General features: G+C 43.7%; 1 protein-coding gene across 11 annotated transcripts; it reads left to right on the forward strand.

The window, feature by feature from the left end:
• Positions 1-7,317: 7,317 nt before the first annotated feature.
• Positions 7,318-111,949, forward strand: YAP1 (Yes1 associated transcriptional regulator). 11 transcript variants are annotated; one of them, XM_040340198.1, is made up of 10 exons: positions 7,318-7,755; positions 27,428-27,678; positions 56,698-56,739; positions 72,885-72,997; positions 84,196-84,309; positions 102,423-102,595; positions 105,073-105,203; positions 108,676-108,765; positions 109,156-109,268; positions 110,369-111,949. In XM_040340198.1, the coding sequence occupies exons 1-10, from the start codon at positions 7,528-7,530 to the stop codon at positions 110,605-110,607; spliced, it is 1,494 nt and encodes a 497-aa protein (XP_040196132.1). In that variant the 5' UTR covers positions 7,318-7,527; the 3' UTR covers positions 110,608-111,949. The 11 variants fall into 11 exon arrangements, with proteins under 11 accessions (XP_040196132.1, XP_040196136.1, XP_040196131.1 ...); XM_040340197.1 differs by having other exon boundaries at positions 7,319-7,755; positions 102,423-102,607; XM_040340202.1 differs by lacking the exon at positions 84,196-84,309 and having other exon boundaries at positions 102,423-102,607.
• Positions 111,950-144,179: the final 32,230 nt, after the last annotated feature.

The raw sequence follows: 144,179 nt of genomic DNA on the forward strand, positions 1-144,179 counted from the left end.
AGAAGTCACCTAAATAGTAAATAGAGCCAACCTGTGTGTAATTGAATCTCTGTATTAATACGGCTGCTCTGTGAAGTCCTCAGAGGTTTGTTAAAGAACCTTAGTGAACAAACAGCATCATGAAGGCCAAGGAACACACCAGACAGGTCAGGGATAAAGTTGTGGAGAAGTTTAAAGCAGGGTTAGGTTATAAAAAAATATCCCAAACTTTGAACATCTCGCAGGGGGTTCTGTTCAATCCATCATCCGAAAAAGGAAAGAGTATGGCGCAACTGCAAACCTACCAAGACATGGCCGTCCACCTAAACTGACAGGCCGGGCAAGGAGATCATTAATCAGGGAAGCAGCCAAGAGGCCCATGGTAACTCCGGATACACCATCCCCACTGTGAAACATGGTGGTGGTAGCATTATGTTGTGGGGATGCTTTTCCTAAGCAGGGACAGGGAAGCTGGTCACAGTTGATGGGAAGATGGATGGAGCCAAATACAGGGCAATCCTTGAAGAAAACCTGTTAGAGTTGGAAAAAGACTTGAGACTGGGGCGGAGGTTCACCTTCCAGCAGGATAACGACCCTAAACATACAGCCAGAGCTACAATGGAATGGTTTTGATCAAAGCATATTCATGTGTTAGAATGGCCTAAATCCAATTGAGAATCTGTGGCAAGACTTGGAAATTGCTGTTCACAGATGCTCTCCATCCAATCTGACAGACCTTGAGCTATTTTACAAAGAAGAATGGGCAAATATTTCACTCTCTAGATGTACAAAGCTGGTAGAGACAGACCTAAAAACACTTGCAGCTGTAATTGCAGCAAAGGGGGGTTCTACAAAGTATTTGCTCGGGGGGGGGGGGGGGGGGCTGAATACAAATGTACACCACACTTTCAGATATTATTTGTAAAAAAGAATTGAAAACTATTTATCATTTTCCTTCCACTTCACAATTATGTGCCACTTTGTGTTGGTCTATCACATAAAATCCCAATAAAAAATTGGGGTATGAATACTTTTTCAAGGCACTGTATATAAAAATATATATATATATATAGTACTTTGCAAAACTTTTAGACAGGTGTGAAGAAATGCTGTAAAATAAGAATGCTTTCAAAAATATTTTAATTGTTTATTTTTTTATCAATTTACAAAATGCAATATGAGCGAACAGAAGAAAAATCTAAATCAAATCAATATTTGGTGTGACTACCCCTTGGCTTCAAACCAGCATCAGTGGCCCAGATTCAAGAAGCAATTGCGCCCGTGTAACCATAAGTTACACGGCGCAATTGCTTACTTGCTCCGGTGTAACGAGTGCTCCTGATTCAGGAACCTCGTTACAGCGGCTGCAGCCTAAAATCTGCGCGGCATAAGGCTCTTGTTACAACCAAATTAGAATTTCACGGCATTTGCGTAAGTGCTTCGTGAATGGCACTGGACGCCATTCACGTTCACTTTGAAGCAAATGACGTCCTTGCGACGTCATTTGCCGCAATGCACGTCAGAAAAGTTTCCCGACGGAGCATGCGCTGTACGCTCGGCGCGGGAGCGCGCCTAATTTAAATGATTCCCGCCCCCGGCGGGATCATTTAACTTGCGCGCGCTTACGCTGGGCAAATTTGCCGGCGCGCCCTCGCAGTTCACGGAGCTACTGCTCTGTGAATCGAGGGCAGCGCAAAATATTTGCGGGGGCGCAGAGCAAAATCGTTGCCCTGCTCCCCTGCAAATATAGCGCAAGCTATGCTGAATCTGGGCCAATGCTTACACTTGCACAAAATCAGGGATTTCGTAGGATTAGAGTCAGGTGATGATTAACCAATTACACCAAGCATGTGCCGTAGACATCGGTGCCGTCTTTCTTGGAAATATCTCCTTAACCATGTAGGTTTAGGAGATATTTCTTGGACCTACAGGTAAGCCTTAATCTAGGTTTACCTGTAGGTCAAAGTGGTCTGTAAGGGTTTACAACTACTTTAAAACTGGGTTAAGAACAGCCAAACTCTGCTACCAAGGTGAGGTTGTGAAAGACGGCACAGGTCATACACCATAGCAAGACTGAGCACAGCAACAAGACACAAGGGGCCAGATCCACGTAGCGGATCGTATTTTTATGCAAGCGTAGCATATCCTAGTAACGCTATGCCGCCGCAACTTTGAGAGGCAAATGCTGTATTCACAAAGCATTTGCCTCTAAAGTTACGGCGGCATAGCGCAATTCTCCTGGCGTAAGGGCGCGCAATTCAAATCTATGTGATGGGGGCGTGTTTTATGTTAATACGTCGTGACCCGACGTAAATTACGTTTTTTTTGAACGGCGCATGCGCCGTCCGTGGGGGTATCCCAGTGCGCATGCTTGAAATTAAACCGGAACAAGCCAATGCTTACGACGGTGACGTCATTCTACGCAAATCCCTATTCGCGAACGACTTACGCAAACAACGTAACATTTTCAAAATTTGACGCGGGAACGACGCCCATACTTAACATAGGATACGCCTCATATAGCAGGGGTAACTATACACCGGAAAAAAAGCCGAACGCAAATGACGTAAAAAAATGCGCCGGCCGGACGTACGTTTGTGGATCGCCGTATCTAGCTAATTTGCATACTCGACGCAGAATTTGACGGAAACGCCACCTAGCGGCCAGCGTAAATATGCACCTATGATCCGACGGCGTACTAAGACGAACGCCTGTCGGATCGAGCCCAGATTCCGTTGTATCTTGTTTTGTGGATACAAAACAGAGATACGACGGGGGAACTTTGAAATTACGCGGCGTATCCATAGATACGCCGGCGTAATTTGTTTGAGCATCTGGCCCATGGTAGGTATAATGCATTAGCAAGGTCTCTCCCAGGCAAAGATTTTAAAGCAGATTGGGGTTTCAAGACGTGCTGTTCAAGCTCTTTTAACCACTTCAGCCCCGGACCATTTTGCTGGTCAATGACCGGGCCACTTTTTGGATTCGGCACTGCGTCGCTTTAACTGACAATTGCGCGGTCGTGCGATGTGGCTCCCTAACAAAATTGGCGTCCTTTTTTTTCCCACAAATAGAGCTTTCTTTTGGTGGTATTTAATCACCTCTGCGGTTTTTATTTTTTGCGCTCTAAACAAAAATAGAGCGAAGTTTCGAAAAAAAATGAATATTTTTTACTTTTTGCTATAATAAATATCCCCCAAAAATATCGAAAAAAAATATTTTTTTCCTCAGTTTATTCCGATACGTACTCTTCTACATATTTTTCGTAAAAAAAATCGCAAATAAGCGTTTATTGATTGGTTTGCGCAAATGTTATAGCGTCTACAAAATAGGGCATAGTTTTATGGCATTTTTATTATTATTTTTTTTACTAGTAATGGAGGCGACCTGCAATTTTTTCGGTACTGCGACCTTATGGCGGACACGCCGGACACTTTTGACACATTTTTGGAACCATTTGCATTTTTATAGCGATCAATGCTATAAAAATGCATTGATTACTGTAAAAATGTCATTGGCAGGGAAGGGGTTAACACTAGGGGGCGAGGAAGGGGTTAATTATGTTCCCTATAGTGTGTTCTAACTGAAGGGGGGGTGGGACTGACTTGGGGAAATGACAGATCGCTGTTCATACAGGACCGGGAGCTGTGTGTTCTCGCTCTGTAACGAGCGATCGCGGGTGCCTGGCGGTGATCGCGCCCGCCGGGCACGCGCGTCGGCACCAGGGGTGAGCAGTAATATTACGTGATTTTGCGCAGCCGACCTGCCGCCGTAAAACTGCGCCGGCTGGTCGGCAACTGGTTAAAGAAGCACAAAGAAATGGGCAACGTTGAGGTCTGTAGACGCAGTGGTCAACTAAGAAAACTCAATGCAGCAGATGAAAGACACATCATGCTTCCCTTCAACATTGGAAGATGTCCAGCAGTATTAAGGGTGCCCCCAGATCCCTGCCCCCCCCATGTGAATGAGTATGGGGTACATTGTACCCCTATCCATTCACCGAAAAAAAAAAAGTAGTATAGTGTTAAAAACAACAGCAGACAGTTTTTGACAAGTCTTTTATTAATATCTTCTTTTTCTTCTCCGGTCTTCCTCCATCTTCTCCCGCATCTTCTTCCTCCGTTCTTCTCCTTCTGCCCCTGCTTCTTCTTCCGCTCTTCTTCTTTCTTCGGTGTCCTTCTACTTCTGCCGCCGCTCCTCATCCGATGCTGCATCCCGCTGATCTGTCGGCGCCGATGTCCTGCATTTCTTAAATAACGATGGGGGCGTGGCAATCAGATTACGTCACACGGAGGCCATGCCCCCTTGTGACGTCACATGGCATGATGGGTCTGTGATGTCATAAGGGGGCGTGGCCGCCGTGCAACATAATCTGTTTGTCACTCCCCCATCGTTATTTAACCACTTCCATACAGGGCACTTACGTACCTTCCTGCCCAAGCCAATTTTCAGCTTTCAGCACTGTCACACTTTGAATGGCAATTGCGCGGTCATGCTACACTGTACCCAAACAAAATTGGCGTCCTTTTTCCCCCACAAATAGAGCTTTCTTTTGGTGGTATTTGATCACCTCTGCGATTTTTTTTTTTTGCGCAACAACTAAAAAAAGACCGAAAATTTGGAAAAAAAATACGTTTTTATTTTTTTCTGCAATTTTTTGTAAATAAGTAAGTTTTCTCTTTCAATTACGGGCACTGATATGGTGGCACTGATGGGCACAGATGAGATGGCACTGATGGACATCGACGAGGTAGTACTGACGGGCACAGATGAGGTGGCACTGATTGGCGGCGCTGGTATGCGGCACTGATGGGCACACATAGGCGGCACTCATAGGCGGGCAAACAATCAGCGCAAACCCCCCCTGTCAGGAGAGCCGCCGATCGGCTCTCCTCTACTCGCGTCTGTCAGACGCGAGTGAGGAAGAGCCATCGACGGCTCTTCCTGTTTACAAAGTGATCAGCCGTGGTTGGACACGGCTGATCACGTGTTAAAGAGTCTCCGTGAGAGACACTTTACCTAGATCGGTGTTGCGGGGTGTCAGACTGACACCCCGCAACAACGATCGCCGCGATGCGCGCCCCCGGGGGCGCGCAGCGGCTCAGAATCCTGAGGACGTCATATGACGTCCAGTCAGGATTCTACAACCACTTTGCCGCCGTCAATCTGTCATTGGCGGGCGGCAAGTGGTTAAAGCGGTTCACCCTAAAAAACAACTTTCTACCATGCCATCCAGCATACTAGCGTCAGCTACAGTATGCCTTTATTTATTTATTTTTGCGCTGTACTCACTGTTTAATCCTTTAGTTTCGTTTCAGACTCCCGCGGGGAGTAGGCGTTCCTATGCAGAGGGGAACATGATTGACGTCCGGCTATGGCGCGTCACGCATTCCGAAAATAGCCGGAGTAGGACTCGGCTCTTCACGGCGCTATACGGCGCCTGCGCACAGACTAGGAGCTGACTGCACAGGCGCCTTATAGTTCCGAGTCCTATTTCGGCTATTTTCGGAATGCGTAACGCGCCATAGCCGGACGTCAATCATGTTCCCCTCTTCATAGGAACGCCTACTCCACGCGGGAGTCTGAAACTAAACTAAAGGATTAAACTGTGAGTACAGCGCAAAAAATAAAAATAAAGGCATACTGTAGCTGACGCTAGTATGCTGGATGGCATGGTAGACCAAGAAAAAACATTTTTTTAGGGTGAACCCCCGCTTTAAGAAATGCAGGACATCTGCGCCAACAGATCAGCAGGATGCAGCGGGGAAAAAAAGTCCCTGACCCTTTCCAAAAACGCATTGATGTGAACATGTTCCATAGGAACCCATGTTAAAAAATTCCCTGCATTTTTACAAAATGCATAAAAAAAAAACGCATTGGGGTAGATTCAGTAAGATATGCGCATTTTTTACGTAGGCGCAGGGCACCGTTTTTGCCCTGCGCCCCCGCAAATTTTCTGCGCTACCCTCGATTCACGGAGCAGTAGCTCCGTAAATTGCGAGGGCGCTCTGGCAAAATGCCTGGCGTAAGCGCGCGCAATTTAAATGATCCTGTAGGGGGGCGGGAATCATTTAAATTAGGCGCGTTCCCGCGCCGAGCGTAGTGCGCATGCTCCGTCGGGAAACTTTCCCGACGTGCATTGCGGTAAATGACGTCGCAAGGACGTCATTTGCTTCAAAGTGAACGTGAATGGCGTCCAGCGCCATTCACGATTCACTTACGCAAACGACGTAAATTTCAAATTTCGATGACGCGGGAACGACGGGTATACTTTAGCATTGGCTGCCCCTGCTATAGAAGGGGCAGCCTTACGCAAAAAAACACCGTACGCAAACGACGTAAACTGCGTACGCAGGGCTCGCGTAACGTTGTGAATCGGCGTTAGTATGCAATTTGCATACTATACGCTGACCACTACGGGAAGGCCACCTAGCGGCCATCGCAAGAATGCAGCCTAAGATATGCGGGCATAAGAGCCTTATGCCACGCATATCTTAGGCTGCAGTCGGCGTAACGAGCTTTCTGAATACAGAACACTCGTTACGCCCGGGCAAGTAAGCAATTGCGCTGCGTAACTATGGTTGCGCAGGCGCAATTGCTCTCTGAATCCGGGCCATTATTGTGAATCGAGCCTAAAGATTGATTTTACTGTTTTGAATTTAGTAAAACTTTAATTGCTAAAGTTATTGCACACCATTGCATTGCACACCATTGCGCTAATTCAAAATACTACCAAGTAGAGATGTGCACAACGGAAGAAGTAGTAAATAATTTCATTTCGTCATAACAGATGATTTATCAGCTTCCCCCGCTCACAGCTGATTGTAAAAAAAAAAAAAACAGACAAATAAAAAGTATGAAAAAAAAACTGCGTCGGGTCTCCCCCACCCCGCCAATTTTCTTTTAAAAAGGGTGTGTAGTCCCCCCCAAAATCCATAAAAGTTTATTTTTTCCACAAAAATTGCGTTTGAACGACCGCCGTGCAAATAGAGTGTGACATAAAATATTGCAACGATCACCATTTTATTCTCTGGGGTCTCTGCTACAATATATATATATGAATATCATGTGGGGGTTCTAAGTCATTTTCTAGTAAAAACTGATTAAAACAAAAAGTTCCAGGAAAGTCCTGATCAGCGAGTGTCCCTATACATTTAGTATCCCTCCTCCTTGGAGTCCCTATCGGGGACGGTGTGATCCCATTCCCCATACACGGAGCGCTGAGCTCACAGTCCCGGGTGTTCTCCACAGCCCCGCCCCTCCTCCCGGCTCTGCACAGCGATGGGGGCGTGGTTTTCCCAGCAGGCCCCGCCTGCTGTGGGCGGCTCCGTCCGCTGGGCGTGTCCTGTGGCGGAGGGTCACGTGGTGCGGGAAAAGTTTGTTGGCTCCCGCTGGGATGTGAGGAAAGTTTAGTCGCAGTGAGTGGTGGAGTTTGGATCGGTGGTCGGGGCCCCGGGATTGGAGTGCGGGCCCCTCCGGGTGGTGACATGCTCAGCGGACAGTGAGCGCTTCTTCTTCTCCCCGGATTAGTTCCTATCTCGCTGTACAATGATGGAGAGCGGAGCCCAGCAGAACTCCTCGTCGGCCCCTCAGCCGCCCCCGGCCGGGCACCAGATCGTCCATGTGCGGGGGGACTCGGAGACGGACCTGGAGGCGCTCTTCAACGCCGTCATGAACCCCAAAACCGCCAACGTCCCCCAAACCTTACCTATGAGGATGAGGAAACTTCCCGATTCCTTCTTCAAACAGCCCGAGCCCAAGTCCCACTCCCGCCAGGTACACCGCTAGGGGGCGAACCACTGAGGAGGGGGGGACACTGGTCACATGACTATGGGGGGGGGGGCAAATCACTGAGGGGGGACACTGGTCACATGACTATGGGGGGGGCAAACCACTGAGGGGGGACACTGGTCACATGACTATGGGGGGTATCACTGAGGGGGGACACTGGTCACATGACTATGGGGGGCAAACCACTGAGGAGGGGGGGACACTGGTCACATGACTATGGGGGGCGAACCACTGAGGGGGGACACTGGTCACATGACTATGGTGGGGGCAAACCACTGAGGAGGGGGGACACTGGTCACATGACTATGGGGGGCAAACCACTGAGGAGGGGGGACACTGGTCACATGACTATGGGGGGGGCAAACCACTGAGGAGGGGGGACACATGACTATGGGGGGGGGGCAAACCACTGAGGAGAGGGGGGACACACTGGTCACATGACGGAGGGGGGAGCCACTGAGGAGGGGGGACACTGGTCACATGACTATGGGGGGGGGAATCACTGAGGGGAGGGGGGGCACTCTGGTCACATAACTATGGGAGGCTCAGTGGTCACCTAAGGGGACACACAAGACAGCTGACTTGGGGGTGCAGAGTGGCCATCTGACCTGGTGGTTGGGGTTCTGAATGGTCACCTGACACTGGATGGGGGGCACCCTGGTCATCTGACTGTTGGGGGTGCTTAGTGGTCACCTGACTTGTGGTTGTGGGGTAACAGTCACCTGACACTGGATGGGTGTACACAAGTCACCTTATTGGGGGGATGTTGGGGTGCTTAGTGATCACCATCTGAGGGGGCACACACTGATCACCTGACTGGGGGGGGTGGTGTTTGGGGTGCTTAGTGATCACCTGATTGGGGGGTCCGAGTGATAATCTGACTATGGTGGGTTGCCTATTGGTCACCTTCTGGGGGGGTACATTGTTTACCTAACTGGGGCGGGGGGTGCTGAGTGGTCACCTTGTGGTTTTGGGGGGGGGGGTTGGGGTTCCGATTGGTCATCTGACACTGGATGGGGCACACTGGTCACCTGACTATGGGGTGCACACCAGTCACCTAATTAGGGTTCACAGTGGTTCCCCTGGTCTCCTCACTGATAGGGTGGTCACCTATTGGGGAGGGGGTGTGTATGCTGGTCTCACTGTTGATGGAATGAGGGGGGGGGGGGACAGTGGTTACTTCCTGTGAGGATGGGGTGCACACTGTTCTCACTGATGGAATGGGGTGCTCACCTATTGGGGAGGGGGTGTGTATGCTGGTCTCACTGTTGATGGAATGAGGGGGGGGGGGACAGTGGTTACTTCCTGTGAGGATGGGGTGCACACTGGTCTCACAGATGGAATGGGGTGCTCGCCTATTGGAGGGGGGCACTGCTGTGCTGCCATTGCTTTCCCATGTCTGTGTTGATTGAACTTGGCCTCCATAGATGGAGGGGGTGCTGGTGACATCACATCCTGTAGGAGGCGCTGATATTTGGGGGGTGTACATTGAGAAGAACGCTTGAATTACTCTGGTGTCCAGGTGAGGACCTGTAGGGGGGGGGGGGCACTGGACATAATGTAATCCTTCCTGTGAACTCCCCATAGGATGTTCAGGGGGAGGGGCTAATAGTTTGGGGGAGTTCCTCCTATAACGTTTGCATGCCCCCTCCCTCCCTTTACATGGAGATGATTTGGTGACGGTCTTGTTGAGCTGTGGTGGGAGGTGATGAGATTTGAGGAAGGTTATGTGGGGCGGCGCTCTCCTGATAAACACAGTGTCCCCAAAATCAGATGTTCGGCCCGGTGTCCCCGTACACTACACCACCCACTGCAGACCTATTGACTGTCATTGGACATCATTTCCTCGGAGTCTCGCTGGGCCGCCACAAAAGCGGGTTTACTTTCTGCTTTTCTTACCTTATATCTCCTTGGCTGTATTGGGGCGATATTGGCTGTGTTGGGGCGATATTGGCTGTGTTGGGGCGATATTGGCTGTGTTGGGGTTCACAACTTTCACCCTCCATTCTTCTCACTGACCCCGTGTTAGGCCCGGCTCACACCTATGTGTTTTGCAGTCCATGTCTTATGGTTTCCTATGGGCCACTTTAACATGCGTGCGTTTTGTTTTTGAAGGGGTCATGGACTTTTCCTGCAGAAGGCTTCATTTTTGGTTCCATAGGCTTCAATGGAAATGTGGTGGAATTGTATTTAAAAAACGCAGTGCTTGCTTTCTTGATGTGTTTTTGCTGGTTTCTCCCGCATGATAACACGCATCCAAAAAATGCAAAACGCGTAGGTGTGATCCCAGCAGAACACTGACGGGACCATCACCTGGGCCACTAATAACTCGGTCACACTGGGGTAGGACGGGTGCTTCCTTCACCTTTTTATAAATCTCTCCAATCGTAGACTGCCTACTACTTGAGTGTGGAGCGGTCTGGTACACGCCGCGCATTTGCGTCTCTTTGCGTTCATTCTGATCTTGCTTTCAACGTTTGTCAGGCAAAGCTTCCATTCGCTCCCTGGAAGTCGCTATGTTTGGAAGGCTCCTGAAGTCGCAGAGGTGTGACGGCGACCTTCAGTACACATCGATGCATTTTTCTTTTCTTCTTCTTTTTCTCAGACTCTTATCAGGCTTGTTAGTAGGGGCTGAGAATCCATACAGAGGCATTAAGGGGGTCTTTGTGGTTACCATTGGCTTCTAGGGGCCGATAAAAAAATGGCACAAGTGATTTTTTTCAAATTGCAGCAGAGCACAGCAGTGTGAACAGGCCTCATCTAGAACATGGCCTTTCATGCCTCTTGCGTTTTTTTTAGCTCATGATGAACCCAGGTGTGTTCTGTCCCTTATCTGGAACCCCCCAGGAAGCTCTCACTGTACCAGGCCAATCATAAGGCATTCAACCCCCGCGCAGCCGCACATGTAAGGGGTGTGTATACATTTCGGGTGGGTAATGCGTTGGCTAATGATGATTGGCCCGGTGCAGTGAGAGCTTCCTGGTGGGGATTGCTCAAGTAGGTCCAGACTGGGATCTGAATATGTGAGCTCATCCCTAGTTATGGTGTGCACAGGGCCCAAGGCATTTGGTGTGTGATTGCAGAGCGCCATGGTGGGGCTTTTTTCCCTCATCCCCACTCCGAGTGCTTCATAAATGGCTGTAAGTTAGGGGTAGGCAACCTGGGGCCCTCCAGCTGTTGTGGAACTACATTTCCCATGAGGCATTGCAAGGCTGCCAGTTACAATTGCTCCCTGAGGCATGATGGGACTTTTAGTTCTGCAACAGCTTTGTCAGGTTGCCTACCCCTCCCTGCTGTAAGTATTTCAGTCATCACCCAGGTGAGTTCGGCCTATGGGCTCACTCGCAGGAGCTTTAAGTCTAATTCACACCTAGGCGTTTTGTCGCCTGTAGTGTGACGCCGCTGCCGCCCCAAGACGCCAGAGGGATGATTTAACATTGCCCTCTATGGAGATGGTTAACATCTCCACGCCGAACGCCTGCCGCCTGAAAAAAAGTCCCGGACCCTTTTTTCAGGCGGCGTTCGGCATAGGAGATGGGAACCATCTCCATAGGGGGACAATCTAGGGGCACATCTAGGCGGACAATCGCGGCGTTTTGTCGCTGCAAATCGCGGTACAAAACGCCGCTATTTGTCGCCGCAATTTTGTCTGCCTAGATGTGAATGCAGCCTTAGTCTCTAAAGAGTGATCAGTGTTTGGGTCGCTCTTTAGAGAGCGTTTGACAGTTGGTGAGTTGTTTAATCTCTTCCTCATTGACTGCTTTTAACCCCCTTGATGCTGTAACCGCAAGCATGGGGCGTATCATTTCTACAGTGACCACGAAACAAAGCATCATGGACGCAGCATATGTCAAACCCTGGCTATGAGGGGGCGGGGGTGTTAAAATGCTAGACTCAACTGCAAAGCTTTACCACCCCCAATTTGTTTCGGTGAACAAGCCCAAAAAAAATGACCCTCTGTACTTCTGGAAACATTCAGTATTGCCCTAATTCAGACTGTGCCCCCTGTTCACATTGACTGCGGCTTTGAAATCGCATGATTTTAATGTTGCATGTTGGTGCGACTTGGCAGACCTATATCTATGCAGCGTTATGCACTGGTATCCAAGTTGCACCCGAAATCACCTAAAGTAGCGCAGGAATTACTTTTTCAAATCGGTGCGGAACCACAAAGTCGCCATCGCCCCGAATTGAACAGCGATTGCCGGCGAATTTGACTTGTCAAGTCGCTTCAGTGTGACGGCGGTCTACGTAATCGGACCCCACCAGCTGGGGGAAGTCTGTCTGTACCTGATAAAGGAACCCCATCAAAGTTTTCTGCTAAATGTAAAAGTTTTTTAGCGGGTTTATTTTGAACAATGCAACTTTACGCTACAGTTTTTCCAGAAGGCAAATTGGTAACAGAATCACACGTTTGCAGCTTTAAATTGGATCGAAATGAAAAGTAAACAAACCGGGGGTTCAACTTTAATTGTCAGGCCCTTGAAGTTTTTGGAGGTGTTAGGAAGAGGGGTGGTTCCCGGTTTGGTGACTAGATTGTGTGATTTCAGAAAAGTAACAGCAACCTGCAAGCCGTCTCCATTTCTCTCCAGGGCCAAAGCAGCTTCTTCCACTCCTAGCTGAAGGCAGTGTGGTGGGGGGGCAGGGGGGGGGGAGGTTGCATGTACAGTCCTGTAACTCCCACATCTGAGAGAGGGAGAAGGTGGGGGAGGAGAAGGGAGCTCGGGTCCTGTGTAGTAATGGTGCTCTGGAAGTCATTTATTAATAGCTTTATATGGTTGTTCCCTTGCTGCCTCTGATCTTTCAGCTCAGCCTTGAAGACTTAACTCCTTGTGTGCCTCCCACATCTGCAATACAATTCCTCCTTTTTTTTTTTTTAATTTAATTTTTTTCCGTTCATCATTTTTTTTTTCCCAGTTTTAATCCCTTAGGATGACGTTGAGCGTGTATATGAGTGGTTTGTTTTGATTCCTCTTCGGGACTTTGCTGAGTCTGGTCTGCACACTCTGAATGCACCAGACTATTAGTTGCAGTTTTGAAACAGGAGATCGGGCACTGCTGGAGGCATTTGTGGTGGGGGGGGGGGGGGGGGAGAGAGGACGGTACCGCCAGCTATTTAAAACCTGTCTAGCAGAAAACTTGGAATTCCGCTTGGATCCAGATCTCACCTCTGGCTACGGAATCTAACGTTTTCCAAAAGGCTTTGTTTAATATGGACACAAGCGTGCTCTTGTAGCTCTGGGAATGAGAGGAGAAACGCTTGGCTAAGTCTTGGCTTTTATAATGGATTGAAATGTTTCAGATTAGTAAAAATTCCTCAAGAACTGGATTTTTATTTTTTTTTCCAAACTGGATTGGTATCCAAGCTTGATTTCAGGGTTGTAGGAGTGGCAAAGATGTGATTTATTAATTTCTTAAAACTTTTTTTTGCAAAAATAAAAAGCTGTTAGAAAAGTAAAATGCTGCTAATCTTCTTTTTTTTTTTTTTTTTTTTTTTTAAACTGAAATGGTAAACGTGTTTGTATATAAAACAAATATAATATCTATCTCCTATATATCACACATTTTGTAATATATATACTTATCTCTCTCTATAGAAATAAAATGTATATATCTAAATATAGATATATATCTGTCTCTCGGTGTAGAGAGCGAGAGAGATCAATTTTTTTTTTCCAGGGTTTTAGAGCCCATTCACACCTAGGCGTTTTGTCGCCTGTAGCGCGACGCTCACAAACGCCAGAGGGACCAAAATACATGAGTCTATGGGGATGGTTCACATCTGAACGCTTATGCGCCTGACGCCCATCGCCAAAAAAAGTTCCGGACCCTTTTTTGTCGCGCGTATCGGGCGTATTTGAGCGTTTCCATTTCCCATAGAAAGTAATGGAAACGCTCGATTCAAGCGACTTGCGCGACAACGGGCGTTTGCTACGGGCGTTTCGTCGCTTTAATCAATAGAACTTGTCGCCCATGCAGAAGATTAAAAAAATCTACCAACATAGCAACAAGTGATGAAAAGATGATAGTTTTTCCTATTGGCTAAAATAAAAAACGTCAAAGTACAAAAACGTCGGACAACGCTGTATGCAAACGCGCAAATAAGCATGAATATGCGCGACAAAACGCCTGAAAAAAACGCCGAACGACCGACGCTCAGGTGTGAATGCAGCCTTAGGGTTCGAACAAACATGTTATGATTATTTAGGACTTTTCAAAAAGGGGGAAAAAAGAGGAAATATTGTTTAAATTCAACTGACAAGTACTCTAAAACTGCTGTCTATTGTGTACAAAGCTATTGGTTCACAACTTAAAGTTATTTTGCACTTATTTACTTGGGGATAAAATGGCTTAAATTTGTCATAATAGTTAAAATCAGTTAAATGTCTAATTCTAGTAAAAGTGTGTGTGTGTGTGTGTGTGTGTGTGTGTCTTCCAGTATGTATATAAAAAAATCAGTTAAATGTATAAAATAATTTTGTTAAATGTCCTATTCCAGTATAAAAATATATATTAAACAATTTAAATGTCTTCTTCCAGTATAAATAAAATCAGTTAAATGTCCTATTCCAGTATAAAAATATATATTAAACAATTTAAATGTCTTCTTCCAGTATAAATAAAATCAGTTAAATGTCCTCTCCAAGTATAAAAATATATATTTAAAAATGTCAGTTAAATGTCCAATCCAACACCCCCCCCCTCCCCTCCCCCTTCCTCAAAAAACAAATTGCATACTTTGCAAAGAAAAGTTTGGTTATGGAACAGTTAGTACATTTGTCTGCGTACAAGTTTTAATACGTTTAGTGTTCTAAATTAGCTTAGCTTGTTTTTTTATTTTTCCCCTCTAAGGGGCTCAACCAATTAAATTGTAAAAAGGGGGAAAAAAAATCCTTCCATTTGTTTTGCAAAAGATCAGTCCTGGCTTCCAGCTTTCCCGTTGTTGGCCCCAGGGTGGAACGCAGGAGGGAATAGATCCAGGGGGAGGGGTCTGCCTTTAAAAAGAGCTTGGAAGTATAGGAATGTTTTCAGGACGGGGCTAAGAGCTACTAATTTGGAATCAATTTACTGATGGATTATGGTTGATTTATTAAAAACAAAGCTTTGTAAGTTCGGTGGTTGCTGCTGCTACTTCCAAATAAAAAATAGTGTTGTGGTGTGTATATAGATTTTTGAGTATATAGAGACCACCCTTTGGGTGTACATAGAAGTGTCTGTCTTTAGTTTGTGGATGGAGGAGGTAACACTTCCCTTCCCCCAATATGATGATCACAAACGAACTTCCCTCTGCCCATGGCCACCCAGTCTCTCTCCTCTCCTCGAAAAGCAACTCTGTGATTTGTCATAGTTCTCAGCGTTTGTTAAAAGCCCTTCTCATGGATAAATAAAACTTTAATCTGCAGCAGTGCCGGAAATTTCCATAAGCATTCACAACTTTTTTTTTTTTCGAAACAATCTTCAGTGTACTTTAGACTCGGCATTTCATTGTTTTGCTTGCTGAACTGCTGACTTGTGCGCAGTATGAGAGTTTGCACTCGCAAGTTAGAAATGGGGTTGTTTTTTAATGAACTGCTAAAGCACAAGTTGCGCTTTAAAAATAAAAAAAGGTTCACTAATCTGGAGATAGAAATTCCGTGTCTTCAATAGCTGGAGATAAAAGGCACAGAGCCTGAGAGATTTCGCATTGTATCAGCAGTCTATATTTAGTAGGGCAAGACCTATTTATATTGTCGGCCGTATAGACTGAGGAGAGGCTGGGTGGATGGCGGTGCCTTTCAAGGTCCATGAAACCTTAAAGTGGAGTTCCACCCATAAATATAACATTGCATCAGTAGTTTTAAAAAAATGTCATTAGTCCTTTAAGAAAAAAAACATTTTTTTTTAGATGCCTTCAAAGTGTTGTTGCTAGGCAGAATAGTTAATCTTCCCTCTTCCTGCACCTAGGTGCTTAAGCTTCCTAACCTACACCGCACAGACTCCTGGGAATGTAGTGGGTGTAACTTTCCAGGAGTCTGTGCACTCCCCAGTCTCAAAGAATCATGTGACTTGGACAGTACAGGTGCTGAAACCTGATCTGAAACCTATTACACTGCTTGTGCAGCACTGAGCATGTGCAAGATCTGCAAGGCCGAAATCCAGGTCATACAGTCTGGCTTCATGATGCCCACACTTAAGATGGCCCCAGTCAATTTCTATTTTATAAAGTGTCTAAATGCTGTAACAACCTAACAAAACGGACCTTGGTTTACAGACTAACTTTACTAGAATACATTAAGCTTGTGTATTACAGGGGTATTTATATTTAAAAAGTGAAATTGTGGCTGGAACTCCGCTTTAAAGGAAAAAGATAGTGTATTTTAAGTAAGGGCTTTGTGTGTTTGTGGCTTTTTTCTTACAAACATACTCTTAAGTATGGTCCAAACCTGGTCAAGTACTGGTGGAAGTGGAGAATGTCTGTGGTAGCTACTACTACAGTGATCCTCAGTCTATCCTGTGCCCTTATGCAAAGTATCCAGGGGGCAGCCCATACACATCCATGCTTGGGTTTTTTTTTTTGTTTGTTTTTTTCAGGTTCCTTGGAAAACACTAACCCAATTCCCCATCCATACATTCATTGCTGGTTCACACTACAGCAACTTGGGATCCGACTTGTAAGTCCTCAAGTTGCCCCAAGTTGCTGGATATAAGAAATGCCATAGAAGTAAATGAGAGCCGTCTTAATGTACTAAGTTGCTCCGACTTCAGAAAAGGTTCCTGCACTTCAAGGCAACTTGTACCCATAGATTTCAAGGGAAGTTGCCTCCAAGTCGGATCTCCATCTATATAGAAGCAACTTTACAGGAAAAGAAAATGGTTTACCTAGACAAACCCCCTCCCTCCCACAGAGCTGATTATTCTGTGATTGGCCAAAGTCGCCTGTCCTGGAGGCACTTTAACCACTTAAGACCCGGACCTTTAGGCAGGTAAAGGACCTGGCTAGTTTTTGCGATTTGGCACTGTGTCGCTTTAACCACTTAAGCCCCGGACCATTTTGTTGCTAAATGGCCAGGTTTTGCGATTCGGCACTGTGCTGCTTGAACAGACAATTGCGCGGTCGTGCAACGTGGCTCCCAAACAAAATTGGCGTCCTTTTTTCCCCACAAATAGAGCTTTCTTTTGGTGGTATTTGATCACCTCTGCGGTTCTTATTTTTTGCGCTATAAACAAAAATAGAGCGAACATTTTGAAAAAAAAATCAATATTTTTTGCTGTAATACCCCCCAAAAATATAGAACATTTTTTTCCCTCAGTTTAGGCCGATACATATTCTCCTAACTATTTTTGGTAAAAAAAATCGCAATAAGTGTTTATCGATTGGTTTGCCCAAAATGTATAGCGTTTACAAAATAGGGGATAGTTTTATTGCATTTGTATTAATTTTTTATTTTTTTTATTACTAATGGCGGTGATCAGCGATTTTTGTGTGTGCGACTGCGACATTATGGTGGACGCTTCGGACAATTTTGCTGGAACGCTTTCAGAAACGTCCCCTCTCCCGCTGGTGTTTCTCGGTCGTACCATTTCCACCGGTTTGCCTGCAAAATGGTCCACTGGCGCCTCTGGTCACACAGGCGATCAAAGGGTAGATCTGTTTTGATCTCCTCTATGGTACAGGAGCCGCACAATTCTGTCTAAAGTGAGAATAACAATTTTTTTTTGCTTGGAATAAAGAACATGAATCTCTCACGATTTTCGCGGCATAACATCTTTCACATTCTACAAAAAAAATTGGGCCAACTGTTTAGTATTTTTTTTTTTTATTATTCATTAAAGTTTGTTTTCTTCAAAAAGACCGCTGAGAAAATACAGTGTGACATAAAATATTGCAACAACCACCGTTTTATTCTTTAGGGCCTCTGCTAAAAAAAAGTTTTGGGGGTTCTAAGTAATTTTCGAGCAAAAAAATAGATTTTTAACTTGTAAGCAACAAGTGTCAGAAAAAAGTTTAGTCTTTAAGTGGTTAATCTGACCTAATTTACAGACAGGAGTTCATCTTTTTCATCCAAGAACGAAATGTTACAGGGATGTTGTGAGAAACTTGACAGGCTGTCTTTTTTGTTTTATGACGGCTATAGGCTTGAGCAGAGAACTCTGCACTGAGAAAATGCTTTAAAGGGGTTGTAAAGGTAAAACATTGTTTCCCTAAATAGCTTCCTTTACCTTAGTGCAGTCCTCCTTCACTTACCTCATCCTTTCATTTTTCTTTTAAATGTCCTTATTTCTTCTGAGAAATCCTCACTTCCTGTTCTGTCTGTAACTCCACACCGTAATGCGAGGCTTTCTCCCTGGTGTGGAGAAAGCCACTTGAGGGGGGAGGGGGCGAGCAGGAGTGTCAGGACGCCCACTAACACACAGCTCCTTTCTCTATCTGCAAAGTAGATAGCGTCCTGACCATCCTGCTCGCCCCCTCCCCCCTCAAGAGGCTTCTCCACACCAGGGAGAAAGCCTTGCATTACTGTGTGTAGTTAGACATTAGAACAGGAAGTGAGGATTTCTCAGAAGGAATAAGGACATTTAAATGGAAGGATGAGGTAAGTGAAGGAGGACTGCACTAAGGGAAAGGAAGCTATTAGGGATTTTTTTTTTTACCTTTTTACAACCCCTTTAAGTTTGGGAGGGGGTAGAATCGTGATCTCGATTCTTTAACGATCAATAGTGCAGCTCTACGGCCTTGGAGGACCAGAGTGACGTCATGACCGTCACTTTTGGTCCAGGCTGGAAGTAAACATTTTTTTTTGCTTTTAAAGGTAAGGAAGAGATTTGTGGGTTTTTTTTTATGACCCCAGATCTCAACATAAAGAGGACCATTGGTAACTTTTCCTGGTTAATTGCAACTAAATATCCTACCTAGGTTTTGCTGACTGGGTTGACATTAATAAGTTTGTCTCCTTTTAAAGTAAACATATGGCCACAGTTGGCGCTTGTTCACAAGGGGGTGGAAAAAGAAAGGTGGATGAGATGTGTTCTTATGGACCATACAGCTGTTCAGGGCTGGTACCCATGCTGGAGAAACGGTTAAATGACGTGTCCCTTTTGACAGGCTATACTGCGTTGTGGCACTGTCGTTTATCATTTTGAGGGTTAAAGCAGATGTGAAAAGTCAAATGCCCTCTGAAAGATAGGGACGGAGATTCCCCAGTCCCTGTCTCTTTGCAGCCTCAGCTGCACTGAAAATGAATAGGAAGCTGCGGCTCCTCCATTTACAAACCTGAGACATTGTAAGCTCCGTTATGAATAGACAGTCTGAGATCACTGACCCTTCATTCAGAAAAGGAAGGAGCCAGTAAATGACATATTTAGCGGCTCCTTCCTACGCTCTTCATTTTGACATTATCTGGGACCGGAACAGCACAGAGGAGGCAGGATACAAGGGGGACCAGAGGGGAGAGGCAGTTGTCGGCTGCTTTATTGAAAGCTATACAGGGAGGTCGGTGCTTGTAACTCCCCCACCGATCACCCCTGACTGCCTAGGTATCGGATTAGGCGTCTGAGCATTTGCTTAGTATCTGCACTGAACCTAGGATCGATGCAACCCTAATTGGTGGCTAGTGGAAAAGAGATCCTTGCATCCTTATGTAGGTGATGAGTGTAAAAATACCTTCTAAAGGCGCATTTACACTAGTGGTAGCCCTCTATAGAGTGATTCATGAACGATTGCTTTTCAGGGGCATTTGACAGGCAGTGAGAAGGTGTTATTTAAAAGTAAAAAATAAATCCCTGCCTGTTATAGCCCCTAGAAGTCAGCAGTGCAACTGCATGCAGTTGTGGGGCGGCCCCATTTTTTTGAATGGGTCACATTCGGCGAACAGTGCTGTCCACTAAATGCTCTGTGGAGGATCATTTTTTGCAGCATGCGTCTATACCCATGTATGGACGGTGGTTGGCAAAAATGCAGTGCAACTGTCTGCTTTTACTGCCTGCAGCCAACTGCTTCCCACTGCTTATGGTGTGAAAGGGCCCTAAAGGTGGATAGAGTAGAAAATAGTCGGACAGATTGGGGTAGGGAATTCCATAGGATGGGAGAGGCTCGGGAGAAGTCAAGCATAGAGGAGGTAAGGGATCTAGAGAGCACAGGAGGTATTGGGAGGCACGGAGAGAACGATTAGGTTGGTAGCTTGAGACGAGGTTAGTGATGTAGCTGGGGGCAGAGTTGTGGATGGTTTTGTAAGTTGTTAGTATGGTGAATTTAATTGGTTGGGTGAGTGGCAGCCAGTGGAGGGATTGTCAGCGAGGGGTAGCAGACAGTGAGTTTGTAAGGTGGAAGAGTCTGGCGGCAGCATTCATGATGGACTGAAGAGGGCAAGGGGAATATGCCTGGTACACGTGACATTATTGGACAAATGATCGTCTGTTTTGTTTGTTTTTTTGCATGCTAATCTTCTATCGTAAATGAAACTTTTGCTACAGTTACGAAAATTTCCGCATGGCTGAATTAAAATTAGAAAGTGAAGAAATGTGTTGTAGTGTATGACAATTGTACTACATTAAACAAAACTCATAGGATCTGGTATCGGACAATGAAAATGTTCATGCTTGTCCGATCGCATAATATGAGATGGTCGTGATCGGCTCTCGAAAGCTGTGCACTAATCGGATTATCGTATGATTTGCTTTGAACACAGTTTTTTTTTTTCGTACGATTTTCTGATCTTGCGTACCAGCCAATAGCCTATATAAAGGTAAACTAATGAGGAGGGAGTTGCAGTAGCAAGACTAGAAATAACCAGAGGGTGGATTAGGAGAGTTGTGGTGTCATTGGTTAGGAAGGGTCGTATATTGGAGATGTTGTGGAGGTTGAGGCGGTAAGCTTTGGAAAGTGATTGGATGTGGGGCTGAAAGAGTTCAGAGTCCTGTTTGGAACACTTGACCTGCTGCTGCTGGAAATCATTCAGCATTGTAATGGTGGGTACCAGCTCATGTGACCTCTTTCTGTTCGATGCATTTCGTCTGCAAAGCTAAGATCCTTTGGGTTCTGTTGCAGAAAGAAAATCTAGGATTCCGTAGCATATCCTCTAATATTTTGTGTGTGTGTGTATATATATATATATATATATATATATATATATATATATATATATATATATATATATATATATATATATATATATATATATATATATATATATATATATATATATATATATATATATATATATATATATATATATATATATATATATATATATATATATATATATATATATATATATATATTAAAGTGGTTCTAAAGGCAGAACGTTTTTATCTTGATGCATTCAGATTAAAAATAAAAATCTTGTGTGCAGCAGCCCCCCTAATACTTACCTGAGCCCCATCTCGATCCAGCAATGTTGCATAAAGGCCGCCGCTGTCCAGGGACTGCCCTTATTGGCTAAGACCGCAGCGGGTGCCATTTATTCACAACTGCAGGAGCCAAAGTTGGTGAGCAAATAAAGAGGAGGCAGTGTTAATTTAGTTGACTAAAATACGACTAAAATGGCGGTTTAGTCAAAAGACTAAAACTAAATTGAAATTTGACTTCAAAATGATCACTGGTCTATAGTGCGTTTTCATACCTCAATACCATAAATAACATGAGATTTTTCACTCCAGCAGTATATATGAGTTTGGAAATTGTAGAGAAATGTTAACTAATGCATTACAATTTAATTACACTAGATAGATTAGATTTTAGTCGACTAAATACAACTAAAACCATTACAGAAGACTAAAATGGGACTAAAAAAAGGCTATTTTAGTACTAAGACCAAAACTGAATTTTCTGCCAAAATTAAAGGGGTTGTAAAGATTCATGTTTTTTCACCTTAATGCATCTTATGCATTAAGGTGAAAAAACATCCGACGGTACGGCCCCCCCCCCCCCGAACCCCCGTTTTTACTTACCGCACCCCTCGAGCGTCCACGTGATCCTCTTCGGTTCCCAGCCTGGCCGTTGATTGGCTAGGCTGGACGGATTGATAGCAGCGCAGCCATTGGATGGTCCTGCTGTCGATCACATCCGATGATGAGGCGCACCGGGGGGAGGGGCCGAGTAATACAGGCTATGTCCGTCGCTGTATCACAGGAGCGTAAAGGTGGAAAGCTCTTGCGAGGAGGAGCCGAGACAGCCGCCAAGGGACCCCAGAAGACAGGGTTCGGGGACACTCTGTGCACAACGAGCTGCACAGTGGATTTTTTAAACTTTAGTGTTTCTTTAACACTGGGGTGGGGCATTGTCTGGACACGCACAGAAGCTTGGCTCAGGTTCCCCATAGCAAGCTGCTTTCTGTCAGGATATGGGGGGAAGTGCCCGCCGTCAAAGTGCCTACGCAGAACGGAAGGGCACCCCAGCTGAGTTGCCGATCAGCTGGAGTGACGCCCCCATAGCACGTGCCCACATCGTAGGAGCCTTTTTTTGACAGGAGATGCCATTTCTCAGGCACAATATAATGCAAACAGCGGAGGGACACCGTATTTGTCCTATTGTGCCGCCGGTTTACAGCGAGGCACAATCTGACATCTACGGTGTCCCTCCGCTCTTTGCCTAGCTTTCAATTGTTCCCCTGAAATGGTATCGCCCATCGGGAGCTGCCAGTGACTGCATGATCGCCTTCACTAATGGCACGCTCAGTGCACCTGCTCCATTGTCTACGTCACACATGCGATGTAGAAATTGGTGCCCGTTTTTGGGAAAATATCTCCATAGCTGTGTAGGTTAAGGAGATATTTGTTGCACCTACAGGTAAGTCTTAATCTAGGCTTACCTGTAGGTCTAAGTGGCCTGTAAGGGTTTACAGCCACTTTAAGGGCATCTTTTCTCACCATGGTTCCTTGGGATCCCAAGGTTCCTCCAGATGGTAACGGGATCCTTGGGCTACGATCAATTTTTGTATCCCAGATAAGCAACCACTGAAGCCAGTTTTATGTTTTTAGCTACTGATTCTGGTTATTTCCGATAATCTACACACAAGGTGGCATAGCCTTTACCCTTGTATTATCTTATTGCTCTTTGCTGCTGGATCTGTGTAGCCGACTTATTGCCATTGCCTTTGTTTAGATGGTAGTGTTTGTATGTTTTAACCGCTTGGGGTCCACCCTAAAGCAGGGTACAGGGTTGTACCTCTGCGCCAGATCACTTGTGTATATACACGTGACCTGACTCCTCCGGGTAGGGGGCATGCTGATGGTGGCTCATTTCTGCTGTGTTTAGACTGCAGGACCCCATTGGCGGGTACTCTGTTTGCTGGCACCCGCCAATTATCCAGCACAGTGTGCAGTTCGCTGTTCTGACAGGAGGGAAGGCATGGATCCTGTATCTCTGAAAAGCAGGACTAGGATCCATGTCTCCCCTAGTTAAAGCTTCTCCCACAGTTTAGAAAAACACAGGGTAGGAACAGTTGACTCACTCTTTGATCGCCCCTGATGGTAACCCTTTCCCACTCGGTGACGGTGCATATTTTTAGCACTGATCACTGTATTGGTGTCACTGGTCCCCAAAAAGTGTCATTGTCCGCTGCAATATCGCAGTCCCGCTATGTCGCTGATCGCCACCATTACTAGTAAAAAATAAATAAAAATATGTAGATGCTATATATACCTTTTTGTGCAAACCAATCAATATACGCTTATTGTGATATTTTTGGTTAAAAAAAAAGTAGCAGAATACATATTGGCCCATATTTTTTTTATTTTTTAAGAAATTCGTGTTTTTTTTTTTTGTTTTTTTTCGCTCCTTTCTTTAAATTTTTTATTGGATATGTTTTATAATAGAAAGTAAATATTATTTGGGGTTTTTTATTTCAAAATTGTCATCCGTCCTTTGGTGGGAAAAATATGTTATAGTTTGTTATAGTTACGCAGTGCTATATCGCTAAAAATGGCCTGGTCATGAAGGGGGTAAATCTTCTGGAGGTCAAGTTTTTAAAGTAAAACTTTAAACCCTTTTTAAAAAATATATATATATTTTGGCTACAGTGAGGGAAAAAAGTACTTGATCCCCTGCTGATTTTGTACATTTGTTTACTGACAAAGAAATGAACAGTCTATAATTTTAATGGTAGGTTTAATAGAATAACAAAAAAATCAAGAAAAACGCATTTCAAAAAAGTTATTGATTTGCATTTTAACGAGTGAAATAATGATATCTCTGCTGTTTTGTTTGTACTGCAACTCTGTCATTTATGCTTTTGCTGTATGTATGTACTATTTTATTGATATAATAAAAAATTTATAGTTGAAGAAATAATGATTTGATCCCTTCCACTCACCTGCTGCCGCCACGTCCCTGACCTTGTTGTAACGCTTCATATTCCCATTGCACACGTTCCTGGATAAAGCTCAGTTTGGGTGCTGCAGCAACAACCAGCTGGGAACTGGTTCAAGTCACAAAGTAGATATTTGCCAAATCTTAGGGCAGCTTTTCACTGTGGTCTAAGCTGTGTGTCTAAAACTCCTCGGAACCATCGGATTCATTTTAAAAACAAAACACTGCCCTGGATTTGTTTGTTTTTGTTCTGTGGGTCTCTTTACTTCACATAAACATGAAACCACTTTAAAAACGAAAGTGAAACTAAAGGCACATTATATAATTGAATTTAATACATTTTTGGTCATTTTTAAAAGGAATCGGTTAACTATTATGTCTCTATACCCTGTAAACAGTCATTTCAGCAAAACCTATTTTTTTTCCTTTAGTGATCCTTTAACCACTTAAGGACCGCCTCCTGCACATATACGTTGGCAGAATGGCACGGCTGGGCACAAGCACGTGTATATATACGTCCTGTACTTGTACCCAGCCGTGGGTCGCGGGTGCGCGCCCGCGACCCGGTCCGAAGCTCCGGGACCGCGGGTCCCGCAGACACGATCGCCGCTCGAGTGCGGCGATCGGTCTTCGGAGCTGAAGAACGGGGAGAGCCGTGTGTAAACATGGCTTCCCCGTGCTTCACTGTGGCGGCGTATCGATCGCGTCATCCCCTTTTATAGGGGAGACACGATCGATGACGTCACACCTACAGCCACACCCCCCTACAGTTGTAAACACACACACAGTGAACCCTAACTCCTACAGCGCCCCCTGTGGTTAACTCCCAAACTGCAACTGTCATTTTCACAATAAAGAATGCAATTTAAATGCATTTTTTGCTGTGAAAATGACAATGGTCCCAAAAATGTGTCAAAATTGTCCGAAGTGTCCGCCATAATGTCGCCGCCATTAGTAGTAAAAAAAAAAAAAAATGCAATAAAACTATCCCCTATTTTGTAAACGCTACAAATTTTGCGCAAACCAACCGATAAACGATTATTGCGATTTTTTTTTTTTTTTACCAAAAATAGGTAGAAGAATACGTATCGGCCTAAACTGAGGAAAAAAAAAATTATATGTTTTTGGGGGATATTTATTATAGTAAAAAATATTGAATTTTTTTTCAAAATTGTCGCTCTATTTTTGTTAATAGCGCAAAAACTAAAAACCGCAGAGGTGATCAAATACCACCAAAAGAAAGCTCTATTTGTGGGGAAAAAAGGACGCCAATTTTGTTTGGGAGCCACGTCGCACGACCGCGCAATTGTCTGTTAAAGCGACGCAGTCCCGAACTGTAAAAACACCTTGGGTCTTTAGCCAGCATATTGGTCCGGGGCTTAAAGCGGATGTGCCATGGGGAAAAAATAAAAGCCAGCAGCTACAAATACTGCAGCTGCTGACTTTTAATATTAGGACACTTACCTGTCCTGGAGTCCAGCGCTGATCGCAGCAGGGCACGAGCGATCGCTCGTCTCTCTGCTGCTCCCCCCGCCATCCACGCTGCGGCTTCACTGCCCGGTTCCCTACGACGCATGCGCGAGTCGCGCTGCGCCTGCCGATTGGCTCACACGCTGTGTGCCGGGAGCCGAGTGTTCCCAGCACACAACGGGCGACAGACGGGAAGTCAGAAAAACCCGTCTTTTGCCCGTAGCGTGTGGCCGGAAGTGGGTGCAAATACCTGTCTTTAGACAGGTATCTGCACCCCCCTCCCCCCCTGAAAGGTGTCAAATGTGACACCGGAGGGGGGGAGGGTTCCGATCAGCGGGACTCCACTTTAGGGTGGAGAACTGCTTTAAGTGGTTAAAGTGGTAGTCAACCGTTTTTTTTAAACCTGCAAGGCAATGTCATAATGTGCTAGTATGCATCACCTTAGAACGAAGCCCTCCAGCGGTGTGCTGTCACCGCTGAAGGCGCTTCTATCTTCACCCGTTCTTCCTTCTGGGTTTGCAAACTCCAGCTGTGTGAGTGGCTAGAGCCGCGATGACATCACTCCCGCGCAAGCTTGCTGGGCGCTGCAGCGCTGACGTTCACGGCACAGGACTCCGAAGGAACACGTGTGGCCGTTCCTTAAGAGCACGTGCGCTCGTGAGGTCCCTGGCTTGCCTCTACAGTAAATATCTCCTAAACGGTGCACATTTAGGCAATATTTGTGTGAAGAATTTTCTCCCACTTCAACTGCTCTTGGTAGCCCCCCCCCTCCCAGAACACTCCAACCAAGCATGTCCGAAATACGCACTACAGGTGCACTTGGAGGTGCAGTCGATGTAGATCTGAGGGGGCAGATCTGCTGATTTTATCATCCAATCATGTGCAAGCTAAAAAATATATATTTTCCTTGCATGTCCCCCCCCCCCCCAGATCTACGACGACTGCACTTCCAAGTGACCTTGTAGTGCAAAGTGGATTTGCCTTTAGTAAATAACCCCCTCTGTGTAGTATTAAAAAGGCAATTTTAGCATTTGTTTTTTTTTTAAGCGCACCAGCAAGCTCAAACAATTGAGATAAAATCAGTATGTCGTTCCTAACCAACAAGATGGCTGCAGTCCTCATGCATGGTGACATCAGGTTACCTGAAAAGCTAAGTGAAGAGAAGAACCAGCAATTGGTGTCATGCTGGCCATACCCAGATTTTTTTCCATACGGTGCTGATTGTCAAATCTACTGCAGCTGTTGTATGGCACAAGTGGCTGTCAGAATACCTGAACTGTGGCTGCATCTGATTGGATGAAACTGCAGTTTGGCTGAAATTGTTTCTTCTGGGCGCCTTCAATTTTTTAATTGAATGATGTTGGGTTTGAGAGTGACAACAGGGCCACCCGCAGAGTAAATTTCAGCTGCTTCTTAATGAACCCGCTGAAATTCAGTGTATGGGCAACTTTTAGATTTAAAGTCTAACTCCATGTTTTGGATCATGTTACATGTTAGTGGTATTTTGGGTGCAACATGGTTGGGCTTTGCTTTCAGAGCCGCCACATTCAGAGATCTGTTCTGTCTGCACCGTAGTTCCCAATGGAACAGAGTGTGGGGATTACCGCACCCCTAATTCATTGACACTTCCTTCCGTTCTCTAACTGAAGAATCCTATACCTTGGTATGCAGAAAGCTGGAGGAAGAGTCTGCAGTAACATTTGCTATTGATTTTTGATTTTTGCTTTGAATATGGGTGCATTTTTTTTTTTTTTTTTTTTTTTTTAATATAAACGTGGACTTCGTATATGTAAGAGTCATGCATATGGCAAATCTCCTCAGTGTGTTTTGTGTGGTGGTGGGCGGGTGGTTATTTTTTTGTGTGTGGGGTTTTTAAATTTTAACACCGCACTTGCCTCTTTACAGGCCAGCACAGATGGAGGTTCAGCGGGTGCATTGACTCCCCAACATGTTCGCGCTCACTCTTCCCCAGCCTCCCTGCAGCTCGGCGGCGTGTCGCCCGGTGCACTTTCTCCGCCAGGTGTGGTACCTCCTCCAGGTCCTGCCCCACCAAGTCAGCATCTTCGACAGTCTTCCTATGAAATCCCAGATGACGTTCCCCTGCCACCAGGATGGGAGATGGCCAAAACCCCATCGGGACAAAGATATTTTCTCAAGTAAGTCCTCATCCAACAAAACAGAATGATGTGCTTTACTGGAATACATTATATGTGCTTTTTTCCTTTCTGTGAGCGCCTCTCTATCTCTCTCTCCAGCCTAAATCAGACTGGAGGAGCTGCTGTCTGAAGTTTGCAGGATATTCTATTAGAAGTAATAAGTTTGAGGCAATGAAAGGAAAACTAGGGATTTCTTACCATATACTACAGTTGGACCCCTTTCACGCTAAGGCGCTTTTCAGGCGTTTTAGCGCTAAAAATAACACTTGAAAAGCTCTGGTGCCTCCCCTAGGGTGGTGCGCTTGTGGGACAGGGAAAAAAGCCTGCAAGTAGCATCTTTGGGGCAGTTTGGGAGCAGTGTATCCAAAACGCCCTGCAAAGTGATTAGACAGCGCGACAACATGGGCGCTTTAAACCCTTTCTTGAGCTGCTAGCAGGGGTGAAAAGTGCCGCTTTACCCCCAATGCACCCCCGCCCCAATATGAAAGTACTCTTGGTGGTGCACCAAAATGAAAAATATGTAACTAAACATTCAGGATGCATGTGGCTGAATCTGAAATTGACTGTAATTTGTATTATATGTGACTTTTTAATTTTAATATGAATTTAAATGAATATGAATTTGTTGGCCAGTATCGGCACCTTTTAAAGCAGTGTTAAAAATACTGCGTGGTGCGTATTTGGTAAACTGCATTAAACGCATCAAAAATGCACCCGTGTTGTGTTTTTTGATGCCTTTTTTGAGTCACATGACCTATGAAAACTGCACAATAAGCAAGGTAAAATTGCATGTGTTTTCAGCAGCCATTATCTAAATTTTTATTTTATTTTTTTCAACACTTTTCGTTGGCTGAGATTTCGGTGCATCACTAAAGATCAAGGCCCATGGATGGTTACTTGTAAGGATGAGCTCCAGTGTGTTTGCATAGTACACGTGCAGAGCCCGCCAGGAAGTCTGCACGGCGCTGCGCTAATCACAGCCAGGGAGACATTTCCCGATCTCTGCAGCCGAGCATTGGGAAATGTCTCCCTGGCTGTGATTAGCACAGCGCGGTGCCGACTTCCTGGCGGGCTCTGCACGTGTAGCATGCGAACACGCTGGAGCTCATCCTTAGTTGCATGCCATTTTATGGTCGGCTCATTTTTATCATTTCTGGGAACTGTGCCATGCTGGTCTGGTACTTGCAGTTATATGTACCCAAGGTTTTACTTTTATGTGCTTTGCATAAACACATGCATACACTTTGCTTTCACATACACATGTAATATTGCTTGATTTTTATGCTTCTAGGGCCAGACTTCCACAAATGTATCTAAAAGCATGAGAATAAATGAAGTGTGTGCTTATACTAGCAGCGTTAACCAAGCCGGTACTTACCGTCATTTTCCTTTCCCGGTGCCTATCCATGCCAGCATACTGAACCCACCCAGTTCGTTCCTAGCGATGTACAGGGAAGTGGGCTGTTGACTCTCTTTATGGCATTTCCCCTCAGCTTTCTGCTCTCCTCACTGATCTCTGCAGAGTGTAGCTTCAGCTCCCTGCCCCCTGCATTTTGAACAGATGTAGTAGTATTATACAGGATTTATATGGCGTCAACAGTGGCGCAGCACTTAACAATATAAAGAAGATAAAGAAGCAGATAAACAGGTAAAACTTAATTTCATGTAGATCACCTGAGGCCAATCAGTTCACTAAGACCCTGTCCATACACTGTTTGAATCTCGGCCGGTTCAGTAGGGACTGTGTATGGACAGGCTAAATGTACGAAGTTGATCAACTTGGGTACAACCAGCGTGCTGGGTTTTACTTGCGATTATCGCTAGTAGATGCTATAGCTGCTAGCAACAATCATGGTCGTCTCCCAGTGGGGATGGCTTTAATGCAAATTGGATTTGATTAGAACTGAAAAGTCAGCACTGTGTATGGGAGATGGTCAGGCTTTCCTTGCATCATATCCAGGGAAAGACACAAGGCAGGGGTACATGTAAAGGGCAGATTACTATCCAGGGAAAGACACAAGGCAGGGGTACATGTAAAGGGCAGATTACTATCCAGGGAAAGACACAAGGCAGGGGTACATGTAAAGGGCAGATTACTTTTGCCTGGATTTCAACTTCCACCCAGGCTGCTTCCCTTTGCTCTCAAGGAAAAACTAAATGAATTGGGTTCCTTGAACTTTACAAAAAAAAAATCTGTGCAACACTGCAGTTATTTTCTCCAGGAAAGTGCCTGTAAAAGTGCACATATTGATCTTTTCCTCTCTTTATCTTCCTGCGCTGCCCTGGTTTCCATATTAAGGGCTCATGTTTCACAGAGAACAATGAGGACCCTGAGACTGTAAAGTACACACAAGTCTGGCAAGCTCATCTGCATGAGCATTTGTTCTGCAGCAGATATCCTAAGTAAATGATTGAAAGGGCTTCTAGCTGTGAAGGATCTGCCCTGATGGAGAAAAGGCCTGGATATAAACGAGGTTGTTAAGCAAAATAAAGACTGCTTTTTTAAATCTGTCCCTGCTGGGATCACACGCTGACCTGCTGAGCAGCTTAACTCTTCCTGGTCTGCTGATGAGACTAGTTTATGGTGCCGGTGAAAGAAAGGGTACGGTGTGCACGACGGTGGGAGGAAGTTGGTATACTGATAAGTTTAACGTAGAACTATAGGCAAAACTTTATTTTTTTTCTCTTTATTTTGGGTAGCGCAAGGGAGGGTTATAACCCCTGCCAGATTTCACTTCCTGTCCCATAGCCAAACGGGAAATCCCTACAAATTAAGAATTCCTTGGGGACCCCCACGTCACCTGAACTAATGTCCCCATTGGAAGATTCCCAATCTGATACTTTTCTATGGACAACCCAAAATTTGGGATTTTCTTTTACTTTCATTGACAATGGTAAACGGGACAAATTGAGAGGGTGGATCTCTCCAACGGGGGCACAGACCTCAATGAAAACCGATGAGGGTTCTAATCCCCCTGCCCTCCATCCAAAACTAAAAGTTTTGCCTTTAGTTATAATTTAAAGAACTGTACTCTGTACTCCATGGCTATACATTTGCAGAGGCTGCTTGCTCCTGGTAGTTTGTGATCTCCAGTGATTACATTTGTGCAGAATAGCAATACTCAGGTTTGATGGAGTTGGTTCTGGAGCTGCACAATTTTGCTTGGAATAAAGATCCCGATTCTGTCTAGATTCTCAGGGTGACATCTATCACATTATGCAAAAAAAGTGGGCTCTGCCTTTGACAAATCCATGGTTTTTACTGATAATGACATCATTGATCCTTCATCTATAGGTAATGTAGATGCCAATCGCCATAATACAGTTGGCCCCATTCTGTGCCAAGTCCACCACCCAGCTCCTATGCCCTTATCCAACAGATTTAGCCCCCTTTCATTTTAAACCTGATTTAGTGGACCCCAGTCTTAATCCCCCCCCCCTTCTCCTTCTGGTTTCAGACTTTCTGGGTAACCCATCCCTCTTAGATGGTTCTTTTTTAGAATTGTCCCCCCAAAAATCCAACAGAAGAGAAAAAAAGTTCTGTGGGGGATAGAGACGAAAGAAACTAGAACAAAAAGACAGGAAAGAGCAGCTAAAAAGCAACGGCACCATTAAAATATATAAGCTTTCCTCCCACACCCTGAGTGAAGCCAAACATTCTCTACTAAAAAAGGGCCTTAGTTTTGCACTCCATCTCACGGCCAACAAACTTTAGTATTTTTTTAAAGACCTGTTAGTTTATAAAAAAATCTTGTGGTTCAACATCACTATCAACCAGGATACATCTCGGCCCATTTCCCAGGGCGTGCCCACCTCCAGTATAACCCCCTCTGTTGATGACCAAGACCCCTCGGTTTTAGCCAACGTATGGGAATAATGGAAGAGGGGCCGTATTGACAGGCAACCATTAGAGGAATGTTTTGACCCACCAGTCTCGCACCTTTTCGCCCACATTCCACTTTTTATCCTTTCAGGTCTAGAGGCCTGTTCCTTTAAACTTACTATGAAGTGGTCTACAAAGACCTAATAAACATGTGACAATGCATCTAATCATAAGTTCAACTTACCTCCCACAGAACGGCAAGCCTTGAAGGCCTTGGAATCGAATCCCAACATTGCCATCAAACAAGCAGACAAGGGTGGCGGCACGGTCATCCAGAACCGTGCTGATTATCTCCAGGAGTCTATCAGGCTGCTTTCTGACAACAGTACTTTTAGTTTTGCCCAATGATCCTCTCCTTGAATTCCAACTGGCTCTTAAAAACATGGTATAGGGAGCAATCCAAGATGCAGTAGTGAGCAACCAGGAAGGCCAGTTTCTGTTGCCAACTATTTGTAGCACCCCATACCATTACCATCTCTCTAAGGTGCACAAATCATTGGTTAACCCACCTGGTTAGTCCTATAGTTGCTGAAACCAATGGTTTTACCAGTGGGATCTCGCAGTATATAGACTGGTTTCTTCAATCCATTGTGCAACAGCTCCCCTCCTATATACGGGACTCCGGTCACGTTATTGACATTCTTCAATATTACAAATGGAAGAGCAATCATTTGTGGCCATCTTTGGATGTCTGCTACTTTTGTTTTATACCTCCATGCCTCATGACGTAGGCCTCCAAAGCCCTCTCCCATTTTTTGTTTAATGATCTACAGCTTAACTCCTGATAGGCCCCATTTTTGTTGGATGGGACAAAGTTTTGCCTTGAACATAATTCATTTTCTTTCCTGGACAAATTTTTATCTACAATTAAGGGGCCCAGCTATGGGTGCACGTTTTACACCCTTCTATGCCAATCTAACAATGGGGTTCTGGGAGGAACATTCCATTTGGCAAAATAACCCATTTAAGTAATGCCTTGTTTTCTATGGTAGGTACAGTAAAACCTTGGATTGCGAGCATTCTTCATTCCGGAAGAATGCTTGTAATGCAAAGCACTTGTTTATCAAAGCGAGTTTCCCCATAAGGAATAATGGAAACTCAAATGATTCGTTCCATAACCATTTGTTCAAAGATTCTTCAGTTTAGAGTCCATATAAAAAAATATTTTAGTAATGTGATAAGTTGTGTAACCATAAAATGTCCATCCACAAATGGAAGCCACCACAAGGATTTATAAGCAAAATCCAGCAGGAGCCACAGAGTATAAAGCTGTCCATATAGATCACCCCCTGCACCGCCGACTCTCACTGCTGTCAGTCTGCAATCCCGACCGGGAAGACTACCCTGCAGTAGAGCAATCTGAAAGCGAGGCTTGAAGTGCTCGTGGAGAGCAACATTGAAGAGACAACATCAGTGGCGGTGAGGAGGACGGTCTATGTGGACAGCTTTACCCCGGATGCCTGCATACTTGGATGTACCTCTTTTAATCAACCATGTGAGTTTTTAAATGTTGTACCTTCATTTAATGTAACCATATTGCTACACTTGGAGGCGCCTCTCTTCTCTTTTATATTCAGTTGTGATGTGACACTACTTGTATATCAGGTATCATCGCTTGTATATCAAGTCAAAATGTATTTAAATGTTGCTTGTCTTGCAAAATGCTCTGAAACCAAGTTACTCTCAAACCAAGGTTTTACTGAATATTGATGACGTGCTCATCGTTTGGGATGGTAACAGTTTCCTGTCATTTGTTGCAACATCAACAACCTGGGCCTTCCTTTCACACGTCATTGACCCGGACCATCTGTTTGTCTTTGCATTTTAGAGCTTGCGCATAATGACCATTGTCCCCGGTAATCACTCCAAGCCTGTTGGTGGCAACTCGTATTTACATTTGGGGGAGCTGCTTCTCACCCATCTTGGAAAAGTAATATCCCTAAAGAGCAGGATCCTGTTTGATAAATTCAGAGAGAAGGGCTACCCTGAGGAACTTCTCGGGGAAGTGTCCGATTCATGTCTTTGTCCCTCTGTTAATGTCCCCAGGCAACAGGGAATGACTAAACCCAAGGCTAGGTTCATCACAGGCTTTAACAGCATATTCAGGACCATCACCCATGTGATTAAGAAACGCTGGTCCATATTATATTCTGACCCCAAGTTGGGTCCTCATTTACCATCGGTACCTCAGGTTTTCCGGAGAGCCTGTACCATTAAAAATGACTTTGCTCCTAGTAAACCCAAAAGCAATAAGCAGGAGAGGAGTATGGATATTTGAACTTTGACAATCGAGTGGGCATTGTCCAGTGTAGGAAAGGGGGTGATCTCACCTGTCTGGTCATATCTCATGGCCAGTCTTCTTGCAGGGACAGCTCTTGGAAAAACGACTCCATCAATCAATTTATCACCTGCTCCACCCAGTTTGTGATATACATTCTACGGTGTCCTTGCAATTGTTTTGTACGTTGGCTGTAGTATACGGACCCTGCACACCAGGGTTGGTGAACACCACAGGTTTATTAAAAAAAAAAAGGGGGAGGATGTGTGCCCCGTGTTGCCCAATTCAGCCCCAGTGTGCGGCCTTTTTACTCTGAAATATTTATTTTTGTAACTTTCATGCAAAGCCACCTCCTGTCTGCTGCAAACCTTGAAATTCCTAGCCTCCCATTGTTCATTGCTTTATAAAGTATATGGAATCCCAGCTAACCTCTACAGCCTGAGGTATGTGCTTTTTTTGTGTAGGACCTGACAGTTGACAGACCAAAATTAATTGGCTGCCACTAACGCAGGCGTCTCCAAACTGCGGTCCGAGGGGAAGATGTGGCCGTTTGCTTGCTTCTATCCGGCCCTTGGGGCACTATTGCTTCCACTGATATGAAGCACTATTCCTCACACTGACCCCAACAACGGGGCACTCTTTCTTCCACTGATACAAATGATGGGCTACTATTCCTCCTAGTAATAGGGTCACCACTCTGCCTATTGACCACCAATCCTGAGGCCATATTGTCAAAATTAAGTTCATATTTATTGTCTCTGATGCTGAAATTTTCTGCCCCTGCTGGCCATAAATCGGCCCTTCTAAAGTCTGAAGGACAATAAACTGGCCCTTTTCTTGAAAAGTTTGGAGACCCCTGCACTAACGCATTGCACCTCAGTACTGTAGAGTAAAATTGGTCCAATGCATGAAGGCAACCAAGGTCAGTCTTGCCATAGATGTATACTGTGGTTAAGGTTTCCTTGATCTGTTTTGATTCTGTTATGTGATTAAAAGTGGTTTTGAAATACCGGTATCTTGTATATTGGTCTTTTTGTATGTGAGGGAATCCGGCTAAATGTGTCCTTTCAGATGTGTGCAGTGTTACGAGTGTGGTGATTCAGCTGGTGTACTGGCATGTATTGTTGTCTTTAATTTTAAAGTTCTGAAAGTCAAAAAAAAAAAAAAAAGAAGAAAGCAGTATCTTATCAAGACTTGACTTAAAGCGTTTGTAAACCGCATAAACTTTTTTTTTTTTTTTTTTTTTTCAAACCTGCAAGGCAAAAGGCATAATCGGCTAGTATGCACCGCATACTGGCTGATTATGAAATACTTACCTCGGAAAGAGGTGAAGACCACTTACCTGGTCCACGCCGAGCGAGATGTCATCTTGCTCCGGCGGGTCTTCCCGGTATCGCCTCTCCAGCGCTGTGATTGGCTGGAACGGCGATGACGTCACTCCCGCGTGCGGGAGGTTTAAATTAGGCAAGGCCGGCGGCTGCCGGTCCTTTCGCCGTAGATTCCCCCCTGCGCATGCGCCGCTGCAATCAGCGGCGCATTGTGAGGGGAATATCTCCTAAACCGTACAGGTTTAGGAGATATTCTTTATACCTACAGGTAAGCCTTATTATAGGCTTACCTGTAGGTAAAAGTGGAAAAAAGTGAGTTTACAACCACTTTAAGCCCCGTACACACGATCCGAAAATCGTACGATAATCGGATCATTAGTACAGAGCTTCCGAGAGCCAATCAGGACAGTTCATCTGATTTTATCCTATCGGACATGCACGGAATTTTTTTTTTTTGTACGATTTTCGTTTATTCAGTACTGCTGTCGTTCGAAAATGCAATACAAATGCATTACAAAACATGACATCACTTATGATTTTTTATTCTGCCGTACGAGAATTTTTGTGACTTTAGTAAACTCATCAGATTCAACGTGAGATTAGCATACAAAAAAAAAAAAAAAACGGACGATCATTCGCCTGATAATCGGATCGTGTGTACCGGGCATTAACCAGGGATGATCTCTGGTGGGTTTGGACACGAGTCAGAACCCACATTAGCTATTTTACCAAGAAGCAGTTGGTGTGGACAGCCAATCGTAAGTGATGGAGACATTTCCTGCCCTGCAGCTGTGTCCCTTGTGTATGGCTGTGGGGTGGGGAATGTCTTCTCCAAATATGATTGGCTGTTTGCTGGGACAATTCATATAGGTTCGGCCTTGAGCTGGTCCCTAATCCTAACCCAACCCTTCTGTTGACAAACATTTGCAATATATGAATGGTTCTAACTGGCTAAATATTAGTAATCCATTTTGGATTTTGGTGTCTTCCAAAATCCAGGGTAATGGGTAAATTTGTGATCTTAAGGCTCCATTCACACCTGAGCGACAAAACGCCTGAAGCGCGACGCTCAGATACGCTGGAGGGGAGAAATAACATTAAGTCTCTATGGAGATGGTTCACATCTCCACGCCGAACGCGTGAAGCTCTAACAAGTCCCGGACCCTTTTCTGTCGCGCGTAATCAGGCGGCGTTCGGCGTATCCCTCAATTACATAAAAAAAGGGGTTAAAAACGTTGCGTTTTGTCGCGGCAAATCATGGTACAAAACGCCGCAATTTGACGCGGCAAATCGCGGTACAAAACGCTGCGCTAAGGTGTGAATGCAGCCTCTAGGTGTACAGTGGCAACAAATACACTGTCATTTTCCTAGTGCAACTAAAACCCTCCCCTCCCCCAGCCTTTTCAGCCAAGGAAGCTGCCATCTTGGCCTCTGTTTGATCTGCAACTGCCATGGTGATACACATGTGATCAGTTATGACACCAGCCACCGTTTGATGGTTTGTGGGCACAGCCAATGTGACAGTTGGCAATCCTGGCATGCCATGAATGTAACTTTTTTGAAACGGTTACATCGATGGGTTTAGTTTTGCTTTGAAATGACACCAGAATTCTTATTGGATGGTGTGGGGAAGAAGAAATGTTCTGTTATACCTAAAGCTTCCAGCTTATTTTTTCTCGGCCTACACAGGCCTTTCCATCATCTCTGGGCTTCTGCAGCCGAGCACTTCATGCCTTGTTGGTGACTTATTAACATGTTCAAAGCTCGGGGACGGCGTTTATTGCATGACTCCAGTCCATTAATCATGTTTTCTGACATAATACCTGAGTTGTCCGATTGTAACTGCTCATTTCTTCCGCTGGATTCCAATAAAAACACTCCTAAACATACATTTATGAGCTGCTTTGTGTACAAGAGGTTTTTTAGTACATCCATGAACAGTGACCCTAAACAGTATCGGTGTTCTCCCCAAAAATATCTATGCAACTATATTTGCTGGTCCTGGATTCTATCTTTCATAAAATCGTTCTTGCTGTTTGTTTTTTTTCCCCTGTTCCCTTGTAACCTCCTCCATGAGCTCCTGAACCCCGGCTTTTTCCTCTTGCTTCTGTTTGGAACGAGCAGTACGTGGTCATGTGCACTGCTCCATGCTACACATTTAATAGTCCACAGTCCATCTCTGGGGCGAGAGAGGGTGACCACGTTCCTACATACTGTGGAGAACAGATGTAGTCACCCTTTTACGAGGAAGTCGGATCTCGGCATCCTAAAAAAATAAAGGGATTTGGAGGGATGCTGTGTGCAATAGAATGTACCTTTTTTTCAGTTAAGTATATATTCAGTCATACTAGTTTTAAACAGTTTTTAGTGTCTATAATGTATTGCAGCTTACCAATTTTTAGATGTGGTGTCTGCATTTTTTTTTTTTTTCCTTTTGGGATAAAGGTTTTATATATTCCATCAGTATTAAATGGTTTTCCTTATCCCTGTAACGTCTTGCATCTATAAGAGTTTATTCTTTTGAAAAATTAACTTCCTGGGTGGATCACCAGATGAAAATGGGAAGAAGAAAGCCTAAAGAAAACCAATGCAGCCATCATATCTATGAATTAGTAAGCTGGAATATAAGGTTTGCTTTAATACTGCTTTTATTCCCAGCAGATATAGAAAATACAAATACAGCTCTAATAATTTAGCCATCTCCCTACCACTTATGTATATTTCCGGCTTTGCATTGAGGTGGTTACACCCGGATCATAGTTGTCACTACAACCACTATCTCAGTATCAATTTTTGCAACTGGCAATTCTCTTAAGGTAAAAGTGATCAGAGTGGCTATGTAGCCCCGTGATCACTTTTACAGTGAGGAGAGATGAGGGGGTTTCAAAGACTCTAGATCAGTGATGGTGAACCTTGGCACTCCAGATGTTTTGGAACTAAATGTCCCTTGATGCTCAACTACACTGTAGAGTGCTTGAGCATTGTGGGAAATGTAGTTCCAAAACATCTGGGGTGCCAAGGTTCACAGTGGTTCTCAAGTACCCCCAACATGCCATGTTTTGTGAATTTCTCATATAAAATGGCCGTCCAAAATGCCAAGCCATTTGTCTCTGATTTAAAGCACCTGTGCAAGAAAAAGGAAAACCTGCAAACATGGCCTGTTGGGGGGGTGGGGGGGGTGGCTGTCTGTCTTGAGGACAGAGTTGAGAACTACTGTCCTGTCAATACCGCTACCCATCAGAAAATGTAACGCAAGTAAAATTCCGACCAAAAATGCTTACTGCGCATGCGCCCTGCATTCCAACAGGTTTCTTATTATGACAGAATGTGAAAGCGGCAGCGGACATCTTGTTACATCCAGCAAAGTCTTGAATTTCACACTTCTTTTATACATAAACTCACCTTTTATATACTGAAATACAGTATTTTTAAATGTGCGACGCGGTTTTGATTTTTCAAAAGCAGCGATGCGCCTGCAGTGAGAAGGTGACGACTGCCGTCTTGGTACACCCAACAATAGTTTGGCACAGCAGCGTCGATCCTCCTTTTCTGGGGTCCCCTGCTGGCATTCCAGACCCCTTCTCTTCCGTGGGTGTCCCCATGTAAAGCTGCTTTCCATGGGTGCACACGTGTGGCCAATGGCTCCCAGTGCTATAAATCTGCCCAATGAGAAGGGAGACGGCAGCAAGAGCCACTGCTCTCGTGCACATTGCTGGATTGGAACTGGCTCATGTAAGAATAAGGGGGGGGGGGGGGGTTAATCCCGCAGCAGAGGTTTGTGTGTATGTGTGTGTGTGTGTGTGTGTGTGTGTGTGTGTGTGTATGTATGTATATATATATATATATATATATATATATATATATATATATATATAATAAATATGTATGTGTATATAATAAATATGTATGTGTATATATATATAATAAATATGTATGTGTATATATATATAATCTCAACGTGTGTGTATGTTCCAGCATCACGTCCAAACGGCTAAAGATATTAACATGAAACTTGGCACACATGTTACTTCTATGTCAGCAACAAACATAGGATAGGTGGTTTAACCCTTACCCACCCCCATTTGCCATGGTCGGGGTTTTTCTTTAAAGTCCCATTCAACTCTATGGGAAATGCATGTTACTTCATAACTTCCAAACGGCTGTACATATTTCGATAACACTTGGTCACATGTTACTTATATGTCCACTTAAACTATAGGATAGTTAATTTATCCCTTAACTACCCCCATTTGTGAGAGTCAGGGTTTTTGTTTAAAGTCCCATGCAAATCAATGGGAAATGTATGTTCCCACATAACTTCTGTACGCCTGGAGATATTTCAATAATACCTGGTACACATATTACTTATATGCCAAATAAAAATATATTACAGTTAAATTAACCCTTACCTACACCCTTATATAAAAGATGGGTATATTTATATTACTATGATTTTCCTCCCCAAAAGGTTAAGATAGGAAGACCGGGCAACGTCGGGTATTCAGCTAGTATATATGTGTGTGTGTGTGTGTGTGTGTATGTATGTATGTATATATATATGTGTATATATATATATATATATATATATATATATATATATATATATATATATATATATATATATATATATATATATATATATATATATATATATATATATATATATATATATGTGTCTCCTAATGTATAGAATGCATTAAGGTAAAAGAACTCTTGAGGCTTTAGAAGCACTTTGCATGTGTCTGTAGCTAAGGGGTTTGGGCAATGTGACCATGTTTCATGTTGCTCCCTAAAATATGATACAATCAGAAAGGTGGACTAAGGCTCCATTCACACTTGTACAACTCCAAAGTAGCGTAACTTTGGATGGGTGCGACTTGTATGTGACTTGTTGTCCCTCTGTAATGTTGGACCCACTGTTGCATGCAGCACATTCAGGTACAACTTTTGAGGGTTAACATTGAAGTCTATGGCCCTCAAGTTGCATGAGAGTACAGTAGAACCAAAGTAGCACATGACCGACTTTGCAGTGGCTGGGACTTAAGTTGCACATATATGAATGGTTACCATTGTAAAACATGGGGTACGATTTGCCATGCGACTGACGTCCAAAGGCGCGTGACAAGTTGCAGAAGTGTGAATATGGTGTTAGCCTCTGAAATGGCCACTGATCGGTAGGACCTCCAGACAGTGATGCGATGTACAGATTGTGAGTGCGGAGGACTTGTATCCTGTTGCTAATTGAGTTTGCAGAGTTCCACAATGTGTCCTTTCTTCTATTTGATGACTTGCAGGTTACTTTGGCTGCCATAAGCCAGAGCAGAAAGTTCTAAACAATGCAGTTTTCCCCGTCTATCTGACCCATGGAAAGCTTGTAGAACAGAGGAGGATAAGATAACGGCGGCCTGTGTTGATAGCGCGCACTTTGTTTATAAAAGCCGTCATTCAGAGGACAGATACAAATGTTTTCAGGACAGTTTACAGCATGTGATTGTGCCAAGACCGGCCTACAAACATGTCGCAATCAGTGTCGCTGTAAACAGGTTATTCAGACTTTCTGATTGATTGACGCCTCCAACACCAAAGGTTTGCCGAGGTTGAAGATTTTTTCAAAGTTCAATCTTTCTATAATGCAAAAAAGGCAATCTGCTGAAGTGCGGTCAAGTTTAAATAAATAGGAAATATTCAACCTAAAGGTTTCCTGATAAAATCCCTTGTCGGCGTTCTGAGGTTTATTGTAATTACTTTTTATACTGGGTTTACTTTACTTACTTTTTTTTTTTTTTTTACGAATATTGCTTTACGACTCCCCCAAATCTCCAAAAAAAAATTTAAGCTGTGATCCAACTTTTAGAGGGTGGCTACATTTTGTTCTTTATGGCCCCAGTGTATATGCAGGCCGGGCACCCTCTCCTGCTCGTTCCCGAGTTGGGACTATGGGATTTGTAGTGCGCATATAGTAGAGCACATGACCGCAATAACCATTCAACAGCCTGACAAGACTTCAGAAAGAGGTGTTGCTGCCTTGAAACCTGTAACTATGCCCCCGCCACACCACCTAGCATCTGATGTCATTGGCCAGCGCAGTGGGTTAGCACTTCTGCCTGGCAGCACACGGGTCGTTGGTTCCAATCCCAACCACAGCACTCTTTGCCTGGAGTTTGCATGTTTTCCCTGTGGCTGTGTGGGTTTCCTCTGGGTACTTTAGTTTCCTCCCACATTCCAAAGACATGCTGGTAGGTTAATTGGCCCTGATGTGTATGAATGCAAGTTGGGCACCCTAGATTGTAAGCTCATTGAGGGCAGGGGCTGAGGTGAATATACAGTATACTGTACATGTAAAGCACTGTCAATTGATGGCGCTATAGAAGTACCTGAAATAAAATATTGACCAATTATAATTTGGGGGGGGGGGGGGGGTTTCTTGCTTTTAGACTAGCGTATTGCCCAATGTGGCCTGTAGATGGTTGCGAAGGTCGTTCAGCCAGATCTGCCTTATCTGATCACATTGCTCTTTGGTGCCGTTTATCTTCAGTAACATGTGATTGCAGCACGGATAGGCAGTGAGGCATTTACTCCAAAGTGCAGATCTCCCCCACATGTGTTTATCCCGAAGTGTGATTCAGTTCCGAGTCATAGCAAAGCTCATCCTGTGCTACTCCAACCTTTGTTGGCAATTCATCTGAGGCTGTCTGTGTTTTCTTTCAGACTCCCCATTAACCACTTGCTTACTGGGCACATATACCCCCTTCCTGCCCAGGCGAAATTTCAGCTTTCAGCACTGCCTGGAGTTTGCATGTCTTTAAATTAAAATTGCGCGGTCGTGCGACGTGCCTCCCAAACAAACTTGGCCTGCTTTTTTTTTCCACAAATAGAGCTTTCCTGCGGTTTTTATTTTTTGCGCTATAAACAAAGTGGCAATTTTAGAAAAAAACACTTTTTTTTGCTATATTGAATATCCCATTTTTTTTTTAAACTTTTTTTTTTTTTTTCCCGCGGTTTAGGCTGATACGTATTCTACATATTTTTGGTAAAAAATTGGTTTGCGCAAAAGTTATAGTGGCTACAAAATATGGGATAAAATTCTGAATTTTTTAAAATAAATTTTTTTACTAGTAATACGGCGATCTGCGAATTTTGTCAGGACTGCGATATTATGGCGGACACTTTTGACACATTTTTGGGACCATTCACATTAATACAGCGAACATACTATAAAAACGCACTGATTACTGTATAAATGTGACTGGCAGGGAAGGGGATAACACTAGGGGGCGAGGAAGGGGTTAAATGTGGATCCTTGGAGTGATTCTTACTGTGGGGGAAGGAGACTGACTGGGGGAGGTGACCGATGCGGTGTCCCTATGTACAAGGCATCAGTCTCCTCTCCCTGACAGTACGTGGAGCTCTGTTTTTTTCACACAGAGCTCCACGTCCCTGCTCTAAAACTGCCGATCGCCGGTACCTGGCGGACATCGCGGCCGCCAGGCACGCGCATCGGCATCGCGGCGACGTGCCGGGCGCGCGCCCCCCAGTGGCCGGAGCACTCGAGGTGGTAAAAAGACAGCCTCCCGGATTTATAGAGCCACCTTGAGGCTGTCTTTTTACAGTGGTCCAGGTCTGAAGTAGTTAAGTACCACTTTCTGATCAGTTTTAATTACAATGATGTATTTTTTAAAGCGGAACTCTAGTCTGATAAAGATGTGTTGGAAGCAAAAGGCAAAATAATTCCGCGCTGTCTATGAAAGGTAAGCAGCTACAAAACCAAAGACAAGTGGATGAAAAACCATACGAAACAAAAAATGTAGCGCTAATTTATAAACAATGGATGAATATACTGCATGAATAGTATATATAATAAATCTGTGGATACATGTGTTGATAAAACGTGCAAACACAGTCTATATAAAATAGGTGATAGTCCAAAATATATAATCAAATGATAGTGCTCCGATAATTCAAAATGTGAAAAACCAAGATGAGAAGAGGCCGTCACCAACTGAAATGAGGCTTACCGGAGAGATTGAACCCCGAGGAACGTATGTTCGAGAGGGTCAATCTAGCATGATCTAATAACAAAACCTGGGGAATGCCCAGGGAAAAACCAAGCTGCATGGACCGATCAATGTTGCAGCTCACAAACGATCTCCAAATGGTGTACTCAAAGGTGGATGGTTTGAAGTGACCAATGGTGGTCAAAAGGCAAGGCCAAAAAAAGTATCCAGAAGAGGAAAAAGAGAAAAAAAAGCACATAGCGTAATACTGTGTTACGAACTGTATTGTAATGTAGGTAGGAACACTTGCATTATAAGCGGCAGCAGTGGGGTCCCCGATGCGTTTCGTAGCCTCGTGCATCGTCACCAGAGACGATGCACGAGGCTGCGAAACGCGTCGGGTACCCCACTGCTGCCGCTTATAATGTAAGTGTTCCTACCTACATTAAAATACAGTTCGTAATACAGTATTACGCTATGTGCTTTTTTCTTTATTATATACACTATTCATGCAGTATATTCATCCATTGTTTATAACTTGGCGCTACATTTGTTGTTTGATATAGACATAGTGTTCTTCAAAAGTCACTCTGCTCAGTAGCTCTGCTGTGGATTCTGCTCCTCCTGTTTGTGTCACTGCCTCACACTAAATGCCATATATTTGTCAAGTTTTTATTTTCAGTCTGAATGGCCCTAAACAAATGCAAGCGGAAAATGGTTACACGGTCTTTTGTTTTGAACTTCATTCATAGTTGAAGGTGGCTGAACTGCCAGGATTGTGTTAAGCTTCATGCACTCTGGGCATTTAAAAAAAAAAAATGCTGCCTTTGAGGGCGCTTGACTTCTTTGTTTAGAGGCTTAAAAAAATTGAAATGAAAAAATCTTGTCCAGGTATTCACAGGACACAGGAGGTTTTTGGAGGCCGAAAAAAAAATTGCGCGTTCCGGGGAAGAGTGTACAAAAATGCTTAATGCACCTAAATGGCGTAAACGCGAGGGTTGTTAAACATTCATTTACTCCAATGTTCATAATTATTCTGGCCCGTGGAATGAACAAATGTGTTTTGCAAAACTTGGCTTTAGGTGTGTGGTGTGTGGGTTTTCTTTAATTTTTATTTTTATTATGCGTTTTTTTTTTCTTCCTCCTGACAGAAGAAAACGCGTTTAGAGGAGCCCAGTGTGCAAGAGGCTGCAGTTCTTGCTGCACTGATATAAAATTGTGTTGCAAGTAGATTCTGACCAGCTTTTATTTTTTACTTTGTTTTCCCTAGAAAGTTTATCTGTCAAAAGGGCATATTGGAATACTAGCATTTTGATTGGAGTTGACAGCCAATGGCTGTGAGCATTGAGCAATGTATCTGAACCCAGCACCCCTGTTGGAATACAATGTTGTTTTTGGGGGGGATTGCTGCATCAACATCGCTTGTTGCAGCAATCTCTGTTTTTCTTGTACAGTACGATAGTTGAATGGAAAAAAGCTGAAAATGGGTAACCAGCTACCATATTGCCACAGCAATGCCCTCCAGTGCACCCTCAGCTGTCACAGGCACTTTAATCTTTTCAGTCTTCCTTCAGCTGCTTTCTTGGCCAGTACATGGTGACCTCACTCTTATGCATGCGCACAGGAGTCATTTTTGGGGATCGCTCTGTCATAAAAATATTGCCTGTCACTTTTTATTTATTTTTTGGTTTTCCGCTTTTAGGGGACTCTTTTACTGTGTGTGTGTGTGTGTGTGTGTGTGTGTGTGTGTGTTTTATTGCCAAAGGGCAATTTTACTTTGCAGGACTATGGGTTGCAACTGTGAATCAAGTGCTTGGCTCACAGTTGACGTCCAGCGATCTTGATCTCAAGGGGCGAGTTTGAAAGGGGGTCCAGTCTAGGATTGTCTGCTGGGGTGGAATGTAGCGCTCCTTGTGAGAAGGGGTTTTAAGACATTGCAGTCTGTGTTGGCACATGGCGGGTGGCTGTTTTCATCCCCACCACACATTTTGCTCTACCTTTTTATATGAATTTAAATATGTAAGATCCCTTTTGAAATCAAGGTGCACCGAATGGAAATTGTGGTACTGAAATTGCAGGATGCACTTGGCTGAAAATGTCAGTGTGTATGTGTGTATATATAATATATATATATATATATATATATATATATATATATATGTGTGTGTATATATATATATATATATATATATATATATATATATATATATATATATATATATATATATATATATATATATATATATATATATATATATATACATATATATATAGTGTGTATATATATATGTATATATATATATATATATATATATAGTATTTATTGGCGTATAGCACTCACTTTTTACCCTGAAAATAGAGGGTAAACTGCCTGTGTGTTATACGCAGGGGGCTGTGGAAAGTTTTTTTTTTCCTGAAACTTCCCTCTTAAAGTTGGGGTGCGTGTTATACACCGATAAATGCGGTAATTGGTTATTATATTCGACTTTTTCATTTTATAGCGTTAATTTTAAATATAAGGAAAGAGGAGGTATTCACTGACTCGTCTTACACGTTTGTGTTGGCCACATCCCCAGAACAATGATCAAAAAAATAAAAATTTCCCCCTGTATGGGACTTTAAAGGCCAAACAATGTGTAGAAATATAAAAAAGTTTATTAGACACAAGTCCACACAGTGGCACTTGACGGTGGTACATGTCACAAGCACTTAAAGTACATATGAAAAACAACAAAATAAACACCCAACAATAAAATACAATAACACAATCGCCGCACTGAGTGTGACAACTAAACAAAAAACTCCTATTGGATAATAAAATATTGTTTGGCCTTTATAGTCCCATACAGGGTGAAATGTTTCTTTTTTTTTTTTATTTTATTTTTTTTAATTTTTAATATAATGGTACCTTTTTAGTGCAAGAAAAGTTCAAGGTAAATGCATCCCTTTAAATTCTATGTACGTCTCACACTGGTCCTTTGCATTTCCTTTGTTTAAAAATCCCGCTTGCTGCATTTCCGGTCAGTTAAACTGTACCAAAAACGCACCTCCCTGTTGAAATGCATTAACACATCAAGAACGCACCCATGTTGCGTGTTTGCAGTTTGAGTCGCATTACCTTTATGGTGTGTTTTTTATTAAAAAATAAGTGTGTTTCAGGTGCCGTTATCGGCAGCTTTTTCTCTTATCTGCAAAATGTCAAGAACATTTTCCGATATGTTTCAGCCGCCAAAATTTTGGTGCACCTCCTATTTTAGCAATTTACCGTCTGTGAAAAGATACTATTGTTTTGTTTTTTTAAATATCTCTTTAAAAAGTAAACCAAATGAATTCTGACTTTAGCACATTTTCATAGCTTTGTTTTATTTCACCTGTCCTAATGTTAAAGCGGTAGTTCACCCTCCTTCACCCCATTATTCCATTACTTTCGGCATCGTAGCGCGAGCTACGGTATGCCGGTTTTAAATTTTTAATCCCCGTACTCACTGTGCTATTGTTGATTGAAGAATCCGACTCCCGCGGGGAATGGGCGTGCCTATGGAGAGGGAGGATGATTGACGGCCGGCTCTGGCACGTCACGCTCCCCGAAGACAGCCGGAGTAGGTCTCGGCTATTCACAGCGCCTGCGCACAGGCTATGCGCAGGCGCCGTGAATAGCCAAGCCTATTTCGGCTATTTCCGGAGAAGCGTGACGTGCCAGGGCCGGCCGTCAATCACCTTCTCTCACCATAGGAACGCCCATTCCCCGGAATCTTCAATCAACGATAGCACAGTGAGTACGGGGATTAAAAATTTAGGACCGGCATACCGTAGCTCGCGCTACGATGCCGAAAGTAATGGAATAATAAAAAAAAACATTTTTTTTTTTTAACAGGGTGAACCCCCGCTTTAAATCGGAGTTCCACCCGAAAATGGAACTTCCACTTTTTGGAATCCTACCCGCCCCATACCCCCCCCCCCCCCCTCCGGTGTCACATTTGGCACCTTTTCAGGGAGGAGCAGATACCTGTGTAATACAGGTATTTGCTCCCACTTCCGGGCATAGATCACTGCGGTGACCTACGCCATGTCCGGTGCCTACTCCGTCCCCTCCGCTGTCTTCTGGGAGACACACAGGTCCTAGAAGACAGCAGAGACCAGTAGGATCGTGCAGCGTGATTCGTGCATGAGCAGTAGGGAACCAGGAAGTGAAGTCTCAAAGCTTCACTTCCTGATTCCCTTACTGAAGATGGCGGCACCCGAGAGCCGAGGGACAAATCGGCTTCGGGACCTGACATTGCGGGCACCCAGGACAGGCAAGTGTCCATATATTAAGTCCGCAGCTGCCGTATTTGTAGCTGCTGACTTTTTTTTTTGTTCCAAATATTTTATTAAACATATATAGATAATCAGGAATAGTAACATGTACAGTGCAATTCACAAGGCTGAGAATATCACAATTTGTATACAAAGGTAAGCAAACAGCAACAATGCATTTATTCCAGTATTGTAAAATTAAAAAAAAAAAAAAAAATATCCATTTCATATAGAAATTGGGGATCCTCTGAAGGGAAGGGGGACTAAACACACACCTGAAACCCCGAACGAGGGGCTGCTGACTTTTTTAATAAAATAAATTCGGTGAAACTCCGCTTTAACTGTTAACAAATGTAGTCCTTTTTTTTGCAATATTGCATGGAGATCATTATGGCCCCTTTCACACTCGGGCGTTTAAGCGTTTTTTCAAGCAAAGCCTCATCTGCAATCCCAATGTGCTGGTAAAGCACCGCTAAGGCCCTAACGTTTTAGTGTGTTTTTGCAGCGCCCAAAAGCTGTATCAAAGATGCTGCTTCCAGGACTTTTCTCAACGCCCCGCCAGTGCAACGCCTCAGTGTGAAAGGGTAAGGCGTTTTTTACAGAGCTTTCAACTCCTTTCAATGGAGAGGGGCATTTTTCTTCAGAACCCAAAAGCTGCTCCAAAGATGCTGCTTGCAGGACTCGGTGTGAAAGGGTCCATTAAGATACATGGAGAGCGTTTTATGAGCGTTTTTAATAGCGATATTTTAACGCTAAAACGCTACAGTGTGAAAGGGGTCTAAGTGATGGTTTGCCCCTTTTGTCAGTTTTTATTCTGTATTAGGAACACACATTAACCTTGTGATACAACTTTAAAACCTGCTTTTTCTTCTCTCTGTTGTGCACGGCCTCTGACAACACCGTCGCTTGTCTCTATATGGAGTTGCTATACAACAAATAGAAGTAAAGTGGACGTTCTGTAAGCCGAATGGCATGAGGGGGTAGTGAGGGTCTTGAGTCACCAGAGTGGTGCTGTTGCCTAGTAATACTAAAAGCATTTGGAGGTGGTGTAGTGGCAAAGTGTTTGGAACAAGTGCCATTATCCCATGACTCACAGAAACGCAGAGTGACGGCAGAAAGAGGCCAACTAGTCCAAGCCTGCCCTACAAAATAAAAATTGTGTGTAAAAACACACACACACACACACACACACACACACACGAAAAAGGTATTTGATCCCCTGCTGATTTTTTACATTTGTCCACTGACAATGATCAGTCTATAAATTTAATGGTAGGTTTATTTTAACAGTGAGAGACAGACTAACAAAAATATCCTGAAGAACGCATTTCAAAAGTTCTAAATTGATTTTCATTTTAACCACTTAAGACCCGGACCATAATGCAGGTAAAGGACCTTGCCAGTTTTTGCGATTCAGCACTGCGTCGCTTTTTAACTGACAATTGTGCGGTCGTGCGACGTGGCTCCCAAACAAAATTGGCGTTCTTTTTTCCCCACAAATAGAGCTTTCTTTTGGTGGTATTTGATCACCTCTGCAGTTTTTAGTTTTTGCGCTATAAACAAAAATAGAGCAACATTTTTAAAAAGATGCAGTATTAACTTTTTGCTATAATATCCCCAAAAAATATATAAAACTTCTTCTTTTTTTATTTATTTTTTCTTCAGTTTAGGCCGATTTAAGTATTCTTCTACATATTTTTGGTAAAAAAATTGCAATAAGCGTTTAGTTTGCACAAAAGCTATAGCGGCGTAATGGCGGTGATCAGCAACTTTTTATTTATTTTTTTCGTGACTGTGACATTATCGCGGACACTTTTGACACATTTTTGGGACCATTATCATTTTCACAGCGAAAAGTCCTATAAAATGCACTGATTACTGTGAAAATTGCAGTGAAGGGGTTAACCACTAGGGGGGGGGGCGCTAAGGGGTTAAGTGTGCCCTAAGGGAGTGATTCTTACTGTAGGGGGGCATGGCTGTAGGCGTGACTTCACTGATCGTTGTTCCCTATATCAGGGAACAGACGATTAGTGACACTGCCACACAGAAGAATGGGGAAGGTGTGTTTACACACTCCTCTCCCTGTTCTTCAGCTCCTGTGACCCGTTTGCGGGACACCAGCGGCGTTCGGGTCCCGCGGTCACGGAGCTTCGGACCGGGTGTTTTTTTTTAGGCAGCACATTGCAGTCACTACGACACATTGCCACACGCTGTGCTGCATAAAGTTGAAGGAAATGTAGATTCATTTAAATAAACAATGGGGTGTGTTATAACACTGCATTGCATGTCCCTTCACAAAACACACTAGCAGGCGTTTAAAGGGTGCATAAAACACTCCCTTTGGTGTGAATGGACGGGTCCCTGCTGTGCTTCCATGGGTGAGGCATGTCGGTACCCATGCAGCTGGTGTACCTGTCTAGGGATTGGCGTTCCCCACTCTTCCTGTTCTGCAGGGCTTCTGAGACAGATCAGAGGTCACATGCTGGCACGGACCAACCAGTTGCTCTGATCAATCCCAGAAGCCCTATAGAAAGAGGGGGAAGAATGGGCGATTCCCTGGACCACCACATAGTCTGCATGGGCACTGACGGCTCACATCACCTGCCAGGGTAAGTACAGCAGGGACGGGGGAAATCTCCTAAAAATCCTTTAAAGGGTTTGTAAAGGAATTTTTTTTTTTTTTTTATCTTAATAGCTTCCTTTACCTTAATGCAGTGCTGTTTTCATGTCCTCATTGTTCGTTTTTGCTCTCAAGTTGCTGTAATTCTTCTCTGATCTCCACACTTCCTGGTTGTCTGTTTCCTGATAACCACAGTGCTGGGAGCTTTCTCTCTGTGGTCACTAATCAAGGAGGTGTGATTACTGTGTGTCTAGTTTCTAGTTTCGTTTTCCAAACCATCACTGCCCTGTATTGGCTCTGTGGCTCTGTACAGCAGAGGCAGGAAACATGCAAAAACGAAACTAGAAACTACAGGTACATTATATGATTGATTTTTATCTATTTTTAATCGTTTTTAAAAGGAATCGGTTAACTATTATGTCTCTATGCCCTATAAACAGTCATTTCAGCAAAAAATATTTTTTTATTTACAACTCCTTTAAGCCTGCAGGCTGAATAATAAATCTCTAGAAGTGTAGGACCAACTTTTTCACTTTTTGGTGTTTTGGGCTCCAGTTGTTTCGCTGGAGTTGCCCTCTAAAGTGTCCTTTTTATGAGCTGTGCGGATACAGTTGATGGGCTTTTCTAAGTACTGGCTGCTTCTTGGACTTGTGACCAGTTTGCTGGCAAGTGGCAGTTTTAGACCCCATTCACACCTTCGCGTTTTGTCGCATGTAGCGCGACGCGAACAAACGCCAGAGGGACAAAATACAATGTTAGTCAATGGGGATGGTTCACATCTGCACGCTGATGCGCCTAACGCGCATCGCCTGTAGTCAAAAGAAGTTCCGGACCCTTTTTTGTCGCGCAATACGCGCGATATGCGCGTATTTGAGCGTTTTTGGTTTTCCATTGAAATCAATGTAAAACGCCAGATACGCGTGTATTGCGCGACAACAAGCGTTTGCTACGGGCGTTTTGTCAATAGAACTTGTCGCCCATGCAGAAGATTAAAAAAATCTACCAACATAGCAACAAGTGATGAAAAGATGATAGTTTTTCCTATTGGCTAAAAAAAAAACGTCTAAGTACAAAAACGTCGGACAACGCTGTATGCAAACGCGCATATTAGCATGAATACGCGCGAAAAAAAACGCCTAAAAAAAAACGCCGGAAAACGACGCTATTGCCTACGCCTAGGTGTGAATGCAGCCTTAGTGTGTCGGGCCTTTTATCCGGCCAATATGTCACACCTCTGTTCTCCGGCTTGTAGCAGTGTATCTCCTGGACAATGCAGAACCCTTCAATTAGACCCTGCAGTGTAATTTAGGTGTCTTGGCAGAGATCTGTTAGACGGTGACCTCTCCTTCCACTCCCCATTTCCCTTTTGTTCCTGTCCTGAAAGAAAACAGTCTCCTCTGGGCCATTTGTGTGCAGGATAAATAGTAAACAGTAATAGCCCTTCATTTCCCATCAAAGGAAAGCTTAAGCCACGGCAGGGTCAGAAAGGTGAACTTTTAATCTGGTTTGATAATGCGGTGTTGATGGATGCCCAGTGACTTGAATTGTTGGAATAATCTCTATTGGAGGAAGAGTGCAGTATGTTTATAAACAGCTAATAAAGTAAATACTTTGTGAGATTACTATGTTCATGACAGTGTTTGTTTTCTATGAAGAGAAATAATGCTGGTAGCCCTGAAATGTGGGATTGATTGCCATTCTAGTCATAATTTACATATGGTACAACCTAAGCAGAGGGGACACGGAGCCTGCTTTGCTGTATGGGTGGCTGGGAATAAACTGACAGTTTACATGCAACTACTTTTTGATCCACTCTACCTAAACAGAAGAGTACTTCTTGTGGGTGTGTGTGTTGTCACATTTCCTCTATTCTCTGCTGCATGAGGAGCTCGCCTATCACTCCAGAGTAAATGCCCAAGGGCTTTCACACTGGAGCAGTGCGCTGGCAGGACAGTAAAAAAAATTCAGCTAGCCGCATCTTTGCAGCGCTGTAGGACAGCTCCCCTGCCCTTTGAAACTGGTGCTGCAGCGGCGGTTTTAACCCCTTTTCAGCCGCTAGCGGGACTTAAAGTGGAGGTTCACCCTTTAAAACAATTTTTGACATCACACAGAGCCGTGCCATCCTACCGACAGAATGCCGGTGTTTTTTTTTTCTCTGCACATACCTCTTAATCAGGATTTTGACCTCACGGCGATCCCGCGGGAGTGGGCGTTCCCAAGCACTGCCTGTGATTGACAGGCTTCCGAACGGCGCATACTGCGCGTCACAGGTTGCCGACAGAACCCGAACGTCGGTGCGCAGGCGCCGTATAGAGCCGCACCGACGTTTGGGTTTTTTCGGCAAAACCTACTTTTCCATCCGTCTGACGGATAGGATGAACGGACAGACGGTCCGTGTTCATCCGATCCCCACATAGGGGAGAAAGGACAAGGGCGGTCCCTGCACAGTGTGCGGGGACCGCCCTGTCATCCGCCGGCTCAGCGGGGATCAACAGAGCGATCCCCACTGAGCAAGCGGAGGTTTACGGGGCGGATCATTACTGGATCCGCCCTGTGTGAAAGGGGCCTAAGCCTAGATTAAGGCTTACCTGTAGGTGCCACAAAAATCTCCTAAACCTCCACGGTTTAGGAGAGATATTTGCAAAAAAAGACAGCACCGATATCTACGGTGCAGGTGCACTAAGCGTGCCGTTGGTGGCGCCTCCGGCGCTGTGACTGGTCGGAGCCACGATGCCTGGAAGTCACTCCGGGAGAGATAGCGGCGACGGAGGCGAACGAGGGCCGCTGCAGGGGATTGAATCTCGGGTAAGTAATTCATAGAGAGAGTATGCTATGCATTTGCCTTGCAGAGTGTATTTTTTTTATTTGTTTTTGTTACACAGCAAAACGGACGTTTTTAATGTCCTTTACCATCTGTCAAGTTAAATTTGTTGGGAAGCGGTTGTAAAAACGCCCCGTGTACATGAAGAAGCCTAAATGCTGTGCAACTTGGCTGTCATACATGGTCTTTTTAGGAGCTTATTCACACAGATGTCAAAACTGTACAGATAGTGTTTGTCTTCTAAAGGGGGGGGGGGATCCGTGCTGTGCAGCGTGATGTTTTGCTTCGGTTTAGCAGCATACAAAGACACAGCTGTGTCGGGGACTGTCGTATTTATGCCGTGTATGCAGGTAAATGTTTGTGTGAACATTCCCAAGCATACAGAGTAATTGAACTGCCTGCTCAGGACCGACATGTAAATATAAACAATGTGTCACTGATTACACACTATTTACATGTGGGCCCTGAATGAGTCCTTCCTGTGTAGGTGCATGCGCACAATGACCTTGGCCAGGCGTTTATGAATTCATGTGTGACGGAAGGATGGTCATTCCGCACGTTCTCGGCAGAATTGACTCATTCAGGGCTATTGATGTTTTCATTTGTTTTTATTCCAAATTTTTTAAGAAATACAAATATACTTTACATTACATTTCCAAGAAAACATACACAAGAAAGGTTCACATTTAAAATACAAACAACATTACATATACATAAATAACAAAAAATAACACTAATAACAACATTGACATCCTGGGTTTATCCTATACCTCCTAATCTTCCATCTCTTTTCCTTTATCTCATATGGTTACCTCACCCTTCCTTTATCCTCTAACCGAGGAAGCGAGAAGGGGGGGGGGGCTAAACCCACCTCCCCATCCCTGCTATTTTATTAAAGTGCTCCTTGTGCATTTACCCCATGCCTTATCTTTTACCTGTTCCCTTCCTAAGTGTTACTTTTTTAGGGGGGACCGAAAAATATCCCCCTTTACCTCAAAATCACTCCATAAGGAATCCCACCAAAGGGAGGGGGGAGGGGGCTAATTCCTCTCTCCCACCCCTACTATATTATTTAAGTGTTTGTGCACATTTTCCCGTATCTTCCCCTTTAATTGTTTCCATTTTAAAGGGGGTGTAAAATATCCCCTTTTTTCCTCAAAATCTCCTTGTGAAAAAAAAGGAGGGGGGGGGGGGAAACCCACCCCCAGGGCTATTGATGTTGCGCCCTATTGGCCGCTGCACCAGAGCTGACAACATCAATGCTTGTAAGCATTGCACTAGGGCTGAAACAACTAATTGATCGACAACTAATCGATTATGAAATTGATTACAATTTTCATAATCGATTAATCGGCCAGTAACATAATGGGGTTAAAACAACTAAAATTCGCCCTTTTATAGTCCAAAAAAGCAAATCGCTACTGTTGATGACTTTCACTGTCCCACAGTAAAAAAAAAAATGAACCCCTTACAGTAGTGATTATTTGCTCTTTTTGTACTTATTTTTTTTTTTGTTAACCCCATTATGTTACTATACATCTCAGGCCGGGTTCACACCTCTGTTTTTTGGTGATTTTTGCAGAAACGCACTACAGTTCATTTACATGTTTTCCTATGGGACACGTTTACATCCATGATTTTTTTCAGCTGCTGCGTATTTGGAAAGGGCAATGAGTTTTTAACGCAAAACTGCTATTTTGTTTTGGTTTTTTGGTTCAATATACTTCAATGGAGAAGCTGCAGAAAAGCATGTAATGTGTTTTTGTGGCAATTTGTGTTTTGTAATCTGCCCAACAACAAATTGGTCCTAAAAAATGTAAACATTTAAAAAAATAAAATTTTTTAAGGCTATTATCCGATTGATCAAAACAATAATCGGCCAACTAATCGATTATGAAAATAATCATTAGTTACAGCCCTACATTGCACACGAGTCTTTACCACAGGTCCTTGTCTCCAGGAATCCTGCTTTTAAATACTTTGAATTGGCTTTAAGACAATTGTTAGCATTTTTAACACACAATATTGTAAAATCTATGAAGTAGCACAGGATGATCATCCCCCCCCCCCCCCAAAAAAAAATATTTCTGTAAAAGTTAATTTATTTGGGCTTTTTTTTTTTTTGCTGTGTGTGTGTGTGTGTGTATAGTGTTTATATATCTCTAATCTATCAATATCTCTTTCTCTATCTCAATGTCACTCAAATTTCTAGTTTTAAAATGGCTGTCAATTTTATCATACGTAATACACAACAAACCTGTAATTCCCTGAATTTACAATTATATTTATTTAAGATCCCACTGATTTACACAGCGGGGATCGTATTGTACTGCTCTTAAGCACTTGGATCTTCTTAATTAAAAATCCCCATTGCCTCAGGCAGTACTGAGGTTTAGGGTTCCATATATATTCAACATCTTGATTGTCTTGCCTAATTCACTCTTCATGTGGTCTGCCGTGCTTGTCATGTTTTTAATTTTATTCCTTAAAAGTGTACTGAAAAAGTATTCGTACCCCTTGACATTTTCCACATTTTGTCATGTTGCATCCAAAAAGGTAAATGTATTTTATTGGGATTTTATGTGATAGACCAACACAAAAGTGGCACATAATTGTGAAGTGGAAGGAAATTTAACGGTTTTCAAAATATTTTACAAATATGTGAAGAGTGTAGCGTGCATTTGTATTCGGCCCCCCTTGAGTCAATACTTTTGTAGACCTTTCACTGCAATTACAGCTGCAAGTCATTTTGGGGATGTCTCTACCAGCTTTGCACATCTACAGAGGGACATTTTTGCCCATTTTTTATTTTTTTGCAAAATAACTCCAAGCTCTGTCAGATTGGATGGAGAGCGTCTGAACAGCAATTTTCAAGTCTTGCCACAGATTCTCAATTGGCTTTAAGTCTGGACTTTGCCTGGGAAATTCTAACACATAAATATGCTTTGATCTGAACCCTTCCATTGTAGCTCTGGCTGTATGTTTAGGGTTGTTGTCCCGCTGGAAGGTGAACCTTCTCCCCAGTCAAGTCTTTTGCAGATTCTAAAAGGTTTTCTTCTAAGATTTCCCTGTATTTGGCTCCATTTACCTTCCCATCAACTCTGACCAGCTTCCCTGTCCCTGCTGGAGAAAAGCATCCCCACAACATGATGCTGCCACCACCATGTTTCACGGTGAGGATGGTGTGTTCAGGATGATGTGCAGTGTTAGTTTTCCGCATTTTAAAGTGTTACAACACTTTATGTGGAAAATTTCAAGGGATGTGATTACTTTTTCAAGGCACTGTATATCAAAGCCTACAATCCTTTGGTACACAGTCAAAACTGAAAATGTTACCTTGAGAATATATGCAGGGAATGCTGCCTTTTTTTCTTTTTTTTTTTTTTTTTTAAAGCATAGGTGGACAAGAATTACTTTCACAGTCTATTTGTTATAAAGTTAGCAATCCTGGAATATGCCTGTGAAACCCAGTGTTCAGAGGTGTATGCTTATTAAAGTGAATGCACATAACTTTACAAGGTAAGCTGAACATTCTGACTGGGTCGCGAGTAGAGATGTAACATTTCTGGATTTTTTTTTTTTTTAAGCCATGGGGTGGAAAAGGGTGTTTTCCCTATGTGGAGTGTGTTTTTTATTTTTTTCCAAAAAAAAAAAAAAACTTTAGTATGGAGTAGTTTTACGAATTGAAAGTTTGTTGTTGAAAGTACTCTGTTTAAAATAAAAGTACAGCTTGTTCAGTAAATAAACTAAACTTGCTTTTTAAAATGTTTTATTTTTTTATTACAAATGGAATAACCAGGACTGTATATTTTAAGAACATTTCACCTATACATGAGAACAGGTAAGCCCCCCCCCCCTCTTAATGTAAAAGCTTCCTGCTAATATGCATTTTCAGTTATCGACAACGCTGATCCAGAAGCCTATATTGCTCTATGAATGGCTTGTTTCCCTGATTTTAAGGTGTCATTGTATCTATAAATGAAGGGATTGTGTATTTTTAGGAAGCCGTGGTTTGTAACTCTTCCTTACTTGAAGATGCCACTGGTGAAGAAACACGTTTGTAACGATCCAGTCCATGTGGATGCCCAGCTGAAAAATAAGTCTGCACTCCTTTTATGGGTGGAGCACCTCTTTAATGCAACTGTGGTGTTTTTTTTTTTTATAAATGCTCCGAGCTTGATTGTCTGCAGAGTGAAGCTTTATCTGGCCAGCGGTAAAATGCTGGGGCAGCAGAGATGGGAGTGCCGCTCATTGAGGCAGCTCGGCAGTTGGGATTTATGTGCCACTAACAAATCCCACATTATTGTGTTGGGGATATTTACAGTGTCACATGCAATGGGCTACTCAAGTTTGTAAAAACCTCCATGCTTAATTGACTCAACACATAATGTACCATTGTTTGATTAATCCCAGCAAAAGGCTGACATCCCAACAATCACAAAAGCTGGGCACTCGGAAAACAAAAGTTTTCCTCCGCTCTCCGGCGTTGTAAACACTGTTTTATGAATATACACAATCCAAGCATGCTGGAGAATCAGGATTTGTTGTTTGTGGGGGGGGGTCTTTACAACTACTTTAGGCCCATTCACACCTGAGCTCGCCGCTCATCCCCAGTCCCATAGCTTTGGGTTGTGTCTGCTAGTCGCATATCGAAAATGGAGATGTTACGACCGAACAAAAGATCAAAGACCGCTGATCGCTCGGTTCTCAGAGCTCCATAAGCAGAATAAAAAAACCCGGACGATCATTTGTCTGTTAAGCCAGTACACGCAATCAGAAAATCGTACAAAAAATACCGCTTTCAAATCGATTTTACGATAATTTGATCGTTCGTATAACACTTTCGTCTGAAACTTTCTAAATGGATAAACGCAAATGTTTTTCTCATACACAACCAGATCATATGGTTTTCGTTAATCGGTACGGTTTACATCCAAAAATACACTACAACACTTTGCATCACTTAGGAATTTTTATCTTCTGTCATATGAGAATTTTTGTACTTTAGTAACCTATTCATTTTCGATATGGAGGTTATACATCCCCAAAAAAACGACCATTTGTCCCAGCTCGTCGCGTGTACGGGGCGATGGTCCCGTCGTGTGTACGGGGCGATGGTCCCGTCGTGTGTACGGGGCGATGGTCCCGTCGCGTGTACGGGGCGATGGTCCCGTCGCGTGTACGGGCCGATGGTCCCGTCGCGTGTACGGGCCGATGGTCTCGTCGGCGTGTACGAGGCGGGCCTAAGGTTCTGATTTTTTTTCTTTTTCTCATTTAACCAGTGGTGTTAATGAGGGAATCCCTCCTGCAGAGCTATTGTATTCTGACAACTGGGAGACTTCCTCGCTGTTCGAATACAGTCATCAGTGTTGCTGTAGCTGCTTTAGCCAGCGGCACTTGTCAAGCAAAACCAAACCAGCTGGTTGTACTGAAGTCAATTGGGAGATCGACTTTTGTAAAACCAGACTGCCCATTGATGAATCAAAATTCGACTGGTATTGCAGGGACCAGCTAAATTTCAGTCCATCTATGGCTGGCTTTAGTCACCTTGTATTTATTTTTTGAGGATCTAACTGGGTTAAATGACATTTAACGCAAGGCGGCATCCAAAATGCCAGGATAGAAAGAAATGGCCCATTGCAAATTAACATGGCTTTACTTTGTTTTTCTGCTGTTGGTTGACATCAGTCTGTTGGTCTGAGTCGCCCTGCTGTAGACTTAGACAGAGACTTGGGGCCCATTCACACCTGAGAGGGGAAAAATTTCATTATTCTCAATGGAGATGGTTCTCATCTCCACTCCAAAACACCTGAGCGTTGTCACTTGAACCTTGGAAAAGTACATGGGTTTCTTTAAAGGGGAAATGGCACTCCTTTCCTTCTTGGTCTCTGTAGACTTTAGGCTTCATGTACACGCAACGTTTTTACAACCTCTCCTGAACGATGTAACTTGACAGATAGTAACCCACATTTAAAACGTCCGTTTTGCCGTGTTTGCAGTTTAGTTTTTTTTAGTGCTAAAAATAGGGCCTAAATACCGCCTGAAAAAATCCTGCCCTGCCGTCTTCAGTGTGAAAGCCCGAAGGTACGCTAGTAGGAACGCTCAAAGTTCTGCTAGCCGCATCTTTGAAGCGGTGAAGGAGCAGGGTGTTTACCGCTCCTTTGCCTTGAAAGTAATACCGCCGGCAATGCGCCTCTGCAGAGGCGCATTGCAGCCGGTATTAGCACTTTTTCGGCCGCTAGTGGGGGTTAAAACCGCACTGATGGTGGCTGAAATATCGTGGTAAAAACGTCGGTATAGCGGCACTAAATATACCGCCAGCGCACCTCCTGCGCCCTGTGTGACAAGGGCCTTAAAGGGGAGTTCCAGCTATTTGTATGTTTATTAAAAGTCAGCAGCAACAAAAAGTGTAGCTGCTGGCTTTTAATAAACAGACACTTACCTGCTCCAGCGGCGCGCCGGCCGGGGCTCCCCTCCTCTCCCCCCCCCTCCCCGGCCGGCGTCTTCATTCTCAGTGTGGGCACCCGGCCGTGACAGCTTTCGGCTTCACGGCCGGGCACCCACTGCGCGAGCGGCCCGGCGCTGCGCCGTGTAATTGGCCAGGAGATCGCCTAGGACCTGTGACGTGTCCTAGGCGATCGCCTACAGCAGCCCCTTCCTGTAGGCGATTAAGCTTAGTCGCCTACAGGAAGGAGGAAGTGGGACAGGAAGTCCCACTCTTCCTGAAGCCCCCACTCCCCCCCCCCCCCCCCCCCCCAAAAAAAATTACATGCCAAATGTGGCATGTAAGAGGGAGAGGAGTGGGTTAAGAGGAATTTTCAAATTTGGGTGGAACTCCTCTTTAAGAACATGATCTGTGTGTTTTTAGTTATTCTTGTTAATATGGAATTTTGCATATATTTCATATTCCCCACTTGCTGCAAGCAGGTGGCAAAACCTCTGCTTTAAATACACCCTGCAATCTTCATACATGCCTGCTGTCAGGCGGGAGTCATAGGCAGATTTTCTACAAGGCACACCCATTATAAGGAGAGGGTGTTAATAACCACACCATAAACCAGTAATCATGCTGAACAGTCTGCAGATTTCAAAGGATAGTAGTCTTCATCTGTATTTATCCCAATATACCGCTCCCACCTTTTGGAAACGGCCCATCTATAAATGGCAGCATGCTTTACTCTTCTGGTACCATATGTAGTCTGCTTGGTATATAGTATCTATTATTAAAGTTCTATCTGCACACGTTTTTTCACTTCCTGGCTTCTTTTCCGCCCAATCAATTTGCTAATTCAAGTAATTTTTACTCCTTTTATGTTTTCAAGATATCTTCTTTAAAGTGTATGTAAACCCACTTTCATCCTTTCTAAACTACTGCCATAGTGCTGATCTATAAGGATATAGATGCCTCCTGTATGTATCCTTACCTATCACATGTCTCCCCTGCAGATTCTGTGGGAAGATCTGTTGTCTGGATCTCAGTGGGTGGAGTCGGAATGTCAGTAAACTCCCCGCCCTCCTCTACACTCCCCTTGTCAACATGCATTTTTTCCTGTGTATTCCTTACACTAAATTCTGCAATGATCACTAAAATCCAGTCAAAATCCAGAAAAGTAACCACATGACTTCAGAAAAGGAGTGGGGGTGGGAATTAAAAAATAATGCCTGTCTCCAGGCTAGTGCATGAGATATGTAAATAACCTGTCACTCACAGCAAGGGGGCGGAACGGACTAAGGTTTTTCTCTGCAAGTCCGTTTTATTTCACTGAACAATAAGAGGATTGCTCAGAGCTGGATTCACTCTGTGTGGCAAGACTGGGCACAGATGATAGGAAATCTTATACTGTACATTGTGACATTAAAAAAAAAAATTGGGGGTTTACATCCACTTTAAGACACATTAGGTCTCTGTGGTTCCTGCAATGCAGGAGAGGGGCCTACAAGATGATGTACATAGCGTCCAAAAAACATCACAGCCCCCTGCCTCAGTGCTTCTGTCAAGATGCATACATTGGGCTATTCTACAAATATCAAAATGTCCCGTACAACTATGCAAGACTAATGAGGCTGGAGTTCATCTATAAAAGAAAAGTGAGGAAGGATTAGAATAAAGATTCTGCTCTCTTCCTCAAAATAACCACAAGAGTAAGTTAATTGAAGTCTTTCCAATGAAGGAAACTAAAGCCAAAAAAACTTAATGGGTTAACGTTGGCTTTAGATTGCCAGTTCCTACCTGAAGCGTTCTGTGACCTCAGATTGTCCTCCTTACTCTCCTGTGGCGGTGGACGCTCCTCACGGCTGGACTTTGTGGCAGTAAATGTGGTGCAGGAGAGTAGAGGCATCTCAGATAGAGATGCAGAAGAGCGCAGCATTCCAGCAACCCAACTGGAAGTATAAAATGATTGGTTTGTGTAGCATAACCCCAATGACTGCACATGGCTCATTAAGGTGGAAGTCCAGGCTAAAACTAAAATCCCTGCATCTAAAGCCACCAACATTCTAACCTTAACCTATCTAGCCATGCAAAGAAAAAATCTGTATACATGCCTTTCCTGCAGGCGGTACGACCCAATCTCAAGCGGTGGACGCTCTGATCCCACGCTAAGGACACATCTAAAAATGGAAGCCCCATAGTAACTCTATGGGTGACGTCACTTCCCATTCATTTCAGTCAGCTGTGTCCTCTGCAGAGCTTCTGCCGCTGGAGATCGGATCGCTTGCAGAATGTGTATGTATACTGATTTCTTATTTGTTTTACTTCACAGGGATAGATAGGTTAGTGTTAGACTGTTGATGGCTATAGATGCAGGGATTTTAGTTTTAGCATGGACTTCCACTTTCAGGCAACAAAAGGGGTCCTACACAGTCCCGTATGCTTTACAAGTAAATGGTTTTACTTGTAACTCATGCGCTGGTGAGCTGGAATTCTTCTGTCTTTATAAAGGCGCGTTCACAATTCCGCATTGCATTTTGGCTGCAGCGCGGTGTATCTGCAGTCTTTGTATGGGTTGCCTGTGCTTCTCCATAGACTTCTATTAGATCGAGCATTTCTGGTGCGGTTTCTGAAAGCGCACCAAAAGTCCTGCTTGGTATTGAACTCCAATTTTAAATTTTGCCCTACAGGTAAGCTTTATGGGTCTTTTTTGTATGTACCTTGGAAAAAAGCCTAAACTTGTTACTATTTTTGGAGAGCGCAAACCCAAAAAGTCCAGGTGAAGATGGAAGCGCAGGAGCAGTGACGGCTCAATGCTTGAGGGTTCCATTTGAAAGGTATGTCTTTTATAATGTGCTAGTATGAGGTGCATACCAGCACATTATGGCATAGACTTACAGGGGCCTTAATTTAAAAATGGGGGGGGGAATCTTCTTTTTATATGCAAGTCTAGGAGACTGACGGCATTGTATGATGGGTGCTGACTCGGCAAATATCCGTTCTGCTGTACAGGGATTGCAGGAAGCTGATGCATATAAATACTGGCTTAATGAAAAGTTGTCCTTCCTCCTTCCCCTCCCTTACGGTTAAGTCAGAGAAATATTATTGAGGGTTAGCGCTTCAGTCAGTAAATATCTGCATGTATCACTGTTGTCTGGTGTCATTTCAAAACCATTAAAGGGATTGCTTGGCACTCTGTTACACACAATTATTCTTGAATAACAAGCCATGACTTTTATCTACGGAACTGATCCTTACTAAAGTGAACCTTGGCTGTATATAAAACTTGTCTCTCTCGCTGGTCTAAAACTGGAAATGATTAGTAAGGGCTACTTGATAAACTGGCCACTGCCCCCACCTATAACTGGCATTCACAGCAAGGAGCACAGGGAAGGGTAACACAACCAAAGGGAATTCCCAACTCGACCTACCAGCCAATCTGCTACCAACCAAATTATCTTAAGTTTGCGTTAAAAACCGCGGTATAGTCAGCAGACATTTCCACATACATGTGTAAGCTGCAGAGCCACTCCAAGGCACCCCATTATTTCTGCAGTCCTAACTCTTAGTCTCCACATGCGCCCTCCCAAGGGGGTTACCTTGCGGGCACACTTCTGTGTCCAGCATCTGTAATCTGCCAAAAAAGCTCATGTACGGTACAGTTTTGCTTTAGGCAACCGCACGCTCAGATGTGAATTGGGGCCATTGAAATTAATGGGATTTGTCTTGTTGGGCGTTTTTTAGAGCCGAGTCTTACAGCAGAAAAAAACACCTAGGTGTGTACCGAGCCTAGAGGATAAATTTCCAAAGCTGAATATGTCCTGGGATGTCTTTTTTTTTTTTTTTTCTCCCGTCACTCTTCCACTGCTCTTCCCATCTTGTACCGCCATCTTTGTTTACTTTGTCATTGTAAGTCCGCTGTATCCTCCTGGTTCTTGCAGCCGGGCTCCGGATGACATGTGGCCCGACGCATGTTTCTGGTCTGTGTGGAAGCTGTTGCTTGCTGGAATATGTGATGTTGGTATCCTGGAAGGATGACTCATCATTCTCACCTAGGCGGTAATGGAGACAAGTCGAATGTGAGTAAAGTTTGTTTAAAAAAAAAAAAAGCAAAAACATTTTTAAAGACTTTTTTTTTTTTTTTTTCTTCTAACTTCATTGACAATTGACTTTCCACAATCAACATTGTATGACTGTCGGCTGTATGTTTACGATTGCAGTTGGTGCATACATATAACAGCTTTATCTAAACATGGCATTCATTGTGGCACTTTGTTTTACACAGAAAAATACAACGGGCTTGCTTTTACCCAGCATTCTGTGTTTTTATTTTTTTGCTTTTTTTGGATGTTAAGCCATAGGGACCTGACTATTTTTTTTTTAGTTGGTGCCCACATTGCTAAGACAGCTGTGGCGCATATGCATTTTTTCCTAGTCGTATTAAAGCTAGTGATTGGACCCTGGACACTCGAGGGGAGTGGGTTCTGAAAGTTACCCTTTTTTCTAACGTTATCTACAGTTTTCCTGCATAAAAATTGCGTAGATGACTAGTAGCTTGTAGAGCTGCACCATTCTGGCTAAAATGAAAATGACTTTTATTTTTTTTTGCTTAGAAGATGGATCGCCTAACATCTTTCACATTAAAACAAAAAAAAATTGCCTACCATATTTTCCGGAGTATAAGACGACTTTCTGCATGCAAAAAAATGCATCCAAAGTCGGGGGTCGTCTTATACGCCGGGTACGGTCTCCAGGCTGCGAGAGCGTCCATGATTTAAAAGACGATCCTTCTCCTCAGTGTGTTCTGTGATAGGCGGAACACAAATCTTCCCAGTAGCGCCTCTGTTCTGTGTTCCGCCTATCACAGATGCCTTCTCATCCTCGGACGAGATGAGAAGACGTCCGTGATAGGCGGAACCGAGACACTGCTGGGAAGTTTTGTGTTCCGCCTAACACAGGACAGTCTGAGGAGAAGGAGCGTCTTTTTTAAATCATTGACGCGCAGCACAGAGACTGTCACCGCACCGCCTGAAGTCTATCCAGAAAAAAAGTGAGTGATGGCACTGTTTGCAGTGATTGCACTGGGGGGCAAGCTCGGGCACAGAGAAGGGGCAAGTAATGTAATGGCACAGTGAGATTTGAAAAAGCCTGTTTCTGTCAGCGGTTCTGGCTACCCCTCAGCTTCCAGAAAGACTAGTAAGAAGGGGGTAGTCTTATACAGTGAGTATATCCCAAAACCAAAATTTTTCCTGGAAAATTAGGGGGTCGTCTTATACGCTCAGTCGTCTTATACGCCGGAAAATACGGTACTTTACTGTTCTTTTTAAAAAAAAAAAAAAAAATTTGGACTTTAGGTGGTTAAACTTCCTGCATTTAAAAACAACTTTGCTCCAAGAAGGAAGTTGGTTACAATGTTTCATGTTAAGAACTTGGCAGACTGCCCAGATTACACACACACACACACACACACACACACACACACACACACACACATTCTTTTATCCCTTTGATCTAAGAAGGAAGCATTAGTTACAATGTTTCCTGTTAAGAACTTGGCACACTGCCCGGATATTTTCTTTTGACAGCTGAGTCTCTCCACTTGTTATATGAAAGAATCTTCAAACTCTGCATTGGAGATCGTCAGCGGGGTTGAATCAAGATTTTTTAACGATTAATTGTGCAGCTCTAGTAGCTTGGTATGCATTTTTTGGTTATGCACTTTTGCCACTTTAGAGATCAATTCTTTCCCGGTGAAGCTGGTCTGTGTTTTGGTTAATATGGTTATTGCAGAAATGTTAGTCCTGCGGTGTGGGCATCCCCAGTAAATGTACAGCTATGCAGCACACTGAGGTCTGTAGGAGGAGGAAGCAGATCATGTCACTCCTTTATTCCCACCTTTTCACCTAAAGCTCATTTTTGTGTCTGTATCCATGACTGTGCTCAGGACTAGCAGGGCAATAAGTGCTGGAGATCTGTAACTGCAGGGAAGCCATCCATTGGCGTCACGAGGAAATCAGGCGTCAAGGCTTTCCAAGCTGGTCTCTGTGACCTTCACAGGGGGCCTCTCAAAAGGAGAGCTGTTCCTCTGGTGCGCTAATAGCAGGGAGGTCAGCGCTGGCTTTGTTCAGCAGAGTAGAAAAGAAAAGCAACAAAGAGCAAATGGTTTGCTTCATGTAAGCAGTCGCTGAGTCAGATCCTCTGGGGACCCCTGAGGAGTCTGTGCTGGAATGGCCAGCAACATGTGGCATGCTCTGCTCCCTCCAGCACTGCCGTCATAACATCAAATATAATAGTGATGTAATGGAGTGCGGAGAGCTTTTTATGTAGTACAGTTCTGCCTGCATATGTGTAACTATTATGTCATGCACATCGTCTGTCACACATTTTCACCCCTTGAAGCAGACTTTAATGTCCGGGTGTACCCTCTCAATCATGATAAATAGTCACTTTAAAGTGGGGGGAGGGAGAAACACACACAAAGAAAAAAAACTGTGGGGAAAATGTTATTTGGCATACCAGCTTATTGGATGACATTGCAATCCTTTCCACAAGATCCCAGCAAATGCGTCCTCACCAAATCTAGTGAGAAGAATCTCCAGCACCGTGCAGGGACATCTTGCAAGACTTGAGATACTCCAGAAACTCTCTGGAAGGATAGAGACGTCACCCACAGCAGGCGGGAGTCAGGATAAAGTATGTTTAATAATATATCAATCTCTGCGCAAAAGTGTCGGCAAGCTTGGACACGCTGCCTTTTTACCCACAGCTAAAATATTGCCAAATATGACTTGTATCGGTCAATCATATCACATTAATGCAGGGCTTGACAAATTTGCTTTGAATCTACGAGCCAGCTTAAAAAAATGATATGGGTGGGACATAGAATATGTTCTTGAAGTTGAACTTCTCCTGTAACACTTTCACGGCCAGAGACTTTTTTGCATTTTTTTTTTGCACACATTTAAAAAAACAAATTTTGGGCCTAAAGTATATGTGTGTGTATGTATATATGTATATATATATATATATATATATATATATATGTGTATGTATGTATGTGTGTGTGTGTGTGTGTGTGTGTGTGTGTGTGTGTGTATATGTATATATATATATATATATATATATATATTTCGCCAAGAACTGAGCCACCAAATTCCGCTCGGTTCTCTCACCTCCCGTAGCAGAGAGCCGCTGCCTGTCAATCAGCAGCTCTCCTGCTCTGCTCCTCCACGCTCACTGGAGTGCTGAGCTGTCGAGGGGTGGGGAGCTGAGACTCCCATTAGTCCAGGCACCGCGTCATCCAGAGTTGGGATGACGCGGTGCATAGACTGATCTTGGTGACGTCAGCATAGAGCGGACTTCGGACTGCTCTCTGCTGAAAACTGGTTACAGGAGTGCAAAACGACTTGCACTCTTGTGATCCATAGGAGAAGCCCAGCCAAATGAGCTCAGGCTGGACTTCTCCTTTTTTTATTTTCCATAGATGATGCTTTATAGGTAATCAATTTAGCTTTATGAAAGGTCTGGTACTAGAATTATTGCTCTCATTCCATTGTGCTCGGCGATATGCAACGTAATCAATGTTTTTAGATGTCGCTTCCGGGTCAACAGGAAGGGTAGGAGAGCGGACACGCGTCGGCTTCCCTCTACCCGGCGGCACTTGCTATGGCGGTCTTGGGCCAGCAGATGGGTAAGCGGAGCCTGGGATACATAGCGGGGGAAGCACACGGGATGTAGGGGACCATTCAGGCTGCAGCCCAGGTGCCAGGGTGAAACTTCTGGTCGCCCTGTCATCTGGGGTTTGTCGAGCCCTGCATTAATGAATACTAAATCCCATGAAATTGATAAACTAGTACAATAGAATTATAAAATAAGGTTACAAATTGTGAAAATGGTCTCTTTTAAATGAGTGCCTCAAATTATGACTCTAGAAACAGACAAACTCTTCATTCAATCAATGACTCTCTTAAATGTTAAATATGTCTCTAATAATCCATTGTGCATGAAAATCCACCACATGAGATCCTCTTCCTTTTTTTCAATTTGTGTTCAGCGCAGTTTGTTATCCAATGTGCAAAGAACCCCCTCCTCAGTGTTCTCATTGTATGCTCACCTGATGACTAGACCACTAAATCCTAGTAGGTATGACGGTGCTCAAACCTAACTCCAATAGTGGTACCATACGTGGCCAGGTATTCCTGCACATCCAACTTGAAATCATTTCCTTATGGTCTGGTTTAACGTCGCATATCACCTCCAATATTAAGATTCTAGTGTTCTGTGTATCTCCTTTAAAAAAAAAAATAATAAAAAGCCCAGCTGTTCAAAAATGGATAAAAACAAATCTGTCCAACTGCCAATCTGCTCACATTCACAGCCAAGGGGTTCTGTCACATACATATGCCGGTATTTAAACACAACCTGAGTGCTCTGACGGCTCAGGAAATGCATGATGGCACAGGGGTGTGTGGCTATGCCCGCACGTGTTGCGCTACCAAAAGCGGGGCTTAATCCGAGGATAGTGAACGCCCGTTACAGCAGGCAGGGAAGGAATCCTCTCCCCGCACCCACTGTGAGATTTCAAAAACCGTGGGGCTTCGCCCATACTGCCACCTCAATCGTTCGCAGGAAATGAGAGTAAGGCCCCTTTCACACTGGGGCAGTTTGCAGGCGCTATTGCGCTAAAAATAGCGCCTGCAAACAGACCCTAAACAGTGGATGCTCTTTCTCCAGTGCGCTAGCAGGGCCGCTCCAAAAGTCCTTTTAGCAGCATCTTAGGAGCAGTGTGTTTACCGCTCCTCCACTGCTCATTCACATTAAAATCAATGGTATACCGCTGGCAATGCGCCTCTGCAGAGGCACATTGCTGGCGGTATTGACCCTTTTTTAGCCACTAGCGGGGGTTAAAACCGCACCGCTAGCGGCCGAATACAACCGCAATTCCGACGGTATAGCGCCGCTAAAAATAGCGGTGCTTTACCCAGGGCTGTGGAGTTGGTAGATGAATGTTTCGACTCCTAAATGTTTCGACAATCTAAATTTAGTAGGAGTTGGAGTCGGTGCATTGTTTGCTGACTCCGACTCCAGGTACCCAAAATTTCCTCCGACTTCACAGCCCTGGCTTTACCGCCACTGCACCTCTCGCCCCAGTGTGAAAGGGGCCTTAATGAGAGAACTACATGCACTGTCTGTCACTGCGGCAGACGTTAAAGGTCTCGATGAACTGTAAGGATGCCTAGTTCATTGTCACTTCCCACAGCTTTTTAACAATCCGTACACAGGTACAGGCAAAATGCTGTAGCAAGTGTCTGCAGGAGAATGATATTGCGCCCATCGATCGTGGGTACAATGTTCTGCAGGCTCCTGAGAATGCTAAATGCACTTTTTATCCTTTGTGTTGTACACAGTATATTGCTGTCAGTTTCAACTGTGTGTGCATGTATGATGTGTATATTCTAATATTGCCATTTTATATAAAATATTTTTTACATTAGAGGATAAACCAATTAAAATTTTGGTTGCTTGTGCAAAATTTAGGTAAAGTGGTCCTTTTATGATGAAACCATTGGATTTCTCCGTATGAGAACACTCCAAGCAAAGAGTTGGGGAGACGTCACTTTTCGGGGGCTGAGCAGAAAATCTGAGTACTATGGGCCAGATTCTCAAAGGGCTTACGACGGCGCAACGCCATTTGCGCCGTCGTAAGTCCTAATCTGGCCCGGCGTATCTATGCGACTGATTCTTAGAATCAGTTACGCATAGATATCCATTAGATCTGACAGGCGTAAGGCTCTTACGCTGTCAGATCTTGGATGCATTTTTTTTCCCGCCGCTAGGTGTCGCCGACGTGGTTTCCCCGTCTATGCAAATTAGCTATTTACGCGAGATTCCCGAACGTACCCGCGGTCGACGCAGTGAATTTACGACGTTTAACGTAGCTTTTGCGACGTGTAAAGTTGCCCCTGCTATATGAGGGGCAACCAATGTTAAGTATGGCGGTCGTTCCCGCGTTGAAATTTAAAAAAGTACGTCGTTTGCGTAAGTCGTCCGTGAATGGCGCTGGACGCCATTTACGTTTAACGTCGAAACCAGTGACGTCCTTGCGACGTCATTTAGCGCAATGCACGTCGGGAAATTTTAAGGACGGCGCATGCACAGTACGATCGGCGCGGGAACGCGCCTAATTTAAATGATCCACGCCCCCTACCTGGATCATTTTAATTAGGCGGGCTTGCGCCGGAGAATTTACGCTACGCCGCCGCAACTTTACAGGTAAGTGCTTTGTGAATCAAAGCAAAAGTAAAACTTGCGGCCGCGTAACGTAAACGAGATACGTTACGCCCGCATAGTTTAATGCCGATCTACGAGAATCTGGCCCTTAGTTTGCAGTTCTACACACAAGGTTCACTGGTTCCCGTGTAGACATGGTTGATGGCGCTGCATGCTGGAACATGTTACGTCATGGAGACAATATGTTCTGCACAGGGGTTGTTGAGTTCCATATGAAGGGCTTGCCTGTGCTTTGTACTGCATAGAACATAAAGCTGCTGTGAAGGAGCCCTTCCATTAGTACATGGCCTTAGTCCTGAACACCCCATAGGCAGTGGTGTTGGTTTGTGAGCACAGTGACTCATTCTGGGCCGGTGTTTACTCCATATGTTTAGCTGTGTGTGTCCACAGAGTCGCTTTGTCCCAGGAGTGAGGGCAGGGATAAGGAAGCTTTTATTTACTAGGTCAATATTGGAAGTTTTTTTTTTTTTTTAATAGTATACCTTCAAAACTGGATGTGTTGCTCACCCATCGTGAACAAGGAAGCTATTTAAGGTGACCAGGCCTGTGATTCATCGCCCCATAATCCTTATATTTTCAGAAGATGATCTGCTTCACGTAATTTTGTACAAAGCCCAGTTCTTGTCATTCCTGTCTTCTCTTTTTTTTTTTTTTTGGGGCTGTATGTTCTTGTCTCCCAGTGCCCTTCCCCAGTATGAGTGTGCTCTCCAACTAAAGTAACTGGTGGGCTGGGGGGGAATCCAGGGCCGATCCGCCCTATAGGCTCACTATGCAAGGCGCTTGGGGCCCCGCAAAGCTGCGAAGGGCCCCCCAAATTACTAGAGGCCCCGCCTGGTGAGAAGTCACTTTCGCCCCCCTCACCCCGCTTCTCAACTCGCTGGCTGCATGGGAGAAGAGGTAAGAAGTCAGCACCCCCCGCTTCTCATTTTTAATGTGCCATGTCATTTTGCTTGGGGCCCCAGGAAGGTCAGGATCGGTACTGGGGGATCGGAATAACTTTAGGAGACTTAATTTAAGGCACATATAGCGTGTCTCTTGCTGAGATGGGAACACACCAAGTACATCCACTTTCTGCTATTGTCTGTTTCTTTTTTGTAAAACTGGTCAGGGGGTGAAGGACAGGGTTTGCATAGCTTGTACCCCAGCACCTCCTATTTCACTGGGGCTCACGTCTGTCCCGTCATCGGCATCTGTTTCTCATCAAGGCAATCGTCGTGATTTGGGTTCATCTTGTAACAATCTTTGTGTATGACCACCTATGTATGCCTTTCTGTTTGCTAAGAAGTTAATCAAATTTCTGAGGTTAAAGGGTTTGTAAAGGTAAAAGTTTTTTTACCTTAATGCATCCTATGCATTAAGGTAAAAAAACATCTGACAGCACCGCCCCCCCCCCCCACCGAGCCCCCGTTTTACTTACCTCACCGTTCGAAAGTCCTGGGCGCGTGCTTGTCATCCTGCTCGGTTCCCAGCCTGGCCGTTGATTGGCTAGGCTGGGCGGATTGATAGCAGCGCAGCCATAGGCTGGCGCTGCTGTCAATCACAGCGGATGACGCGGCGCGCCGGGGGGCGGGGCCGAGTGATACAGTCGGCGGCTATGGCCGCTGCTGTATCACGGGAGCGCGCTCGCAAAAGCTTTCCACCATGCGAGGGAGCTCGCATGAACGTGGAAAGCTTTTGCGAGGAGGAGCCGAGACAGCCGCCGAGGGACCCCAGAAGACACGGATCCAGGTCACTCTGTGCAAAACGATCTGCACAGTGGAGGTAAGTATAACATGTATGTTATTTAAAAAAAAAAAAAATTGTACCTTTAGTGTTCCTTTAAGGTGCATTTCTTGTGTGTGATAAATATTTGATGCTGTGATCTGTGCAGGTTATGGGAGGTAGCACTGCCTGGTACCGAGTTTCTTAAATTTGGCACAGATTCTAATTTTAAAGTGGTGCTAAACCCAGGAACCTGCATTCACTATATCCGGTCTCCCACAGTACATGGAAATGCAATTATTTTAGTAAATATAAACTGCTAAATATCTTTTCTCATCAGCAGTATAAAGCAGTCTTGTGATTTCTTTAAGTTCCTGGTGAAGCTTGTAGGAGTTTTTATACTGCAGGACCCCTGACCCTCTGTGTGGACCGTGCTGATTGGCCCTGTGCTGCACTCTCCCAAAAAAAACCTCTAGCAATACATGCCAAACTGAGCATGTGCAGTCCGACTCCAAAGGATCTGGACTTGTGCAGGGGGACAGTGCAGGGAGGGAAGAATCAGAAGACAGGATCAAACAGCCTTTTTTTTTTAACTCCTTTAGGTTCCACAGTAAGTATACTTTACTGCATATACAGACTGACTTTACTGTTGTGGGTTTAGTAACACTTAGGGCTCTTTCACACAGAGCGGATCCGTATTGATCCGCTCCGTTAGCCCGTTTGGCTCAGCGGGGATTCCTCCGTTAATCCCCGCTGAGCTGTCGGCGGACAGGGCGGTCCCCGCTCAACAGTGCAGAGACCGCGCTGTCTCTCCTCCGCTCTCCCCTATGGGGAATCGGATGACTACGGACCGTGTGTCCGCATTCATCCGATCCGTTCCGCCGGACGGAAGAAAAATAGGGTTTTCTTCCGTCCGCAAAAGCGGATCTTTGCGGACGCGGATGTTTGCGGATGTTTGCGGACGTTAGTGGATGCATCATCCGCTAACGTCTGCAATCCCATAGGGATACATTACAAGTCCGTAAACGAACTTGTAATAAACGGACCGTTTGTCCGTGTGTGTGAAAGGGCCCTTAAACTTACTGACAGCGAGTTCATTTTTTGTTTCATTTGGTGACGATCACTTTTGCAGTGTTCCACCTATTTTTAGATTTATACCTGGAAGAGAATGGGATCTTGCCTATTCAAAGATACTTTGAGAACAGAACGCATTCTGACTTTTGTGCCGCGTGTTCTCTATATGTAGCACTTTCCCTTGTGGTCGGTTATTGTTGATGCTTAAAATTGATTTGAATTTGTATTTTAAGCTTGTTCTATCTGATCTTGAACAAGATGTCAATTTTGTTTTACACCTTTTGATATCAATTATATGTCTGCACTGGTCTGTTTGATAGTGTAGTGTCCCTGTATTTTATAGGGATATTTATCTTTGTTTTGTACCTTTTTGATAATGTTGTCTCTATCTGTGTGTACCCAACAAGAAAACCAATAAAAAAAAAAAAAAACTAGAATAGTTGTATTATGTTTATACCAAACCTAATGCTATGCTTTCTTTTTTCTTTTAGTCATATTGAACAGACCACAACATGGCAAGACCCTCGAAAAGCAATGTTGTCACAGATGAATGTCACTGCCCCCACCAGCCCTCCAGTGCAGCCAAACCTCATGAACCCAACAGGTTTGTAGGCACATCATTCTCACACTTTGTGTGTTTTTATTGTTTCTATTTGTAGAAAATAGACACTCTGCCGGTCCTCAAAGGTCATGTATTGTCCATGTTAAAGGCTTTGTTCGCTTTTTACATAAACTGGCCCATGCAGACAAGGGGCCCCAGTAGTCTAATGCCTGGGACACACATTCATTTTTTTTTTTTTTTCAAGCCAGTGCACAGAATGAAGAGTGAAGTACTAACGCAAGCAATGTTGGTGCAGCAATCTCTTCCGCTGTGCCTTTGTGTTCTGAGGGGCCGGCAGATATTTGGACCATGTGTACCCAGCTTAAGGGTACCTGCACATGGTACTGCTGGGAAATTCCTGCATTAAAACGCAAAGATGGGCTGTATAAAAATGCACGTATCTACATTTCTGCATATGCGTCTACAATTCTTCTAGCTTCTCTTGGTCGGTATCATGTATACAGATGTAAAATGCATGTGTAGCAATGCAGATTTTTGTAAGCCCACTCATATTTTTCCAAACTCTACAGTGCATTTTCCACTAGTGGGGCCCATTGTCTGCATAGGCTAGGTTATGTGAATGGATTTTCTTTTTTCTTGCCAGCTCTCTGCTTACTTGCACCTCTGTATTGCCTTTTGGATTATCCATAATTCATCTGGTGGTGGCCGTTGGTATTACAAGTTAAACAGCAATTCTAATGTAATTTTTCAATATTTTCATTGCCATCTTCTTCCCTCTAATTAGAACCCCCAAACATTATATATATTTTTATCCTAACACCCTAGAGAATAAAATGGCGATCGTTGCAATACTTTCTGTCATGCCGTATTTGCGCAGCGGTCTTACAAGCGCACTTTTTTGGGAAAAAATTACACTTTTTTTAATAAAAAAATAGACAACAGTAAAGTTATCCCCATTTTTTTTAATATCATGAAAGATAATGTTACGCCGAGTAAATTGATACCCAACATGTCACGCTTCAAAATTATGTCCGCTCGTGGAATGGCGACAAACTTTTACCCTTTAAAATCTCCATAGGCGACGTTTAAAAAAATTCTACAGGTTGCATGTTTTGAGTTACAGAGGAGGTCTAGGGCTAGAATTATTGCTCTCGCTCTACCAATCGCAGCGATACCTCACATGTGTGGTTTGAACACCGTTTACATACGTGGGCGCTGCTCACGTATGTGTTTGCTTCTGCGTGCAAGCTCGTCGGGACGGGCGCGTTTTCTGGCTCCTAACTTTTTTAGCTGGCTCCTAGATGCCAAGCAAATTTGTCAACCTCTGTACTAGGGCTAGTTTAGACAGGAGACCATTAACCTACCAGCATGTCTTTGGAGTGTGGGAGGAAACCCATGCAGGCGCAGAGAACCTGCCAACTCCAGGCAGGTAGTGCTGTGATTGGGATGTACTTCTTCCCTCACAGGGAGTTCTGTATAGGAAATGCTTTCGTTGCCAAGAATTGGGGGTGTAACCTGGATGGTTCTATCCCCACCTTAATCCTCCCTGTGTCTCACTCACTCTTTCATCAGCTCCTGTTTTATGAAACGCATCCATCTATTAAATGAGAAGTGTGAAAGCAGGACATAACTGGGAAGGTTCTTGCAGTGACTGTTTCTGCCCCTTATGCAAATATTGGAAAGAAACAAGATATACCTGGTGCTCAGATCCCAATAGCGTGTCCATGCATATAATCTACCAGGTGCTAAAGGGGTGTGTGACCACATATTAACACTAAAAATACTGGATGAACCCTCTGCACACTGCTATACCCTTTCAAGCAAACGTTGCAATAAAAATAATAGGGATATTTAGTTCACACCTATTGCAATACATGTTTAAGCCGGCCAACTGTGTCAAAGTAATCCCTCTCTTGCCACCGGGTAAAGGGGAATCGCTTTGACTTGGTTGTCCGGTGTTTCGTCGGATAAGGCGACCCGTCAGAACTTGTAACGGAAGTGACGTTCCGTCGCCGCCATCTGGCTACACCCGGCACTCCTCCATAGTAAGGATACACGGAGAAGGGTGAAAGCGGACATCTTGTTGCACCCACTGTGCTTTTGCATTTGACACTTGTATTTAACAGTAAAGTGAGTTTATATACTGAAATCCAGTACTTGGAACTCTGACTGTTATGATGTTGATTTTTTAAAAGCAGCGGCAAGCCTGCTCATCTCGCAGGTTTGCTAATCTGATAGAAGTTCGCTGATTTTGAAAGTCAACATCTAACTAGTCACACGGCCTTCTAAGTACTATTATAAACTCACTCTCCTGTTAAAAATAAGTGTAAAATGCAAAAGTCTGGTGAGTGGAACAAGATGTCCCCTTTCCTCCTCCTCAGTGTATCCTTACTATGGAGGAGTGCGGGGTGTAGCAAGATGGTGGCGACAGAGCGTCACTCCCATTACAAATTCTGACGGGTTGCTGAATCTGACGAAACACTGGCTTAAATATGTATTGCAACATGTGTGAACTAAATAGCTCTGTTTTTGCAAAAAAAAAAGTGTGCTTGAAAGGGTTCAGTATTTTTATCCAAATATTAGACCCACTAAGGCATGGGTCTTCAAACTACGGCCCTTCAGTTGTTCAGGAACTACAATTCCCATAATGCCTAGTCATGTCTGTGAATGTCAGTGTGTTACAATGCCTCATGGGATGTGTAGTTCCACAACAGCTGTAGGGTCGTAGTTTGAGGATCCCTGCACTAAGGGGTAGGTGTGGAAAGCCTGGGATCTCTGGGCAGTGAAGCTAGCAATGCTGAAACCATGAGACACTGGAGAATCCCGGGACCTACATTGTGCTTTCACAGCAGCTTGGACATCTTCTGGATCAGGGATATGCAATTAGCGGACCTCCAGATGTTGCAGAACTACAAATCCCATGAGGCATAGCAAGACTCTGACAGCCACATGCATAACACTCAGAGGCAGAAGCATGATGGGACTTGTAGTTTTGCAACAGCTGGAGGTCCGCTAATTGCATATCCCTAGATAAATCATTAAACACGTACGTACACACACTCTCATGCATCCATGCCCTGTTTTAACTTGGGTTCAGTTAAAAAAAATATATATATATATATATATATATATTATATATAATCTGCTTTAACACAAGTATTCAGCAGCCCGCTTGCTTCGGACCCTGTGTCCAAATCCTATTCTGCAGCTAGGCACTAGTACAGGCTGAATGAAGACTATGCTGCTGTTGACTCTTATGATTCAGCGTTGCTGTAGGCATAAGTTTAGGTCACGTGGCCCAGGATGCCACAGGATTCTCTGCCTTGTGGGGGACAGACAAGTTGGTTTAAAGCTGACCCAAGTTTGGATCCTCTTTAATTCCCACTGGTGAAGAATTGCCATGCCCATGGTAGGCCATAGTGCCAGTCCTAAATGCATGTCGGCTCTTATTTACTCATGGTGTGCCATACAGACCTGTTTGCAGAGATGTTTTACTTTGCACATGAAATGTATGTTTGCAGTGAAATCTCTCCATGACCTCCGGCAAAGGTTGTAAAAAAAAAATCCCTGCTTAAAGTTCACTTTCTAATTTAGAGAAAACCACTTGGTTTCAGATGACAGCCACAGTTTCAGTCGGGGGTTGTGAGCATTTCTTGACTCCTCTGCTTGGTTTTATCTCCTTCCTTAGAGAGCCCCCCCCCCCCCCCCAAGACCAGGCCTTTTTCTGCAATACGGCACTGCGTTACTTTAACTGACAATTGCGTGGTCATGCAACGCTGTACCTAAACAACATTTTTGCTTTTTCTCCCCACAAATAGTTTTCTATTGGTGGTATTCAATCACCACTGTGTTTTTTTTTGCGCTATAAAAAGACAGATCAATATCTTTTACTTTTCTGCTATAAAAACCTATCCAATAAAAATGTAATTTCTTTAAGTCAATGTGTATTTTGCTACATGTTTTTGGTAAGAAAAATCCCATTAAGCGTACATTGGCTTTGCGCAAAAGTTATAGCATCTACAAACTATAGGATATGTATGTGTGTGTGTGTGTGTGTGTGTGTGTGTATGTATGTAATATATATATATATATATATATATATATATATATATATATATATATATATACACATATACACACACACACACATATATAATGTGTGTGTGTATATATATATATATATATATATATATATATATATATATATATATATATATATATATATATATATATATATATATATATATATATATATATATATATATATATATATATATATATATATATATATATATATAAAAAACATTTCTTCTAGTAATGGTGGCTATCTGTGACTTAGTGGGGCTGCGATATTGCGGAAGACTTTTGGACCGTGACACGAATACAGTGATCACTGTACTAATGACACTGGCTGGGAAGGGGGTAAACGTCTATGACAATAAAAGGGTTAAATGTGTGCCTTGCCAGTGTTTTAGTATAAACAGTGTGTGGTTTTTTCACAAAGGCAAATAATGAATTTTTATTCCCTGCTTTGCAGGGAAATTCCATTACTTCCCCCACTGTCAGGACACGGCTCTGCCTGTAAATTCCAGACGATCGTCGGGTTCTATTGGTAATCCATTGGCCGGCACCCATTGAACGACATCTGCTGTGTTTTTAATCACAGCGCGCTTCCTACCCGGGAAAGTGCCAGATCACGTACCTAGTACTATACATGATCTGGTGCAGCAGAGCCGCCTTGCCGCCGTATATCGGTTCTATGGTCAGCAAGCAGTTAATCAGTACAGTTGTAATCCGGAAATACAATACATCACTTCCCAATTATTATTCTATCGTACAAATTTTTTTTCCTTCACTTTCTATGCAATTGTCACCAGAACAAATAGTGAGTTGTGCTGGGTACACGCAGGTTGTGTTTTTTTTTTTTTGTTTTTGTTTTTTCGTCCAGCCAGCTGGTTGAATGAAAAACTGACAAATTGCTGCATCAACATAAGTGGAGTGTCGCCATTGAGACGTTGTTTTCTGTGTTTTTCTTTTTTTGCGGCCTGTGTGGACCCTTAGGTGCTGTGTGCAGGCAGCCCAATGAAGTCTTTCAGGATGCAGCAGCTGCACAAACACAGCCGCTCATCCTAATGTGATCGGCATGTAGGTGTTTGGGCCCCCAAAAGCACACGGTCTGCGTTCAGGCTGCACGCCTCTCATATTAGGATGAGCGGCTGTGTTTGTGCATCTGCTGCGTCTCATCAGACTTCAATAGGCTGCCTTATGCAGCACCTAGAGTCCAGACAAGCTGGGAAAAAAAGGTCTGTTCACAGTATGTAGCCCTCAGTACCCGTGTGAAGGAGTACCCTTATTTTCGCTGGAGAGGGGAAAATGTTGGCGATCTACAAATATCTCAATGGGGATCCCAGCATAAGAAACAAACTATTGGGCCCCAGGGAGTGTGAAAAGACACGGGGCCACACAATGAGACTGGAGGAGAAGCGGTTTAACGTTAAACTGTGTTGGGGGTTCTTCACGGTTGGGGCACTGTTGGAACTCTCCTTCGCAATTGGTGGTGGCTGTGGGGAGTATGGATATTCTTAAGACTTAAAGGGGTTGTAAAGGTTTTGTTTTTTTTATTTTCTAAAATGGGTTCCTTTAAGCTAGTGCATTGTTGGTTCACTTACCTTTTATTCCATAAATTTCTCTTCTAAATGTTTTTTTTTCTTTGTCTGAATTTCACACTTCCTGTTTCTCCTCAGTAAGCTGTTCTGGCTGACTAACCCCCAGCCAGATGGGGACAAGCTTACTGAAAACAAACAGGAAGTGAGAAATTCAGACAAAGAGAAAAATAACATTTAGAAAGGAAATCAAAGGAAAAGGTAAGTGAACCAGCAATGCACTAGCTTAAGAGCCGGTTCACACAGGCGTGACTTGACAAGTCGCTCTCCGTTCTGTACTATGGAACCGTTCCAATATGAGCGACTCAAGTCGCTCCGACTTGGAAAAAGGTTCCTGTACTACTTTGGGACGACTTGAGGGCGACTAGCATTGACTTCAATACAAAAGTCATTTTGCAAGTCACCTCTGAAGTTGCGGGCAGATCGCCTTGCCGGCTTGGCATGGTGTGAACCGGCTCTAAAGGAACCTATTTAGAAAATAAAAAACAAACCTTTACAGCCCCTTATTCCTCGTACACACGGTACGATTGTTGGCCAACCGAGCATCTGATTTTTGTCAAAAGAGCGAATGCCAGGATCTTGTCTTGCATACTAATGGTACGCAATTGTTGTAACACAAAACTAGTGATGTACTAAGAAGAATTTCAGCTCTTGAGCGCCACCCTTTGGGCCCCTTCTGCTATTTTCATGTTTGAGCATTGATTCCGAGCATGCGTGTTTGTACTTTCAACTTTTGTGTGACTGATTTGTGTACTGACCATCAGAAAATCTGACGTCAAACTGTTTTTTCCCCCTAAAAAATGTACTAGCCTGTCATCCAACATTTGTTGGTGGTAAGTTGGACAACAATTGTCAAAAGGCGCGCAAGAACGGTAAGATTGTCGGTCAACGGATAATCCCCTGCCAACAATCGAAGCGTGTGTATGAGGGTTTAGTTGTACATCTTAAAGGACTCAACATACAGGGATATGGGAAATCATTATAGACCCTGATACACCTACACAGGTTGAACTGGATGGACTGTTGTCTTTTTTCAGCCTTACCGACTATGTAACTATATTCAACTATGTAAGGGGGTACCTTACTGTCCCAGGCCCATCCGCTTCATTGATTTACAGATCTTTCAATCATGGAGGCTCAGCATCACAGGTGGGTGTTACTTGGGACAGCCTGCATGCAACTACCCACTCCTCCTCCAGACGCACATCCTCCCATCAAAGTATTTTTTTTTTTTCAGAACTACTCCCAAGAGTCGGCCCACTGCTTGCATTAGGGTTGAGGGCTCTTGAGAGGAGCACTGAAAAATGGGGTGCGGTGATGTTTTAAGGAAGCCATGTACAGCACCCTGGCAGCCCCCTCCGCTTACCATGATGTTCCTGCATTTCACTGAGAAGCACAGAGACCCAGTGATATCACAAGATCTAAAATCAAGTATGTCATAATAAATGGAAAGGTGTGTTGAGGGCAAAATGAGGAACCAGGGCAGGCAAAATATACACAGGTGAGATTTTAGCTTTAGCCTAGGTTCCCATTGGAGCGATTTGTCATGCGATTTGAGAGATCAAATCACGACAAGTCACAGCCTATTAGCGGCAACGGTACTGTTCCAATCGGTGCAACACCGATTTTATGGCGCCGCACTGATTTGCAAAAGTAGTTCCTGCACTACTTTTGATGATCTCAGGTGCGACTTCGACATCCTGTGTATGAAGCGAGACAGATGTCTATCAAGTAGCGCGATTTTAAAGTAACATCAATGTGAACCAGGGCTCAAGCATACTTTATGCACTGACTATTGGTAATCCTGAATTATGCTTTGTGCGGTTGCATGTTAATGAACCCAATGCCTCTAGGGCAGTGATGGGGAACCTTGGCACCCCAGAGGTTTTGGAACTACATTTCCCATGATGCTCATGCACTCTGCAGTGTAGTGGAGCATTATGGGAAATGGTTGCATGTTAATGATCCCCATGCCTCTAGGGCAGTGTTTCCCAACTCCAGTCCTCAAGGCACACCAACAGGTCATGTTTTCAGGATTTCCCTCAGATGAAACGGCTGTGGTAATTACTAAGGCAGTGAAACTGATCAAATCACCTGTGCAAAATAATGGAAAGCCTGAAAACATGATCTGTTGGTGTGCCTTGAGGACTGGAGTTGGGAAACACTGCTCTAGGGCAATGATGGTGAACCTTGGCACCCCAGAGGTTTTGGAACTACATTTCCCATTATGCTCATGCACTCTGCAGTGTAGTGGAGCATTATGGGAAATGTAGTTCCAAAACATCTGGGGTGCCAAGGTTCGCAATCACTGCTCTAGGGGGTCATTATATTAGAGATTTCTGGGAAATATTCTCTTTGGTGAGCAGGCCTGTGTGCAGTGCTGTAAGCCCCCAGGACCCCCTTGTAGCTCATGTAATGAGTAAAGTTACTCCCCCATAGGCTTATTCAATAAACAGGAGGAGGCAACACATAGCAACCAATCGGAATTTACCTTTCATTAGTATGGTTTACATCTCATAGATTTTCTGTGGGTTATTACACCTCTCAGCCAGTACTGTGCTTTGTGTTGCTTTCCTAAATAAGGCCAACAATAGGAGAGATAGATATATATATCTATATCTAATTTTAGCAGCTGAAGGGAACATTTCTTAATAGGTAAAGCGAGCGACCATCTTCCAAATTATTTCTATTCCAGGTTTGTAAATAAATCAAGGAAGCTGGTTGGTTGCTAGGAACAATAGGTTACTTTTACCTTTACCACACTTTTCAAACATCAGGCCTGGAGCAATTATCGAATACCTCTCCCACGCAGACCTGAATCTACCAGCTGAGCTTTGCAGTCATTTTTTTTTTTTTTTTTTATTGCATTCCTTGTTTAGTCGCACTCCAAAAATCCTACACATGTGTCCTGTCATGTAAAGCGTTTTGCAGAATTCTTTGCTACGTGCTTTTTTTTAACTTATTTCATCTTTGCTCGGTCTCTCCATTCCTCCTGGGTCAAACTTTATTTCCAACCTTAAGTCATACTAAAGTCTTATTTTTAAAGAAAAAAAGTTATACTTGTTTGCTCTGTGAAATGGTTTTGCACAGAGCATCCTGGATCCTCCTCTTCTCGGGTCCCTCTTCGACACTCCTGGCTTCTTCTTCCAGTTGAGTGCCCCCACAGCAAGCAGCTTGCTATGGGGGCACTCGAGCCGCAACTCCATGTGTTCATTCAGACACGGAGCCGTGGTTCGGCCCTGTCCCCCCTCTCTCCTGATTGGCTAACTCACTTTGACTGAGACCAATGGTGCTACTGCTGTGTCTCAGTCAATCAGGAGGGGAGACAGTTTAGGCACTTGATGGGGCTCAGGTGAGTATTAGGGGGGCTGCTACACAAGATTTTTTTATCTTAATGCATAGAATGCTATATGCAGTCCAAGTGATTGCATTTTAAATTGGTTGAAGGCTTCAACACTGTGTTTGTAGGACATCTCTAAATGCACATACGTGCATGTTATGATTTTAAATGGTATGAATTCACCTGCTTTTAGGTGCACTCAAAGTGGTTGTAAACCCTTACAGACCACTTTAACCTACAGGTAAGCCTAGATTAAGGCTTACCTGTAGGTTAAACAAATATCTACTAAGCCTACATGGTTTAGGAGATATTTTCATAAAAGACTGCACCGATGTCTACGACGCATACACGCCCTAGGCGGCGCAGGCGCACTGATCGCGCGGTCACTGACGGCTCCCGCGTGCATGCACAGGAGTGATGTCATTTCCGGGTATCGCTGTGATTGGCCGGAGCCGCGATACCCGGAAATCACTCGGGTATCATGGCGGAGGAGAGGAACGAGAGTTGCTTCGGGGGCTTCGATCTCAGGTAAGTAATTCATAATGAGCTATGCAATGCATACTAGCTCATTATGCCTTTCTCTTGCAGGGTTGTTTCTTTAAAAAAAAAAAGTTTTAGAGGGTTTACTTCCTCTTTAAGTGGTTTAGAAAAAAAAGATATATATGTAGGCCTGGTTCGCACCTATGCAGGTTGCAGTTGAGGCATATTCCAGATGCAATTTGCATTTTTTCAATACACGTTTTTGATCAATCTATGGAACCAAAAACACAACCTGCACTGGTCCCTGGCACTTTCCATAAAATACACAGATGTGAACGTGATCCATAGGAAACCATGTTCAATGGACTGCAAAACTGGGAAAAATGCATAGGTGTGTACCAGGCCTTAAGCTCAGGAGAAAATGACCTAGTAAGTATAAAGTTTGATAATCTCCCCTCCTGCCCCAATAACAATTTGATGACTGTCTTAAAAGATTCAAAACCATGATCAGGTGGCACACCAGACCTGAGCCGTCTTTTGTTTTCATTAGGAAGGGTCCTGCTTTGGGTGTCCACATCACTACCTGCGTAAAACGGACCCTTCCTGTTGGCTGTCCAATGGCTAGAGTTCTTTCAGGAGTCAGAGGATGAGTGATGTCAAGGCAAGGGGGCGCTGGAGGGGATGGGACAATGTGGGTGCCGCTGTAGCTCCGGATTAGTGATTGCAAGTGGCGCCCCAAGGGACCCGAGCAACAGACTTGGCTGAGTAGAACTGTTGTCACGAGGCAAGAAAGTAGAATGGGGGGGGGGGGGAAGGAGCTGAATTAGTTAGACTGGGGGTAATAATTTCCTGGAGATGAGGCCCCTATGAATGAGGGATAGATGTTTCTAATGCTCTTTGCTCAGAACTGGCTTTTCTTTTAACCACTTCAATACAGGACACTTTTACCCCCTTCCTACCCAGGCCAATTTTCAGCTATCAGCGCTGTCACACTTTGAATGACAATTGCGCGGTCGCGGAACACTACTCATGAAATGTTTATCATTTTGTTCACACAAATAGAGCTTTCTTTTAGTGGTATTTTATCATCTCTGGGGGTGTTTTTTATTTTTTTTTGCAAAATAAAGACTGGATTTTTTTTTTTTTTTTGTTACAAAATTTAGCAAATCTTTCTTCATGAATGTAGACCAAAATTGATTCTGCTACATTTCTTTATTGCATATTTAGGCTAGAGGAAAGTTAGAGGCCACAAACTATGGTATATGTCTGAAAATGGATCCCGATGTACTGACATCCCATCTCTATCTATTTTTTTAAAGCCCAAAAATGTCAGAACAGTTCAGATATCCCAGAGTTTACCTTTTAAATGAATTCCAGGTATGGATCAATGTAACTATGTATTTAAAAATACCTGGCCAATCTGGAAATCACTGAAATAGACACCACTACTCAAGTGATCTCCATGTGAATCTGGCTACCCTGAGCTGAACGGCTGCCCTGCTGCATTCTGAACGCAAGAGGTCGGCTACTTGGCACTCCCGGCATTCAGAAAATTGCTTTGCATCTTCTCGGTGAATACAAAGCTTTCTCTGATTGAACGAGGTGGAGAGTGTGACATCACTGCCATGCTTCGTCCAGTCAGAGAACGCTTTGCATTCATTCAGAAAGTGCTTTAGATATTCTTTAACAAATATTTTCATGCTTTGCCACAATGCAATAAGTTGGTGGTGGCTGTAAAATGTTTGTTTTTCTAATAGGTCCCTTACCAGATGGTTGGGAGCAGGCCATCACTCAAGAAGGAGAGATATACTACATAAACCACAAGAACAAGTCCACATCATGGCTTGACCCACGATTAGACCCACGATTTGGTAAGGAAGAATCTGGTTCTTTGTATGATTTCAAGTGCAAATATCAGAAATGTAATATACCTTCAGCCCTCTTTGCGGTGAATGTATGTGTGGTGATGGGTTTTTTCTTGTTTTTGTTTTTTAGATAAGAGTTGTGAGCAGTTAGGATCTCTGTCAGGTTTTCATTGCGGTGTCGCCACTAGGGAGAAATACTGGCCGAACCCTTTGCACACTGCTATATACTTTGTAGCAAACTTTTTAGTTCATGCATATTTCAGTACACGTTTAATCTGGACCGCCCTACGCACATATACTGCGGCAGGTTGGCCTTCCTGCACAGAATTTCATACCTGTAAGTGATTTTGCGCACTGGGTCTGCTGCGAGCCACTCCCGCTGTGATTGGACACAGCGGGAGCCAATCAGCGGGTCCGGCGTACACTGTCTGCTAGGACGCGCCAATCGTTCTCAGGAGAGGTAGACTGTTGTTTGACCTCTCCTATGTAAACAAGGCAGAATGCTGTTTTGTGAGAAGGGAAGATGGAGATCTTGTGTTCCTGCTAAGCAGTAACACAGATATGTCTTCCCCCAATCAAAGTACCCCCTAGGAGCACATTTAACCCTTTGAGCCACCCCCCCCCCCCCCCCCTTCCCTGCCAGTACCATTTATACTGCGACAGTGTTTTTGTTTTTTTTAATGGCACTGATCACTGTATTGGTGTCACTGGTCTCCAAAAAGTGTCACTTGGTATCAGATTTGTCCCCCGCAATGGTGCAGTCCCGCTAAAATTCGCTGCCATTACTAGTAAAAAAAATTCAATAAAAAAATATCCCATAGTTTGTTGATGTGATAACTTTTGCACAAGCCAATCAATATACGCTTATTGGGATTTTTTTTTACCAAAAATATGTAGCAGAATACACATTGGCCTAAATTGATAAAGAAATTAGATTATTCTTTTTTTACTGGAAATGTTTGAAGTAAAAAAAAAATTTTTTTTTTTTTTTTTTTTTCAAAACTGTCAAGTCTTTTTTGGTTTCTAGCGCAAAAAATGAAAAACCAGAGATGATCAAATACCACCAAAAGAAACCTCTATTTGTAGGAAAAAAAGGACATCAGTTTGTTTTTGGTACAGCTTCGCATGACCGTGCAAATGGTGCCGTATCGCAAAAAAATGGCCTGACCTTTCCGGGGCTGAGGTGGTTAAGCTGGCTAGCTGCATCAAAGCAATCTCTTATGGCCATTCCTGCTCTGCCAATGCTACGGTGGGCACAAATGCCAACATGGGGCATACAGACACAAGATAGGGGAGAGCTACTAGGTTCAGATCCAGTCCCTGACCTGCAATGCAACAAACAGCTTGCTATGGGGGCAGCCAAGCCCGAGCTCCTAGTGTCCATTCAGACAGAGCTGCTGTTCGGCCCTGCCCTCTCTCTCACCCGATTGGCTGGCTGACTTTGATTGAAAGTGGTAGGAGCCAATGGCGCCACTGCTGTGTTTCAGCCAATCGAGAGGGTGAGTTCCAGACAGCCAAGGCAATCGTGCAACATCGCTGGATAAAGATGGGTTCAGGTAAGTCTTGGGGGGCTGCTACACACAAGGATTTTATCTTCATGCATAGAATACATTAAGATAAAAAAAAACTTTTACCTTTACAACCACTTTAAGGCAGCCACATACACCTGAGCCATTTCTGAAGCACAACATTCAGATTTGTCGCATTCAGTGGTGCACATTAATGCCCGAGCATCGTGTTGCTTCAAGATTTTCACTCGAAGCTCCAAAAAGTACATGAATTTCATCAGTTGTTTTTGTTCCCTACAGATTTCAGTACGAAAAAAAAAAAAAAATGTAACTGTTTATAAGATGCCTTCTCTTAGTAACTAGCCTTCTATTGTCTATAACAAAAAAAAAAACACTCAAGACTGAAAGCGTGTGATAAAATGCTTGAATCGAGTGCGAATCGAGCCTTAGTGAGAACCTCTGACTTCATATAAGAGGAATTGATGCTTTAAGTAGCTAAAGAAATCCTATTGTAATCATATCCGCATTATTTGAATGAATCGAGACAGACCTTGAGGCCTCATTCACTCCATGCCTGCAGAAAAACTGACGCACAGATTTCATTTGCAGAGACACGAGGTTACATCAGTTTTCATGTGCGTTTTCAGTGAGTTTTATACACATTTCAGATTCCTGTCATGGGGGGGAAGAACACGGATGATACTAGTGTTTTGTGACCAGGGCCATATAGAACAATGTAATATATTTTGTGCCCCTGCAGAACACGTGCAGAAAAACCGACGTGTCTGCACATGGTGTGAGCGAGGCCTGGATGTCTATTTCATGGAAGAAGCTGTAAAAATATATAATGGGGAATTTTAGTACAGATTGTGTTACAGCCGATCTTAGTTCCCCAGAAGCGGAATTACTGTATGTAAATAGATCTAGTTTGTGCTGGTAGTGAGGATCTGTCAATGGTCAATCATTTGGTCGGCTCAGAGGCTCTCAGATCTTGACGGCCAATAGTCTGTGCAGTCCATTAAAGCAGTAGTAAACCCGCAGCAGCTTTTTTTTTGTACATACCTGAAAGGCATAATGAGCTAGTATGCGGTGCATGGTATACTAGCTCATTATGAAATACTTACCTTAGAACGAGGCGTAGGGAACTTACCTGGTCAATGCTAAGGGAGATGTCATCTTGCCTCAGCGTGTCTTCCGGGTATCGCCGCTCAAGCTATGAATAAGCACTAAAGTTTGGTGTGAAACACGTCAGATTTTTACCCAGTCTGCTGTGTGTGGCATGCTTTTTGTGTGTGTTTTTTTTTTTTTTTACACTAAAAGCAATTTATTTTTGGAGTGCGGCTGTCGAACGGTTTTCCTTCATTTTGCATCATTCCATGCATTGCCAGCACCCTTGGCTTTGGATCAGGTGAGGAGACTTTCTGATTAGTATCTTAGAGTGGTGATTCCTCTTTTCCATCACCGCTCCAGCAATGTGATTGGCTGGAGCGGCGATGTCGTAACTCCCGCGCATGCGTGCGGCAGACTTCTTTCCGGCAAGGTCCGGTGGCTGCCGGGCCTTTAGCTGAGGATCCCCGCTGCGCATGCGCCACTGCAATGAGCGGCTCATTGCAGGGGTATATCTCCTAAACTGTTTAGGTTTAGGAGATATTCTTTTTTTACCTACAGTTAAGCCTTATCATAGGCTTACCTGTAGGTAAGTGGTATTACAGAGTTTACTACCACTTTAAAGAGAAACGCCAATTTTGAGGGAAAAAAAACCTTCCCCTCTGGGTGATCTATGTACATTGCAAGGATTTTAAAGAGGAGTTCCTACTAAAATAAAAATATTAAGTCAGCAGCTACAAATACTGCAGCTGCTGATTTTTAATAATCGGACACTTGCCTGTCCCAGGGTCCAGTGATTGTGGCTTCACAGCCAAGCACACTCTGCACATGCGCGAGCTGTACTGCGCACCGTGATTGGCTGAGCAATCATCTGGGACCCCCCCCAAAAAAAATGACATGCCAAATGTGGCATGTCAGGGGGTCACCTTCCCTTAAAGCGGAAGTTCCATTATTGGGTGGCACTCCGCTTTAACAAACTTTGTTGCAGATTCCTACCTTATGTTCTGAAGAAATCCCTGTGCACTTATCTGTGCCCCTGTGGGAAAGTGAATGTAATGGGAGAGGAGTCAGCCCCTGCAGGGCTCTGAGGAAAGCTGCTGGGTCTGCATCCTTTTTAGATGCGATTTCCTATTGGGAGTATTTCGCCAATAATTACGTTTTTGTTCCAGGGGATGCATGGTATCTTAGTGCAGACTTCTGGAAAAAACAGTGAACCAATCACAAGTAGGAAATGTTTCTAGGGTGGAGTCCTGTACACATTTTGTGTACAGAATGCCTCCAGGTAGCCATATTGCATTGCTTTTTCAGAAAATCACAGCGGCTGCAGATTGGAAAGGTAATTCTCAATATTCAATTTACAATATGACTTGTCGCTTTTGTATACACTATTTTTTCTTTCTTTTCTTTATTTGCTAATTAAACCCCTCCCCCATGAAAGTAGAGTTACCCTTTAAGTGTATCACTAGGCTTTTTTCATTTTGGATAGCGTTGAGAAAGGATTAGAGTATGCCAGTTCTTTTTTTTCTTTTTTTGTGTCCCTATACTGATGTTGCTGTCTGAGCGCAAATCAAAGATTGTACAGTTGTCCCCAGAGCAAGTCGTAAGGGCAAATCTTCCATTGATGACATCCGTTCCAGTGACAACTGTCTGGGAATTCTCCACAATCTTTTTTTTTTTTTTTGCTTTTTGTTTACTCATGGGGGGAAATTTCCCTCCCCTCCACTTCACTCCATTTCATGTTGCGTCTCCAGTACAGGAAGTGAAGGGAAATTCCTCCCCATGGGTAAACAGAAAGCAAATAAATAAATAACCTGGCGGTATTTAACCACTTCCTTACTGGGCACATATACCCCTTCCTGACCAGGTGAAATTTCAGCTTTCGGCACTGCGTCACTTTAACTGACAATTGCGCGGTCGTGCGACGTGGCTCCCAAACAAAATTGACGTCCTTTTTTTCCCCACAAATAGAGCTTTCTTTTGGTGGTATTTGATCGCCTCTGCGGTTTTTATTTTTTGCGCTATAAACAAAAATAGAGCGACAATTTTGGAAAAAAAACCTATTTTTTACTTGTTGCTGTTTTTACGGCGCGCAGGCCGTAAAAACACGGCCAGTTAGAGAGTTAGAACCACCCTGCGGCCGTATAAAGTCGTACGGCCGTCGGGTAGTGGTTAAACCCTTCGGACTTCTATTCAAAACAAAAAAATGATGGCTATACGTATGATTTTTTTAAGGTGTAGGCTATACGCATTTTTAATTTGTTCATTTAAGTATAATTCTTAAACTAGAGAGACTCGGTCTAAAGTAAAATACCGGTTTCAGAATCCTCTGACAGAAGCAGTCATTCCGTAACTCACAGGACAAGTTGCCAGCTCATGCTTGTAAACCCTGAAAACTAGTTGAAGTGTATTATGTATGTCAGGGCATTTTTAGTTGTTAAACTTGCTTGTCATTATATATTTTCATGATGGTAAATAAGGATTCATAATTCTCTCTCCAGTTCCTGTCTGTCATCTCTGTTAAATGGTTACACAGGCTGCTTAGAGAGTACATTACAATCAGTGTATTATTAGAATGATGAGCCGAGTAATAGAATTGCACCAAAACAATATGGGCTGCCCTGTGAGGCATCACAATGCTTGGATTTTTTTTTTTTTAAAGTAGCATGTTGGTATATAGTGTGCTGGAACATGCTAAAAAATACATACAAAGGGATCGAGTTACTAAAACTGCACAGTGCAAAGTTGCACATGCTAGCCAATCGGCTTGCAACTTCAGCGTGTTCAGTTAAAGTGGAGCTCCTCCCAAAAGGGGGAAGCTCCACTTATCGGACTCCTCTCCCCCTCCGGTGCCACAACTGGCACTTTTTGAGGAGGGTACCTGGATTTGTCCAGTACCCGCTCCCACTTCCGGGTGTACTCGCCGCGGTCCTGGGCCATTCACAAAATGCAGCACCCGCAATAGGGAACTGGCTTTGAAGCCAGGCATTGGCAGCACCCAAATGGAAACATCGGCTGGGGTGCTGACACTGCAGGATTCCAGGACAGGTAAGTGCCCCAAAATTAAAAGTCAGCAGCTACCGTATTTGAAGCTGCTGACTTTGTATTTATTTTTTGTGGGTTGGCTAGACCTAAGTTTTATCAAAAAATAAACCTGAAAAATGTGTATATCCAGGGCTCTCCAAGCATTTGAATCCTGACAGACAGTCTGTGTTGGAGAGGGTAGCAGATCTTCACACACTTTAGGCAGCACTCAGGGAGACAAGCAATCTCTAATGGAAACAGAAAAACAAACAAGGCGCCTCTAAGTGCAGAGGTTTAAAACTTTTAATATCCCCTAAAGGGATGGTGGATGAAACAGGCATGTGGCAGGTAAGTGTGTCCAGAAGATGTTCCAGTGGCAGGGCAGTCCCAGTCCGTGATGGTATAGCTTCCAGGGAAGTCCACAAGATAACAGCCAACTTGTGCTGTGAGTGTTCAGGGGACACAATAGTGCTGGAGCCTGGGGATGATGTCAGAGGAAGCGAGACAAAAACCAGCATGGAACACAAACAGGAAGAGGACAGGAAGTGTGTCATAGAGGCGGGATGTGTTTCGGAACAGCTCATTGGTTCCTTCTTTAGCCAGTGACCTTCTTCAGTGGATGATGCATCTCCTTATCAATGTGCTCTGTACAAGCACTAAAACTACAGAGAAATGTCTGTTCAGATTATCCAGCCTTGACAATGTTCTTATAAAGGTGTGAGAACGAAATTGATTACACCATTGTAAAGATCTCTGCCTATCTAGAAAATAAATATATTCCCAGATCTCTGCCTCTTTTTCTGAGACACGACCCCAGATTCTTCTGTAATCCTATTTTGTAATGTTATCTGTGCTGAATGAAAGGGCGATTGTCTGCTAGAATGCCAGCGTTTCAATAACTTCAAATATGAAAGGCATTTGTTAAGGGAGCAAGTGAAGTGGGGTTCCCTTTTTGCAAGTGTTTTTCAATGGGGGGGGAAAAAAGTTTTGGAAGGTGAACTTAAAGGGGTTGTAAAGGTTCTTTTTTTTTTTTTTTTTTTAAGCTAGTGCTTTGTTGGTTCACTTACATTTTCCTTTCGATCTCCCTTCTAAATGTTTATTTTCTTTGTCTGAATTTCTCACTTCCTGTTTCTCCTCAGTAAGCTTGCCCCGATCATCTGAGCCTTTTTGGCTGGGGGTTAGTCAGCGTGCTTGCCCCCCCGGAGATGCTGTGAACACGCAGGGATGTAGTTCCGAGGGAGGGGGCGAGCACGCTGACTAACCCCCAGCCAACACGGCTCGGATGATGGTGGAAAGCTTACTGAGGAGAAACAGGAAGTGAGAAATTCAAAAGAAAATAAACATTTAGGCTGCATTCACACTATAACGCGGCGTATTTTGCCACGACAAATTGTGGCGTATTGTACCGCGATTTGCCGCGACAAAACGAGTCGTTTTAACCATTGTTGTCTATGCAGAACGCCGAAAGCCGCCTGAAAAAAAGAGTCCGGGACTTGTTTTGAGCTTCAGGCGTACGGCGTTTTGGCGTGGAGATGTGAACCATCTCCATAGACATCAATGTTAAATCGCCCCTCCAGCGGCACGAGCGCCGGGCGTAAATACGCCAAGGTGTGAATGGGCTCTTAGAAGGGAAATCTAAGGAAAAGGTAAGTGAACCAACAATGCACTAGCTTAAAGGAACCGATTTAATAACAAAAACAAACTTTTACAACCCCTTTAAAATAATTGTAAAGGTAGAAGTTTAGTTTAGCTTGATGCATTTTCTGTATTGGGTTAAAAAAAAAAAAAACCTTGTGTTCGAACAAAACCCTCCCACAAAAATATACTTACCTAAAACTAATCTTGATCCGGTGCTGTGCCTGTGGGCAGCAGCTTTCCCTGCACTCTCTCCTCTCTTGACATGGAAGCAGCAGTGGGAAACTTTGGCTCCTGCCAATCACAGCCTGCAGAGAGGGCTGAGCCTCCACTGTTTTCGTGCGAATTTAATGCAAGTTCAGCCATACAACTGTAAGGCTGAACCCGCACTGCACAGATATCGCATGTGATCGACACCTGCGGTGCCGGTGCGAATCGCATGCAATGTCTGAGATCGCACACATATGTGAACCTAGGCTCAAGCTACAAAACATTGAGGTGTGAATGGGGCAATCCAGCAACATTTGAATGAACTAACTTTTTTTTGGAAGAGGCTGTAAAGACACAACACACATTGTGTTACAGAAATGTTACATTGTGTTACAGAAATGTTACATTGTGTTACAGAAATGTTACATTGTGTTACAGAAATGTTACATTGTGTTACAGAAATGTTACATTGTGTTACAGAAATGTTACATTGTGTTACAGAAATGTTACATTGTGTTACCGCAATGTTACATTGTGTTACCGCAATGTTACATTGTGTTACCACAATGTTACATTGTGTTACCGCAATGTTACATTGTGTTACAGAAATGTTACATTGTGTTACAGAAATGTTACATTGTGTTACAGAAATGTTACATTGTGTTACAGAAATGTTACATTGTGTTACAGAAATGTTACATTGTGTTACAGAAATGTTACATTGTGTTACAGAAATGTTACATTGTGTTACAGAAATGTTACATTGTGTTACAGAAATGTTACATTGTGTTACAGAAATGTTACATTGTGTTACAGCCGATCTTCGTTCCTCGGAAGTCGAATTGCTATATTTAACCACTTAAGGACCGCCTCACGCCGATTTACGTCGGCAGAATGGCACGGCTGGGCACAATCGCGTACAGGTATGTTGCCCTTTAAGAGCCCAGCCGTAGGTCGCGTGTCGGCACACTCGCGTCCCGGTCCTGAGCTCTGTGAGCGTGCTAGGGACCCGATCGCCACCGGTGTTCCCGCGATTGGGTCACAGAGCTGAAGAACAGGGAGAGGTAAGTGTAAACAAACCTTTCCTCGTTCTTCCTAGTGCGAGTGTCACTGATCGTCTGTTCCCTGTCATAAGGAACGACGATCAGTGACATGCCAAGCCACACCCCCACACAGTAAGAATCGCTCTCTAGGAAACACTTAACCCCTTCAGCGCCCCCTACAGGTTAACCCCTTCACTGCCAGTGTAATTTTCACAGTAATCGGTGCATTTTTATACCACTGATCGCTGTTAAAATGACAATGGTCCCAAAATAGTGTCAAAAGTGTCCGATGTGTCCACCGTAATGTCGCAGTCGCGATAAAAATCGCTGATCGCCGCCATTACTAGTAAAAAAAAAAAAAAAAAAATGACAAAAACCTATCCCCTATTGTAGGCGCTATAACTTTTGCGCAAACCAATCAAATGCTTATTGCGATTTATTTTTTATTTATTTTTACCAAAAAAGTAGAAGAATACGTATCGGACTAAACTGAGGAAAAAAAAATTATTTTATATATTTTTTGGGGATATTTATTGTAGCAAAAAGTAAATATTGTTTTTTTTTTTTTTTTTTTTAAATTGTCGCTCTATTTTTGTTTATAGTGCAAAAACTAAAAACCGCAGAAGTGATCAATTAACACCAAAAAGAAAGCTCCCTTTATGGGGAAAAGGGACGCAAATTTTGTTTTGGGAGCCACGTCGCACGACCGCGCAATTGTCAGTTAAAGCGACGCAGTGCCGAATCGCAAAAAGTGGCCTTTAGCAACAAAATTGTCCGGGGCTTAAGTGGTTAAATGGTTGTAGTTTGTTCTGGTAGTGAGGATCTGTCAATGGTAAATCATTTGGTCGGCTCACAAGAGGATTTCCCTGGAACCTTTCACGGTCCTGTGATTGTCTCTCGTGTTAATTACTATTTGTCGTAGTGTAAGCATTCATTATCACTTGCGACAGTTTTTTTCCGCCACTCTTTTTTGTTTCAGGACAGGAATGGTTGTTTGCCAGGATCTGGGTAGTTAATTGGGGGTTTTGTTTTGGAGACTTGAGTTGTAATCTCTCCCCTGCCCCCATGTCCTGATTCTCCCTGTAACCAGAGCAGAGGGGTTTTGTCTTTGGTCTGCCTGTGAGGTCTGCCCATCATTTCACATGCGAGTTAAATACATTTTGGGTTTGTAAGGAGTGGAAAGAAGACGGCAAAAAGAACAAGGCCCAAGTTTTTAATGGCTTGTTTGTCGGACATATTTAAGGCTGAACACCAGGCAGACTGCTAAATGAAATGCATGTTTGGGGGGGGGGGGGGGGGGTGTTGGCTGCCAAAGAAATCGTAATTCTCTTTAGTTAGACATTTATGATCCAGGCCTGCTTTTGGACTTCCCTGCAGACTTATTGCAATAGCCTAGGACCCACCTGCAGCCTGTGATTGGACAGCAAGGGCATAGCAGCACAATGACGTCATCCCTGTTCGCTGTTCTCCTGTAAGCACGTTTAGAAGAGTAATTGCACCGTTCAAGCTGAGCCCTGGTTAGTTTAGTGCTACGGTTTGCAACCTTTGGGTCACTGTCCCAATTTAGGGGGTTCCAAGAAAATTGCAGAGGGTTGTGGCAGTCCTCCTAGGAAACATGAGAAGCAAGGTTTGTGGGTTGGGCAGGAAAGAGGTCTGTTTCTGTAATGCAGGCATGATCAAATTTAGAGGGACTTCAGCCATCCATAATGCTGTCCCCGGCTTTCAACCTCAGCGCCACCATCTTTGAAAATCCTGTGCCTACGCAGATGTGCCATGGGGCTGTGCCTGGCTTTTGGGACCTGCAGTACACCCTGAAATAAGGGACCTCGTGTTTGCGGCATCTACGTGCATGCGCAGGAATTCTCCAGATGGGCCCACAGGTCTCTGCTGGGTCTCAGACACGCCGCACATCTGCGCTTACGCGGATCATGGTGGCGCACATGTGTCGTCAGAGGGAGTGCAATCTTTTTTTTTTTTTTTTTTATTGATCAATTTTAATGGGAGGGGAAGGAGTCAAAACAAATTACGTTTTTATTGGGTAAAGATCTGTTTTCATTTGGAGTTCAGATGCCAATCTGTCCAATCTATTAGCCTACAGAATGGCTCCTGAAAACTGCCTTCCATGCTGCCCTGAATGTGAAAGCCTGTCACACTGGGCGGTACGCTTGTGGGACGTTGGAAAAAGTCCTGCAAGCGGCATCTTTGGGGCGGTTTGGGAGCGCTGTATACAGCTCCTCCAAAACGCCCCTGCCCATTGCAATGAATGGACAGTGCTTCTGAATTGCCTTAAAAGTACTTTAGGAACGACGCAACACTGCATTTTTAATCCCTTTGGCTACTAGAGGGGGTTAAAAGCGCCCTGCTAGCTGCCAAAAAGCGCCACTTAAGCGTTTTTAAAACAAGCAGGTGGCTTCAGTGCGAAAGGGGTCTTAGGGAGTATTTGTTACCTGGCTCCTGGGTTGTAGTGCCACAAAAATGCAGATTTATAATAGGTTTAAGATGTGAACATTTAGTGGAGGTCGGCGGCGTGTGCAACAAGATGCAAGTGTTCCTTATGGTCTTTGAAGGCCGCACTGTATTCTAAAGATTGACTTCAGTGACCGTTCGCCTAAAGACCAGTGCACACCATCAGAAAATCGTTCAAAAAATACCGATTTGTATGATAATCTGATCGTTGGTACGCAGCTTTCGAGAGCCGATTGCGACAGTTCCTTTAAAATTATCCGAAGTGACAAACGCAAACATTTCTCGTACAATACCAGAACGTACGATTATTTTTAATCGCTATAGTTTTTATCCTAAAACATTACATCTCTTCTGAAGTTGTATTCTGTCATACGAGAATCTTCATAAATTGAGTAACCTCTTTATTTTCGATAGACTAGCATGCAAAAAAAATAAAAACGGGCTATCGTTTGTCCAATCTCATTGTGTGTATGACCCTTTAGTAGGATTATCATGATGGATCTTTCAGTCTAGCAATCCTTTAAACACAGACTGTTATGTAATCCCATAGGAGAAACTATTTAAAGTGATTTTTGCACCAACTTTAGCCTCGGGCTACACAACGACTTTAGACGCAGTCTGAGCGCCCTCAGGCCTGGGCATCCTGAGACCAGTGCAGAATGTTCTATAAGCCTTTGAGGTTAGATTGCAAGCTCCTGTGAGGGGCAAGTACTGACGTGACTGGCTCAGCGTTTTTGACAAAGTGCTGTAGAGGAAAATAATGAATAATGGCGTGACTTATTCCAGGGATGTATACTTCTAGGAAACTGCTAAGTATTGCCCGTATGGAGAAGAACCCATTTCTGGTCTGTGTAAGGTTTGACAGCCTTTATTTATAGTGCATGGGAGTAAGCACGGCGTGCTCCAAAATAGATTCTTCTGTGATTTGGGTGAATGCTGAGCAGAGTGATTTGATGTCTGCATGGAGTTCAGATGGGGTGCGCAGCAATAACGGGTGTGATGCATCTTGTAATTGATCCTGACGTCGTATCCAGGTGCATGTGATGCAAGCAGGGAATATACAATGCTGCAGAGCAGTGGTGGCCAACTTGGAAATTGGGCCCCTGACCCTTCATGGGCACCATTCAGTAGCAGTGCTTTTTCTTGTGTTGGCGCTGTGCATTAAAGTTAAAGCCAATGGCAAAATGTTTTTCCTTTTTTAACCACTTCCGCCCCTGAAGGTTTTACTTCCTTCCTGGCCAGAGCATTTTTTACAATTTGGCACTGTCTTTTTTTTTTTTTTTTTAACTGGAAATTGCGCAGTCATGCAATGCTGTACCCAAATTAAATTTGCGTCCTCCCCCCCCCCCCCCCCCCCCCCACAAATGGAGCTTTCTTTTGGTGCTATTTGATTACCTCTGCGGTTTTTATTTTTTGCGCTATACACAAAAAGAGCAACATTTTTTTACTTGTTGCTTTAATAAATATCCTCAATTTTATTTATTTTTTTCAATAACAGATTTCTTCATCAGTTTAGGCCAGAATATATTCATATTTTTGGGGAAAAATATCACAATAGGCGTATATTGATTTGCACAAAAGTTATAGCGCATGCAAACTATGGGAAAGATTTATGGGTTTTTTTTTTCCGGTATTGAGACTGACAGATCAGACACTTTTTTTTTTTTTTTTTTTTTTTTTTTTTTTACCCATTTTTGGGACCATTGACATTTATACAGCGATCAGTGCTATAAAAATGCACTGATTACCGTGTAAATGACACTGGTAGGGACGGGGTTAACACTAAAGGGGCGATCAAGAGGGTTGTGTGTTCCCTCAGTGTGTTCTAACTGTATGGAGATTGGACGAAGTAGGTGAGGAGTAAGGATGAGCTCCAGCGTCTTCGCATGCTAAATGTGCAGAGTCCGCCAGGAAGTCTGCTCGGCGCTGCGCTAATCACAGCCAAGGAGACATTGTCCTGATGCTCGGTTGTAGAGATCGGGAAATGTCTCCCTGGCTGTGATTAGCGCAGCGCCGTGCAGACTTCCTGTCGGACTCTGCTCGTGTACCATGCGAACACGCTGGAGCTCATCCTTGGTGAGGAGACATATCGCTGTTCCTACTTACCAAGAACAAACGACATGTCTCCTCTCCTCTGACAGGACAGGGATGTGTGGTGTGTGTTTACAAACGCTGGCCACGCGCATGGGATCCCCCACCATGCTGCGCGCGCCCTCTGGCAGCTCTTAAAGGAACCTTGTACAGGGTTTCGCGCAGCAGTGCCATCGTGCCGCTGTATATGTACTCGAGACGGTCGGGAATCTGTTAATTTTAAATGGAGTTTTTTATTGCGGTTTGTGCTCTCATTAGGGAGATTTACCCTCTTTGTCCCGATTTTCATTATCATTGAAAGTAAAAAAAATCCCAAATTTTGGGTTGTCCCCATAAAAGTAATGGAGAGGAAATCTTCCAATTGGGACACTAGTTCTGGTGACCTGGGGGTCTCCAAGGAATTCATTTTTAATCTTAAAGGATTTCCTCTTATTTCCTGTTTTGGCTTCGGGACAGGAAGTTTATGGAAATCTCTGTAATGGGACACAGGCAGCAAAAAAAAATAAAAAATCTGACAGTGATTATAACCATCCCTTACACTATCCAAAATGGGGGAGGAAAATTCTCTAGTTCTGTGTGTGTATGTATGTATGTATGTGTGTGTGTGTATATATGTGTATATATATATATATGTGTATATATATATATATGTGTATATATATATATGTGTATATATATATGTGTATATATATATATATATATGTGTATATATATATGTGTGTATATATATATATATATATGTGTGTATATATATATATATATATATATATATATATATATATATATATATATATATATATATATATATATATATATATATATATATATATATATATAGTGCTGTCAAGCGATTAAAATTTCTAATCGCATTAATGTCATAGTTAACTCACGATTAATCAGTGTACAGTATGTGTGTATATATATATATATATATATATATATATATATATATATATATATGTGTGTTTTTATTTGTCAAATGTTACCCATGGCAGTGCAATAACCCCTCATGCAATTTTTAAAAATAACTTTCTTATTAGCCTTGAAAATTATGAGAATTTAGTATAAAGATACACTGTGTTTTTTTTTTTTTTTTTTTGTCAGCACGTACCTCTTAATCCCGATTTTCACCTGACGGCGATCCCGCGGGAGTGGGCGTTCCCAAGCACTGCCTGTGATTGACAGGATTCCGAACGGCGCATACTGCGCGTCACAGGTTGCCGACAGAACCCGAACGTCGGTGCGCATGCGCCGTATAGAGCCGCACCGACGTTCGGGTTTTTCCGGCAACCTGTGACGCGCAGTATGCGCCGTTCGGAATCCTGTCAATCACAGGCAGTGCTTGGGAACTCCCGCGGGATCGCCGTCAGGTGAAAATCGGGATTAAGAGGTACGTGCTGACAAAAAAAAAATGTTTTAAAGGGTGAACCTCCTTAATCGCGTGATAAAAAAATTGACGGCGTTAAAATGGGTTTGTGTTAACGCCGTTAATAACGCGTTTAACTGACAGCACTATATATATATATATATATATATATATATATATATATATATACACACACACACATATAATTTTTTTTTTTTTGTGTGTGTGTTCGACTTTTTATTTAATATCATGAATATGAATTTATTTTCAGCCATTATCCGCACCTTTTGGAAGCAGTTTAAAAAAAAATCCTGCTTGCTGCATTTTGTGTATATTTGGTCAGTTAAAAAAAAAAAAGAGAAAATGCACATCTCCATTGAAAACACTGCAAGAACGCACCTGTATTGCGCTTTTAATGCATTTTCTTGAGTCACATGACCTATGGAAAACACAATGAGCACTGTAAAATCACAGGCATTTTCAGATACTATTTTTGCACCCCCTTCACTCTGCCTCAGAGTACAGACTGTGCTGGAGCACAGGAGGGAGCGTTCTGGTGCCCCGATAGGTCTCTAGGTCAGATGGTCGCATGTTGGGCACCACTGGTATAAAATAACAGTATTGGCAGATCTTTGCTTAGCCACTATGACACATGTGGCCTTACCGGGACTGGATCAGTGCCTGCACATGTTTTGGGTTTATCGCTTGTCTCAGATGAGGCGCCCTGCAACAAGATGGGGCAGATTTGCTTCCATCAGAGGCTTTTACAGGCTTCTTCTGCTTGACGTTTAGTTGGCGCACATCTCTTTGCACATGTGTTCAACACATACAGAACCTTCAGTCTTAGCTGCCTCCATGTCTACAAACTCTCCTCTTCCATTGTTCTGCCACAAAGGAAAATAAAATAGACATTCTCAATCAAGACACAAAGTCTTCAGAAAGTCTCTAGAAGTGGGCTGTTTGCTGAGCTGGAGTTTGCCAAGTAGAGTGGCTGTTTACCTCCTGGCATATGTTCAAGTTTCTGATGTCATGATGACCTGCTGAAAATAAAAGTACTAGAGAGAAACTGGGCTAACCCACCTAAACAAACAGAGCATTGTTTCACATGACAGATCTTTTTATAAATGAGGGGGTAGCCTATGAGGTGATTCCTCTAATGGATGACTGTTGCTCAGGCCCTTTAACGCCAAGCTCTGAGCATTAGAAATCTGGTGAATGGGTTGCCTATTTCTGAAGGACTTAAAGAATGAGCAGCACCAGGTAAAAGCACCAGGTGCAAACAAGTGGTTGTATTGAGGATGACCTTGTATGAAAATAAAATGAATGAATGCAATATGTAAATAGTATCCCACATCCTTTTTAGAACGGTGGCATGCTAGAGTTGTTGGGGCATGTATTTGTATACATGGTGGATTAAGGAGCAGCCCTAGGGAAGTGCTTATCCTGCTCTCGTGTTGGCAGTACCTCTGAAAGGGGAAAACACTTGCATGTATGGGCCTTAACTGGACGGGAGCTGCGGTGGCTCAACGCGATTGGCACTGCGCTGACAAGCCATTCACCTCTGCAGCTAGGGGTTCGGATCCCGCTCTCGGCTACATGTGAATTGAGTTTGGTGGTCTCGGCCCGGCTCCCGGTGGGTGTGCTATGCGAGGTAAGCCTGCTCTTAGTACGCCCACCCCCCTCCCACAAAAACCACCACACTTACACACGCACTTGAAATTGGTTTAACATGCACACACTTTGACCATGCGGTCTCTAAAAAAAAAGAGAGAGGCGAAGGACTAACGGGGCTGGTTGAGCGGGTAAATCCTCTCACTCCCTTATAGGGAGTCCCTCTGCCCCGTTGGGCTTCAAAGCGGAGCAGGTAGGGCGGACTGTGTGGGAGGACCCCCTCACACACCCACCATTGCCACCAGGGGCATGGAGAAAGGTGGCAGATTGCCTCTGGGGGAGACCTGCCTACTCCCAACTCCTGCAGTCCGGCTCCTCTCTCACGCACAAAATACACTTAAGAAAAAACAAACGGACGGGGCGATCGAAATGTATCAGATGCAGATGCCCAGCAGAGCAGGAACTTTTGGCTTTCATTTTTTTCTGACATTTTGGGAGGGGTATGTGTGTGTTTTTATTTTTAATTTATTTTTTAATGGTTTTGGGAGAGAATTCCAATTTGCCTTTTTGTTCCTTATTGGTGACGTTTTTGATATGTTAAAATCATCCCAGATTCAGAATACTTTGCCCCAATTTCCCTTTGGGATTATTAAAGGCTGAGAACTCCCCTTTTGATGTATTGGCGTAGGAACCAAAGGTATATTGCATAAGAACCAAATTTTCCAACTCTGTCAGTGATCCTTGGCCTATGCATGCTCGGTGTACGTTGTCATGCAACAGACAAATTGAGGAAACAGAGGAGGCAGGTTGGAGGAACTTGGGATGCCGCCTTCTTGGTACCCCAGCAGGTCTTCAGCAATTTGACTCATTGGAAATCAAGCATGGCTGGTTTCTTCCCTCGTCGTCTCTTCGAGCTTTTCATTTTGTATACGTTTTTTAGGAGAAGTTGCAATGAAACTTTTTAATTTTTTATTACATAATGTGATCAATCAGTACAGTGTTAAAGCGGGAGTTCACCCATAAATGCTGTTTTTACCCTTGGATGGATGCTCATTTTGTCTAGGGGAATCGGCTAGTTGTTTTAAAATCCGAGCATTACTTACCGTTGTAGAGGGCGCTCTTCTCCGCCACTTCCGGGTATGGGTCTTCGGGAGCGGGCGTTCCTTCTTGATTGACAGGCTTCCGACGGTCGCATCCATCGCGTCACGAGTAGCCAAAAGAAGCACAACGTCGGTGCGGCTCTATACTGCGCCTGCGCACCGACGTTCGGCTACTTTCGGAAAATCGTGACGCGATGGATGCGACCGTCGGAAGCCTTTCGGAAGACTGTCAATCAAGAAGCAACGCCCATACCCGGAAGTGGCGGAGAAGATCGCCCTCTACAACGGTAAGTAATGCTCGGATTTTAAAACAACTAGCCGATTCCCCTAGACTAAATGAGCATCAATCTAAGGGTAAAAACAGCAGATTACCGGTGAACCTCCGCTTTAAACATAGTGACGCTGTACTGTTCTGAGGACGTGATCAGTGTTGGGTTGTGTTCCCCCCCTCCCACCGATTTGCTTATATTAGTGATCACTGTTGCAAACCATTCTTATGAATGGCATCCATTCATTTGTGTACCATTGTGAAAGCTGTTGTTGGCCACAGCTGTCACATGGGTTGCGCTGCGATTTGTCCTGTCTGTCACAATAGTACACAGTTAATGGCTATGAATGAAAGCCATGCATTGTGTACAACTGTCATGCGATTGCTGTGATTGGTCACCGCGATCACATAGTACTGGGGCAGGCCCTGTACAATGATTGGTCACCCGCTATGTTTGGTAGACACAGCAGGTGACAAATTGTGACTGGGAGGACGTCCACCCAGGATGTGAAAATTCCCGCTCAGCCATGGTTTGACTATAGGCTGGGCAGGAAGCAATTATTGATCAGTAGCAGATTTAGTGCAATATTGTATAAGGTATTCAGATGGATTGCTACTCCTATAAAATGATTTACATTATGAGCATTTGTAAAGACTGCATGTGTCCCTGATGGTTTATTATTCTCTTTCCAGCTATAAACCAGCAGAGGCTGAGTCAGAGCGCGCCGGTGAGATCTCCTCCTCCGCTGGCCCCGCAGAGCCCCCAGAGTGGTGTCATGGGAGGAGGGGGCAATCAGATGAGGCTCCAGCAGCTTCAGATGGAGAAGGAACGCCTCCGACTCAAGCATCAAGAACTGCTCCGGCAGGTGAGGCCACAGGTTAGAAGCTGCCTTTTGTTATTCTTTACATGTTTGTCCTGTCTGTGTCGTGGTGTGGGGTTCTCTGTCCTCTTATAGACATGGAGATGAGAAATTTAAATGAACATTTACCCAAGTAATCAACTGCAGCAAAAGAGGAAAACGAATAGTATATTTTAGTGAGCACACATTGAGCTCTTGTAGGTTTGTGTCCCATACGCTCTTAATTTGAGTGAACATACGCAACCAAAAGCAGAATAAAATCCAGTCTGCCAAGTTTCTGGCTGATAATCAAGTTTCAATTGCAGATATCATCATAAACCAACATTGATGAGTTTTGTGAAAGTTGTTTTTGTTACTTGGTTACCTCAAACAATCAAAACACTAGTGTGAGGTTTGCTCCTAAAATGAAAACTTGTGACCTGCTAAAGCAAGATCTAGTGTCAAATGGCAGAGCAACTTTTTTTTTTTCTTGGCAATTTTGTAAATTTTTGATGCCGAGGATGAAAGCGAATAAAAACATTTCTTTCAAACTAGAGATACCAAGTTTGTCTTGTTTTCTGCCCATCCTGATTCAAGAGATCCAGGGGGAGCCATGTTGGTGCGGACGCACAGCACTGCAAGGTCATGACTGACGTATAAAGCACAGGAAAGGGAGCCCCTGTTGTCAGAGGGACAGGAAGTCAGGGGACGTGTCCCCCCACCTATTTCATGTCCTGTTGGGAAGTTTCCAGCAAGCACACAGATGACAATAAAAACATGACAGGGCCTGTAATCCTTTCTTCCACGCTGTCCATAAATAACTTTAAAAGAAGAAAAAAATCCCTTTAGCTGGATTTCCACTTTTAAAGCGGTTGTATACCAGCTGACACAATATTTTTTTATTTTTTATTTTTACTCCTGTAAGGTAAAAGGCATAATGAGCTAGTATGCACTGCATACTAGCTCATTATGAAATACTTGCCTTAGAACAAGGCGTCGGACACTCACTTGGTCCACGCCGAGGTAGCGACATGTTGCCGCGGCTCCAGCGCTGTGAGGGGCTGGAGCCACAATGTTGTCACTCCTGCGTGGGAGACATCTTTCCGGCACGGTCCGGCATCTGCCAGTCCTTAAGCCGAGAATCCCCTGTACGCCGCTGCAGTCATTGGCTCATTGCAAGGGGAATATCCCATAAACCATAAAGGTTTAGGAGATATTTTTTTACCTACGGGTAAGCCTTATAGCCTTACCTGTAGGTAAAAGTAAAAAGACTATACAACCACTTTATGTTGGCTTTTGAAAGTTGAAGCCTTGACAAGTCCAACCTGTGTGCAACATTGCAGTTCAGTCTTCAGCCACCTCAAAGGCCTGGTCAGTGGGGATTTGTTTAGGGTGGGGAGGGCCTATGCTCCAGTTTTCATTGGATTGATACTGAGATAAGCAATTGGGATTAGCAGAGGTGCTGTGGAGGGCTAGTCCTTAAATCAAGTAGGTATATGTTGGCACCTTATGGAGCTCGCTCTTCATTAGCTGTGTTTTTTTTTTTTTTTTAAACGGATTAACTTTAAAATCTCAATGTTATCTGAGTGGTTGACTAGTGCTTACCCTTTTTTTTTTTTTTAAAGTGATGAGGCTGAATGTTCAGCCTATCGTTTTTACTTGGCTGGTGGCATTGGTGATGCTGAAGGTGGAATCTAAGCCCACCTTCACTATTCATATTGGCTGTCCTTAAAGTGTTACTAAACCCACAACAGTAAAATCAGGTTGTATATGCTGTAATGCATTCTTGTTCTACTCACTGTGGAACCGAAGGGGTTAATACTGTGCATTGTGTAAAAAGGCTGCTTGATCCTGTGTTCTCTGATCTTCCCCTTCTTCCACTGTCCCCAATCCATCTCCTGAAAGTACAGAGCCTTGGGGGGCACTCTGCACATCCTTAGTTTGGTGTGTATTGCTAGAGAGGTGTTTTTGTTTTTCTCTTGGGGAGGGTGCATGTGATCAGCACAAGGCCAATCAGCACTGTCCAGGGTCATGGGTCATGCAGCCTCATAGGGCAGTCCGAGTAGAATGAAACTTCCTACAAGCTTTAACCAGACACTCATAGAAGTTGCAAGACTGCTATATACCGCTGATGAGAAAAAGGTATTTTCATTTCTGTGTACTGTGGGAGACCAGATATAGTGAATGCAGGCTCCTAGGTTTAGTAACACTTTAATTATTGAAATATAGTCTCTTCCTGTTTCAGTAACAAAATAAAACAAAATCCCATAAAGCCATCTTCAGGTCATCTGAATTGGCTTTCATTGTCCACCTGGTAACATTTCACCAGGAATGGCACTACTAAGACTGTTTAATAGCTGTAGTATTGATATTTTGTTAGGAAATAAGAAATCAAGAACATTAGACAGAACAGACATTTTCTACAATCTTCCAATTTGACTGGCTTGTATGTGTTTCCTGTCTTTGTTGAATTTAATAGTACACAGGTTCATTTGTCTTTACAGGAACTAGCTCTTCGTAGTCAGATCCCAACCATGGAGCAAGATGGTGGTACTCAGAACCCAGTGTGTTCATCGGGAATAACTCAAGAGCTCCGCACAATGACCATGAACAGTTCCGATCCTTTCCTCAACAGGTTTGTGATGAGTTCACTTGTTTAGTAGTGAGATCAGATTTGCATCCGGATGTTGGAAACTGCTGGAACAAAGCTTTGTGCTGTTTGCTGATTCGTCGGTTAACTGGCTAACAGGAGAAAATCAATGTTAACCACTTGACCTTCAGAAGATATACCCCCCCTTCATAACCAGGCCATTTTTTTGCGATACAGCGTTACTTTAACCGCTTGCCGACCGGCTCACTCCGATATGTCGGCATAATGGCACGGCTGGGCAAAACAACGTATGGGTACGTTGTTTCCTGTAAGAGCCGCTGGAGGTGAGTGTGCCCGCAGCACGGTGGGGAATCCGATGCGCGTGGCCAGCGGGTTCAGTCGCGAGAACCAGTGCTCATCTGTGGAAACACACAAATCCCTGTTCTGTCAGGGGAGAGGTGACACATCCGATATGTCTCCTCCCCCAGTCAGTCCTATCCCCATACAGTTGGAACATATCCAGGGAACACACATTTAACCCCTTGATCGCCCCCTTCCCTGCCAGTGACATCTACCAGTAATCGGTGCATTTTCATAGCTCTGATCACTGTATACATGTCAATGGTCCCAAAAATGTGTCAAGTGTCCGATCTGTCCATCGCAATGTTGCAGTACCGCTAAAAATTGCATATCGCAGCCATTACTAGTAATACAAATGCCATAAATCTTTCCCATAGTTTGTAGACGCTATAACTTTTGCGGAAACCTATCCATATACACTTACATATATTTTTGGTAAAAAAAATAAAAATATATATATTGCCTAATCTGATGAAGACACTTTGTTTTTTAAAAACAATTTTGGGTGTATTTATTATAGCAAAATGTAAAATATTTTTCTTTCAAAATTGTCTTTTTTTTTTGTTTTATAGAGCAAAAAATAAAAACCGCAGATGTGATCAAATACCACCAAAAGAAAGCTCTATTTGTAGGTGAAAAAAGGATGCAAATTTTGTTTGGGTACAGCATTGCATGACTGCGCAATTAAGTGGTTAACAGTTGCGCAGTTATACTGTAACCAAATATCATTTCAAAAAATTTCCACAAATGGAGAGCTTTTTTTTTTTTTTTTGCACTAATAAATAAGCCTGTTTATATATATATATATATATATATATATATATATATATATATATATATATATATATATATATATATATATATATATATATATATATATATATATATATATATATATATATATATTCTTCATAAATGTCTATTCTGCTACATGTCTTTGGTTCCAAAATTTTATTTGTTAAACTAGTAATTGTGTAGATCAGCGACTTATAGCGGGACTGTGATATTACGGTGGACAATCGGACACTGACACTTTTGACCCTTTGTAGGAATCAGTGATACTAATTTTATTTCTTGCTTTGAAGGTAAAAAAATCCATCACTTCTCCTCTGTCAGAACCGAGCTCTGCCTTGTTTACATAGGCAGAGCGCCGTCCTGTGTGCCTTCCAGACGATCGGCGGGTGTCGGCGGACAATCCGCTCACGGTCACCTGCTGATCGACTTCTGCTGTGAAAAATCACAGCAGAAGCGGTGTGCCCCCTACCCGGGCGTGCTGAATCACGTGTGTGTGTGTATATACGTGATTCTGCTCAGCACAGTTGTCCTGTAGCAGTAAATCTGCTATGGGGCAGTCGGCAAGTGTTTAAAAGTGCACCTATTTGTGCATGGGGGGCACACTTATTGAGGTGCATTCAGGGGCCGAAAAACGCCAAAACCCCAAAAAACTTCAGTTGAGGAGCAGCAGTGTACAATAAGGCCTTAGATGTGGAAAGGAGGGTAGATTGGCGAAATCAGCTTAGCCTTGTGGAGACGTGCATGAGGTTGCAGAAGACACTGCATGATTACAGGTGCATCTCATAAAATTAGAATATCATCAAAAAGTTCATTTCAGTAATCTAATTCAAAAAGTGAAACTCAGAAGAGAGAGATTAATCATTGTTCTTTTTTTAATTTTGATGATTATGGCTTACAGCTAGTGAAAACCCCAAATTCAGTATATTGGAAAATTTGAATATTACATACGACCAATAAATAATTTTTAATACAGAAATGTTGGTTTACTGAAAAGTATGTCCATGTACAGTATGGTTTTCACTCAATACTTGGTCGGAGCTCCTTTTGCATGAATTACTGTATCAATGCGGCATGGAGGCATTTCTGAGGTGTTATGGAAGCCCAGGTTGCTTTTATGGCGGCCTTCAGCTTGTCTGCATTGTTGGGTCTTGTGTCATCTTCCTCTTGACAATACCCCACAGATTCTCTATGGGGTTTAGGTCAGGCGAGTTTGCTGGCCAATCGAGCACAGTGAAGCCATGATCATTAAAACAGGTATTGGTAGTTTTGGCAGTGTGGGCAGGTACCAATACCCAATTGAATGATCATGGTATCACTGTGCTTGATTGGCCAGCATACTCGCCTGACCTAAACACCATAGAGAATCTGTGCGGTATTGTCAGTAGGAAGATGAGACACCAGACCCAACAATGCAGACAAGCTGAAGGCCGCTATCAAAGTAACCTGGACTTCTATAACACCTCAGCAGTGCCACAGGCTGATCACCTCCATGCCACGCTGCATTGAGGCAGTAATTCATGCAAAAGGAGCCCCGACCAAGTATTAAGTGCATACTATACTGTACATCAGGGATCTGCAATTAGCGGACCTCCAGCTGTTGCAGAACTACAAATCCCATGAGGCATTGCGAGACTCTGACAGCCACAAGCATGACACCCAAAGGGAGAGGCATGATGGGACTTGTAGTTTTACAACAACTGGAGGTCCGCTAATTGCATATCTCTGCTGTACATGGACATACTTTTCACTAAGCCAACATTTCTGTATTAAAAATCTTTTCTTCTTTTTTTTTTTTTTTTTTCTTGGTCTTGTGTAATAATCAAATTTTCGGAGATAATGAATTTGGGGTTTTCACTAGCTGTAAGACATAATCGTCAAAAGTTAAAAGATGCTTGAAATCTATCGCTCTGGCAGCTTCTAGTACGCAGTCTTTACTCTAATTTCCTCTATAACTGGCTTTATTAAACCCAATCCCCAATCTTTCTATAAATCAAGTACCTACCCAGTTTAGGAGCGCAATAATCCATATACTCATAGCTCCCCGTTTAACAATTACAGTAAAATGGAAAACTACACTGATGAAGTTATACAAAGGGTTAAGATGCACCACTCTTATGAAAGACTCTTTGCAATCCAATCTAACATGTTTAATGCCTTGAATACACAATGGTCACCATGGACCCCGAGATTCCCAGATGTTGCTTAACGTTATGAATGTAATCCCTTAATGAACAATCCTCATGTTCTGGTACAGTTTTATTTGTTTTTCTTATACTGAATACCTTTTTTACTGTTTGGTTTATGGTGGCTTGCCTACAATAGACGAGTAATATGTTTTTATTCTTTTGGTAATACTATATAGCCCACCTGTGCATAACCTCTCCAAGGGTTCGTGGCATCCACATTGTGTAGTAGGACGCGCGGACCCTCCAAATAACAAAGATACTCTCAGGTGTAATATTAAGTTCTATTAATATTGTCTATTATATTGTGCAATGCTACTATTATGTGTGTTTTTTTTTTTTTTTTTTTTTTTTTTTTTAAATGTAGTAAAAATAATTCAAAATATATAATCACTTTGTGTAACACATCTATATAAAATAGGAGTTTCACTTTTTGAATGGCTGAAATTAACTTTTTGATATTTATTTTTAATTTTTTTGAGATTCTCCTGAATATGTACATGAAAGTGGGTTTATAGTATTTAAAAAGCGGGTCATGCAACCTGATGCTTGAGACCTTTTGCCCCAATGTCTTTCTGCATATGACCGTTGTACAAGACAATATTTTTATATTCTTTTCCTATGTATCTTGGCTAACGCATTCTGCTTTGTGTTTGCAGTGGCACGTATCACTCCAGAGATGAAAGCACGGATAGTGGATTAAGTATGAGTAGTTACAGTGTACCTAGGACCCCTGACGACTTCCTTAACAGTGTTGATGAAATGGACACAGGTGGGTGCATTTCTTTACTTTAGATTGGATGTAAAAATTATTGCTGGTGGTGCATGAACCCATGGCAAGAATGCATGACTACTCCATATCCTTAAAGTGGTTGTAAACCCACTTTTTGGACTTCTACCTATAGGTAAGCCTAGAACAGGGGTCTCCATACTTTTCAAGCAAAGGGACAGTTTTTTGTCTTTCAGACTTCAGGGGGATTCTGACCAGTGGGGGTAGAAAATGCCCCAAGGGCCGAGCATCAGTGAAAATAAACACGGCCCCAGTGTTGGTGGGCAGTAGGAGGAGGAATAGTGCTCCATCATTGCTATTAGTGGAAGAAATAGTGCCCCATTGTTGGTGTCATTATGAGGAATAGTGCCTCATATCGTTGGGAGCATTACTGCCCCAAGGGCCGGATTAAGGCTAGAAAAGGGCCACATCCGGCCCTCGGGCTGCAGTTTGGAGACCTCTGGCCTAGAATAAGGCTTGGCTATAGGTAGTGGAACTATCTCCTAAATGTGCGCCGTTTAAGAGATATTTCACTTGTAGCCTGCTGGAAATGCAAGCGGCGCATGCACTGGGCCAAAACAAAACTCTGTGGCATTTCTTCCCCAGCATATGCCATTTTTTATTTTTTTTGTGCGCATGCGTGGAGTAACGTCCTCGCCGCTCCGCCCAATCACAGCGCCGGAGCGGCAATACCCGAAAGTCACTCGGGGACAACATGTCGGTGGCTGGAAGGGGGAGACATGGGCTTAGTTCTGAGTTTTCTGGGGTTTACTTTAAACGTTTTATAAAACATTTTGGCAAACGTTTTTTACTAGGGATGAGCCCGGTGTTTGCCCAACAGCGAATATTATGCGGTGTTTGCGGCAAATGCGAAAAGCCGCGGAACACAGTTAAAGTCTACGTGGCACTAACATGAAAAACCAAAAGTGCTAATTTTATATTGCCATAAAAAGTGTTTGGGGACCCGGGTCCTGCCCCAGGGGACATGTGTGAGGGTTCGAAGTAATTTTCTATAAAAAAATACTGATTTTTGTAAATAGTCCCCTGTATACGTACGTATTCCAGTCTATTCCCAACTGACCTGCTTATGTTTCCATTCACAGGTGATGCAATCAACCAAAGTAGTATGCCCTCCCAACCAAACCGATTCCCTGACTATTTGGAAGCACTTCCAGGAACAAATGTGGACCTTGGTACTTTAGAAGGGGAGGCAATGAACGTGGAAGGCGAGGAACTTATGCCAAGCCTGCAAGAAGCTTTGAGTTCTGACATCCTAAATGACATGGAGTCTGTTCTGGCTGGCACCAAACTGGATAAAGAAAGTTTCCTTACATGGTTATAGAAGCTTCCAGAAGTTTCTTGGCATGGTCAATGAAGCTTCTAGTTCCTGAAGGATTTTGCTAATCAAGGGTGCCTACAATCTTCAAACTGAACAAGGCTACTTGGCAGACTTTTATGTTCCAAATGAACAAAATCTTTTTAAGACTTGACTTTTTTTTTTTTTTTTTCGTCTCATTTTAGTATTTTTTTTTTCTCACTCATTGCTGCTTTTATTGCTGACACATTTTTTTTCACCATTTGAGAGCGTAAGGTATCAACAATATTTTTCAATGTCATAGCTGCCTCTTCAAGTATTTTTATGTAAAGCGATTGGGAAGCGTTGGGCCACATGTCTCTATACCAGTAGATATTCCATTTTCCAGTCATATGTAAATATCATGCACTACACTTTATTTACCCCTTTCAGCTCCCGTTTTATATCCTCCCCAAGAACATGATTACTCCTGTTTATCACATGATAGTGTTTTTGAATTTTGACATATAAATGATGGAATTTGTTCCCATGTGGACTATATGATGGATGCTTTGGCAGTATGGATTAACTGGTCCTAGCTTGAATTTTATTCCAATTTTCTCCTTTTTTTTTTTGTAAGAACAATGAAAGAATGTGGCAGATGTGAGATGGATCTGACAGTTTGTATTTAATGTGATCCTCCGTTGCTCTTGTTGGAGTATGGTTTTAAAATATGTGCAGTCTTTTTATTGGGTCAGTGCAAGATGGTGTATTCAAAATATGATAGAGTGTATATGTAAGTAGTATGTTAGCATCTTTTGTTTTATAAATGCTGGCTGGATAGAGGAAGTGTGATAGTGCCAATCAATGCTCCATGGAAGTCGGATGTATTTTTATACCCTGTGAGGTTTAGGGGGACAACAAAATCTTTTAGAAAGTGGTAATAGCAGAAAATAGAATTTTAAGCTTGACGTACCGAACAAATCATTCCACCTACCTCCTAGTCTGTATTGTATGTTTTTTTTTTTTTCTTTCAAATGTGCCTTCTACATTAATTTCAAAGCTATAGTATATACTGTTTTTTGTATCGAGGGCTTATTGTATTTTGTATAATGGTATCACCAGCCAATTGCCAGACTTTTTTTTTTTTTTATCTGAGAAGGGTTCTTAGCCCCTGAGAATCATGATATATAGAATTGCTTTATCAGATGAAGCAATCATTTTTGATGGCATGTTTTTTTTTATTTTTATTTTTTTTAAACCTTGAGGAGTGTTATTGCAATTGGATGGACACCTTACCCATTTTTTGTACATTTAATATTAAATAATCATGTCTTACTGTACACGTAATTGTTTTTTTTATTAGAAAATTAAACAATAGCTAATTGTATGTGTGGTTTTTGACTTTTGTATTTCATGTGAAAGTGGGGATTTTTAAAATGGATCAAGTTGGTTATGGAAAAGTAAAGTTTTTTTTTACATTTCTTTAAAGTGGTTGTAAACCCACTTTTTTGACCTTTACCTACAGGTAAGCCTATATAACAAGGCTTACCTGTAGGTAAGGAGAATATCTCCTAAACCTGCACAGTTTAGGAGATATTCCCCTCGCAATGCGCCGCGGCGCATGCGCAGGGGGGATCTACGGCGAAAGGACCGGCAGCCGCCGGACCTTGCCGAGTTTTAAATCGCACGCGCGGGAGTGATGTCATCGCCGCTCCAGCCAATCACAGCGCTGGAGCGGCAATACCCGGAAGACACGCCGAGGCAAGATGAAATCTCGCTCGGCGTGGACCAGGGAAGTGCTACACACCTCGTTCCGAGGTAAGTATTTCATAATGAGCTAATATGCGGTGCATATTGGCTCATTATGACTTTTGCCTTACAGGAGAAAAAAATAATAAAAAATTTCATGCGGGTTTACAACCGCTTTAACTATTTTTAACATGGAATTGCGCACGGGAGCATCAACAATCTACAGAGAGATGTGGCACAGGATATCGACACTGATTTAGTCAACATTAAAGCGGTTGTAAACCGCCAATTTTTTCAAAAAATAAAAAACATGGAAGGCAATGGCATAATGTGCTAGTGTGAATCGCATACTAGCACTTTATGAAATACTCCCCTTGGCGCGAAGCCCTTCAGCGCTGTAAAATCACTGCTGAAATGGCTGACAAGTTTTCCCATTCTGGGTTCGCAAGCTCCAGCTATGTGATTGGCCGGAGCTGCGATGACTACACTGCTGCGCATGGGCTGCCGTTTTCAACACGGGCTCTAAAGATTCGGCACTGTAAGCCGAACCTTCAGAGCGCATGTGTCGCTGCCATCAGCTGCATGCACTCTGATATTCACAGTACCTAACGGTAAGCCTTAGGGTACAAGTGGTAGTAAAGAGTTGAAGATACGCGACCGTGTCGTAATGCGTAGGGATTGGCCGTGGGCAGACGTACACCAGGAGTGACGTGAGACGGCGCAGAGGACGCCACTGTTCATGATTTAATGCATTTGTTTATATTCTTTCATGTAAGCGCACTTTTACTTAAATAAATGTTTCTTAAGTTTTATACTACACCATTGGAGGCCCTCCTTTGTCCCCTTTTGTTCCCTGGTACGGAGAGCATACAAGTACTTTGATAAGGGACCGGGTGTAGCATCTGCTACTTGGACCGTGACATACCAAGGAAACCAGTGTGTGGTGGATACATTTTGCGCTCTTCCTGCTGATTTGACCCTTTGCTGAGGTGAGAGTTCTGGGAGACCAGACCGGTGTCTTTGGTGGAGTTTCTCATTTCTCTTCAGGACTGGTGGACATCTATTTCCTTAGCAGTGTTGACTGCCATTTCACTTATGGACTTTATTTGTGGTTGTGTATGTTAGGTTTTTTTGGTCACCTTTACCACTTTTTAACATTTTTTTCACATTTATTATTATATGTCTACCTATTTTTTATGCAATGACCTAATTCCCTATTTACTTATTGTTGTGTATACACTGCGTAGTTGTTGCTGAAATTATTTTATACTGTATATTTTGGTTGATTTATTCACTCAGTAGCGCAGAAGCTTTTTCACATAGTAAAGAGTTTACTATCACTTTTAAAGGTCACATACCAAGTCCACAAACTCGACTCGCTTAATGAGATTGGTACCTAGAAGGGGAGTCACCGGCTATCTGTCTGCTGCAATTAAACAAAATATAATGTACCCATAGCCTCAGCACAGAGGGGGTGGATCAAATGGAAAGTAGGGTTTTGTCAGATTTTGAAAGAATGTCCCCTTCTGTTTGAGAAAGATGTGTATATACAATGTCAACAAAAGTATAATCAATGAGAAGGATTGTAAAGCAAAGTGTTTTCCAAAACCTTTGGGGTGTCTCTGTAAGATACAATCCCCTGAACTAATGCAGCAAAGATCTTATCCAGAAACATAAAATTTACATAAAATCCCATTCTAAGATGAGATTGTCCAGGGGTTGGCCCCGGGTATATTGTGAATCTTTGGTAGAGTCCATGGATAGTCAAAAATGTTCTAGATCTAAAAAGCCATGGAGATCTATGGTATTTAAACCCTCTATGAATCAAGCGCATTTACCAGTATCTAGACATATGAATAAAGATCGCGGATGTTGACCTAAGGTTTATAATAGGAGATTTTTAGTAATAGAGGTGATAGCAGGGAACTGATGCTCCAAAAAGAAAATTTGGTGGATTACTCAAATTTCCGACTTTACATTTTATGGACTGAATGGCTTTTAAGATTTGTTTCGTTTTTAGCTTTGGTGGGGAGGAATTGGGACACCTGTCAGATTTTTAACTAGGGTTGTCCCGATACCACTTTTTTAGGACTGAGTACAAGTACCGATACTTTTTTTATGTACTCGCCGATACCGAATACCGATACTTTTTTTTTTAAATGTGTCCCCAAATGCAGCCATGTCCCCCCCCACCATATTGCAGCCATGTCCCCCCCCCACCATATTGCAGCCATGTCCCCCCCCACCATATTGCAGCCATGTCCCCCCACCATATTGCAGCCATGTCCCCCCACCATATTGCAGCCATGTCCCCCGTACCTAAATGATGCCGCCTCCGCGTTAATCACCGCGTGGGGAACATTACAGTCAGCTTTCGTTTGAAAAAGCTGTTTTCCCTGCCTCTCTGTGTATAGAGACACTCCCCCTTGCTTGCGATTGGACAGAGCCGTCCAATCCCGAGCAAGGGGGGAGTGTCTATGCGCGGCGGGGAAAACGGCTATTCAAACGAAAGCTGACTCTAATGTTCCCCGCGCGGTGATTAACGCGGCGGCGGCTTTGCGATATACGACGGCGGCGGGGGGGGGCAAGTATTCTATTTAGGCATCGGGGGTATTTTCGGGAGTACAAGTACTCCCGCAAATACTCGGTATCTGTCCCGATACCGATACTGGTATCGGTATCGGGACAACCCTAATTTTAACAGTGTGACAATTTTGGGTGGTCACCAGAGCAGGAATGGAGGGGAACACGGGCTTCATAGTGGAGATACTAGTTCCCCCCTTGCTTCGTGTTTTGGCTATGAGACAGTAAGTGAAGGGGAATCTCTTCAATGGGACACATGGCAAAACAAAAGTTGGCGTTATAACCCTCCTTTACTCTAGGTTAATAAGTAAGTGAAACTTCTGCTTATTTGTCTCTCCCCCCTGGTGCCACATTTGGCACCCTTCAGCGGTGAAATGAGACCTGTTTTTGATGGGACTCCTTCCCCAATTCCAGAGACAGTGCCGCGGCAAAGCTAGGCCCTCCTCCGCTGCTGGCCCCATTAGCGTGCTTTTCCGCATACGCAGTACATAATCGGATGCAAAGCCGAAGGTCTTCACCGCCGGGCTCCCTTACCGGCAGCGGCTACACCTGATCCAATGATCGGCTTGGGTCCCAACATCGCAGGCAAGTGTCCAAATATTGAAAGTCAGCAGCTGCAGTATTTGTAGCTGCTGACTTTTAATTTTTCGTGGGTGGACCTTCGCTTTAAGTATCATACAATACAGAACAAGTTGATTTTTAAACCATGTGTTATATGCTGCCTTCAGGCGATTGGGCGGTTACTGGCAAAGGCTTTGCTCAAATGCGTATGCGTATCCATATAACCCTGCCAACTTTGAGGCTCCAGTTTTTTAGCGATGATCTTTGGGTGATGAACCCTTTCTCCTGTTTGAATTTTTTTTGTCTTTTCACCAGTTTTCTTTTCTTCCTTTGACTGACCCTTCTGGTAAAATCTGACTGCTTATTACATTATGGCTCAATAGCGGCTTCCAGATCATGTGCGCCTGGTGTATACCTTGGAAAACCTAGACCCTGCGGTAGCATGGCTCAATCTGTAATTTTTGCTTTGGCCACTGAGTCTTGCATTTGCCATTCACATTTGCACATGGTGCAACAAGTGAGTTTGCTGTGGTGTGATATTCATGACCAGGGCCATGGTCCATGCTTTAGGCATTCGGCCCCCGAAGACCTCAATGAGGGATATGGCTACAGTGATAGGCTAAGCCTGGACTTTAGACAGTGGCAGCAATGTGGACAAGGTAAAACAGGGTTTGCTTTTACCTTTAACATATCTGTTCCTGGCTATGCTTGCCTTTTTGGATCATTGCTTGAATCTGTAGTACACACTAAATTCTATCCTTTTATCGTACAAGACTCGCCACAGTGCTAAGTATACAAGCGGTTTTGAAGGCAGATTATGGGATAATGTACACTTGTGTTTCCCCCTGGCTTATTGTCTGCCTGCTTTATTTATAGCAACTAAAGACTCCTAACTGTGCACTTCTGCCAACGATGCAAACATATAATTTACGGTCTTGCCTGTTGCCTAATACTTCGGACACACAACTTGGGAACTCTGTTATCACCTGGGTAATTGCAATTCCTTCACACACTGAGCCCCCTCAGTTAATCTTCTTTTGGAGGGTACCACGCGGGGGAAGATCATCACTTAGTGGCAGATTATAGGTGCATGCGAGCGGGAGTACATGGGATGAATGGCAAGAAGTCCACAGCAGGCCTTGAGGAAATGCCAAGTTCCTCTCAGGTTGATAACAATTTCCTTGTGTAAGAACAAGGTCGTACACTGACACGGCTCCATATCCCTGATTTGGGCTCCCTAATGTGCAACATGCGGCCTGTATGACTAAAGCAGAATTCTCTGCCCGCTATATCTAATCTATTCCAGAGGCTATTGCCTTTACTGGAAATGGTGGGTATCAACAGGCGTAAACTCTTTTCTGCCCCTTTCCCACCTGACTATTGATGCGTTACAACCTGAATAACTTGGCACACTTGCATTTGCACAAGTCACGGGAGATTCAGACATCTTAGACTCCTGACAATTTTTTACAAGTTTTTTTTTTTTTTTTTAGCTTCTCGCTACATGCTGAATTAGAGCATGGTTGGCTGACCCTTGTCGGGAAAGGTGCTTTTACACATGCCCTGAGAAGATGAGCCTCTTTGGAAAACCCTTGAAATGTAATAAGGCAGTTTTGGAGAGACGAGGGTTCCTCCCCCAGTATCGCACCTCCCTATTGAATTGTCCACTGCCTTGCATGTACGATTTTCCCTCTTCAGGCATTGTCATGCACTGCATTCTGTTCTTTCTCGATAGGCTGGGGGGCAGACATTTTCTTACACATGGACAGAGCCTGCTGCAGTAAGGCCAATGATGTTGCGCCTTGTTCGATTACCCTTAAGCCTGGTACACACTAACCCTGCCAGAACACTTCCGTCAGAGCGCTCAGTCATTTGGAGCCCATTGGCTGCTGGTTTTCCAGCATGCTCGTCCAGCAGAAGCCGACTTTTGTTGGATTAGCTCACATACACATGGGCCGAATGTCGGCCATTTGTTTTTGTTTTTTAACCAGGCGATGTCTCCTGACATCCGCCCATGTGTACGGGGCTTTAGACTTGAAGAGCATTTAAAGTGGTATTAACATTTCGTTTTTTCTTTAAAAACATGTCTATACTTACCTGCTCTGTGAAATGGTTTCGCACAGAGCAGCCCGGGTTCTCATCTTCTCGGGTCCCTCTTCGGTTCTCCTAGCCGCTCCCTCCTGTCGAGTGCCCCCACAGAAAGCAGCTTGCTATGGGGGCACCCGAGCCGCAGCTCCATGTGTCCATTCAGACACAGAGCTGTGTTTTGGCCCTGCACCCCCCCTGTCCTAATTGGCTAGCTGACAGCAGCAGGAGCCAATGGTTAAAACCTCACCGCTAGCGCCCGAATATTGCGGTAAATACGACGGTATAGCCGCGCTACAAATAGCGCGGCTATACCGTCACCGCGGCTGCACGCCTCAGTGTGAAAGCAGCCTTAGGGGGGGGGGGGCTGCTGCAGTTTGCAGTTTTTTTTTTTTCTTTTCTTTTTTTTTTCTTAATGCATACAGTGCAATAAGAAGATAAAAAAAACGTTCTGCCTTTAGGACCACTTTAACCCGTGCAATGTGGAGCGAGGCTTTGATCTTATTTAGTATGTTTTTACATTCAGTGTTTTATGAAGTGAGTGATTGTTGGAGAAAATAACCTTTTGTATCTGCAGCTGCCGATACATAATCTGGCTTTAGCTTTTCGGTTTGTTTACACTGGTTGCCTGGTAATATGTTCCTCATACAGAGGGATAAATGTGAATCTTTGTTACACTTGTGTACCTATTTGAACTTGTGAAGGGGTGAGGATGCCCAAAACTGTAATTCTTTTGTTGTGCATGTAATTTTCTTGTCCCACAGGAGAGTGTAGTAAATATACTAAATTGTATAGTGAAGTGGTGTGTGGTATACCCTTTCTTATTGTACTTTGGACTTAGTGTTACAACTTTTGTTAAAATAAATGATATTCAAGTATGTATTGTTAGTATTACACGCTGACGGCTCGTAGGTTTCAATAAACTACCAGAGCGCTGTTGAGCGCTCTGGTAGTTCATTGAGTCTTCCTGTCAGTGTGAAACGATCTGGGCGTACGATGTGCGGGACAGATGGCTCATACTGACAGTCTGCAGGAGACTTGTATTGCATCAACATTCTGCTGGTCGTTGGTGCAATGCTTTCCAGGCTCCAAAAAATAGGAAATGCACCTTTTTTCTTTTTTACCTGCAAAAACAAAATTGCATTTATATATTTTAAAAAGTGATCTTTAATTCATAAAACTACTTTCTTTTGCTTTCAGCCCCCTCCAAATTCCCTTTTTTTATGTGCATTAAAACATATGAAGTTTAATTTAGGGGGAAAAAAACAAAAAACTTTTTGTCCTAAGGTTTATTTGTGTGTCTGTCTTTTTGGCGTGCAGTAGTTGGCACAGTCGTACCCACAAAATACTATGTGTGCCGTGTATGCAGCAGTCACAAATTCTGTTCAGTGCCCCCTTTTAAGACCCTCCCACTGGCTGTACCTATTGTTTGCTGCAGCATGCCACAGAACTTGCTTTTGTTTTCTTTCATAGGGTTCCCCATGTCTTTCATAATCGTAGCCGATCAGACTACTACTTTATGAGTAAAGGGTAAGTTAACCTTATGTTACACCCATATTCCGGGTGTAAGATGTTACAGATGCACGGTCGTCATCTTCCCCACTAGCTGTTGCAATCTGCAGCGAACTTTAATGAGAAAATGACAAGGTTCTATGGCATTTGCAGCTGTCGGCTTGTAGTTCTCCATGAACTACCAGGGCGCTGTGGTAGTTCATGCCTATTGCTTTGAACTGCCTGGCTGTATCGAAGGTACTGTGGCATTACACCCATGATCCGCTGTTCGTAGGTGCATTACAAAAAATTTAAATACATATTTTTTTTTTACATACAAAAATGTGTTGTTTTTTTTTTTAATTAAAGATGGATTTACCCCTTTTAAAGGCTAAGTTCGCCTTAAAGTGATTGTAATGTCTTGTTTGGTATTTTTTATAGGCATAAAAAAAAGTTATACTTGCCTCCTCTGTTGCAGTGGATTTGCAGAGAGTGGCCCAGATCCTCCTCTTCTCGGGTGCCTCGTTGCTGCTCCTGGCCCCTCCCTCCTGCTAAGTGCTCCCACGCTTGCTTGCTATGGAGGGGCACCCAAGCTGAGCTGCATTTTGCTTTTAGGCCAAAAAGTTCAATTTTGATCTCATCTGACCAGAGCACCTTCTTTCACATGTTTGCTGTGTCTCCCACATGGCTGCATGCAAATGTTTGCTGTGTCTCCCACATGGCTGCACGCAAATGGGACTTCTGGCTTTCTTTCACCCATGTTTTTTTATTTTTTTGTCACTCTTCCATAATGGTCAGATTTGTGGAGTGCGCGACTAATAGTTGTCCTGTGGACAGATTCTCCCACCTGAGCTGTAGATCTCAGCAGCTCCTCCAGAGTTACCATGGGCCTCTTGGCTAAATCTCTGATTAATGCTCTCCTTGCCCGACCTGTCAGTTTAGGTGGACGGCCATGTCTTGGTAGGTTTGCAGTTGTGCCATACTATTTCCTTTTTCGGATGATGGATTGAACCGTGCTCCATGGGATGTTCAAAGCTTGGGATGTTTTTTTTAACCACATGACAACTGGGCACTTAAACCCCCTTAATAACCAGGCCGATTTTCAGCTTTTGGTGCTCTCACATTTTGAATGACAATTACTCAGTCATACAACACTACCCAAATGACATTTTCATCTTTTTTTTTTCCACACAAATAGAGCTTTACTTTTGGTGGTATTTACAGGGTTAGTAAAGGAATTTTTTTTGCCTTAAAATAACAAACGTGATACTTTCCTCCCACTGTGCAGTTCGTTTTGCACAGAGTGGCCCCGATCCACGTCTTCTGGGGTCCCTCGGCGGCTGTCTCTGTCCTCTCCACAATTACTGACCACAGTCATGCGAGAGCTTGCATGGTGGTGAGTAATTGCGGGTGATACAGTGAGCGGCCTTTAATCACCGTTGGGTTTTTTATTTTTTTGTGCTATAAGAGAAAAAGACTGAAAATTCTGTAAAAAAAAAAAAAATATTTTTCTTTGTTTCTGTAACTTTTTTTTTATAGCAAATTAGTATTTTTTTCTTCAGAAATATTGGCCAAAAATTATACTGCTACATAGCTTTGGTAAAAATAAGTACAAATCGGTGTATATTATTTGGTCTTTGTGAAAGTTATAGAGTCCACAACTATGGTGCCAATATCTCAAAATTGATCACAGCTGAAGTACTGACGGCCTATCTCATTTCTTGAGACCCTAACATGGCAGAAAAGTGTAAATACCCCCCAAATGACCCCTTTTTGGAAAGAAGACATTTCAAGGTATATAGAAAGAGGCATTGTGAGTTGTTTGAAGTTGTCATCCCCCCCCCCCCCCCCCAATTCTTCGCAAAATCAAGTTTTTGTTTTTTTCATAAAATGTTCATATTAGCAGGTTATTTCTCGCACACCGCATATGCATACCACAAATTACACCCCATAACACATTCTGCTATGCCTCCCGAGTATGGCGATACCACATGTGTGAGACTTTTACACAGCATGGCCACATACAGAGGCCCAACATGCAGGGAGCACCATCAGGCGTTCTGGAACACCCAGACCAATTCTGACATTTCTCTCCTACATGTAAAAATCATCATTTATTTGCTAGAAAATTACATAGAACCCCAAAACATTATATATGCTTTTTTTTTTTTTTTGCAAAGACCTTAGAGAATATAATGGCGGTCGTTGCAACTTTTTATCTTGCACTGTATTTGCGCAGCAATTTTTCTAACGTGTTTTTTACAAAAAAAAAAGTTTTGTGCTTAAAAAAAAAAAAAATTAGTAAAGTTGGCTCAATGTTTTTACATAATGTGAAATATGAAGTTATGCCGAGTAAATAGATACCCAACATGTCACCCTTCAAAATTGCACACGCTCGTGCAATGGCGCCAAACTTCGCTACGTAAAAATTCCCATAGGCGACGCTTTAAAGGGGTTGTAAAGGTTTGTTTTTTATTTTCTATATAGGTTCCTTTAAGCTAGTGCATTGTTGGTTTTCCTTCGATTTCCCTTCTAAATGTTGTTTTTCTTTGTTTGAATTTCTAATTTCCTGTTCCTCCTCAGTAAGCTTTCCACCATCATCCGAGAGGTGGAAAGTCATTTAGAACAGCTTACTTACCTTTTCCTTCGATTTCCCTTCTAAATGTTGTTTTTCTTTGTTTGAATTTCTAATTTCCTGTTCCTCCTCAGTAAGCTTTCCACCATCATCCGAGAGGTGGAAAGTCATTTAGAACAGCTTACTGAACACCTTACTGAGGAGAAACAGGAAGTGAGAAATTCAGACAAAGAAAACAAACATTTAGAAGGGAAATAAAAGGAAAAGGTAAGTGAACCAACAATGCACGAGCTTAAAGGACCATATTTAGAAAATAAAAAATATGAACCTTTACAACCCCTTTAAATATTTTTACTGGTTATATGTTTTTAGTTACAGAGGAGGTCTAGGACCAAAATTATTGCTCTCGCTCTAACGTTCGCAGAGATACCTCACATGTGTGGTTTGAACAACGTTTTCATATGTGGGCGGGACTTGCGTATGTGTTCGCTTCTGCTTGCGAGCACACGGGGACAGGGGCGCTTTAAAAAATATATATATATTTTATTGTTCATTTTATTTTATTTTAGTTTGACACGTTTTTCCACAAAAAAATAAAACATTTTGATCACTTTTATTCCTATTACGAGGAATGTAAACATTCCTTGTAATAGGAATATGGCATGACAGGTCCTCCAAAAAGGCAATAAGACCCAACATCTCACCTCCAGGCTGGGAAGCCTGAAATAAAAAAAGAACCTAATACTGGCTTTGATCGTAGCATTGAGTCGGTAGAAGCAGGGGGGCGGGGGCGCGTATTGCAGGGATTGCACAGTATGGGGGGGGGGGGGCAGAGTATTGGGCAGGGATGGCTGAGCATGAAGGGATGGCTGGACTTGTGACTGCAATTGTCACAGATCCAGCCCACAGCACTGCTCCCTCCGCGCTCTCCCCCTTCTCCTCTCACACTGTACCGTTTGGTACAAAGAGGGGAGGGAGGAACCGGCGTCATCACACGACGCCGGTTTGTTTACAAGTGATCGCTCCGTCTATGGACGGAGCGATCATGTGTAAGCGCCTGTAGGCTTCACAATGCCCACAAGCAAAATGACAACGGTGTAGATATAGTTTTATAAACTATATTTTTTGAATATCTATGCGGATCGTAAAATAGTAAGGGACCAGATTTATATTATAAAAACGCAGGATGAAAGAACATACATTTAAAAAATGCTAATTGTGGTTGGAACTCCGCTTTAAGTGGTTAAAACCTAACCCGGCTTTAAACTTCTCCACAACTTTATCCCTGGGATGGGGGCGGTGGACATGTTTGTGTTTCACCTATGGTGCTTGTAGTGTCCAGCAGTGCACCAACACCTGTGCAGCCATTGTGCTATATGCTGGGTGTTTGGTGTGCTCTTGTACCTTTAAGAAGGGGTGGCTCCCCTTCAGTCCACCTGCCCCTATCTATCCATTAAAATGCATGTGCCTCCATTGTGGGGACACTCATTGTTTAGTGTTAGGACCACAGATATTACAGGGTGCCTTGGCGCGGCTCTGTGGCTCACGCATGCGTTTGCAAATGCGTGCGGACTAGACCCCTGTTTTTAACGCATAGTGTTAGACAGGTTAATTGGTTGTCTGCTAGCTGGTCGGTAAGTAGGCTTGGTTTTTCCCTGGGCATTCCCCAGGTTTTTGTTGTTTTTATCCCTGACCTGTCTGGTGTGTTCTTTGGCCTTTGTGATCCTGTTTGTTCACTAAGGTTCTCTAACAAACCTCTGAGGGCTTCACACAACAGCTGTATTTATACTGAGATTAAATTACACACAGGTGGACCCTATTTACGACTTAGGTGACTTCTGAAGGCAATTAGTTCCACTAGATTTTAGTTAGGCGTATCAGAGTAAAGGGGGCTGAATACAAATGCACGTCACACAAAAAAATTAAAAACCATTTAACATTTTCCTTCCACTTCACAATTATGTGCCACTCTGTGTTGGTCTATGGCAGGGATAAGCAATTAGCGGACCTCCAGCTGTTGCCAAACTACAAGTCCCATCATGCCTCTGCCTCTGGGTGTCATGCTTGATGCTGTCAGAGTTTCGCTATGCCTCATGGGACTTGTAGTTTGGCAACATCTGGAGGTCCGCTAATTGCTTATCCCTGGTCTATGGCATAAAACCCCCAATAAAATACGTTTACATTTTTAGTAGTCACATGACAAAATGTGGAAAATTCCAAGGGGGTATGAATACTTTTTCTAGGCACTGTAGATCCTTCAATATAGGTACTTCTGCTCATAACGGATTAAAAAAAAAAAAAGCTCTTGAATGTTCCCAAAATCTCATATGTAAGTGTTTGCTGGTAATCATTGTCCCATTTAAGAGTTCTACTTTATCTTTTACTTCTTTACTTTGCTGGCAGATTGAAATCTGTTTGTTCAGCGTTTGTGTGGAAACGTGGCATGATCAGGCCTTGTTGATGTCTTCCGAGCAGTCATGTATGTGAGAATGATGTTAGGAAGGACAGGCTGTAACATGAATGGATTGATTACATCTTCAAGCCACTGCACACCGACTGCTGTGAACTTTGTCCCCCCTGCAGGCGGTTCACCACAGGGCACCGCGCACACGTCGTCCTCCTTCTTGGTACAAACTCCTTAACAAGCTGGATCTCTGCATTTATTATCTAAGACAGTAAACAATAAGACCTTAATCTATAGTCATTAAATATCATAGATAAGACACTTGTCATGTGTTTTTATGGGCTACTTACTTTAGGTTACATCTTAGCCTCATTAACACTTGAGCGTGAGAAAAAAAAAATGCATTCTGCGCATTTTCAGGTGTTCCCTACGGGAGCTGAAAATGCACGCCTCTGCCCCAAAATACAGTGCCTTGCAAAAGTATTCACCCCCCTTGGCTTTTTACCTATTTTGTTTCATTACAGCCTTTAGTTCAATGTTTTAATCTGAATTATATGTGATGGATCAGAACACAATAGTCTAAGTAGGTCAAGTAAGATTAGAAAAATATATACAAACAACTATTTCTCAGAAATAAAAAAAATGATAATTGGCACGTGCGTTATGTATTCACCCCTTTGTTATGAAGCCCATAAAAAGCTCTGGTGCCACCAATTACCTTCAGAAGTCGCATACAGTAATTAGTGAAATGATGCCCCCCTGTGTGCAATCTAATGCCTCGTACAGACGAGGGGACATGTCCGATGAAAACGGTCCGCGGACCGTTTTCATCGGACATGTCCGCTCAGAGATTTTGGTCTGATGGTTGTACACACCATCAAACCAAAATCCCCGCGGACAGAGAACGCGGAGACGTATACGACACCGACGTTCTCTGACGCGGAAGTTCAATGCTTCCGCGCATGCGTCAAATTACTTCGACGTCATGCGCGGGTTCTCGGGCGAGCGGACATGTCCGATGAGTCATACTGACCATCGGACATGTCCAGCGAGTCATACTGACCATCGGACATGTCCGGCGGACATGGTTCCAGCGGACATGTTTCTTAGCATGCTAAGAAACATTTGTCTGCTGGAAACCTGTCCGGTCGGCCCTACACACGACCGAACATGTCCGCGGTAACTGGTCTGCGGACCAGTTTCCGCAGACATGTTCGGTCGTGTGTACGAGGCCTAAGTGTCACATGATCTGTCATTACATATACACACCTTTTTGAAAGGCCCCAGAGGCTGCAACACCTAAGCAAGAGGCACCACTAACCAAACACTGCCATGAAGACCAAGGAACTCTCCAAACAAGTAAGGGAAAATGTTGTTGAGAAGTACAAGTCAGGGTTAGGTTATTTAAAAAAAAAAATCTTTGATTCCTAAGAGCACCATCAAATCCATCATAACCAGATGGTAAAAACAGGCTCCAGGGACAGCCCTGCTGGGTGGTCACAAAGAGGCAGGGAGAGTGGTGCGGGCTTCAGGAACAGCCCAGGATTCGGTGACCCCTGGCAAATCACCATTTGACCCCAGGTTGAGAACCACTGCTCTAGATTCTATGCTAAAAAAAATATATACATAATGTTTGGGGGTTCTAAGTAATTTCCTAGCAAAAAATATAGATTTTAACTTGTAAACACCAAATGTCAAAAATAGGCTTAGTCATGAAAGGGTTAAGGTAATGGGGGGGGGGGGATATAAAAAGATAGAGATGTACATTGGAATATTATAGGAATATAAAAATGTGGTAAAATGTATGTCAAATGAAATGTAACGGATGCCGAATAGGCATATCTATGTATGAAATAAGAAAAGATATAAAAATAAAGTGGATACAAAAAAAAGATATTAATGCAAAAATATATTATATTTTAAATATAGTAAGTCGTTTAGGGACAGGACTCAGGAGGGCAAGAAATTAGAATGGGCAGGTAAAAACACATGAAATTGACTCTCACAGTGACAATGACAGCAGTGTGCAGCAGCACAGATGATGATGGCACGTCCTCTCTATGCCAGGTGGTCCCTCCAGTGCCTCCGCCAGCCCAGCGCCACACGAACATACTGTAGCAGGCACTCGGATGCTCTCGGTTGGCTCTGGACTGGAACTGCCCATGGGCAGTTCTGAGCTGAGAGTCACAGCCATATTTTTAACTGGCAAACTTTTTCTGTCACTGGCATATACTGCAAGGAGACAAGTGACAATTTTTTTTACTGGCTGCCAGTGAAAATATTGATGGTTGGCAACACTGCTCTAGTGGTTTTACACACATGGGAGAATTAGGAATGTACTACTCAGTATTTGTTTTCTGTCAGTGATGGAGATCAGTGGTTGACATAGTAAAGGGCCTCTGTGCAACAACATACACTATATTGTCAAAAGTATTGGGACGCTTGCCTTTACACAGACATGAACTTTAATAGCATCCCAGTCTAAAGCCTCGTACACACGGTCGGACATCCAACAAACTTTCCCTTGGATTTTTGTCCAAAGTGAGTTGTCCGGTCACACCCATAGCATACACACGCTCGGACTTTTCTGCAAACTTTTCTAAAACTTTCCCAACATCACATGGTTTTTCTGCTCTTTACCGCCACCCTTTGGTTAACTTCTGCTATTGTTGGTTGATTTTCACATTGGTTCTGAGCATGCGTATTTGCACTTTGTACAAAAGTCCGATGGCTTGCTGTACACACGGTCGGACTAGGCACCATCGGACTTTTGTTGTCGAAAAGTTTGTTCGTTTGCAGACCAAACTTTTTGTCTGATGAAACCCGAAAAAGTTGGTCCGATGGAGCGTACACACGGTCGGACAAATTTGAAAACTTGTTGATTTTGAAGTTTGTTGGCCAAAAGTCCGACCGTGTGTAAGGGCCTTTAGTCCGTAGGGTTCAATATTGAGTTGGCCCACCCTTTGCAGCTATAACAGCTTCAACTCTTCTGGGAAGGCCGTCCACAAGGCATAGGCGTGTGTATATGGGAATGTTTAACCATTCTTCCAGAAGCGTATTTGTGAGGTCAGGCACTGATGTTGGACAAGAAGGCCTGGCTCACAGTCTCCACTCTAATTAATCCCAAAGGTGTTCCATCAGGTTGAGGCAGGCCAGTCAAGTTCCTCCACCCCAAACTCCCTCATCCACACTATTTTGCCAAAAGTATTGGGCCACTTCTCCAGATTATTTGGTGGAGGGGAATTATGGTGTGGATTTGGTTTTCAGGGGTTGGGCTTGGCCCCTTAGTTCCAGTAAAGGGAATTCTTAAGGCGTCAGCAAGACATTTTAGACAATTTCATGCTCCCAACTTTGTTTGAACAATTTGGGGATGGCCCCTTCCTGTTCCAACATGACTGCCCTCCAGTGCACAAAGCAAGGTCCATAAAGACATGGATGAGCGAGTTTGGGGTGGGGGAACTTGACTGGCCTGACCTCAACCTGATAGAACACCTTTGGGATGAATTAGAGTGGAAACTGCGAGCCAGGCCTTCTCATTCAACATCAGTGCTTGACCTCACAAATGCACTTCTGGAAGAATGGCCAAACATTCACATAGACACACTCCTAAACCTTGTGGACTAAGACTGGGATACCATTAAAGTTCATGTGTGTGTAAAGGCAGGTGTCCCAATACTTTTTCACAGTATAGTATATATTGAGCCACACTTTCAATTAGTAGCCAAGTACTGTATATAGATGCAAGACTAGCTTCTGTGAAGACAGAGTCGGTTCACACTAGGGCGACACGACTCCAACACGACTTTCAGAGGCGACTCCGACACGACTTGAGCATGAACCACAGGGCGATCTGGGGCGATTTACAACACGACTTGAAGTCGTCTCCAGGACAGGAGACATTCCAGTGGCCAATCAAACAACAATCAGCTCTGGGAGAGGGAGGGGGAAGGAGGGGTTTGCCTGAGAAATGTATGTTATCTTCCTGGAAAGTAGCTTCAGTTAAGACAGAGATCCGACTTCTGAGGCGACTTCCATTGAAATCAATGGGTACAAATCGCCTACAAGTCGGATTGAAGTAGTACAGGAACCTTTTCTGAAGTCGGATCGCCTTGAGTCGTGTGTATTAACACCGCTCCCATTCACTTCCATTGTTTTTCTCTACAGCACGACTTGGGACAACTTGAGGCGACATGAAGTCGGATCGCAAGTCGCCCCAGTGTGAACCGGCTCTTATTTACTCTCTCATGGCCCCCTAATCAGCCACTGGGGTCAGACAATGAACATTCCCTTTTTATCTCCTCTTCAAATGGAATTTTAATGAAATGGGGAGTAGCATTCTCTGGGCCAGATTCACATAGGTTAGCGGATCTTTAGATCCGCGTAACCTATGTGATTTAAGATCCGCCGCCGCAAGTTTTTGAGGCAAGTGGTTAATTCACAAAGCACTTACCTCAAAACTTGCGGCGGCGTATCGTAAATCCCCCGGCGGAATTCAAATTCCGCGGCTAGGGGGAGTGTAGTATTTAAATCAGGCGCGTCCCCGTCCGCAAATTTTCCCGGCGTGCATTGCTCCCAATGACGTCGCTAGGACGTCATTGGTTTCGGCGTGAGCGTAACTTGCGTCCAGCGCTTTTGTGAATCGACTTACGCAAACGACGTAAAATTAAAAAATTTGACGCAGGAACGACGGCCATACTTAACATTGGCTGCGCCTCATAGACCCAGAGGTAACTATACGCCGGAAAAAGCCGAACGCAAACGACGTAAAAAAAAAAGCGCTTCGGAATCGGCGTAACTGCTCATTAGCATGATCGTCGCGTAAAAGATAGGGAAGCGCCACCTAGCGGCTGGCCTGGAATTGCAGCCTAAGATCCGACGGTGTAACAGTTACACCTGTCGGATCTTAGGCATATCTATGCGTAACTGATTCTATAAATCAGTCGCATAGATACGACCGACAAAACTCAGAGATACGACGGTGTATCAGGAGATACAACGTCATATCTCTATGTGAATCTGGCCCTCTGTCTTATTGCTGGTCAGGTAGAGATTGAAAGAGGTGTTTGTTATTTAACACCACTTGTATGGTAAGCACCAGGAGCATGGTGGTTAGGGCATCAAGCAGACTGCCCCTCATGTCTCATTGAATTGTACTGTTGGTGTAGTATGTATCTCCCTACATTGTAAAACGCTGTGCAAACGGTTGGCGCTATATAAATTCTGTATAATAATTTCTCACTGGTCGCAGAAGAAAACAGTGGAGGGATCTTAGCATGTGCCTGTCCCCAGGGCCGTCTTTAAGGCAGGGCAAAAGGGGCAGCTTCCCTGGGCCCTGTCATTGTTGTGGGGCCAAAGAAGCTGCCTTATACTTGCCAACTATCCTGGTTTGAATCCCCTTGAAGTTTTAGTCCTGTGCGAAATTTGGGGGCCCCAAGAATTTTTCTTGCCCAGGGTCCAATCAATATTAAAGACCGCCCTGCCTGGGCAGCTGTACGATCATTTTTGTTTTGTACAGAGTCTTCTGAATTGTCTTTGATATGCTATTTAAAACAATGGAGCAGAATCAGCCTGATGGAGTTACAGACCAGGTCCCCTAGTTACCTCCAAGATGTGCAGAAGGCATTACAAATCCCAGAATGCCATATCAGCTGTTTTCTCTTCTAGTAGATTGAAGGGCACCCTGAGGTTTGTATGGCCTCAAGAACTAAGGGGCCACATTTAATTTGCATAGAGTGAATTTGAGGGTTAGGGCTCTTTCACACGGAGCGGATCCGTATTGATCCGCTCCGTTAGCCCGTTTGGCTCAGCGGGGATTCCTCCGTTAATCCCCGCTGAGGTGTCGGCGGACAGGGCGGTCCCCGCACACAGTGCAGAGACCGCCCTGTCTCTCCTCTGCTCTCCCCTATGGGGAATCAGATGAATTCGGACCGTGTGTCCGTATTCATCCGATCCGTTCCGCTGGACGGAAGAAAAATAGGGTTTTCTTCCGTCCACAAAAGCGGATCTTTGCGGACGCGGGTGGTTCCGGACGTTAGCGGATGCATCATCCGCTAACGTCTGAAATCCCATAGGGATACATTACAAGTCCGTAAACGGACTTGTAATAAACGGACCGTTTGTGCGTGTGAAAGGGCCCTTAGATTATGTGCAAAGGAAGAAGAATATAATAAACACATATCTACTATACTCAGGATACTGTAAGCAAAACGTCCAGTGTTTAGCAATTTCTATTATTCTAACAGACTGAGACAATGGTACAAGCCATTTCCTCTAGGCAAAGTTATGTCATGTTCTTGTCCTTCATGTTATAGTTGGGCCTCAGGGCTGCCAGACTGGTAATTCCAGCCTCATGGACGCACCCACTTGACTTTGTTGCCTCTCGACCCTTCTTGAAAAAAATTGTGCAGCACTCTTAAAGGGCAAATGTGACGTACACACTCTCAGACTCACCCTGTACAGAGATTTTCCAGCTCACAGGACAACAAAAGTACCAGGGCTGGGAGTGACTGTTACTGCGGCCGTACCCTTTACACACATACATATGGTAGCCACCACCACTTATTTTAATGGGACTACACACCATTCACAGCACCTGCTGTTTAAATTCTGGCCTTTAAAAAAAAAATACATATCACTTGCTGCACTGCCTAGACAGAAATGTAACAGAGTTTACACCACAATCATTTCTTCATAGGGGCAGAGATTCCTAATTTCTGGTTAGAGAATTCAGAGATTCAGCATAATGATTTTTAGGTATTGATTAATGGAAATAAAAGAGAAACGGTGTAAAAGGTGAAGCTCCGCTTGGTCTGAACCAACGCCACCCCCCCCCCCCCACTCTGCCACATTTGGCACCTTTTGGGGGGGAGCAGGTACCTGGTTTTGACAGGTACCTGCTCCCACTTCCGGTGGCAAACTCAGCAGGAAATTGGCCACCCCTCCTCCTTCCCCCCAGTATGTGTAGCTGTTGTCTTTTCATTTTTTCTGAAGGAGCCTGAAGCTCCTCTTTAACCACTTAAGACCCGGACCAAAATGCCGCTAAAGGACCTTGCCCCTTTTTTGCGATTCGGCACTGCGTCGCTTTAACTGAAAATTGCGCGGTCGTGCGACGTGGATCCCAAACAAAATTGGCGTCCTTTTTTTCCCACAGATAGAGCTTTCTTTTGGAGGTATTTGATCACCTCTGCGGTTTTTATTTTTTACGCTGTTAAACAAAAATAGAGCGACAATTTTGAAAAAAATGCAAAGGGATGACACGATCGATGAGGCTGCCACATTGAAGAACAGGGAAGCCGTGTTTACATACGGCTCTCCCCGTTCTTCAGCTCCGGGGACTGATCGCGGGACTCCAGCGGCGATCGGGTCCGTGAGTCCTGCGGTCATGGTCACGGAGCTTCGGACCGGGTCACGGGAGCGTGCCGCGGGCGCGCGCCCGCGACCCCACGGCCGGGCTTAAAGAGCAACGTACCTATACGTTGATGCGCCCAGCCGTGCCATTCTGCCGACGTATATCGGCGTGAAAGGGTCCTTAAGTGGTTAAATGGAGTCTACCTGGTGTTTAGTACAGTGCAGTGTTCAGAATACTTGAAGATGAAGTCCATTCTGATGTTGCACTGTTACTGGCCCTCATAAATGACTGTTGTTATTAATCTAATAGAAGAACGAGAGAACCCAGCTGCTGCAAAGCTAAAACATACAAAGCCATGTTAGACAATTGTGTGCTTCCAACCTTGTGGCAACACTTTGGCGAAGGCCCTTCTCTATGCCTCTATAATAGGGTGACCACGTGTCCCGGAATGCCCGGGACAGTCCCGCATTTTGCAGGTCTGTCCCGGGCACCTTTATTCCAGGACAATACAGTGTCCCGGAATGAAACTGACACCGCCACCCCCCAGGCTAATCCGATGCCCCCAAAAAAGGACGCCACATCACCGCTTTACTCACCGACAGTATTTGTCCTGGCCGGGAATGCCTGGAGGAGCATAGTCCCCGCCCCCTGCTTGTGATTGGAAAAATCATAAATCTCGCCTCTTGTGTCCAATCACTGGGCTGTGATTCGTTACAGCACAAGCTGATTTTTGGGAAGGGGGGTGTCCCTGAATGGTAGTTTAAAAATGTGGTCACCCTACTCTATAACTGTGCCCTTGTGCACCCTACATCATTACCTGACCTCAAAAACACTAATTTGGCCGATTGTGCACAAACTCCCAGAGGCACACTCCAAAATGTGAAACATCCTTCTAGAAGAATGGAGGCTCTAATGGCCACAAAGTATGTGTGTGTATGGTGGAGAGGGTGGGGTGGGATTCTATATAATGCCTATACACCCATCAGAAGCACACCTGCACTTTGATTATTCAATCTCCTACAGTTTATGGCGTCTCAATGCTGCTACATCAGCATGTAGAGGAACTAAAAAAAAGCTTCACTATGTTTTATATATATATATATATATATATACACACACCGTATATATATATATATATATATATATATATATATAAACATACACACACACTCTCACATCCTCACATCTAGAGTGGTGCTGTCCCCACCCACACTGGGAATCGCTGCTCTAAGGACGTCACTGCCACCCGATCAAGTGTATTGGACTGGCAGTGCCCGCTGCCTAGTTTTCCAAATACCGGAGAATCAAATAGGAGGGAGACTGCACAGGTGCTAAATCACTGCTCCTCCTGCCCGCCAGCGGTATATAAAGGCATTCCAGAGCGACCCTTCAGCCAAAGCGGAGTGATTCAGAGCTGGTGCGGTCTCCCTCCTATTTGATTCTCCAGTATTTGGCAAACTATGCAGCAGGCACTGCCTGTCACATTGCACTTGAACTGGCCCTTAGGGACATTTATCAAAACTAGAGCAGACCGAATCTGGAGCAGATGTGCATGGCAACAAATCAGCTCGTAGCATTCATTTTTAAAGCTATACAAGCTAAAGATAGAAGCTGATTGGTTGCCATGCACAGCTGTTCCAGATCTTAGCTGCACCAGTTTTGTAATACTTACCTGAGTCCCCTCTCGATCAAGCGATGTCCATGAGAGCCTTGGCTGTCCAGGGACTCACAGTTCTGATTGGCATTTGGCAGTAGTGGGAGCCAATCAGAAGACGAATGGAGCGGAGTGGACACATAGAGCCACGATTAAGCACTAATGTAGTGCGAAACATGTCGGCTGTCCCTTTCTGTGGCTGTGTCTTGCTGTGTATGCCTACTTTTATTGAATAAAGACAACTTTCCGAAGTTTATCTGGAGTGCGGCTGTCCATTTTCTCCCGAATCTTCTTCACATAGAGCCGCGGTTTTTAGAGCGCGTCTGCTTGGGTGCCCCCATAGCAAGCTGCTTGCTGTGGGGGCACCCAGAAAGAGGAAGGGGTGCCGGCGAGGGACTCAAGAAGAGGATCCTAGCTGCTCTGTGCAAAACCACTGCACAGAGCAGGTAGGTATAACATGTTTATTATTTAGAAAAAATTAATAAAAAAAAACACGACTTTAACATCACTTTAAGGTTAGCTGTGTATAGTAAAGCATATGCAATAGAACAGTTTTATTTTATTAAAATGAGTATACAGTAAAACCTTGGATTTCGAGTATAATTCATTCCAGAAACATGCTTGTTACCCAAAAGCACTTGTATATCAAAGCGAATTTCCCCATAAGAAATAATAGAAACTTAAATGATTAGTTCCACAACCATTAATTCATAAGTCCTTCAGTTTATAGATCATATAAAAAGATTATAGCAATGTGATAGGTTGTGTAAACATAAAATGTCCATCCACAAATGGAAGCCTCCACAAGGGGATTAGAAGCAAAATCCAGCAGGAGCTACCTAATATATATATATATTAGAGAAGAGAGGAGCCTCTAAGTGTAGCAATATGTTGCTAAATGTTGTTCCTTCATTAAAGTGGTTGAAAAACCCAACCACACAACTTGCACCTACAGGTAAGGCTAGATTAAGGGTTACCTGTAGGTGCAAGAAATAACCTGCACGGTTTAGGAGGTATTAACAATAATGACAGGCGCCGATATCTACGGCGCATCAGCGCCGATGTCTACGGCGCAGGCGCATGGAGCGTGCCTTTTTTGTGAATGGCATTATTGGGGTTAATGCCGTATTTCTGCGCATGTGCGGGGACCTGCCGATCTCGCACGCATGCGTGGGAGTGACGTCATCGTTGCTCCGGAGCCGCGATAACAGGAAGGAGATGCGAGGGGATATGGCGGAGGAAGGGAACGAGGAGGAGTTCAGGGGCTTTGATCTCAGGTAAGTGCCACATAATGAGCTAGTATGCTATGCATACTAGCTCATTATGTCTTTCTCTTGCAGGTTTTTTTCCCCTCGTTTTTCGGGGGGGGGAGGGGGTTTACTTCCTCTTTAAATGTAACCATATTGCTACACTTTGAGGCGCCTCTCTTCTCTTTTATACTCAGTTGTGACATGACACTACTTGTATATCAAGACATCGCTTGTATATCAAGTCAAAATTGTATTAACCACTTGACAACCGGGCCTATTTTGGCACTCTAAAAATCACATTTTTTTGCTAGAAAATTAATTTAGAACCCCCAAATATTATATATTTTTTTTAGCAGACACCCTAGGGAATAAAATGGCGGTCATTGCAACTTTTTTTCTTCCACGGTATTTGTGTAATAATTTTTCAAATGCCTTTTTTTAGGGAAAAGAACAGTTTTGTGAACTAAAAAATAACAAAAAAGTAAAGTTAGCCTAATTTTTTTGTATAATGTGAAAGATGATATTACGACGAGTAAATAGATACCTAACATGTCACGCTTTAAAATTGTGCACACTCATGGAATGGCGCCAAACTTTGGTACTTAAAAATCTCCATAGGCGACGCTTAATTTTTTTTTTAAAGGTTACTATTTTCGAGTCACAGAGGAGGTCTAGTGCTAGAACTGTTGCACACGCTCTAACGCACGCGACGATACCTCACATGTGGGGTTTGAACGGCGTTTACATATGTGGGCGGGACTTGCATGCGTGTTCGCTTCTGCGCGAGAGCTACCGGGGACAGGGGCGTTTTTTTATTTTTTACACTTTTTTTTAGTTTTTTTCCTGTGAGCCTGAGCTGTCATGGACACCCCACAATGAGAATGGGAACATCCAAGCTGAAGTTTGGTTTTCTAATGGCAGGATCACCAGATATTATTTTAATGAAAGCTGCAGATTTATTAAAGGGGTTGTAAAGGATTTTTTTTTTTTCATAATAAGCATCCTTTACCTGCAGACATTCCTCTTTTCACTTCCTCATTGTTCGTTTTTGCTCAGAAGTTGCTCTATTTTTTCTCTGTTCTGTTCACTTCCTGCTTGTCTGATTTTACTGACCACCGTGATGGGAGGCTTTACTGCGGTGGTCAGTAACGTGCTCGCCCCCTCCTGGGAACTACATCTGTGTGGCAGGACGCTCTCTACGTGTTAGAGACTTCAAGGAGGTGTGAATTACTGGGCGTGCCACAATGCATACTGGGAAATGTAGTTCTTACACGAACGAGCGCCACAAACCAGGAAGTGAATGAGAGAACAGAAATTAGAACGCCGGAGGTGATATAGATGAAGGAATTTAATAGGTATTTACTCGTTTTTTAACAGAATCATTACACTATTCTGTCTGTCTACCTTGCAGACATTGGGGCAGATCCTCAAAGAAATTACGCGGCGTATCTCTTGATACGCCGCGTAATTTCACATTTCCTGCGTCGTATCTTTGTTTTGGTATCCCCAAAACAAGATACGACGGCATCTGTGTTAGATCCGACAGGCGTACGTCTTCGTACGCCGTCGGATCTTAGATGCAATTTTTCGGCGTCCGCTAGGTGGCGTTCACGTCGTAATCCGCGTCGAGTATGCAAATTAGCTATTTCCGACGATCCACGAACGTACGAGCGGCCGTCGCATTTTTTTTACGTCGTTTACGGTCGGCTTTTTCCGGCATATAGTAAAAGCTGCTATCTGGTGGCGTACTCAATGTTAAGTATGGCCGTCGTTCCCGCGTCTAATTTTGAAAATTTTATGTCGTTTGCGTAAGTCGTCCGTGAATGGGGCTGGACGCCATTTACGTTCACGTTGAAAACAAAGACGTCCTTGGACGTCATTTAGCGCAATGTGTCATAGAATAATTAATAACGCACGTACATAATTAATAATCAGAGAAATATTAATATCGCACGTAAATAACGGCGGGAAATTTTAGGGACGGCGCATGCACAGTTCGTTCGGCGCGGGGACGCGATTCATTTAAATGAAACACGCCCCCTACCCGCCCAATTTTAAATCCGCCGCGAGAGATACACTACGCCGCCGTAACTTACGGCGCACATTCATTGAGGATTCAAACCAAAGCCAGGTAAGTTACAGCGGCGTAGCGTATCTCACATCTGCGCCGGGCGCAGCGGAGGTACGTGGATCTACCCCATTAATTTTAGGCAAAGAAATGTGATATTTGAAATGCCTGCGATTTTACAATATTTTACAGATTGGGTTTAACTTATACTTTATGTTATATGTTTACAAAGAATACAACAAAACCCTCAGCTGTTGCTGACAGTAATAACCGATATTTTCCATCCTGAACACCTGAAGAAGCCAACGCGACTCGGCTCGTCTTGGTGGGGTGCCCCCAAGGCGCTCAGCGAATTACGTGGGAGACTGTTAATTTGGAAATTTCTAAACAAGCAGCACAATGATCAGCGCTCAGGTCCGGACACGCCAATGACACATCCTGTACCGCAGTGGATCCCCTCACACCACAAACATCACACTTACCCACAGGAAACACCGCTTGCAGGTATGTGGCTCTGTCTAATAAACCAGCTTTACTAGCACTGATGTGGACAAATTGCGGGGAGATTAAAGAGTTCCCTTTATGAGACCTGAAATGTGCTTTGGTGTCTTTGTAGTGTCAGTCTGGGCGGGAAAAAAATGAAAACACAATCCATCATTTGTCCTGGGAGATGAAATCTCTCAAAGGAAATAACAACTTTTGGTGACTTGTTTTACTATGGAGCATAACAATGAATTGTCATCTATGGGAAGCGGGTTGTTTGGACACGAGTTCAGATTTACCATGGAAATGGAAAAGATTACACTGGTGCAAATACAGACTAAACCTGACAAGAAGTACATTCATTCTGTGCAAACAAATTGTAATTGTGGCACCAACAAATGCTAATGCACCAGCCACATGAGTTAGCCTCTACCCCCTAGATAAATGTGAAGATACGCTTGTGTAGCATCGGTAGTTCATAAAATGTATATAAAAAGCTCATAAAAATCACATAGGAAGGGTGTTGTACTTCAGTAGGCAGCTCCACCTGAGACAGAAACAAATCCCTGAAATTACAAAAAAAAGGAACACAAGGGGGCGGCAGCTAAGTGCAGCATCAATGGGTTTAACCACTTCCCGACGGCCGTACAACTTTATACGGCCGCAGGGTGGCTCTAAATCTCTGAGCTGCCGTCTTTTTACGGCCTCCGCTCCTCCTGGCCACTGGGGGGTGTGCGAGAGCGCCGGCGGCGCAGGGACACAGATCGGTCACCTCCCCCAGTCAGTCCCCCTCCACACACAGTTTGATGACGGAGCCAATGCGCAATGTCCACCGGCCACCTGCTATCGCTCCACAGAGAGCCAGAATGGGGATCTGTGTATGTAAACAAACAGATCCCTGTTCTGACAGGGGAGTAGAGAGAAATCTGCTATTCCTAGTGATCAGGAACAGAAATCTCTCTCCTCCCCCAGTCACTACACTCCCCCCCACAGTTAGAAACACCTCTCTAGGGAACACTTAACCCCTTGATCGCCCCCTAGTGTTAACTTCTTCCCTGCTAGTGACATTTATACAGTAATCAGTGGCTATTTTTTAGCTCTGATCGCTGTATAAATGTCACTGGTCCAAAAAATGTGTCAACAGTGTCTGATCTGTCCGCCGCAATGTCGCAGTCCCACTTAAAATTGCAGATCGCCGCCATTACTAGTAAAAAAAAATAATAATAATAAAAATGACATAAATCTATCCCCTATTTTGTAGACGCTATAACTTTTGTGCAAACCAAAGATATTGTGATTTTTTTTTATCAACAATATGTAGAAGAATACATATTGACCTATAGATTTTTTTTATTTTTTGGGGGGCATATTTATTATAGCAAAAAGTAAGAAATATTTGTTTTTGTTTTTTTCAGAATTGGCGCTGTTTTTTTGTTTATAGCGCAAAAAAAAAAAAACACAGACGTGGTCAAATACCACCAAAAGAAAGCTCTAATTGTGGGGGGGGGGGGGGGGTGACATCAATTTTGTTTGAGTACAACGTCGTATGACTGCGCAATTGTCAGTTAAAGTGACGCAGTGATGAATCGCAAAAAATGGCCTGGTCATTAAGGGGGCAAATCCTTACAGTTCTTAAGTGGTTAAGAGGCGATCCAAGGACATTCAGGCTGGGGACAAAACGGATAGATGTATCAGGACGTCCTCTAGCCTGGAAATGAGGCAAGCTCTATCTGACTTGCTGTAGCTTCTAATGCACAATGTGAGAGGCTCACAGCTAACAGAGTAAGCAACTCCATATGGGAGAGGATCCTGCACAACTGAAGGAAAGGCTGGATATCAGCTTTTAAGAGAACTCTGAAGGGAACATCTACAGAGGTACCTGTACATAGCTGCACAAGCCTTGAGCACCTTCCCATAATAGTCAAATCTCAGGCCAACATGACATGAAACCTTGCCAATTCCTTATCGCGAGGATGCTTACCCACCACTTCCTGCCTCCTGAAAACTCCTATTGGTCAGTGAGGCTGCCCATTTTACTGATGGCAAATAGGAATTTATGAGGGAGGAGCTAAGCAGCAACCTCCAACATTAATTCAATGTTTTTTTAATTTTGCCTGGTAGAAAGACCTAGCATTAGGTCATGACAGAATGGTTTGGGATGCCGCTATGGGTATGTTCAGGTACCTCTACATGTCTGCACTTCACACCTGCAGCACATTGTACCCCGCCAATGACCCAGACAGATTCAGCAGGCTTCTTAAAGTGGTTTTCGGCAAGACTGCAATTTTTTGCCATTATTGTGCAACCTCCCTCTCATGCTGTATTGTGTGCAGGCAAGAAGCTGCATTGAGTTATTAGACAGGGCAGTCTTATTCAATAAAGACTGCAAGGAGTGCTAAGTGCAAAGGGCAATGACTCAAAGCAACTGATCAAAATGTGCTTAAAGTGGAAACTTCACTGGAAAAAAATCACTTCCCACTATCCCAATCTTTATCTCCTCAGAACAAAAAAATATATACAATGCTCAAAAAAATTAAAGGAACACTTTTAATTTAGAACTCCTGGGATATTGATCTGGTCAGTTAAGTAGTAGAGGGGGAGGGGTGTATACAGAGGGGGTGGTTAATCAGTTTCAGCTGCTTTGCTGTTAATTGAAATTAACAACAGGTGCACTAGATGGACAACAATGAGACGACCTCCAAAACAGGAATGGTTTTTCGGGTGGAGTTGTCTGACATTTTTTTCCTACTCATCTTTTCTGACTGTTTTTCACTAGTTTTGCATTTGGCTAGGGTCAGTGTCACTACTGGTAGCACAAGGCAATACTTGGACCCTATAAAGGTTGCACATGCAGTCCAACTCCTCCAGGATGGCACATCAATATGTGTCATTGCCAGTCTCAAGAGCATGGAGGAGATTCCAGGAGACAGGCAGTTACTCTAGGAGAGCTGGACAGAGCCGTAGAAGGTCCTTAGCCCATCAGCAGGACTGGTATCTGCTCCTTTGTGCAAGGAGGAACATGATGAGCACTTCCAGAGCCCTACAAAATGACCTCCAGCAGGCCACTGGTGTGAATGTCTCTGACCAATCAGAAACAGACTTCATGGGGGTGGCCTGAGGGCCCGACATCCTCTAGTGTGCTCTGTGCTCACTGCCGGACACTGTGGAGCTCGATTGGCATTTTCCATTGAATGCCAGAATTGACAGGTCCACCACTGGTGCCCCATGCTTTTCACAGATGGGAGCAGGTTCACCCTGAGCATATGTGACAAATACGTGAAAGGGTCTGGAGAAGCCACGGAGAACTTTATGCTGCCTGTAACATCATTCAGCATGACTGGTTTGGTGGTGGGTCAGTGATGGTCTGGGGAGGGATATCCATGGAGGGACGCACAGACCTCTACAGGCTACACAATTGCATCCTGACTGCCATTAGGTATCAGGATGAAATCCTTGGACCCATTGTCAGACCCTATGCTGGTGCAGTGGGTCCTGGGTTCCTCCTGGTGCACGACAATTCCCGGCCTCATGTGGCGAGAGTATGCAACCAGTTCCTGGAGGATGAAGAAATTGATACCATTGAATGGCCCCCACGCTCACCTGACCTAAATCCAAAAGAACACATCTGGGACATTATGTTTCGGTCCATCTGGTGCCGCCAGGTTGCGCCTCAGCCTGTTCAGGAGCTCAGTGATGCTCTGGTCCAGATCTGGGAGGAAATACCCCAGGACACCATCCGTCGTCTCATTAGGAGCATGCCCTGATGTTGTCAGGTATGCATACAAGCACTTGGGGGCCATACAAACTACTGAGGACCATTTTGAGTTGTTGCAATGAAATTTCAGCAAAATGGACTATCCTGCTGCATAATTTTTTCACTTTGAATTTCAGGGGGGGCTTTGAATTCAGCCCTCTATAGGTGGATAATTTTCATTTCCATCAAATGATGTGCCATCCTTTCATTCCTAACACATTAGCCAGTCCATATCAGTATAGATATCCAGCATGAGATATCTGCCCATTGAGATCTGATATGTTTTCAAAGTGTTCCTTTCATTTTTTTTGAGCAGTGTATATATATATATATATATATATATATATATATATATATATATATATATATATATATTGTGTGTTTTGTCACTCATGGTCGACCTACCCCCTTGCCTCCATTGTTGCCTAGCCAAGAAAGACATGTCAGCCTCCCGTGTATCCTCCTAGGATATCGTCATCACATATCCTAGGAGGCTGCAGGCATCCCCACAGCACTGATAAGATGCAATGAAAGTCATGTCATAAGGGGGTCAGCTGCAAGAACCTGGAAAAGACAATACACCCCTGATAATATACAAGAGGGAGATGGCAGCATGGGAGACAACCTGTAGGAAGAGAGCAGTGTAAGAGAAGAGAGGGCATCGCTGGATCCGCTGGGCTCCTAAATATATTTATGCAGCATAGAAGAAACAACAAAGGTAAAGGGGACAGGAACTGTATTTCATGGTGGAAGGTTGAAGTTCCCCTTTAAGGAGTACCAGTGGAAGATGAATTATGATTTTTTTCCATAGGCACAGAGTTTTTTTTACCAGAGTGCTTTGCTCCTCGCATTGCTTGCTGCATTTTTCAGGTTCAGATTGGGGGTCATTCTGCTAGCACCGGCCATTGGAATTCAGGATAAACTTGGAGGACAGCAAAAAGAGAACACTCCTTCAATAAACAACAAGATTTTCCAGTCTATTGGAAAACATCTGCTAGCAGTAATGAGAATTATTGACACAGAGACAGACTTGTAAATAATAGTTGGGTCAATCTGGTCTGTGGCCCAGGGTCCACATTTTACAATCAGTACTCCAGTTATAGTCTACAGGAAAATTTAAATCAAGGTGCAACAAATGGATTGGGGTATATTGCAATGAACATACTGTAAATGTTGGGGGATTGTCCTTAGTGTGGAAAAAAAGGAATTCACCAGTATCCAGCAAAAAAAAATAGATAAGAGGACATATGGGAGAGTCCTTATGATGTAGTACAGTGGTCTGTGGCCAGGTGGGGCCCTTTGCTTGCTTTTATCTGGCCATCTGGGCACTATTCCTCCCACTGACACCAACCATGAGGCCAGGGCCGGATTCCAGACAAGGCAAACAAGGCCAGGCCTTGGGGCGGCAGTGGGTGCAGGGGCGGCACTGCGGCTGAGAGGAGAGGACACTTTTACTTTCATATCGGGAGTTCCCCCCTGTCATGCGGATGGTGAGAGCAGAAAAAACAGAGGGAAGAGGAGGTGAGATAGTTCTTGGCAGCAGCAACCCCCCTCCCGGTTCTCAATGTCATTTTGTCTTTTTCGGCAGCAGCACCCCCCAATGCTCAATGTCATTTTTGGCAGCAACAACCCCCCCGCTTCTCAGTGTCCTGCCGAAAAAGTCCCCTGGCGCATAATGTCCCCCCTGTACTGCGCAGGCGGGGGCGGCATTGAAGGACCTGGCCTTGGGGCGGCAAAGGGAGTAAATCCGGGCCTGCATGAGGCATAATTCCTTCCACTGACACTAATAATAGGGCACTATTCCTCCCACTGACACCAACGATGGGGCACCATTCGTTCCATAGACACCACTGATGGGGCACTATTCTTTCCACTGGCACCAAAAATTGGGCAATATTCCTTCCACTGACACCAGGGATGGGGCACTATTCCTCCCACTGACACCGATGGACCATTATTCCTCCCCATGACACCAATGATGGGGCACTATTCCTCCCACTTACACCAATGATGGGACACTATTCCTCCTACCAATACCAATGATGGGGCACAATGTAATTTTACTCCCACTGACAACCAAGCCTTAGGCATTGTTTGCTCACACAGATGCAGGGGCATTTTCTACACCCACTGGCCCCCTTTTTTAAAAGGTTTGGAGACCTTGGTGTAGTATAGGTTAGCGCTAGATGTACATGAACATATTGTATTATAGCTATAAAGAGTGGTGCAACATACATTTGCTGAGGTTGTGACAAACCATAGGATAATGGTAAACGCAACCTTCCAATGGCACTTGCGGGGAATATACCTGTCTCCACCCTGAGATAAAGGTCATTCTCAACACTTGGGTGGAAGTCCAGTCCTAGGTCCGCTCAGGTAACATGTTTACATTGTAGCAAAGGCGCCCGCCCACTGATGAATGGGAAATGGTTTTGGTGCTTGTGGACACCATTAGAGGTGAAAAATATATTTATTATAACACCAAAACAAAAGGTTCATGGCTTACCTTCACTTACTTAGTTAATAGGCGTGGCATCAGTGGTGAGTCTCGGATTCCCATGTAAAATACCACATACAGGGCACGCTCATCAGCGAGAAATTCATGGTGGCCCTTAATGACACTCATGGTACATTTTTGTGTATTTGGCAACCTTGGCTCGATCAATTTTCATCTTGACAACTAACCTCATGCTTATTAGACATGTAGGGCCAGATTCACAGAGAGATACGACGGTGTATCTCCTGATACACCGTCGTATCTCTGACTTACACTGGTCGTATCTATGCGCCTGATTCATAGAATCAGTTACGCATAGATATGGCTAAGATCCGACAGGTGTAACTGTGTTACACCGTCGGATCTTATTTTCAATTTGAAAATGGCGCGGGGGGCGTTCCCGCTGATTTACGCTGAATAATATGTAAATCAGCGAGATACGCGAATTCACGAACGTACGCGGACCCGACACAGTGTTGTTAAGACGTTTCCGTAGCGGTTTTCCCGGCGTATACTTACCCCCGCTTCTATGAGGCGCAGCCAATGTTAAGTATAGCCGTCGTTCCCGCGTCGATTTTGATTTTTTTTTACGTCGTTTGCGTACGCCGATTCAGAAACCCGCGCGTCGCAAGTTACGCTCACGTCGAAACCACTGACGTCCTAGTGACGTCAGTGGGAGCAATGCACGCCGGGAAATTTCGCGGACGGCGCATGCTCATTTAAATTGGCGTGGGAACGCGCCTGATTTAAATGGTACACTCCCCCTAGCCGTGGAATTTGAATTCCGCCGGGGGTTTTACGATCCGCCGTCGCAAGTTTGGAGGTAAGTGGTTTGTGAATTACCCACTTGCCTCTCAAACTTGCGGCAGCGTATCTTAAATCGGATAGATCAGGCGGATCTAAAGATCCGCTGATCTACCTGAATCTAGCCCTTGGTTTATATGTCTGTGGGTGGGCTCTAACTGTGCTGTACTTGGGGTTACACCTAGCCCGTAAGCATATTCACCAAAGCCCTGGCCCAAGCGGAGGCCGCGGTCATTTGAAGAATCAAACATTAAGGCGGCCCTCGACTCAGATTAGCCTCTTGTGTTGAGTACAAAAATACAATCCATAAG

This window comes from Rana temporaria, chromosome 2 (assembly GCF_905171775.1).
Source record: "Rana temporaria chromosome 2, aRanTem1.1, whole genome shotgun sequence".
In the NCBI taxonomy this organism is placed as follows: domain Eukaryota; kingdom Metazoa; phylum Chordata; class Amphibia; order Anura; family Ranidae; genus Rana; species Rana temporaria.

Coding starts and splice junctions, on each gene's coding strand:
- YAP1 (XM_040340197.1), top strand. CDS start 7,528: ATGATGGAGAGCGGAGCCCAGCAGAACTCCTCGTCGGCCCCTCAGCCG. Junction 7,756..27,427: donor CCAAGTCCCACTCCCGCCAG/GTACACCGCTAG, acceptor GCCTCTTTACAG/GCCAGCACAGATGGAGGTTC. Junction 105,204..108,675: donor TCCGATCCTTTCCTCAACAG/GTTTGTGATGAG, acceptor AATACTATATAG/CCCACCTGTGCATAACCTCT.